Here is a 144179-nt window from a genome sequence, read left to right on the forward strand (position 1 = left end):
GGGTATGGGGGCTCACTACCATGCACTGGATGGGTATGGGGGCTCACTACCATGCACTGGATGGGTATGAGGGCTCACTACCATGCACTGGATGGGCATGGGCGCTCACTACCACGCACTGGACGGGTATGGGGGCTCACTACCACACACTGGATGGGTATGGGGGCTCACTACCACGCACTAGATGGGTAATGGGGGCTCACTAGTATGCACTGGATGGGTATGTGGGCTCACTACACACACTGGAAGGGTATGGGGCTCACTAGTTTGCACTGGAAGGGTATGGGCTCACTAGTTTGCACTGGATGGGTATGTGGGCTCACTACCACACACTGATGGGTATGGGGGGCTCACTACCAACGCACTGGATGGGTATGGGGGCTCACTAACACGCACTGGATGGGTATTAGGGCTCACTACCACGCACTGGATGGGTATGGGGCTCACTACCACGCACTGGATGGGTATGGGGGCTCTCTACCACACACTGGATGGGTATGGGGGCTCACTACCACACACTGGATGGGTATGGGGCTCATTACCACACACTGGATGGGTATGGGGGCTCACTACCATGCACTGGATAGGTATGGGGCTCACTACCACGCACTGGATGGGTATGGGGGCTCACTACCACGCACTGGATGGATATGGGGGCTCACTACCACGCACTGGATGGGTATCCAGGGGCTCACTACCATCTTCTGGATGAGTATAGGGCTCACTACCATGCACTGGATGGATATGGGGGCTCACAATCACACACTGGATGGGGTATGGGGCTCACGACCACACACTGGATGGGTATGGGGGCTCACTACCACACACTGGATGGGTATGGGGCTCACTACCACACACTGGATGGGTATGGGGCTCACTACCACGCACTGGATGGGTAAGGGGGCTCACTACCACGCACTGGATGGGTATGGGGGGCTTACTACCATGGACAGGATGGGTATGGGGCTCACTACCACGCACAGGATGGGTATGGGGCTCACTACCACGCACTGGATGGGTATGGGGGCTCACTACCATGCACTGGATGGGTATGGCTGCTCACTACCATGCACTGGATGGGTATGAGGGCTCACTACCATGCACTGGATGGGCATGGGGGCTCACTACCACGCACTGGACGGGTATGGGGGCTCACTACCACACACTGTATGGGTATGGGGGCTCACTACCACGCACTAGATGGGTATGGGGGCTCACTAGTATGCACTGGATGGGTATGTGGGCTCACTACACACACTGGAAGGGTATGGGGCTCACTAGTTTGCACTGGATGGGTATGTGGGCTCACTACCACACACTGGATGGGTATGGGGGGCTCACTACCACGCACTGGATGGGTATGGGGGCTCACTAACACGCACTGGATGGGTATTAGGGCTCACTACCACGCACTGGATGGGTATGGGGCTCACTACCACGCACTGGATGGGTATGGGGGCTCTCTACCACACACTGGATGGGTATGGGGCTCACTACCACACACTGGATGGGTATGGGGCTCATTACCACGCACTGGATGGGTATGGGGGCTCACTACCACGCACTGGATAGGTATGGGGCTCACTACCACGCACTGGATGGGTATGGGGGCTCACAACCATCTTCTGGATGAGTATAGGGATCACTACCATGCACTGGATGGATATGGGGGCTCACAATCACACACTGGATGGGTATGGGGGCTCACGACCACACACTGGATGGGTATGGGGGCTCACTACCACACACTGGATGGGTATGGGGCTCACTACCACACACTGGATGGGTATGGGGCTCACTACCACGCACTGGATGGGTATGGGGCTCACTACCACGCACTGGATGGGTATAGGGCTCACTACCACGCACTGGATGGGTATGGGGGCTCACCACCAACACACTGGATGGGTATCCAGGGGCTCACCACCATCTTCTGGATGAGTATAGGGATCACTACCATGCACTGGATGGATATGGGGGCTCACAATCACACACTGGATGGGTATGGGGGCTCACGACCACACACTGGATGGGTATGGGGGGCTCACTACCCACACACTGGATGGGTATGGGGCTCACTACCACACACTGGATGGGTATGGGGCTCACTACCACGCACTGGATGGGTATGGGGCTCACTACCACGCACTGGATGGGTATAGGGCTCACTACCACGCACTGGATGGGTATGGGGGCTCACCACCACACACTGGATGGGTATGAGGGCTCACTACCACACACTGGATGGGTATGGGGGCTCACAACCACACACTGGATGGGTATGGGGCTCACTACCACGCACTGGATGGGTATGGGGGCTCGCTACCACACACTGGATGGGTATGGCGGCTCACTACCACACACTGGATGGGTATGGGGGCTCACTACTATGCACTGGATGGGTATGGGGGCTCACTACCATCGACTGGATGGGTATGGGGTTCACTACCACACTGGATGGGTATGGGGGCTCACTACCATGCATTATATGGATATGGGGGCTCACTACCACACACTGGATGGGTATGGGGGCTCTACCACATACTGGATGGGTATGGGGGCTCACAACCATGCACTGGATGGGCATGGGGGCTCACTACCATGCACTAGATGCGTATGGGGGCTCACTACCACACATTGGATGGGTATGGGGGCTCAGTACCACGCACTGGATGGGTATGGGGGCTCACTACCACGCACTGGATGGGTATAGGGCTCTCTACCACGCACTGGATGGGTATGGGGGCTCACTACCACGCACTGGATGGGTATAGGGCTCTCTACCACGCACTGGATGGGTATGGGGGCTCACTACCACGCACTGGATGGGTATAGGGCTCTCTACCACGCACTGGATGGGTATGGGGGCTCACTATCACGCACTGGATGGGTATGGGGGCTCACTGCCATGCACTGGATGGGTATGGGGGCTCACTACCATGCACTGGATGGTTATGGGGGCTCACTACCATGCACTGGATGCGTATGGGGGCTCACTACCACACATTGGATGGGTATGGGGGCTCAGTACCACGCACTGGATGGGTATGGGGGCTCACTACCACACACTGGATGGGTATGGGGCTCACTACCACGCACTGGATGGGTATGTGGGCTCACTACCAAGCACTGGATGGGTATGGGGGGCTCACTACCACACACTGGATGGGTATTGGGGCTCACTACCACGCACTGGATGGGTATGGGGCTCACTACCACGCACTGGATGGGTATGGGGCTCACTACCACGCACTGGATGGGTATGGGGGCTCACTACCACGCACTGGATGGGTATGGGGGCTCACTACCACGCAATGGATGAGTATGGGCTCACTACCACACACTGGATGGGTATGGGGGCTCATTACCACGAACTGGATGGGTATGGGGGCTCACTACAACGCATTGGATGGGTATGGGGGCTCACTACCACACACTGGATGGGTATGGGGCTCACTATAACGCACTAGATGGGTATGGGGGCTCACTACCACGCACTGGATGGGTATGGGGCTCACAACCACACACTGGATGCGTATGCGGCTCACTACCACACACTGGATGGGTATGGGGGCTCACTACCACACACTGGGTGGGTATGGGGGCTCACTACAACACACTGGATGGGTATGGGGGCTCACTACCATGCATTGGATGGGCATGGGAGCTCACTACCTTGCACTGGATGGGTATGGGGGCTCACTACCACGCACTGGATGGGTATGGGGCTCAATACCACGCACTGGATGGGTATGGGGGCTCACTACCACGCAATGGATGAGTATGGGCTCACTACCACACACTGGATGGGTATGGGGGCTCATTACCACGAACTGGATGGGTATGGGGCTCACTACAACGCATTGGATGGGTATGGGGGCTCACTACCACACACCGGATGGGTATGGGGCTCACTATAACGCACTAGATGGGTATGGGGGCTCACTACCACGCACTGGATGGGTATGGGGCTCACAACCACACACTGGATGCGTATGCGGCTCACTACCACACACTGGATGGGTATGGGGGCTCACTACCACACACTGGGTGGGTATGGGGGCTCACTACAACACACTGGATGGGTATGGGGGCTCACTACCATGCATTGGATGGGCATGGGGGCTCACTACCTTGCACTGGATGGGTATGGGGGCTCACTACCACGCACTGGATGGGTATGGGGCTCACTACCACGCACTGGATGGGTATGGGGCTCACTACTACGCACTGGATGGGTATGGGGCTCACTGCCACGCACTGGATGGTTATGGGGGCTCACTACCATGCATTGGATGCTTATGGGGGCTCACTACCAGGCACTGGATGCGTATGGGGGCTCATTACCACGCACTGGATGCATATGGGGGCTCAGTGCCACATACTGGATGGGTATGGGGGCTCACTACCATGCACTGGATGGGCATGGGGGCTCACTATCACGCACTGGATGGGTATGGGGGCTCACTACCATGCACTGGATGGGCATGGGGGCTCACTATCACGCACTGGATGGGTATGGGGGCTCACTACCATGCACTGGATGGGTATATGGGCTCACTACCATGCACTGGATGGATATGGGAGCTCACTACCATACACTGGATGGGTATGGGGGCTCACTACCATGCACTGGATGGGTATGGGGCTCACTACCATGCACTGGATGGGTATGGGGGCTCATTGTCACGCACTGGATGGGTATGGGGGCTCACTACCATGCACTGGATGGCTATGGGGGCTCACTACCATGCACTGGATGCGTATGGGGGCTCACTAGTACGAACTGGATGGGTATTGGGGCTCACTACAACGCATTGGATGGGTATGGGGGCTCACTACCACACACTGGATGGGTATAGGGCTCACTACCACGCACTGGATGGGTACTGGGGCTCACTACCACGCGCTGGATGGGTATGGGGGCTCACTACCACGCACTGGATGGGTATGGGAGCTCACTACCACGCACTGGATGGGTATGGAGGCTCACTTCCACACACAGGATGGGTATGGGGGATCATTACCGCGCATTGGATGGATAAGGGGCTCACTACCAAACACTAGATGAGTATGGGGCTCATTACCACGCACTGGATGGATATGGGGGCTCACTACCATGCACTGGATGGGTATGGGGGCTCACTACCATGCACTGGATGGGTATGAGGGCTCACTACCATGCACTGGATGGGCATGGGGGCTCACTACCACACTGGATGGGTATGGGGGCTCACTACCACACATTGGATGGGCATGTGGGCTCACTACCACGCACTGGATGGGTATGGGGGCACACTACCACGCACTGGATGGGTATGGGGGCACACTACCACACTGGATGGGTATGGGGGCTCACTACCACACATTGGATGGGTATGGGGCTCACTACCACGCACTGGGTAGGTATGGGGCTCACTACCATGCACTGGATGGATATGGGGGCTCACTACCACGCACTGGATGGGTATCCAGGGGCTCACTACCATCTTCTGGATGAGTATAGGGCTCACTACCATGCACTGGATGGATATGAGGGCTGACAACCACACACTGGATGGGTATGGGGCTCACTACCACGCACTGGATGGGTATGGGGCTCACTACCACGCACTGGATGGGTATGGGGGCTCACTATCACGCACTGGATGGGTATGGGGGCTCACTACCATGCACTGGATGGGTATAGGGCTCTCTACCACGCACTGGATGGGAATGGGGGCTCACTATCACGCACTGGATGGGTATCAGGGGCTTACTGCCATGCACTGGATGGGTATGGGGGCTCACTACCATGCACTGGATGGTTATGGGGGCTCACTACCATGCACTGGATGCGTATGGGGGCTCACTACCACACATTGGATGGGTATGGGGGCTCAGTACCACGCACTGGATGGGTATGGGGCTCACTACAAAGCACTGGATGGGTATGGGGGCTCACTACCACACACTGGATGGGTATGGGGCTCACAACCACGCACTGGTCGGGTATGGGGGCTCACTAGCACGCACTGGATGGGTATGGGGCTCACTACCACACACTGGATGTGTATGGGGCTCACTACCACGCACTGGATGGGTATTGGGGCTCACTACCACGCACTGGATGGATATGGGGCTCACTACCACGCACTGGATGGGTATGGGGCTCACTACCACGCACTGGATTGGTATGGGGGCTCACTACCATGCACTGGATGGGTATGGGGGCTCACTACCACGCAATGGATGAGTATGGGCTCACTACCACACACTGGATGGGTATGGGGGCTCACTACCACGAACTGGATGGGTATAGGGGCTCACTACAACGCATTGGATGGGTATGGGGGCTCACTACCACACACTGGATGGGTATGGGGCTCACTATAACGCACTAGATGGGTATGGGGGCTCACCACCACGCACTGGATGGGTATGGGGCTCACAACCACACATTGGATGCGTATGGGGCTCACTACCACACACTGGATGGGTATGGGGGCTCACTACCACACACTGGATGGGTATGGGGGCTCACTACAACACACTGGATGGGTATGGGGGCTCACTACCATGCACTGGATGGGTATGAGGGCTCACTACCACGCACTGGATGGGCATGGGGGCTCACTACCACGCACTGGATAGGTATGGGGGCTCACTACCACACACTGGATGGGTATGGGGGCTCACTACCACGCACTAGATGGGTATGGGGGTCACTAGTATGCACTGGATGGGTATGTGGGCTCACTACACACACTGGAAGGGTATGGGGCTCACTAGTTTGCACTGGATGGGTATGTGGGCTCACTACCACACACTGGATGGGTATGGGGCTCACTACCACACACTGGATGGGTATGGGGGGCTCACTACCACGCACTGGATGGGTATGGGGGCTCACTAACACGCACTGGATGGGTATTAGGGCTCACTACCACGCACTGGATGGGTATGGGGCTCACTACCACGCACTGGATGGGTATGGGGGCTCTCTACCACCCACTGGATGGGTATGGGGGCTCACTACCACACACTGGATGGGTATGGGGCTCACTACCACGCACTGGATGGGTATGGGGGCTCACTACCACGCACTGGATAGGTATGGGGCTCACTACCACGCACTGGATGGGTATCCAGGGGCTCACTACCATCTTCTGGATGAGTATAGGGCTCACTACCATGCACTGGATGGATATGGGGGCTCACAATCACACACTGGATGGGTATGGGGGCTCACGACCACACACTGGATGGGTATGGGGGCTCACTACCACACACTGGATGGGTATGGGGCTCACTACCACACACTGGATGGGTATGGGGCTCACTACCACGCACTGGATGGGTATGGGGCTCACTACCACGCACTGGATGGGTATAGGGCTCACTACCACGCACTGGATGGGTATGGGGGCTCACCACCACACACTGGATGGGTATGGGGGCTCACTACCACACACTGGATGGGTATTAGGGCTCACAACCACACACTGGATGGGTATGGGGCTCACTACCACGCACTGGATGGGTATGGGGGCTCGCTACCACACACTGGATGGGTATGGCGGCTCACTACCACACACTGGATGGGTATGGGGGCTCACTACTACGCATTGGATGGGTATGGGGGCTCACTACCATCGACTGGATGGGTATGGGGTTCACTACCACACTGGATGGGTATGGGGGCTCACTACCATGCATTATATGGATATGGGGGCTCACTACCACACACTGGATGGGTATGGGGGCTCTACCACATACTGGATGGGTATGGGGGCTCACTACCATGCACTGGATGGGCATGGGGGTTCACTACCATGCACTGGATGCGTATGGGGGCTCACTACCACACATTGGATGGGTATGGGGGCTCAGTACCACGCACTGGATGGGTATGGGGGCTCACTACCACGCACTGGATGGGTATAGGGCTCTCTACCACGCACTGGATGGGTATGGGGGCTCACTACCACGCACTGGATGGGTATAGGGCTCTCTACCACACACTGGATGGGTATGGGGGCTCACTATCACGCACTGGATGGGTATGGGGGCTCACTGCCATGCACTGGATGGGTATGGGGGCTCACTACCATGCACTGGATGGTTATGGGGGCTCACTACCATGCACTGGATGCGTATGGGGGCTCACTACCACACATTGGATGGGTATGGGGGCTCAGTACCACGCACTGGATGGGTATGGGGGCTCACTACCACACACTGGATGGGTATGGGGCTCACTACCACGCACTGGATGGGTATGGGGGCTCACTACCAAGCACTGGATGGGTATGGGGGGCTCACTACCACACACTGGATGGATATGGGGCTCACAACCACGCACTGGTTGGGTATGGGGGCTCACTAGCACGCACTGGATGGGTATGGGGCTCACTACCACACACTGGATGGGTATGGGGCTCTCTACCACGCACTGGATGGGTATTGGGGCTCACTACCACGCACTGGATGGGTATGGGGCTCACTACCACGCACTGGATGGGTATGGGGCTCACTACCACGCACTGGATGGGTATGGGGGCTCACTACCACGCACTGGATGGGTATGGGGGCTCACTACCACGCAATGGATGAGTATGGGCTCACTACCACACACTGGATGGGTATGGGGGCTCATTACCACGAACTGGATGGGTATGGGGGCTCACTACAACGCATTGGATGGGTATGGGGGCTCACTACCACACACTGGATGGGTATGGGGCTCACTATAACGCACTAGATGGGTATGGGGGCTCACTACCACGCACTGGATGGGTATGGGGCTCACAACCACACACTGGATGCGTATGCGGCTCACTACCACACACTGGATGGGTATGGGGGCTCACTACCACACACTGGGTGGGTATGGGGGCTCACTACAACACACTGGATGGGTATGGGGGCTCACTACCATGCACTGGTTGGGCATGGGGGCTCACTACCTTGCACTGGATGGGTATGGGGGCTCACTACCACGCACTGGATGGGTATGGGGCTCACTACCACGCACTGGATGGGTATGGGGCTCACTACCACGCACTGGATGGGTATGGGGCTCACTGCCACGCACTGGATGGTTATGGGGGCTCACTACCATGCATTGGATGCTTATGGGGGCTCACTACCAGGCACTGGATGCGTATGGGGGCTCATTACCACGCACTGGATGCATATGGGGGCTCAGTGCCACATACTGGATGGGTATGGGGGCTCACTACCATGCACTGGATGGGCATGGGGGCTCACTATCACGCACTGGATGGGTATGGGGGCTCACTACCATGCACTGGATGGGTATAGGGCTCACTACCACGCACAGGATGGGTATGGGGACTCACTACCATGCACTGGATGGGTATATGGGCTCACTACCATGCACTGGATGGATATGGGGGCTCACTACCATACACTGGATGGGTATGGGGGCTCACTACCATGCACTGGATGGGTATGGGGCTCACTACCATGCACTGGATGGGTATGGGGGCTCATTGTCAAGCACTGGATGGGTATGGGGGCTCACTACCATGCACTGGATGGCTATGGGGGCTCACTACCATGCACTGGATGCGTATGGGGGCTCACTAGTACGAACTGGATGGGTATTGGGGCTCACTACAACGCATTGGATGGGTATGGGGCTCACTACCACACACTGGATGGGTAGAGGGCTCACTACCACGCACTGGATGGGTATGGGGGCTCACTACCACGCGCTGGATGGGTATGGGGGCTCACTACCACGCACTGGATGGGTATGGGAGCTCACTACCACGCACTGGATGGGTATGGATGCTCACTTTCACTTCCACACACAGGATGGGTATGGGGGATCATTACCGCGCATTGGATGGATAAGGGGCTCACTACCACACACTAGATGAGTATGGGGCTCATTACCACGCACTGGATGGGTATTGGGGCTCACTACCACGCACTGGATGGATATGGGGCTCACTACCACGCACTGGATGGGTATGGGGGCTCTCTACCATGCACTGGATGGGTATGAGGGCTCACTACCATGCACTGGATGGGCATGGGGGCTCACTACCACGCACTGGATGGGTATGGGGGCTCACTACCATGCACTGGATGGGTATGAGGGCTCACTACCATGCATTGGATGGGCATGGGGGCTCACTACCACGCACTGGATGGGTATGGGGGCACACTACCACACTGGATGGGTATGGGGGCTCACTACCTCACATTGGATGGGCATGTGGGCTCACTACCACGCACTGGATGGGTATGGGGGCACACTACCACACTGGATGGGTATGGGGGCTCACTACCAGACATTGGATGGGTATGGGGCTCACTACCACGCACTGGATAGGTATGGGGCTCACTACCATGCACTGGGTGGATATGGGGGCTCACTACCACGCACTGGATGGGTATCCAGGGGCTCACTACCATCTTCTAAGTGAGTATAGGGCTCACTACCATGCACTGGATGGATATGAGGGCTGACAACCATACACTGGATGGGTATGGGGCTCACTACCACGCACTGGATGGGTATGGGGCTCACTACCACGCACTGGATGGGTATGGGGCTCACTACCACGCACTGGATGGGTATAGGGGCTCACTACCACGCACTGGATGGGTATGGGGCTCACTACTACGCACTGGATGGGCATGGGGGTCACTATCACGCACTGGATGGGTATGGGGGCTCACTACCATGCACTGGATGGGTATAGGGCTCTCTACCACGCACTGGATGGGAATGGGGGCTCACTATCACGCACTGGATGAGTATCAGGGGCTCACTGCCATGCACTGGATGGGTATGGGGGCTCATTACCATGCACTGGATGGGTATGGGGGCTCAGTACCACGCACTGGATGGGTATGGGGCTCACTACAAAGCACTGGATGGGTATGGGGGGCTCACTACCACACACTGGATGGGTATGGGGCTCACAACCACGCACTGGTCGGGTATGGGGGCTCACTAGCACGCACTGGATGGGTATGGGGCTCACTACCACACACTGGATGTGTATGGGGCTCACTACCACGCACTGGATGGGTATTGGGGCTCACTACCACGCACTGGATGGATATGGGGCTCACTACCACGCACTGGATGGGTATGGGGCTCACTACCACGCACTGGATTGGCATGGGGGCTCACTACCATGCACTGGATGGGTATGGGGGCTCACTACCACGCAATGGATTAGTATGGGCTCACTACCACACACTGGATGGGTATAGGGGCTCACTACCACGCACTGGATGGGTATGGGGATCACTACTACGCACTGGATGGGCATGGGGGCTCACTATCACGCACTGGATGGGTATGGGGGCTCACTACCATGCACTGGATGGGTATAGGGCTCTCTACCACGCACTGGATGGGCATGGGGGCTCACTATCACGCACTGGATGGGTATGGGGGCTCACTGCCATGCACTGGATGGGTATGGGGGCTCACTACCATGCACTGGATGGTTATGGGGGCTCACTACCATGCTCTGGATGCGTATAAGGGCTCACTACCACACATTGGATGGGTATGGGGGCTCACTACCACACACTGGATGGGTATGGGGGCTCACTACCAAGCACTGGATGGGTATGGGGGGCTCACTACCACACACTGGATGGGTATGGGGCTGACAACCACGCACTGGTCGGGTATGGGGGCTCACTAGCACGCACTGGATGGGTATGGGGCTCACTACCACACACTGGATGGGTATGGGGCTCACTACCACGCACTGGATGGGTATTGGGGCTCACTACCACGCACTGGATGGGTATGGGGCTCACTACCACGCACTGGATGGGTATGGTGCTCACTACCACGCACTGGATGGGTATGGGGGCTCACTACCACGCACTGGATGGGTATGGGGGCTCACTACCACGCAATGGATGAGTATGGGCTCACTACCACACACTGGATGGGCATGGGGGCTCACTACCACGAACTGGATGGGTATGCGGGCTCACTAGAACGCATTGGATGGGTATGGGGGGCTCACTACCACACACTGGATGGGTATGGGGCTCACTATAACGCACTAGATGGGTATGGGGGCTCACTACCACGCACTGGATGGGTATGGGGGCTCACTACCACGCACTGGATGGGTATGGGGCTCACAACCACACACTGGATGTGTATGGGGCTCACTACCACACACTGGATGGGTATGGGGCTCACTACCACGCACTGGATGGGTATGGGGGCTCACTACCACGCACTGGATGGGTATGGGGCTCACAACCACACACTGGATGCGTATGGGGCTCACTACCACGCACTGGATGGGTATGGGGGCTCACTACCACGCACTGGATGGGTATGGGGCTCACAACCACACACTGGATGCGTATGGGGCTCACTACCACGCACTGGATGGGTATGGGGGCTCACTACCACGCAATGGATGAGTATGGGCTCACTACCACACACTGGATGGGCATGGGGGCTCACTACCACGAACTGGATGGGTATGGGGGCTCACTAGAACGCATTGGATGGGTATGGGGGGCTCACTACCACACACTGGATGGGTATGGGGCTCACTATAACGCACTAGATGGGTATGGGGGCTCACTACCACGCACTGGATGGGTATGGGGGCTCACTACCACGCACTGGATGGGTATGGGGCTCACAACCACACACTGGATGCGTATGGGGCTCACTACCACACACTGGATGGGTATGGGGCTCACTACCACACACTGGATGGGTATGGGGGCTCACTACAACACACTGGATGGGTATGGGGGCACACTACCACACTGGATGGGTATGGGGGCTCACTACCTCACATTGGATGGGCATGTGGGCTCACTACCACGCACTGGATGGGTATGGGGGCACACTACCACACTGGATGGGTATGGGGGCTCACTACCAGACATTGGATGGGTATGGGGCTCACTACCACGCACTGGATAGGTATGGGGCTCACTACCATGCACTGGGTGGATATGGGGGCTCACTACCACGCACTGGATGGATATCCAGGGGCTCACTACCATCTTCTGGATGAGTATAGGGCTCACTACCATGCACTGGATGGATATGAGGGCTGACAACCACACACTGGATGGGTATGGGGCTCACTACCACGCACTGGATGGGTATGGGGCTCACTACCACGCACTGGATGGGTATGGGGCTCACTACCACGCACTGGATGGGTATAGGGGCTCACTACCACGCACTGGATGGGTATGGGGCTCACTACTACGCACTGGATGGGCATGGGGGTCACTATCTCGCACTGGATGGGTATGGGGGCTCACTACCATGCACTGGATGGGTATAGGGCTCTCTACCACGCACTGGATGGGAATGGGGGCTCACTATCACGCACTGGATGAGTATCAGGGGCTCACTGCCATGCACTGGATGGGTATGGGGGCTCACTACCATGCACTGGATGGGTATGGGGGCTCAGTACCACGCACTGGATGGGTATGGGGCTCACTACAAAGCACTGGATGGGTATGGGGGGCTCACTACCACACACTGGATGGGTATGGGGCTCACAACCACGCACTGGTCGGGTATGGGGGCTCACTAGCACGCACTGGATGGGTATGGGGCTCACTACCACACACTGGATGTGTATGGGGCTCACTACCACGCACTGGATGGGTATTGGGGCTCACTACCACGCACTGGATGGATATGGGGCTCACTACCACGCACTGGATGGGTATGGGGCTCACTACCACGCACTGGATTGGCATGGGGGCTCACTACCATGCACTGGATGGGTATGGGGGCTCACTACCACGCAATGGATTAGTATGGGCTCACTAACACACACTGGATGGGTATAGGGGCTCACTACCACGCACTGGATGGGTATGGGGATCACTACTACGCACTGGATGGGCATGGGGGCTCACTATCACGCACTGGATGGGTATGGGGGCTCACTACCATGCACTGGATGGGTATAGGGCTCTTTACCACGCACTGGATGGGCATGGGGGCTCACTATCACGCACTGGATGGGTATGGGGGCTCACTGCCATGCACTGGATGGGTATGGGGGCTCACTACCATGCACTGGATGGTTATGGGGGCTCACTACCATGCTCTGGATGCATATAAGGGCTCACTACCACACATTGGATGGGTATGGGGGCTCTACCACACACTGGATGGGTATGGGGGCTCACTACCAAGCACTGGATGGGTATGGGGGGCTCACTACCACACACTGGATGGGTATGGGGCTGACAACCACGCACTGGTCGGGTATGGGGGGCTCACTAGCACGCACTGGATGGGTATGGGGCTCACTACCACACACTGGATGGGTATGGGGCTCACTACCACGCACTGGATGGGTATTGGGGCTCACTACCACGCACTGGATGGGTATGGGGCTCACTACCACGCACTGGATGGCTATGGTGCTCACTACCACGCACTGGATGGGTATGGGGGCTCACTACCACGCACTGGATGGGTATGGGGGCTCACTACCACGCAATGGATGAGTATGGGCTCACTACCACACACTGGATGGGCATGGGGGCTCACTACCACGAACTGGATGGGTATGCGGGCTCACTAGAACGCATTGGATGGGTATGGGGGGCTCACTACCACACACTGGATGGGTATGGGGCTCACTATAACGCACTAGATGGGTATGGGGGCTCACTACCACGCACTGGATGGGTATGGGGGCTCACTACCACGCACTGGATGGGTATGGGGCTCACAACCACACACTGGATGCGTATGGGGCTCACTACCACACACTGGATGGGTATGGGGCTCACTACCACGCACTGGATGGGTATGGGGGCTCACTACCACGCACTGGATGGGTATGGGGCTCACAACCACACACTGGATGCGTATGGGGCTCACTACCACGCACGGGATGGGTATGGTGCTCACTACCACGCACTGGATGGGTATGGGGGCTCACTACCACGCACTGGATGGGTATGGGGGCTCACTACCACGCAATGGATGAGTATGGGCTCACTACCACACACTGGATGGGCATGGGGGCTCACTACCACGAACTGGATGGGTATGGGGGCTCACTAGAACGCATTGGATGGGTATGGGGGGCTCACTACCACACACTGGATGGGTATGGGGCTCACTATAACGCACTAGATGGGTATGGGGGCTCACTACCACGCACTGGATGGGTATGGGGGCTCACTACCACGCACTGGATGGGTATGGGGCTCACAACCACACACTGGATGCGTATGGGGCTCACTACCACACACTGGATGGGTATGGGGGCTCACTACAACACACTGGATGGGTATGGGGGCTCACTACCATGCACTGGATGGGCAAGGGGGCTCACTACCATGCACTGGATGGGTATGGGGGCTCACTACCACGCACTGGATGGGTATGGGGCTCACTATTACGCACTGGATGGGTATGGGGCTCACTACCACGCACTGGATGGTTATGGGGGCTCACTACCATGCACTGGATGCTTATGGGGGCTCACTACCACGCACTGGATGCGTATGGGGGCTCACTACCACGCACTGGATGCATATGGGGGCTCAGTACCACATACTGGATGGGTATGGGGGCTCACTACCATGCACTGGATGGGCATGGGGGCTCACTATCACGCACTGGATGGGTATGGGGGCTCACTACCATGCACTGGATGGGTATAGGGCTCACTACCACGCACTGGATGGGTATGGGGGCTCACTACCATACACTGGATGGGTATGGGGGCTCACTACCATGCACTGGATTGGTATGGGAGCTCACTACTATGCACTAGATGGGTTTGGGGGCTCACTGTCACGCACTGGATAGGTATGGGGGCTCACTACCATGCACTGGATGGTTATGGGGGCTCACTATCATGCACTGGATGCGTATGGGGGCTCACAAGTACGAACTGGATGGGTATTGGGGCTCACTACAACGCATTGGATGGGTATGGGGGCTCACTACCACACACTGGATGGGTATGGGGCTCACTACCACGCACTGGATGGGTATGGGGGCTCACTACCACGCACTGGATGGGTATGGGGGCTCACTACCACGCACTGGATGGGTATGGGGGCTCACTACCACGCACTGGATGGGTATGGGGGCTCACTGTCACGCACTGGATGGGTATGGGGCTCACTGTCACGCACTGGATGGGTATGGGGGCTCACTACCATGCACTGGATGGATATGGGGGCTCACTGTCACGCACTGGATGGGTATGGGGCTCACTACAACGCATTGGATGGGTATGGGAGCTCACTAAAACACTGGATGGGTATAGGGCTCACTACCACGCACTGGATGGGTATGGGGGCTCACTACCATGCACTGGATGGTTATGGGGGCTCACTGCCATGCACTGGATGCGTATGGGGGCTCACTAACACGAACTGGATGGGTTAGGGGGGCTCACTACCACACACTGGATGGGTATAGGGCGCACTACCACGCACTGGATGGGTATGGGGGCTCACTACTATGCACTGGATGGGTATGGGGGCTCACTACCACGCACTGGATGGGTATGGGGGCTCACTACCACGAACTGGATGGGTATGGGGGCTCACTACAACGCATTGTATGGGTATGGGGGCTCACTACCATACACTGGATGGGTATAGGGCTCACTACCATACACTGGATGAGTATAGGGCTCACTACCACGCACTGGATGGGTATGGGGGCTCACTACCACACTGGATGGGTATGGGGGCTCACTACCACACACTGGATGGGTATGGGGGGCTCACTACCACACACTGGATGGGTATGGGGGCTCACAACTACTCACTGGATGGGTATGGGGGCTCACTACCACTCACTGGATGGGTATGGGGGGCTCACTACCACTCACTGGATGGGTATGGGGGCTCACTACCACTCACTGGATGGGTATGGGGGCTCACTACGACACACTAGATGTGTATGGGGGCTCACTACGACATACTGGATGGCGGGTAATTGAGGACCCCCACACCCATCCTGCGGGTGGTAGTGGACCCCCGCACCTATCCTTCAGGTGGTAAAGGACCCCACACCCATCCTGCGGGTGGTAGATGACCCCACACCCATGCTGCGGGTGGTAGATGACCCCACACCCATGCTGCGGGTGGTAGATGACCCCACACCCATCCTTTGGGTGGTAGTGGACCCGCACACCCATCCCGAGGATGGTAGTGGAGCCCACACCTATCCTTCGAATGGTATGGGGGCTCACTACCTTGTTCACTTGTTCATATCCATTCATGGAACCTTGTTCATATCCTGCGGGTGGTAGTGGACCCCCCACACCCATCCTGCGGGTGGTCGAGGACCCTCGTTCACATCCTGTGGGTGGTAGTGGACCCCTACACCCATCCTGCGGGTAGTAAAGGACCCCACACCTATCCTGCGGGTGGTAGAAGACCCCAAACCCATCCTGCGGGTGTTAGAGGACCCCACACTCATCCTGTTGGTGGTAGAGGACACCCACACCCATCCTATGGGTGGTAGTGGATCCCTACACCCATCCTATGGGTGGTAGAGAACCCCACACCTATCCTGCGGGTGGCAAAGGACCCCACACCCATCCTGTGGGTGGTAGAGAACCCCCACACCCAACCTGTGGGTGGTAGTGGACCCCATACCCATCCTGTTTATGGTAGAGAACCACACACCCATCCTGCGGGTGGTAGTGGACCCCATACCCATCCTGTTTATGGTAGAGAACCACACACCCATCCTGCGGGTGGTAGAGGACCCTGCACCCATCCTGCCGGTAGTAGTAGACTCCACACCCATCCTGCCGGTAGTAGTAGACTCCACACCCATCCTGCCGGTAGTAGTAGACTCCACACCCATCCTGCCGGTAGTAGTAGACTCCACACCCATCCTGCCGGTAGTAGTAGACTCCACACCCATCCTGCAGGTAGTAGTGGACCCCTACACCTATCCTGCGGGTGGTAAAGGCCCCCACACCCATCCCGTGGGTGCTAGAGGACCCTAGTTCACATCCTGTGGGTGATATTGGACCCCCACACCCATCCTGCGGGTGGTAAAGGACCCCACACCCATCCTGTTGGTGATAGGGGACCCCTACACCCATCCTGTGGGTAGTAGGGACCCCCACACCCATCGTGTGGGTGATAGTGGACCCCTACACCCATCCTGCGGGTGGTAAAGGACCCCACACCTATCCTGTGGATGTTAGTGGACCCCACACCCATCCTGTGGATGGTAGTGGACCCCACACCCATCCTGTGGGTGGTAGAGAACCCCACACCCATTCTGTGGGTGGTAGTGGACCCCCACATTCATCCTGCGGGTGGTAGAGGACTCCACACCCATACTGCGGATGGTAGTAGACCCCCACACCCATCCTGTGGGTGGTAGTGGACCCCACACCCATCCTGTAGATGGTAGTGGACCCCACACCCATCCTGTGGGTGGTAGAGAACCCCACACCCATTCTGTGGGTGGTAGTGGACCCCCACACCCATCCTGTGGGTGGTAGAGGACGCAACACCCATTGTGTGGGTGCTAGTGGTTCCACACACCCATCCTGCGGGTGTAGAGGACCCCACACCCATCCTGTCGGTGGTAGTAGACCTCCATACACAACCTGAGGATCGTAGAGGACCCCAGACCCATTCTGTGGGTGGTAGGGCATCCCCACACCCATCCTGTGGGGGGTAAGGGACCCCACACCCATTCTGTAAGCGGCAGGGGACCCCCACACCCATCCTGTGGGCGGCAGGAGACCCCCACACCCATCCTGTTGGCGGCAGGAGACCCCCACACCCATCCTGCAGGGTGTAGATGACCCCCCACACCCATCCTCTGGGTGGTAGAGGACCCCAGACACATCCTGCTGGTGGTAGAGGACCCCACACCCATCCTGCGGGTAGTAGTGGACCCCACACCCGTCCTGTGGGTGGTAGAGGACCCCACACCCATCCTGCGGGTGGTAGTTGACCTCCACACCCATCCTGCGGGTGGTAGTGGACCCCCACACCCATCTAGTGGGTGGTAGAAGACCCCCACACCCATCCTGTGGGTGGTAGAAGACCCCCACACCCATCCTGTGGGTGGTAGAGGACCCCACACCCATCCTGTGGGTGGTAGAGGATCCCACTCCCATCCTGCGGGTAGTATTGGACCCCCACACCCATTCTGTGGATGGTAGTGGACCATTACACCCAACCTGTAATGGGTGGTAGTGAACCCCATACCCATCCTGTCGGTGGTAGAGGGATCCCCACATCCATCCTGTGGGTGGTAGGGGAACCTACTTCACATCCTGCGGGTGGTAGTGGACCCCCACACCTATCCTTCGAGTGGTAGTGGACCCCACACCCATTCTGCGGGTGGTGGTGGACCCCCACATTCATCCTGCAGGTGGTAGAGGATCCCACACCCATCCTGTGGGTGGTAGTAGACCCCCACACCCATCCTGCGGATGGTAGAGGACCCCACACCCATCCTATGAATGGTAGTGAACCCCCACACCCATGCTGTGGGTGGTAGAGGACCCCACACCCATCCTGTGGGTGATAGTTAACCCCCCCCACACCCATCTTGCGGGTGTTAGTGGACCCCCCACACACATCCTGTGGGTGGTAGTGAACCCCCCCACACCCCATCCTGTGGGTGGTAGTGAACCCCCCACACCCATCCTGTGGGTGTGGGGGTGCACCCCACCCCTCCTGTGGGCGGCAGGAGACCCTCCCACACCCATCCTGCGGGTGGTAGGGGACCCCACACCCATCCTGTGTGTCGTAGAGGACCCCACCCCTCCTGTGGGTGGTAGAGGACCCAGGTTCACATCCTGCGGGTGGTGGTAGACCCCGCACCCATCCTGCGGGTGGTAAAGAAACCTACACCCATCCAGCGTGTGGTGGTGGACCCCCACACCCATCCTCTGGGTGGTAGAGGACCCCAGACCTCTCCTGCGGATGGTAGAGGACCCCACACCTCTCCTGCGGATGGTAGAGGACCCCACACTAATCCTGCGGGTAGTAGAAAACCCACACCCATCCTGTGGGCGGCAGGAGACCCCCCTACGTCCATCCTGCGGGGTGTAGATGACCCCCACACCCATAGTCTGGGTGGTAGAGGACCCCAGACCCATCCTGCAGATGGTAGAGGACCCCACACCCATCCTGCGTGTAGTAGTGGACCCCGCACCCATCCTGTGGGTGGTAGAGGACCCCACACCCATTCTACAGGTGGTAGTGGACCCCAACACCCATCCGGCGGGTGCAGAGGATGGGTGGAATATGACCCCACACCCATCCTGTGGGTGGTAGAAGACCCCCACACCCATCCTGTGGGTGGTAATGGACATCCACACCCATCCTGCGGGTGGTGGAGGATCCCCCACACCCATCCTGCGGGTGGTACTGGACCCCCACAACCATCCTGTGGATGGTAGAGAAACCTAGTTCACATCCTGCGAATGGTGAAGGACCCCACACCCATCCTGCGGGTGGTGGTGGAACCCAACAACCATCCTGCGGGTGGTAGTGAACCCCCCACACCCATCCTGTGGGTGGTAGAAAACCCATACCCATCCTGTGGGCGGCAGGAGACCCCTACACCCATCCTGCTGGTGGTAGTGGACCCCACTCCCATCCTGCGGGTTGTAGTGGACCCCACTCCCATCCTGCGGGTTGTAGTGGACCCCACTCCCATCCTGCGGGTTGTAGTGGACCCCACTCCCATCCTGTAGGTTGTAGTGGACCCCACACCCATCCTGCGGGTAGTATTGGACCCCCACACCCATCCTGTGAATGGTAGTGGACCCCCACACCCATCCTGTGGGTGGTAGAGGACTGCACTTCCATCCTGTGGGTGGTAGGGGAACCTACTTCACATCCTGCGGGTGGTAGTGGGCCCCCACACCTATCCTTCGAGTGGTAGTGGACCCCACACCCATTCTGCGGGTGGTGGAGGACCCCCACATTCATCCTGCGGGTGGTAGAGGATCCCACACCCATCCTGGGGGGTGGTAGTAGACCCCCACACCCATCCTGCGGGTGGTAGAGGACCCCACACCCAGTCTACGAATGGTAGTGGACCCCCACACCCATGCTGTGGGTGGTAGGGGACCCCACACCCATCCTGTGGGTGGTAGTGAACCCCCCACACCCATCCTGCGGGTGGTAGAGGACCCCACACCCCTCCTACGAATGGTAGAGGACCCCACACCCATCTTGCGGGTGGTAGTGAACCCCCTACACCCATCCTGTGGGTGGTAGTGAACCCCCACACCCATCCTGTGGGTGGTAGTGAACCCCCCACACCCATCCTGTGGGTGGTAGTGGACCCCCACACCCATCCTGCGGGTGGTAGGGGACCCCACACCCATCCTGTGGGCGGCAGGAGACCCCCCCCACACCCATCCTGCGTGTCGTAGAGGACCCCACCCAACCTGTGGGTGGTAGTGGAACCCCATACCCATCCTGTAGGTGTTAGAGGACCGCACATTCATCCTGTGGGTGGTAGAGGAACCTACTTCACATCCTGAGGGTGGTAGTGGACCCCCACTACCAGGTTCCTGAGGGTGGTAGTGGACCCCCACACCTATCCTTCGGGTGGGAGTGGACCCCACACCCATCCTACGAAAGGTAGTGGACCCCCACACCCATGCTGTGGGTGGTAGAGGACCCCACACCCATCCTGTGGGTCGTAGTGAACCCCCCACACCCATCCTGCAGGTGGTAGTGGACCCCCCCACTTGTTCCGAGTAGTTGAATCAACAACAACATTGAAACAACAGCTGAAACAACAATAACATTCCTCATCACAATCGACTTGAGAATGCTCCAGGATGGACCAAAACGTCGTCGTCCCTTCACCTTCTAGTGTGTGGTCTGGTCAACAACTTATAGCTAGTTTTTTATGTACACTGTGTAATCTTTCATGTAGAATAGGGTAGCAGCACATTGCTATGTATACCTAAGCTTATTAATAATAATAATAATACAAAAATGAGATGAAACATTAGTTGACACAGAATGGAGACGTATTATAACTTTTGTGTAACTATTTTCAGGAAAGAGTTAACTATTTTAGTAAATAGAGTATTTATTCGTCAACAGCTATCATCTTCGCTGACGAATTCACTACAATCTTAATTATTAAACCTTAAAATAATAAAAACTAATAAAATAACGAGCCATAGGTGGTAGCTATGTATACCATAAGTGATATTAATACTGTAATTTGAATAATAGTAATTATTATTAATTATTTAACTTATGACTCAAGTCAACTAAATTATTTTATTTTTTTATTTTTGGAATATTTCTGCCCTCAGGCTGCTCAGAAGCAACCAGAGATGGTAATCAATTGCATCCTTACGAACAAATGATTTAGCTAAATTTGGAGCACTCTGTGCCCAGTCCCACAAGTTCTCCATGCTGTCCTCAGTGCTCAGTCCCTCAAGGTCTCCGAGCCATCCTCTGTGCTCAGTCTCACAAGGTCTCTGCTCAGTCCCACAAGGTCTCTGTGCCGTCCTGTGCTCAGTCCCACAAGGTCTCCGTGCCGTCCCTTACTCAGTCCCACAAGGTCTCCATACTGTCCTGTGCTCAGTCCCACAAGATCTCCGTACCATCCTCTGTGCTCAGTCCCTTAAGGTCTCCGTGCCATCTTCTGTGTTCCAGAAGGTCTCTGTGCCGTCCTCTGTGCTCAGTCCCACAAGGTCTCCGTGCTGTCCTCTGTGCTCAGTCCCACAAGGTCTCCGTGCCATCCTCTGTGCTCAGTTCCACAAGATCTGTGCTCAGTCCCACAAGGTCTCCGTGCCGTCCTCTGTCCCACAAGGTCTCCGTGCCATCCTCTGTGCTCAGTTCCACAAGATCTGTGCTCAGTCCCACAAGGTCTCCGTGCCATCCTCTGTGCTCAGTTCCACAAGGTCTCCGTGCCGTCTTCTGTGTTCTAGAAGGTCTCTGTGCTGTCCTCTGTGCTCAGTCCCACAAGATCCCTGTGCTCAGTCCCACAAGGTCTCCGTGCCGTCCTCTGTGCTCAGTCCCACAAGGTCTCCGTGCCATCCTCTGTGCTCAGTTCCATATGGTCTCCGTGCCATCCTGTGCTCAACAAGATCGAATTACTGACCATTCCCAGGATGCACAAGCTGTATAATAAATTGACTGCTTTGGTAATTATTAATTAATTTTTCACATACATATTACCCAATACCCATCGGCTCTTTGAGGTTGTGGTGCAGAGTACCTGTGGTGGTGCAGAGTACATGTGCGGGTACAGAGTACATGTGGGGGGTTACAGAGTACATGTGGGGGGTTACGGAGTACATGTGGGGGGTTACAGAGTACATGTGGGGGGTTACGGAGTACATGTTTATTTTTTTATTTTATTTATTATAACTTTTATTATATATATATATACAAGAAAATACAATGGGTTTGTGAGGATACATAGCATGTTGTTTAGAAGTATCCCAGTCACTGATGGGTGCCCCTCCTAGTAGGGGTTATAAATCAATGGAACTGCCTGCCTTCCATAGCTGTAAATGCTAAGACCTTACTTAAGTTTGAAATCCAGACAGAAAAAAGACACAGGCTTCCTGTCCCTCAGTTGGGTCAGGTAAATATGATTATTTAATTTTAAAATGTTGTGTGTGGGAGTAAACAAAATAGCCACAGCTTAGGGATTAAATTTAATTGCAGGTACATAACAATTGAAGGCAGATTAGACTTCTTCAGTAATTGGTCATGGAAAAACAAATCACTGCCAAAATTACATCTTCCAATTACCGCATCTCCAATATTGCATCATAATATAGTATTGGACAGGAAAGCAGTGCATGGTTATTGTGCCAACGTACGTTTCTAGACACGTCATGCTAATCCATGTATACATTTCTTTAAAAGATCTTTTGAATTAAATAAGTTCTAGGGCCTAAACTATAAAAATCCAATATGAAAAGAAAGCATTTTTTATGGCCATGTTTGGAGAATAAAGACATTTTTGGTGTTAATGACTTGCCTCATAAACAAACTTTCAAGAATCTATGATTTAACCATGTTGAACAAAAAAAAAAAAATTTTACACTAACTTCTTTCATACAATCAGTGTACTTTATGCAGTATAATTTATGGTAAATATTTAATAAAGCATCAAGTTAATGAATTCCCCCTGTTCTTGGGTCCCCAGTGACTTTCCAGAACTTATGCACTGATGGTACCCCGAGGTCAATAGGCTCTTTTACAACAAGAGGGTTACAACAACTCAACTTTCCCATCACCAGATGGCACCAATAAATCACCAATGTTTGGCACTGCTCATCCCTCCACTCTCGAGCCCAATCAAATCTCTGGACCTGCAGGGAATAGGGGAGCCCCAGAAACGGGGCATTTAGTTGTCCCATTCTTGATTACTATATTTTTGGTGTAGCCTTCAGTAACTCCCCAGATCATTTTTTCCATGGCACCTCAAAAGCAGAGACAGACAAGATACATCCAACTGCTTGAGTGTAAAGCAGCACTAGAAACCTCAGGACAGAACACAACTGTACACACATTAAAAAGAAAAGCTGCCAGTGCAGTAAATTGAGAGGTTATGAAGCCGATTGGCCACTGCTGAAGACAAACCAAGGAAAGGAACACAGAAGGTGGGAGGGACTAAGGGTAAAAGAACAGGAGCTATTACACTGGAAGCTTGACTCACACACAGAATCTGCAAATGACAGCTACTGGATAAATAAGAATAACCAAGCCACAGATTTGAGCTCTTAGAAAAGAAGTAGTCATTCATGGCAAAGGAAGAGGCACCTGTAACTAACAAACTTGAAATACCACAACAAAAGAACAAGCCCTACAATAATGGAGGGCATCATATGACTGCCTGACAACACCCAAGCAGATGGTAACTAGAAACCCAATGGCTATAGTGAAAGGCATTACAGTACTCAAAAATGAAGATGAGCAACAACTCTGACTAAAAATTCTCACAGTTTGAGGACAGAAGGCCCAAACTTGGATGACAAAAAGGCAACAATAATGAAGAACTTGGCCAAAGACAACACTGAGACAACAAGAGAAGTTAGTAGATACAGACCCCTAAAGAGAGAGTTAAAAAGAAAAAAAAACCTTGTTGGAACAAATGTGTGAGAAGGGCTGGGAAACAGATGTGAACTGCTCACAAAGAAGGCAGGAGAATGATAAGACAAATCTTATCTGGAAGGTACAGAATGAACCACTGGAACAAGCCCCAGGTGAAGTGTCCCCCCCAAATTCCCCATGCAGTTCAAAATGGACCCATAACTACTAGAAACTGGCGACTCCATGTCAAGACAAAATGATGCATCTGTGGCCTACCAGATGTAACACAAACCATGGGAAAAATTCCTGTATAACCTACCTGCAGTAAAAGAGCTCAATCATAAGAAAGGTCATTACCCTGTGGATCTGGACTGCCAAGACAAAAACCTGACAAACCAGGAGCGCCGATGTCCTTTCAAGAGAAGGGGAATGAGTAAGGCCTGCTTTCTGCAAACAAACCCACAGGAAAGCAAGCCAGCAGAAAAAATAGATAAGTGCACAGAAGTGCAAACAAGGGGGAACAGCTTCTATGCCATTGCACCAAACTATGCATGTATTGCAACTAATTAGGGATGTGCAAATACATCCCTAACTGGGAAGGCAACAACTAGGGACAAAACTCCAGTCCCAAAAAAGAAGTGTCCTTAAATAACTTAAAAGACATCATTGGAGAGTACAAAAGAACTGTTCTCTTGGAATCCCAAATCAATGTCAACTCTGTCCAAAAGTAGGGATTAAACAAAAAAGGAATAGGAAATTCCAAAACTTGCATAGGAAGCCATGTTTGGTAGCATCTGACAACAGAACCTTGGCCAGAAGACACACTGAAATCAAAGACCCCAAACCGAACATACATCGAGAAAAGTCAAAATCAGCACATCTCCACAAAGATGAACCTTGAACATCAACCACAAAGTCTATAAAAATTTGTGTTGACAAAACATTAAACTGGAAACCTAGTCCAGACAACTGAATGGGCCAAGGTATTTGGAAATTGTTATAGAGAAACCAAGGAAGCATAAACTGACGAGTGCAGAAACAAAATTCCTACACTTTAAGACAGACTAACATAAGGGTATGTCGAAAATCTGACACATAACATACTAATATACTAACTTGTAACCATCATAAGATGTTACTTTACATTAGTTAGACATTAAAAGAAAAGAGAATGGGAGATTCTGTAACGTCCCGTCACAACAAACATTTAAGATCCACAAGTATCCTGTAAACAAAAGTCTAGTTATTAAAATTAATAAAAAAGTATTCACTATGACTGGATCTAATATAATTATAAATAAAAGTATAGTCTACCTCCCTAAGTCAATAAGACAAAGAATTTGGAAAAAAAACCTTGGGGGAGACTGCTCCGAGAAGGAGCAGCCGAGACACAAATTGTAAACAAAACAGAGAGGACTCCTCGTGGTTTTTTTGTGACATGCACTACCTCAAAGGCTCAAAATTAGAAGTCGACCAAAGGTGAAAGTGCCACAGAGACCTCACTAACAACAGGAGTACCTTTATACCCGGTTTGAATTAATATCTGTTTAGAAGGCCTGATAACATTAGATATTCATCTCGGTTATTATAAGGGCAAAGCCCAAACAAAGAGTAAGCCTAGTCTCATTATCAAAACAATACAAATTTCATGTCACACCTGTACTTTATATGTTATTGTCAGTTGTTATAGTGTCATTATTTGGCATTATTTAAAACATTGTGATCCATGAGACATCAGTTGAGCTGTTACACCTGCAGGATACTGAACAGACGCCTTACAAGCTCTGGCTGCCCCAACAGCTGCAATTAACAGAGCTAGCCGCCATTAACAGGACCAGACGGTCCACATGTGGCATATCAAAGTCTGATGTTTAAGGACCAGCTCTCACACTGCTAAATCAGGCCATAACAACAAAACCTGCTAAGACATAACAGTTATAATTAACCCAATCTTAGCTATTATGCTAATCCATTTACAATATAACATTATAATTTTACAATAGTACTAACAAACATACTGTAGTTTATTATAACCACCGATTGTGGTATAAACTATGTACAATAAAACCCCCTACTTGTGCTCAAGTAAAACATCCAGCAGGATAAATATTAAAATACAGTCCACCTTGAAGTAATAATAAATATCAATTAAAACAAATTCAATATAAATAATTAAAATAAATTAAAAAGCACATTACTGCCTGCTGGGAAATACCCTACAGGGTAAGTCAGAACCACCCACAAAGGCCATCATCACCCATATGACCTGAAAGTAGCCCATACCAAACTGAGGAGAGGCAGTACCACAGAAAAAAAGAAGTCTAACATTGGCTACAGCAGGTGAACCTCACCTCTGTGTATGGATACATAACCTAGCCAAAGCCATTTCACACCATCTATTATGGAGGCAGAAGCAAGGCCAAGGAGTCAGGTTACCCAACCCCTTGGCCTTGACCCCTAAGTGTGTGTAGTTAGTTACCTGTAACCCCAGACTAATGACCCTACCAGCGGTCATAGATTGAGAAATGAATGACTGAATAGAAATCTGAATAAGGAATGCCATTTTTGGAAATAAGACACTGCCTCCTTAACAGCAGTGTCTGTATATTCACTTAAGATAATAGCAACATGGCTAGGAACCCAGCAAAACTCAATTGTCTCAAATCTGCTAGACATAAGAAATGACAATATTGAATTTCGACCACCACAGGATGTATAGGGTTAAATGACTAGAGCCATGAGGGTACTGTGAAAGTCGACCACAATGGCAAAGGAGCATTGATGTCCAGAAAGCAGTTAATGAAGAGCATACAAATTTTGCAGAAAGTTCCACCATAAAGATGCTAGTCTGTGGAGCTAGGCAGCATATACAGGTTTTGTCAGGAAAGACTATGGAGTAGCTGACATTGTTGGCAAGCCATCTGTGAATAGGGCAACAGTCTGAGTGTGAAGAAAAGCATTAAAGGAAGAGGTATAAGCTCCTTTATCATGTAGGTCAAAATCTTGCTAAACTTTGCAAGTTGAACCCTCCAAGGGGGCAAGGATGGAATGATACAAGGAGAGAAAGATTGCAAACATAACTGAGGAAATCTTGCAAGCGAGACATCCATAATAAAAAGGAAGGAAGGAAGGTGGCAAGAGGAAACAGTCAAAATACAGCATAAGTAAGATGCAAGATGTTGCATGGACCATGCAAGGTAGCGAAGGCATTAATGATCACAACGGTCCTATAAAGACAGGATGGCAGTTTTAACATATATGCTCAGGGTAGTGAATGAACAACCTGTATGACAGCTTTACTTAAGAGCACAATAAAATGACACACTACTACTAAAAACAACTGAATCCAGTCACTTAGCATAATAGTCTGTAAATATGGCCGATAGCCAGGCGCCAGGTGAGAGCGAACGGCAGAGTGGTGCCAGAACTTCTGGTTGACTAATAATGCCATCTGGGAAAGCAGCATTTTTTTATATGGTTTGAGTTTTGCTTGGTGTTCACTCATACCAAATATTTCTGTATAGGAGTTTTTTTTTAGAGTTTTTGTGATTCCTCTTGGCTTTCATTTTGGCAGGGTTTTAACTTGGAGCATGGTGCCCTTATGACACCTTGAGCTTTCCTATCTCTAAGGATAGGGGAGTGCAAGATTCTGCTTCCTGCAAACAATGAGTCTTAGATGCCTGGTGATATCTATGATAATATTGACCATGGGGTCCAGTGCATAAGCTCTGGGAAGCCTTTGAGACCACCCCAGAAAAAAATTTAATATACAAATACCTACATGATTGCAGTGCTTTTAATAAACATTGAAATGCTAGGAAGGTGGAGCTGATGCAGTAGTATCTGATAGCAATACATGTTCTGGGCAGTCATGTGGTGATTGTGGCGGTGCAGATGGAACAGTACCCCAAAAGGGAACAGTCAGATGGTGCAGAACAGGATCAGGGAGTATATCTGCTACAAGTCTAGCCAATAGAATATGGACATCTGGTAAACAATGGGCTGGATCTTCTATGAACTGTGTGAAATAGAGAGTATTATTTTATGTTAGACAAATAGGTAAATTACAATACAGTATATTTGCAGTCAGTGATGTAGTGGAAGAGTGCACACACACTGACAAAAATATAGCCATTTAATTAACTCCAAAATTCAACATTCATTGAATAACAATGTAAATATGCATTTTAATATTTTTCACAATTGAAGCCATTCACTTTGGCCCTTGGGCTATGCTCCTGTTTGTAGGAGACAATGCCCTGGTGCACAGGGAATTTTTTTTTTTACGTTGTCCTGCTATTATTAAATTAAAATGCATTCCTAGATCACGGGAAGAAAACAATTCTGGCTGACTTTGTCTATGATGAAGTGAGGATGTCACAATTGATAAGCATTCATGGAGCAATTGCTCAGTGATGATCGCCACAGGCCAGGGGCCAGATTCACGAAAGCACTTACGCAAACACTTACGAACCTGTACATCTTTTCTCAATCTTTGGCGGCTCTGTTTCCAATTATTAAACAGTTAATGAGCTCCGAAGCACCAGGAGGCTGTTTATAACAATAACAACAGTTGAATGGGAAGTTTTCATGCTCATAAACAATTTAATAAATGTAACCAAAGCTGTTAAAGATTGAGAAAAGATGTACACGTTCATAAGTGCTTGCGTAAGTGCTTTCGTGAATCTGGCCCCAGGTGTGGGGAGGGAGTTGTCACGAAGATCTTTTTACTTATTTATTTCAATGCCACCGATTTGGTTTCCTCTGGTTTCTTGCAGTAAAATTGAATAGTGTCAGTTGAGAAATTTATCTAATAAAATATGTGGAACATCTGTACAATATGTTCAAATATGCATGTCACTTTTATGTCACTAACATGCGCACAATATTATGTTCTTTGAACATTAAAACACACAGTTTTTGCTATTAGTATACTGTATATACACGTTATATATAGCTACATTTTTATGCACCATTGCAAACCACTAAGAAGTTCTGGTGGATGTAATAACTTTTTAATGCTTTTACTATTGTTTTTCATGTACAATGATGTACTGGGTTGTCAATAATGTTATTTGTATCATAGCATGTGTAGAACATATGCATGCACATATACAGTATATTCATGTCACTAACATGTTCACAATATCATTGTTGAATAATAAAACATACTGTTTTTGCCGTTATTACACTGTATATAAATGTTATATATATAACTATCTACATTTTAATGCACATAAAAAAAACCCACTAAGCAGTTTGGGTGGGTGTGGTAATTTTATAAGCCATGTACAGCATAGCACCACATGCTAGTTATTTGCCGACGGCACCCGACACGGCAAAAGGCCTCCCAATATACTCCGCACATTACTAGCTTTAGCCACAACACTGCTATTTTAACAGAATCCTGGTCACTAAATCCTGAATATGAATCATTTCCCACAAGTTTCATGATGTATAGACCCACGAAACTATGGCTGTGTGCTGCAGAAGTCTGTCTTATGCTATGAACCTCGTAACCAGCATTGGGTTCACCGTTATCTGATCCTTGTACATAGCTTTTAATCACAATTAGGATGTTCTATGACACCATCATTGGTAACAAATTGCAGTTACTTATTTATTTCATCATTAAGTGATGCACATGAGCTGCATGTACTACTCATGGTTGCCCTCTCAGTACTGAGGCTCTTGCACATAGGAGGGGTTGCCTGTGACTTTTCTCCAAGATAATGTCTGTATACTGGAGGCCTGAAGAAGCAGATGTGAGCCCTGTGTACCTGCGGGAGTTTTAAATCTTGTACAGTACTTTAAAACTTCCCCAGCCATGTTACACAGTTTATGGATAATTAGCGAGATCATCCCCAGCTGTGTTGCACAGTGGAAGGGATAAAAAAAAAGAAAAGGCACATGTTGGAGAAAGACATGTGGGCATGGGGATAAGTCTATTCCCATGCCCACGACGTTCGTAAGTTTGCTGCGCTTGCTGCCGTCTTCAGTAACATGTCTAGGACTGACATTCAGGCACTGGGTTTTTGGCAGTCGAACAGGGTCCTGGCTGCTTGTTACCTGGTGAATGTTCCTGGGCCTAGTTAGACCTGTGTTGCTTTGGGTCGGCGGTTGCAGCCAGCTGTCTCTACTTCGTGTTGAGGAGCGAGCAGCGACTGCCTCCTGGGCAAGTCCTTCTTGTTTTCGTTTTTTGGTAAATAACTCTGGGAAGCCGTAGGGGGCAACACCCCCCCATAACTTGAAAACCAGCATTAAATGTAATGAAACACCATTTTCTGGGTGAAACCCGGAGGCTCCCAGGCAACCGTCTCTCCCTCCTGCTGGCGTTTTTTTGCGTGTTTTTTATATCCAGCCTCAGAACTAGGGTTTGGGTAGCAGGCATGAGGGGTCTGGAGTTCCCCCTTCCCCCTCCCAGGGAGGGGAGGAGCTGCACAGACAGCAGGGCAGCGACATGGTGACATCATACTCATTTGCTCATTTTTGTTTGGGGAGTTCTGTCCACTAGTTTGGCTTTCAGAAGCAATTTCTTAATCAAAATAGGGGTTTGTTTTGGGGCGCTTACCTTTCTGGGTGCCTGACCCGGTCGATGTCAGATATAGAATGCTTCCAACCATGTGGGGGTTTCTATAGGCCATTGCTCCTTGTGCCTCTCTGAGGGGGCAAGGTTCTGGATCGTGGTCCCCGGAAGGCCTAAGAACTCTATTCACATGACTTATGCCAAAGTCTATTATAGCAATATCAGGCTGGATAGTTCTGGGGAGCTGTAGGGGCTTCCCCAAGAAAAGAACCATAGTATCCCTATGAGGATATTGAAAAGATATAATGTTAACAGGCTGTTTCAAGATGTCTGTAAAGGAATACTTTAAATAATCTTCTACCTGAAAGTATTATGAATGCATGACAAATAACAAGGGTACCTGTATGGCTTGTGTTAGAGGGTGAGCAAGCCCAGCATATGATGCGTTCGTACGTAAACTTCTTAGCTGCTCTAGGGTGCAAGTCTCGCTTCCAACACTGCTTTGGCTACCATCAACATCACTGGTGAAGTATATCAAAATATATTATTCTTATTAAGGAATTTAGGTCTTGCATCTAGGGCTGTCTATAATATCTAAGATTACTTATACACATTATTCGACACAAAAATGCTCTTTATGACAAGAATCTTATTATTGTATATTAAATATACTGTATGCTGCATAATTATTTAATATTAGTATACTAACTGGACTAACTATTAACTAACTTATAACTAACTATTATACTAACTAAGACTAACTTATACTAACTATTAGTATAACTAACTGGGGGGAGCCGGTCGGCCGAGCGGACAGCACACTGGACTTGTGATCCTGTGGTCCTGGGTTCGATCCCAGGCGCCGGCGAGAAACAATGGGCAGAGTTTCTTTCACCCTATGCCCCTGTTACCTAGCAGTAAAATAGGTACCTGGGTGTTAGTCAGCTGTCACGGGCTGCTTCCTGGGGGTGGAGGCCTGGTCAAGGACCGGGCCGCAGGGACACTAAAAAGCCCCGAAATCATCTCAAGATAACCTCAAGATAACTGCTTAATACAGTACATACTTGTTTTTGTAATTAAACTTCCCTCAATTAATATTAGAAAGATGAGGCACAAGAGATGATACATACCTATGGGTGTGTAATGGGTGTGTTCGAAATACCCCTTCTCTAGGCATTTGCAATTTTAAGAAGGTGCCAAGAGTGCGGCAAAGAAGACGAACTCCAGCTGACAGTGGGGATTGGCGTCCCAGTCCTATAGCTGCCAAAATACCAGTAGTTGCACGATCCTCAGCCCAAAGTGCCAACTGAGAGGTAAGAGCTTGGCAATGCTGCCACACTGGCTCTGTGGTTCCTTTCTCTTGTAGTAAGTGAGTCATTATCTTCAATACTTCACTAAGTAGAAGAACGAGTCCATTTTCCATTTCAGCACTGTTGCATACAAGAAGGACTTAAACCGCTGAACAAGATAATGTGAGAGATGATGTAATACAGTCATGGATAAGACGAAAAACTGCGATGGCAGTTGGAAACTCAACTATAAATAAAACTTGGTAGTGTTTTGTTCCTAGATAACTTTAGAGTGCCAAATTGGAAAATCAAAACATTCCATACTTCCATTCATAATAAGTCATGACAGCTTGTTTCAGTTAGGAATCCATGTACCTTTTTTTTACATGGACAAATTAAATAAATTGTAGTACACAAAAAATGATTATAGTACTGTATATGCTAAATACAGTAGAATGATGTAGTTTGAAATTTCTTTTATCAAATGCTTACTCCTTTTTACTCATTTACACATGCTGTTCTATGATGGGGTTGTATACAATATCCATTATATATTGCAGCATCAAAAATCTTACTTATTAAAGGATAAACAGAAATTACTACAAATACAGTATATGATTAGGTGTGGGCAGCAACGCTTATACAGTATCTGGAGTTTACCAGAAGTCATGACAGGTAACTCCACAGCTTATAACAGGTAAACTCCAGCTTATACAGTACCTGGAGTTTACAAGGTATTGTATTAGTGAACATTACCTGCTTATCACATGATATGCTAAGCTCCACTCACTCAGAATGAGCATGATCTAAACAGTATGTCACATTATGATGCAAATATATGTTTAGTGAAAATTAGCAAGAGTCATATTGCATCGTGGAAATGTGGGACTCTGGTTAGTCAGATGACATATTTTCATCAGAACATGATTGAATTAATTATTAGATTGGGTTTAGGATGCACTGTAGATTCATGTAATAAATCACAAATGCTTACATGTCTCAGTTTGGTACCTTTATTATAAGTACTGTACAGCATTAGTGTCTCATAATAATACAAGCTTTGAAAAGCATTGGCAATATGAGGTGAAGCTAAGAATATATCTAGAGAAATATGATAACTAAAGATGATACAAGTTCATGGTAGTGCTTCCAAAAAACCAGCATTGAATGTAATGAAACACCATTTTCTGGGCAAAACCCGAAGGATTTTCCCCCCAGAAATATTATCAGACCAAATATATTAGACTACTGAAGGGTGAAATATACTCACTTGAGTGTTAGAGTTTCCAACATTTCACACAGAAAAGTCAAAAGCAAGAGGAGGTCTCCACATCCAAGCGTGTGCTGTCTCCGCCAGCAAGTGTGGGCATAGACCACAAGCAAATGACATTCCTGAAGGATATATCAAAATGGAATTAGTATTTTAGAGTATAACTAAAAATCTGCATTGTACCAAATTAGTAAATGCATATCTATACTGTTACAATTACATACAATTGCATTTGAAATACCACAGCTTACAGTACAGCACTGTATATATTTTTGACAAGTTGTTTTTACTTTAATGAAGTTCTTAAACTTTTTAATGACAGCCTTGGCTGCACGAGTCCCCTCTGTAGTGTGCATCTCTAACCACTCGACGGGACACTTTCCCTATTTATTTACAATGCACTTTCCCTATTTATTTACAATGGCACTTCTTCTACAGCGTTCTTTTATGTTGCAGGGAACTTTCATCCTCATCTTGTGTATTTACCTTCATACCACTATTTCTCATTTCTTTTTGGCAGTGATATTTTCTGCAATTTTCCAAGTTCAAAATTTGTATCATTGATAGTTATTTATGCACATTTAAAATTCTTTATAATTTTGAGCACACACCTACCATATTATAAGACAAATTACCAACTAAACTTTGTAGTTTATTCTGTGCACTATAAATACAGCACTATACAGAATCTAATTCTAGAAAAATACTAATTTCCATTCGTTCCTCTATTAATGAATTCATTAAAAATGTCCTCCTCTTTTACCAGTACAGCCGTATCTTTTCTAGTACAATAATTTCCTATAAGGTAAAACTGTCAGTATTTGCAGCTCACTAAATTATTTGTGTTCAAATGTATTTAAAATATAGTATATTTCATTAATGTGGGCACTAGTGAATGGAAAAAAAGGAGACCCCCACTCACACTCATGGGGTCGGCAGTTCGAGTCTTCTAGTACCAATGTGAATGAAATGTTTTTATTTCCCCGATAATGTGATTGACAATTTAAAATACAGTACTAATACCTTTATGGAAAAATTATGGCATGTATAACAAGAGGAGCTGTTTATAACTTGACCTAACAATCAAGTCTGTATCTGCAATATGTATTGAGATAGTTATCAAAAGGTTTCCACGAAAGAGCCTTAATAACTTCATGTTGTGTTAAGCTCATATCTAAGATACTTATTAAAATAAAATATGTGTAAAAAGGGTACTGATATGGCAAATATATATCTAATTCTCAAAGGACAAAGCTGTATCATAAATAGAAATATACAAATGTGTCATAACTAGAAATATAGAAAATATTTAAAGTGTGTATTAAATACTCTAAAATTAACATACATCTTGAATAAAGATTTAATGTCTAGCACATTTTCTAACTGATTAAGACATATGATAAAATTTTATTATACGAATAAAAGATTTGAAAACATTCTACCTGTGCAGCCAGGTTTAGCATAGCTGTTGGGTTGGTTAGAGGAAATGACAACACGGACACAACACGTTCCCATGTGACTTCTCTTTCCCAGCCAGACCAATCTGAAATTAACATATGATAAACAGTGTGTATTAACCATCTACAGATGTTTCATATATGCAGGTACATGTACAGTACTATACAGTAGTTTATATGGTCAGATATGAGACAAAGTACTTCATTATGTCAAAGGTGAGCCATAAAACTAAGCAATTCATAGCAAGTTACTTTTAATTCTTATGAATTCTCAATTGAATATATAGTAGTAATTGCCAGCTTACCTGCATGTCTGAAGAGAGCAGTCAGACCAGCTTGTAGGATGGGATTTCGATGCTTAAGGTGGAGGACAGTTCGGGAAGCTGATGCAAGAAGAGGCAAAAGCAATCCTGGAGAAGGATGGTGTTCATCTAGCAGCCAAGTTACTACAGCTGAACTTGCAAGTTCTTGAAGAGCTGCTGATGATGCTCCACCACTAACAAGAGCCAAAACTTCTGTACTCAACGCACCTCCCTCACTCCACTGCTGATCTTTGGGTACAGCTGAATCATACACAATATTTATATATAAACCTATTTTCAAAGATTATTTTATTTATATAGTAAAGAAACAATCATTGGAAAACTTACTTTATCGCCTGAAGAAGCTGATGTGAGCCTGGCGTACCCATGGGAGTGTCTTAATCTTACGCTATACCCTAATACTTCATATGATGGGATGCACAGTCTGAGCATAATTACTCACCCCATCATATGATGGAATGTGCAGTCTGAGCATAATTACTCACCCCATTATATGATGGGATGCACAGTCTGAGCATAATTACTCACCCCATCATATAATGGTATGCACAGTCTGAGCATAATTACTCACCCCATCATATGTGCAGCTTAAGGTTTAAATAAGTGTGAAGTAGTGTAGTTCCAGAGGAGTAGAACAGGCTAGCAAGCCCCCATCAGATCAATGATGATTATTTACAGGCATGGGCTGCCAGGTAAATGAGGAGACTAGGGAGCTCTATGTCTCAAGAACACAATATACAGTACAGTATGGTCACAGACATGGGTACACAACACATGTGATAGCTAAATGTGTTTGCTCTCAGAAATGCCATAAGGAATTCTCGTATCTTGTAGGATGATGATGATGGGGGAAATACAAGTCACCTGGTCACAGAATACAAGTAAATTATATCCGCACAGTCTCTTTAAAACTCGGCCTTATCTAATCACAGTCTATGGTTGAAGGAATTTGTCCTCGCATGCAATCTAACAAACAATGCAAACAAGAAGTCAAAACAGGTTTTAGACTGTTTAATGTTTCACAGGTTGTATGTACACACACACACACGCATGTAGATATGGTAGGCAGTGACATTATAGGGTAGGCAGCAAGAGCATGTAACAAAAGTGGTGCAAGCTGTCCAAGGTTAGTGGAATAGGCAGTGCTTGGTGAAGTGATGAGAGTTGTCCAACTGTAGTCTTGTCATAGATATTCTAAATAAAAGTGGCCTATAGTCCTGGGTTGACTGACAGAGGTGGCAGTGATGTGTAGGCAGGAGTGTAAATAGCCAGGTGTCAGTGGTCTGGTTGCTATAGATTTACAGGAAATGGTTGCTCCTATCTTCAACCAAGTGATGTTACAGCTAGGATAAAATAATTTTCTGAATAAATAAATAGACCTGCCAACCTCATAAAAGTGAGAAATATTGTAATGATGTATACTTTGGAATATCATTATTCTATTTCTCACTTTTATGAGGTTACCAGGCATTTGTTATCAGATAAACTTTCTCCTATATATTTATTCAGAAAATTATTTTATCCAAGCTGTAACATCACTTGGTTGTTTGCGCTACAATATATATTTTACCATTCAAATTTATCACTACATACTATATATTTATTTAAAACATATTCATCATAATACATGTACAAAATAAGATGGATTTTGTTCATGTTTATACAAACAAATGTGCTGGATGAAACCTAACAAGAACAACTGGGGTACTGACTGGTAATAAGAGTATTCTCCATATGGGTAAGAAGTCCATGGATGGTGGCAGCAAAAACATGCGGCTTAGCAGAGAGTAGGACCTTGTGTCGAGCAGCAGCTGAGGTCAGCAGTCGTACCAGAGCCCGAACTAGTAGACCACGTTTGGCGGCTGTGTCTTGGTGAAATGAAGACGTGTCTGGTGTATAGCCTGCTGCACGATGAAGAACACTGGTGGACACAATAATTATATAGGAGTATCACGTAGGCACTACTTAGCAAGTAACATACATTAATACAAATAAATTTAGGAACACGTGAAGTATTAACTAATTTATGAATGTCTTATGTCCACTACAAATGACTAAGTTACAAACTATTTTTTACAATACGAAAATCTAATCTCCACTACAAGTCTTATAAGTACAGTATTGTAAAACTTTCTCCACAACGGAAGTGTTACATTCAATAAAAATGCAATATTTCACCTCGTTCTCGCAATTGGATGAGCAAATTATAAGTGCTTGCCTAACTAGAAGTGTTGAAACCTTGGCAACCCACCTAACCTACCAAGGTCAATGCTCATTAGTCAGAGGAAGTATGTATAATATTAGGGTGTTTTTCTTTCACTAAAGTACTGGCATTTTAATGCTGTGGTTATGGCCTCAAAATTATGGTGCATTAAGTGTGAGCATAGGTTACGTATTTACACCAAACCATTCATATCTGCACTGTACTGTAATAAGAAGCAAATCTCAATAATGCAAGTTACACCTCAATTACAAAGGGTCTCTCTTTCACAATGTACAGTTTATTACTATTATGTAATAATACCGAAACGCTATGCGTACTAGTGGCTTTAGGTATTGTATATACTACCTCTATCTATAAATCAAACAATGTTTGTACTGTAACTCTGCATCTATGTATGTACTTTTCCTAAATAAATTATTATTATTATTATTATTATTATTATTATTATTATTATAATACTTGTGGGCAGTTTTACAAGTTATTTTCTACTCTAGACCTGTCATGATGTCAGGTTTACCTGGTGACAACCTGATAAGTGAAGCTATTATACTGGACACAGCATGCAGGCCCTCGTACAAATTACAATTTGGCTGATTTTCTGCAGAAGGCCGTCTAGTTTCTTCTTGACACATTCAACCTTTGTTATTACACTACTGTATTTCTTTTACTGTTCAGTATTTACTCTACATTGGATTTGTTTTGTACTTCCTGCAGTATCTCTCATTATAGTAAATTATTTCATTCTTCATATCACAACCCAAACTTTGAGGATTTTTCACAACTTTATGAGTTTTATAGAGCAGTGGTATGTGTTGACTGCTTGCAACCAGGAGTTCTGGGTTAAATTTCCAGGCAAGACAGAAGAGACATGATCACAACATTAAATATTCTGAGAGAAAGTGGCTAGGCACATTGCTCCAGATGAGAGGACACAAGTTGAAACTGAAAACACAAATTAGTCAGGGAGAAGTAACAAAGTACTCCTTCATTGTGTTATTAGCATGCTCACATGGTATGATCTACAGAGGCAGTTAGGGCTTATTCTATTTACAGTTTTATAGAAAAACAGTCATAGTCACAGGAAATTTAAAGAATCATTAAACCTGCTTGATGGGGTTCTGGGAGTTCTTCTACTCCCGAGGCCCGGCCTGAGGCATGGCTTGAGAACCATGGCTTGAGAACCATGTTCTCTAAAGTGATACACAGTAATCCCCCATGATATAATCCACTAACTCCAAACAAACATCGGTAGGAACACAAGCCCTGTCATTCTCTTAGAATGCAGAAATGAATTCCAATTAGCAATACTTACTCTATGATGGCAATATCAACGGGGTTACGGTCAGGCAGCGTAAGAACAATACGTGGGTCACAACTCATCACCCACCAATTAACAACACGCTGGAAGCTGTTACCATCAACAAGCCACCATGAGAACATTTCAGCCTCTAACAGCAGTGTTTGTAGTAGTGGTGACTGTAAATGGTAATATACAGAAATTTATTAAAATAAGATTTACATATAGCTACAGCATATGACAAGGGCTAATTTATATCCATGATCAAAATTACAAAGTTCCTATTCACCAGGTACACTTAAATTCTATACCTTTTCAAGGCCTTTCATAGTAAAATGAGAAGGTATACACAGTTCCAAAATCACTTGTTTAACACTTTCGCGCTATCTGGACGCGCCGGCGCGTTCGGTTTCGTCTAACGTAAACGCATAGTGGACATAAAGTTATGTCTACTTTTAAAATATTTGTATAAAATTCAATTTTTATCCGATTTACTTTGGGTTTGTTTCAAACTGCGCGCTATGAGGCTCTCTTTCTCACCACTAGGCTGCATGGTACAATAAGTTCATGAAAGGTGTGGATAACTTCGATCAAATGGTATTTTGTCCCAAACGGGTTGCAGGTGGGTGACTTTAGCCGTTTATACTGGTAATTCTTCCCCCATATCATGTATTATATGCAAAGTCTGTTTAGGGAATTTTATTCCGATCAATATAAAACCAAAAATAACTGTGTGCAACAAGTATAATCTTGACAAACATAACAAAAGTAAAAATATTTCGTGTGTGTTTGACGCTCACTGATATGTTCCAGCGTTGTTTTATATTTGTCGCTATTCTAACTTACGCTTTGTTGATATTTTTTACCTATGGGCACATAGAACATTCTATTGCGAACACATTGACATAAAAATGAATGACGTACATAGAAAATTAATGTCATGAGAGTGAAATAAGTATAAACTTTCAAAGCGCCGTGCGTCGTCCCGTCACCGATACCGGGAAACAATTTCACCACTTCCCACACTCTTGCGGGCGGGCTGCATCATTATTCTACGCTTATATTCATATCACCGTGTTGGGAATTTCATTGCGAGTCCATTGATACCAAAATTAACGCTGTAGAACAAGTGTGGAGGTGATTACAATCCCAAGAGTAAAAACATTTTGTTGCTGATGGGCGCTCACGGCGAGTCATCTACGTAGTTATTTATTTGATGCTGGTATCCCTATATGTTTCGTGACTTATTTTACTAATGTTCTTCTAGAGAATTTTATTGCGAACACGTTGGTACCAAAATGAAATACGTAGCATGAGAACTAAGGTCAGAAGAGTAAAAAGAGTATACACATTTTTGTTTTTACGCTTAAGCGATAAAAACGCAGCGCGCACATTCGGTTGGCTGAGTGACCTTTGCGGAGAGCGCGAAAGTGATTTTGGAACTGATTTTGGAAATTTTAATTAGTTTTATAGGTTTAATATAAAACCTATAAAAAAAGGCATAGCCTAAAATAATTACAAAAATAAAAACCTATAAAGTTGACCGCCAAGTGCCAAAACAGAACTGTAAACATAATGCACAGTAACTCAGCCAAACATCTCTCAATGTGAGCTACAATGAATTTGAATACAAGCTAAATAAAAAGATTAGAAATTATGGAACGAGGAAATATTTGAATGTATGAAATTCCTTAAAATGCCTTGCATACATCTTTAGCTCAAAAGGGAAAGTCATACAAAAACCAAGTGTTGAATGTAATGAAATTACCTCTTTCTGGTAGAGCCCGAGTGGTTCTCTGAAACTATCTTGCTGGGATTTCTAAACTACAGGGGGGTCACATCAGTCAGTGGAGTTCTGTTTGGCCTATCAGGGATCAGAGCCAGAACCTTGTCACTTCCTCACAGAGACCAAGGGAATGAGTGAATCTACCATCCCTCTGGGAAAGCATCCAGAAAGTCAGCAACACTTTACATATAATGGGAAAGTTCAAGGAAAATGAAGCCTCGAAGCTGACAAACAAGTCCCAAATCCCCTTGATCAGTTCTGGTGCTGATGAATAAGAAATTACAGTAATCGAAATAATTGGGGAGACAAAATCCTCAGGGAAGAGGAAAGGCAAAAAAACCAGCATTGAATGTAATGAAACGCCATTTTCTGGGTGAGACCCGGAGGCTTCCTGGAGCTTACTAGGCTGATATGCTAATGTCAGACTTTGGCATCAGTCATGTGAATGGAGTTCTATGGGCCTACCGGGGACCACGAGCCAGAACCTGGCACCTTCAGAAGAGGCAAGGGGAGCAATGGCATATAGAAACCCCCGTGTGGTTGGAAGCATTCTACGTCTGCCATTGACTGGGTCAGGCACCCAGAAAGGTAAGCGTCCCAAAACAAACCCCTATTCTGGTGAAAATTGCTACCACAGGCCGAACAAGTGGATAGAACTCCCCTAAAATAAACGAGCAAACAATCATGACGTCACACGTCGCCGCCCCGCTGTCTATCTAATAGACCACCGTGAAACAATCCAAGTGAAAGTGGAGAGCAGATGTACACACAGTACCGATACACCAAAGAGAGTGACTCTTCACGAAAGATAGTAACTACCAAGTACAATCGGTTACACCAATTATAGGTACACGCACTCAGCCACTTTCTTTATTTACACACCTATGAATGTTCAACAAGTCTTTTAAGTCTGGAACATTTATAAATACAAGAATGACTAGCAAAATATAACTTCAGTCAAATTAAAAAACAATATAAAACGTTAATACTTAATTCAAATAAAAACTTGCCTGTCTTATACTAGGTTCCATAGATATCCTCACAAGAAGGTTCAGGAGGCATGTGTGCATCTTAGCTGCAGGCTGCGAAGAATCGCAAATGTCTATGTGGGTAGGATTTGCCTCTTGACTGCTGTCTTTGCTGTTAAAAATAAAAAAATAATTATAAATCCATACACACCAATGAATAAATCAATTAAAACATTACTAGACTAGATATTTTGAGAACACTAAAGGTTGTAAAAGTCTAATGAAACTTCCTTACAAAATATTGTATCATCTATTACCGCGCTGCACAATAGATGGAAGAGTGTGCAAGTTGTTGCTGATGCACATGTCGTACCTTATGGTGAGAACTGCCTGTACCAAGAATCTATTCATTGAATCAAAATGTCAACCAAAGTATCACTGGGCTGTTTTTGTACTGTCTCAGAGAAGCAGAATTAGTAATCTGACCCTGTGGAATAAACTAGGAGTGTCTCAGGTCTTTGGTAAACAATGTGTCACACACTGCAACAATAATTACTTTCTTCCATGTATAATGCACCAATGTAGAGATAATGCAATACCCTTTGAGAGACTTTAGTTACCAGACATCAAGTCTCTGACAAGATACTGCACTTCACTTTAATAACTAGTAGCATTTTCAAAATGTACAATATACTATTTAGTCCAGAAACATAACGTTCACACCTCAAGTGATCAAAAGGGTCAGGACCAGCTGATGCCCAGATAACCAGAATTGTATTTTACACATAATCAAGCTGAACACTAAGGTAGTGTGCTTCCTGGCAAGTGATTACTGAAGTGCTTGAAAATAGATACACTAATAAAATAACAGAATAATAAAGGAACGCATATGTCACAATGAATGTGGAACAGGATACTGGAAATTAAAAGTTTTTTGTATTTATTTATACCTGTATACACAAGAATCTTACATTCTTGTTGAGCCACTTGCATGCATAGTGTTTCAGGCAAGTCCTTAATCCTAATTTTACCCTGGAATATGACCCACCAAATTGTTTAATAACCAGGTACCCATTCACTGCTGGGTGAACAGAGGCTACCGTCAAGGATTGGCACCCCAGTCAATCCTCCCCTGACCAGGATACGAATCAAGGCCAAAGCGCTCACGAAACGTCAGGCGAGTGTGTCACCACTTTACCATGGGGACTACAGACTTTAGAGTTTAGTTTAACTCTAAACAGTGTAGCTTTAGGATATATTTTGTTTAGTAGGGGTAACAAATATTAAAATGTACAAACAGTTTGCGAGAAAAAATTATATTCAATACTTGTACACAACATACCCCAATACATGAATACAGGAAATTAGGAATAAATACAGAAAAAAGAACATGGGTTTGGGCTCACTTTTTGTAAGCTCAGATATGTCAACACTCCTTATGAGGGGAGCAGCCCAAGGGACCTCAGTTGCTCAATCAAGAACCATTATGACAAGACCAACTTAGACATCTATTCCTCACTATTGGAAAGTTTCTTTTGTCCCTACCAATTCCCAGGTGGGACAAATCATTCATCTGATGCCTCTGTTCAACTAGCAGTAAATTAGTACACAGGAATTAAGCAACTGTTGTTGATTGCATCCTGAAAAAGGTCAGTATTCGACCTAGGGGGAGACCTCAATACAAGCCTTCGGGGACAAGCTTCCTATTCCCAACAACAGAAATCTCATAGTCACATGGTGGTCTGCCGAGGCAATGGGTCCAATTAAAAAATTATTCAGGCTGAGCCGGTCAGCCGAGCAGACAGCACGCTGGACTTGTGATCCTGTGGTCCCGGGTTCGAACCCGGGCGCCGGCGAGAAACAATGGGCAGAGTTTCTTTCATCCTATGCCCCTGTTACCTAGCAGTAAAATAGGTACCTGGGTGTTAGTCAGCTGTCACGGGCTGCTTCCTGGGGATGGAGGCCTGGTCGAGGACCGGGCCCGCGGGGACACTGAAAGCCCCCGAAATCATCTCAAGATAACCTCGAGAGAGGCCTTCATTCAAACTCTTAACAAGTGAAGGCATATGAAATATCTGGAGAAAATTAGGTCACAACATCAAGCAAGAGAGCTGTCACAGCAGACAAGGTGTCAAAGTAACAAACATTTGTTAAATATCAGACAAAATATTATGTACTCATGCTACATCTTACTGAGAGAGATCTGGAGGTTGAGTGTAATTAACAGCTGTACCAGCTGTAAGAATTGCTTGCAGCACCTTGCTCCAGTTGATCTGCACAAGCACACCACCAATGAAACTGTGACACTCTGGAAGGTACTGTTCCACCACCTGCAATTAGGTCTTTTGGGATTAGTATTTAAGAAATGCAATAATGCAACATTCTGTCAGACACGATACACTGACATACTTCTCATCAATTCATACAACACTAATTCCCCATTTTTCTTTGCTTCCATTTCCTCTTAAATTTCAAGGAGCTATCTATAAATAGCTTTGAGATTATCACAAAAATAATTGGGAAGAGAGGCATGGTGATGGTAAAGCATTGTTATTGCTTGATAATACCCACACTCGACCCCAAAATTTATGCTTTAATCTCAATACTGTAGATGATACTCTACTTCACTGAATTGAAGTGAACTATTACCACTGACTAGTTGTATATACTAATCTTTATAAAGTTAAATTACTGAACCTGAGGGCTACATATTTATTATTGCTCACATATAAGTGACTATGGGAGTCATGATTTTCAAATATCAGAGAATAAGTCTTTTGGAAAATATCAACAGCTGCATAATGTTCCTTATGGGTGAAAATAATGTAACTGGTTGGCAAACATCAGTGTGAGAGAAGACACCTTGGAGAAGATGAGTGTGTCCTGGAGAGAAGGGTGGAAATGGTGCCACGGTAGAGCTGACAGATGATTATGAACGGCCACCAGCACATGACTCTTCACCTCTCTCATGGCAAATGTCACACTGTAGTACTCCAATGTTAAGGATAAAACACTTGAACTCCCTGTAATGAGAAAAAGCAAGTCATATGCCTATATAAAGGAATTAAAACTATTGTACAGTACTTCATAATTTCAAATAACACTTGTTATAACAGAAATTTAATATAAAATGTATAATACACATTTCACTGACAACATTAGCACATTTCCCAATATCATATGATGAGACGGCACTCATTTAGAAGCAACAGAAAAGCATTGGAGTAATAGAGAGCTACACATATAGACAGACATTTACCCATATATAACTTTTAAAGAAAATTACAGCAGCAAAACTCACCTGGCAAATGCTCGTGCATAAATTCAAGTGAAGAGCAGAACATGGCAACCATTATGTCAGCTGATGAAGTGTCACTTGGAGCCCATGGAAGCAGCAACCTAATATCATGCGTGAGGTGCCGCAGCCAAGCTGGGAATGACTGCCGATCATGACCCCCAAGAGGTGCCACCCATCCGGCCCACAAGCTCTCAACTGCTGCCCAAACTTCTCGAACTACTAATATTAAGCAGATTAATATAATCAGTGATTTCAGACGTTAAATAAAAAAATGTAATTGTATAATTCAATTTTGTTAATTAATTTTGTGTTGAGTGCAGACAGTAAGTTACAATAACATGGCTAGGATTAGACACCTAATCTATACATCTGAAAATAAAGGAAGTGACTACATTCTGGTCCAGAACTTAATAATGGTCCAAGATGGACCAAAATGTAGTCACTTCCATTATTTTTAGATGTTGAGCGTCTTATGTTGAGTGTTGTCACATTGTGCTGGATGACAATAGCAAAAATGTTCAAAGATTGTGAAATATGGAAAAAAATGTAAAGTGCATTTGGTATCAATTAACACGAATACTTGAGTTTACACTGTACGCAACGTTCTGGTACAAGAGCTTACTTTCATCCTGAGGAGCTCCCCAACTGGTGTGGAAGGTTGTGACAATGTACGTGTGAGAGATCAGACTGAGAAAGACAGAGATGGGCTGGATGTGTAGCTGGTATTTGGGATATAGTCCATATAACCCAAACTCAAGACGCTGATTCACAAAGTAGCTTGAAAGCATCTTCAGAGTATCATCCACCTGAAACCAAAAATCAATAAATAAATTATATATATATATATATATATATATATATATATATATATATATATATATATATATATATATATATATATATATATTATATATTGTGAAGACAGTTCAATAATTTAGTTTTAACACAGTTCCTTAAACAAGATACAATACAATAATTTGAATACTAACCATAGACTGTGAAAGCCTACTTTGATGCTGAGCAAAATCTCTTATGGCTTGAATAAGAGCCATGCGATCCATGTCTGGGGAGAAGTGACAGATACCCACAGATAGTGTGTTTATCAGGTCATACCACAAGGCAGTACTAAAGCCTCCGCAATCCTCCTGAAAATGTTAACTTGTGTTGTATTGCAATTCTTCAAATAGCTTAATTTATATACTATATGTCAGTGAAAATGCATCTTTCAACATAGTAACATAGTAACTATGTAAAAAATACTTCAAGTAAATGAACAAGTCACCTGTGTGGTAGATGATATATGTAGCAGGATACCCAGCACCTCGGTGTAATGATCTGGGAACTTATAGTTCAGTAAAATCCGAAGATGCACACGGTAAAGCTGGGAAAATATAAATTTTAATATAATATTCGTTGACATTAACAAATTCTAAAAATGTCTTGCATATAACATTAAAATCAAAATTAAATGATAAACAGTATGCTCAAATTTTTAACTTCGGTTATAAGTTAAAAAGAAACAATTATTAAAATAAAGACAATTTTCTGAACAAGTGACTCAGCTGATCCCTATTGCAAAGATCTTCCTGGCTCTAGGACAGGTTTAGGCTTATTCTGAACAGGCTGATATCCTACATCAGTACAGTATAGATCTTTTTAAACAATCTCTGGCGAGTCATAATGGTGCTAGGCACACTCAAGGATTTTATATAAAAAAGAAATACAATGTCTTCTCCACCAAAGATGACAGATGATGGAAATCCACCCCCAAAGGTAACATCTACATGTGAGCATGGAGAAGCAGTGCAGTAGGCTGGCTAGACCCAATCAAACTCCTGGGGGTATTTGTCAATGAAGTTCAAGACAGACCACAAGACTATCTGCACTGCCAACAATTTTAGACTCCAAAACTTGATGAAAAGTTGGGAACCTTCTCCCAACACTTACTGGGCATACCACAAAAACCACAAAAAAATGGACAAAGAAGTACCGACCATAATACAGCCTCTACAATACAGGGTGGGATTTGCTTACCCAAACAGGACAGGTTTGTAGCAGTAGGCAGCAACTCAATCAAGAGAAAAAGAGTAATCAAACCTCTACCATTAACAGGAGTTTGGAAAAAAGGAGGCCTCGACCCCCAGTCCGTGAGCACTAGGAAAAAGCAGACCTTTATTGAAAGACCTTATATAATGGGTAGAATGTTGCTCAAGCCTTAACTACCATTTTCCTCTAAAAGAGAATGGTCAGGAACACAACAGGGAAACCTTTCAAATTGATCTAATACTGCATGTCTGCACATCAGACATGTGATGAAAAAATCAGCAATTCACTCTCCACTTCTGGCCAAAAATAAGTGGAAGCAACCTAGGTGCCAAGGTGTGAGTACTTGGCAACTCCAAACCTGCCACACACAACATAAGGCGAGAGATACCGATGACAGTAAAAGAAACACAAAAATAAAGGAGTGACCTACTAGGTATACTGGCAATATTTGTCTACACATACAAGGTGAAGTACCAGTTGAACGTACTTTGTGCATGGCAACAAATACTCATGTTACTGGACTATGTTTCAGAGGACTGTGAATGTACTTAACTGGGCTCACACCAAAGTCACTGTTGCTCAGAACTGTCGCTGAGCCCCTGAATGGAGCACAGTGCAGAAATAATCAGTGCAGAGACTTGAATCTTAGCCTGGAGCACAGACTTCAGAGATCTAAAACATAGAAATTAGGCCACACCTGAACTAAAATTCAAGACCCTGTCTGCTGACTGACATCAGACATAGTCTAGTAGTATGTGGCATTCTTTAGGAACACACAGATTTGTGTGGGACTACCATCTGGTGGTGGTAGGCATGCCAAGGAAAGGTTTAAAAGATTTTCAGCTTTTACAAAAGGTCTTCCATCAGTCATTCTAGGATGACCTGAGTGTTATCTAGTGGCTTCCTAGCACCTATAATAACCCTAAATATCCCTTGAAACATTCCCTGTGGTGCCAGTACCATTATGTCATTCCGTTTGATTGTGCATGTTCCTGTCCAATATGCACAACAGTTCTTACCTTAGAGAGTAGCTGCATATAATATAAAATTTATGATCTGACATATCACAAACATATTTCAATGTTTTACTGTTAAAAAGCTAGAAATTCATATTTCTTGCAGACAGAAGACTGGTTGAGTGCAATAGTCAGAGGCAGCACTACTGCCAGGAAATAAAATGGGGGTACTCATGTAACCGTTGGTGGCCCTTTTCCTAGGGTACACCCACACTACTGTGACGCAAAGGTCTCCTATTTTCTTTCCATCTCCATTCTGCTTTGTCAATGCTGTTCTCCCTATTTGTATTTTCCATTACCTTGTTTAAGTTTTACACGTATCTTTTTAACCCATTTGTGACGATGTGACGAGCATGTGGGAGTCTGAGAAATTTTTCATGACCTTCATTTTAATATATTAAGGTGGTTTGTATTATCAAACATATGCAAAGTAGTGTGTGCATGACCGGCCCTTCTTGAATGAGAGGTTTCCAGAGGAAGCATGGCATCAAAAATTTAAACAGGCTTCTTAATCCAAAGAGTAAAATTAGCTGCTAAACATTAACAAATAAACTTGATGTATACAGGTATTTGTTATTTATAATAAACAGGTAAATATTGGACAAGTACGCACACACACATTTTTTATATTATATATTATATTATATTATATATATATGAATGACAGTGTCAGACCATGGAGAAAGAATTGAAACAGGAATTTCCTTAAGTACTTTCGTATATTAATACATCTTCAGAAGGAAGATGTATTAATATACGAAAGTACTTAAAGAAATTCCTGTTTCAATTCTTCCTCCGTGGTCTGACACTGTCACATTTTTAATCACATGTTTATTTTTCGTGATTATATTTGAGTATCGACTGTTTTAACAATTAGAAAAGCTTCAACAGATATAAATGCTCTATGTAGGAGACAAAGTGAATGTTGTCAGAATTTGCTTACCTCAAGAACCACAAGAAGGCTTGTGTGTGACTGTTGCAGAAGTGATGAGAGAGCTGTCCCTACAGCATTAATAAGTTCAGTCTGCTCACTGCTATTCGGATGAGCATTTGAAATCCAATTCTCAATGTCAAACTGGCAATGAATTAACATTGAATTTAAACACTGAAAACAAATGATGTCTAACATTTCTATAAAATTTGTGATATTTAGTAGAAAGTAAATGGGGCTAGAGGAGGAGTGAATGCAGGAAAAGGTAAATGACAACAAAGGAGTGAATGCATGAAAAGGTGAACGAGAACAATGGGAGTATAAAAATGATAATAGTCAAGATCTGATCATAGTGTCCTAGAAGAAATTATGCTGTAGGAATCCCTGCAAAAGTTTTCAAATCAATGAAATGGAATTTTAGTTATATAAAGATTATCTGACCTCTTACATGACATACACAAAATGTATACATGTGCAAATACTGTGCAGTTAATATTTTGTTATGTAATATAACCTGTGCATCCAGACTGTCTCCTATGTAACTGTCACGCACCAACAGTACGGTCACGTGTAGTTTTTCCTATTGTTTCCTGTCATTTCAAGTACAATTTGAGCATTTTATGTACACAAACTATTAAAAAAATTATGTAATGTATATGGGTGAGCCTGGGTAGGGTGCAGCCGAAGGGTTAACAAATAATACTGAGCATAGAGAAAAAAAACAGTACTGTAAATATGTAAGAAATACAACTGCATACTGTAATCCAAAAGTTCAAGAACAGTTTTTAGTTGTCATAAAGCAGGAAAATAATCATATATTTTTTAAAGTTATATTTATTTCATGACATTATATATACAGTATACACATTAATTTTATCAGCAGCTGGAATACATACCGATTTACGATAGGACTATCACGGAGTTACCTTAGAGAGAAGCATGAAGGTGTGGTCTGGAGCAAGCGATGCGTGTGGACTGAGGGAAGAGTAGAGCGTGAGGAAGGTGCGGATGGGAACGACTGCTGGAGTAAAGTGAGGAGCAAGGAGTCCACCCAGCTGCCCACCCCACTCTAACACTTGGGCTACCAATGCTTCCTGGCAATCATTATGTCCTCTCACAAACTCCTACAAAACAAACACTAGTGGTCATCAATATTGTATTCTACAGAGCATAATTAATCAATCAATAAAAATGTATATACTGTGTATATGTGTGTACTCACCTATTTGTACTCACCTATTGGTGCTTGCGGGGGTTGAGCTTTGGCTCTTTGGTCTCGCCTCTCAACTGTCAATCAACTGTGTGTAATTACCTAAGTGTAATTACCTAAGGGTAGTTACAGGATGAGAGCTACGCTCGTGGTGTCCCGTCTTCCCAGCACTCTTTGTCATATAACGCTTTGAAACTACTGACGGTCTTGGCCTCCACCACCTTCTCACCTAACTTGTTCCAACCGTCTACCACTCTGTTTGCGAAAGTGAATTTTCTTATATTTCTTCGGCATCTGTGTTTAACTAGTTTATATCTATGACCTCTTGTTCTTAAAGTTCCAGGTCTCAGGAAATCTTCCCTATCGATTTTATCAATTCCTGTTACTATTTTGTACGTAGTGATCATATCACTTCTTTTTCTTCTGTCTTCTAGTTTTGGCATATTTAATGCCTCTAACCTCTCCTCGTAGCTCTTGCCCTTCAGTTCTGGGAGCCACTTAGTAGCATGTCTTTGCACCTTTTCCAGTTTGTTGATGTGCTTCTTAAGATATGGGCACCACACAACTGCTGCATATTCTAACTTTGGCCTAACAAAAGTTGTGAACAATTTCTTTAGTATATCGCCATCCATGTATTTAAAAGCAATCCTGAAGTTAGAAAGCGTGGCATAGGCTCCTCGCACAATATTCTTTATGTGGTCCTTAGGTGATAGTTTTCTATCTAGAACCACCCCTAGATCTCTTTCTTTATCAGAATTCTTTAAAGATTTCCCACATAATATATAGGTTGTGTGGGGTCTATGTTCTCCTATTCTACATTCCATAACATGGCATTTATGAACATTAAATTCCATTTGCCAAGTGGTGCTCCAGATACTTATTTTGTCCAGGTCATCTTGAAGGGCATGACAATCATCTAAGTTTCTTATCCTTCCTATTATCTTAGCATCATCAGCAAACATGTTCATATAATTCTGTATACCAACTGGTAGATCATTTATGTAGACAATAAACATCACTGGTGCAAGAACTGAACCCTGTGGTACTCCACTTGTGACATTTCTCCAGTCCGATACATTGCCTCTGATCACTGCCCTCATTTTTCTATCAGTCAGAAAATTTTTCATCCATGTTAGAAGCTTACCTGTCACCCCTCCAATATTTTCCAGTTTCCAGAACAACCTCTTATGTGGAACTCTGTCGAAAGCCTTTTTTAGGTCCAGATAAAAAAAAGGCTAAAGGTTAAGTAATAATTACAACTATTACTTAACCTATACCTATAATAGGTTAGGTAATAATTGTAATTACGAAGCAATAAGATGCTTATCCTAACATACTAAGAAGGTTAGGTAAGGTCGGTGTTTTCTATGAAGCTTTTCAAGGTAAACTAAAATATTCACAATAAATTAGTATGTCACATATGCACTTATTTAATAAGTCAATATTGACTATACGAAAGTGCGAGAACGGGTTGCATTGGTAAACAGCAACTCCGTATACAGAGAGGCCCTCATCACCATGGCCCGTGCTCCCCACAATAAGAACAAAAATTCCTTTGGAGACTTCAGGCTGAAAGCACAAGGCACATAAGGAGTCAGCAGGCAGTAGAGTAGCTTAGCTAGTCAGTATATGGATGTGGGTATCTGGCTGATTGGCCAAAGTGGGTTTCCGGGTTTGTGGGTCTTAACACTTTCACGCTTTCGATTAGAGATAACTCGTCACTGGTTTTTCTTACGATTCCGCATAACTGCCTACTTTTCTCGTCAATCGAAAAAATATTTCTATAAATTCCATTTTTTAACCGAAATGGATGGGGATACTTTTGTTTTGTAGAGAATTTATTTGCGAATTTTTTGGTACATGAATGAATATTATATCACATAAACTTCTATGAGTAAACAAAAAAAAATACACAAAGTATGTTTGGGGGTGTGGCGAGCGTGTGGCAGTGGGTTCCCTTTAGCCGTTGATATATCCAACACGTGGGAAATATTTGTATGTGTTATGTATATGTCTGTGTAGGGAATTTTACTGTGATCACTGTCATACAAATTATAAAATGTTTCAACAAGTATAAACATGCCAAACATCAAACGAACGAAAACAATGCGTTCGTTTCTGCCGCGAACGCAGACTGAGCGACGTGGTTCTATATTTGGCGCTTCTCTTACACATGCTTTGTACAAATGTTATACAGTTCATCTTATAGAAAATTTTATTGCGAACACATTGGTATAAACAAGAAATACGTACATAGAAAAGTAGGGTCAGGAAACGTATAAACTTTCCAAGCATGATTTCCCCCCTGTGTTTTCGCCAGTGCGCTCGCGGCTAACTACTCTCCACTTCACACACTCTTGCGGGTGGGCAATTACCTATATTAAACATTCATATGCATATGTCCGTGTAGAGAATTTTATTGCGATTCCAATGATACCAAAATTAGCGATGTAGGACAACTGTAGGCTTCGCAACCATTAAGAGAGTGGAAACATTTTGTTGCTGTTTGGCGCTCTCGGCGAGTGATCTGCATAGTTTTTTATTTGGTGTTGATACTCCTTATGCTTGGGCGGCATTTTATACGTATGCTCTTATAGACAATTTCATTGCGAACACAGTGATACCAAATTTAAATACGTGCGCCTTCAATTATTGTCAGGACAGTCAAAAGAGTGTACACTTTTTCGGTTTTACCGCATAGGCGCGCGAAGTGCCGAAAGCATCTGGGGTATTTTTTTTTTTGAGCGCCGAGAGCGCGAAAGTGTTAACATTCCCATATACATAACTTGGCTTATATCCTCCTGTAACCTTAGACAGGTGGAGTCTAGATTTCTTGGCGTTCAGTTTCAATAAATCTGTTTACCTTCATTTTTAATTTGGCTGTAGTATCCCTTGTGACCTTTCGGAATTTAGTTTGGTCGGAGAGAATAAGGTTCAGTTTTTGCCAGATATCTGTCTTTTTTTTTTAGAATAACATACACAGTACTGTACTGGCGACTTGTCACCTCTCCTGACGACTATCTCCTTATTCTCACAAAGGCCCTTAGCTGTTGCTTTGAACTTGGGGGACAGTATGGTGCTTCTGTAGTTACTTTGAATCTTTCCTCCCTCTGTAATAATTTCCGCTAGCAAGGTGTCTTCAGTGGTAACTTTCTTCCGAGTCTTGAGGTTGAATATGTCGTCTAATAGGATCTCCAACTCCATTTTCCGGGCCATCTCACTGGGTCTGGACATAACATGACAGCTTATTCCCAGATTTAATAGTGATTTGAGCCTCAGTGAGGTTGATTCCAGCAAGGTTTAAGAAGCCATCTCTAGGTTGAGGAACTGCTATAGGTCATCCGAATAATGCTGTCAGTTTTTTATGATCCTTGTTTTGGTGTTATCAAGATTTTGGTAAATTTGGGTACGGAGGTCGCCGACGATGACCTCCGCACCCAAATCGACCAAATTTACCAAAACCATCCACAAGGTTATAAACCCATGGAACTGCCTACCCACCGAAGCCATAAATCCCAAAACTCTTAACGTATAAAGTACAGCTGGAAAAGATCAAGGCAAATGGGGCACCTCTGACAAGCCGCCGGCTTCCTGTCCTCATTGAGGCCACTAGTGTTAGTTGCTCTCAGGTAAACTCAGGTAAACCTCCATTTCAGACTTGACCATGAAAATTGTTGAATAGGTTTAAATGTTGATATTTAAGAAATATCAATATCTAAACCTCAATGGTTTTGGCTAATGAAATTCATCTCTACCTCATGTTTTGTGAGTGAAAGTTGTGTGAGACTAATCTAAAGCCTCTGGCCTCCAACCTCAGATAGACAGGTAATCATTCTCTTTTATAGATACAGATAATGTAGATCAAGAACCTCGGAAAACATGATTAATATTACAAAATACCTGTAGATAATAGTAAAATAGTATTGTTTAATTAACATGCATATTGGGATACTGAAATACGCACTGTCCTACCTGTCCCAACACTTGGCCACAAGAAGTGATAAGTTGTTTGGCAGGTGGGTAGAAACTTGTGTCGTCTGATGTCAGTTGAACAATGTGATAAAAAAGTTGACGACCACTTGCAAGAAGGGATGCCGTTTTATTGTTATTATTTTCTGTTCTTGCTTTCCGGAATCCATTCACTAGTGTCCTGGGCATAAAAATAATGGAATAATAAGCTACGGTGTAAGTAATAAAGCTGAGTGTTGTACCATTTAGCTAGTGCTCCTTTTCTGTAACCACATTCACTCAGCAACCATTAATGAACTAGGGTCCTTAGGTGGTTCACCATGCCAGGGCCTTATGAATCACCCAGAACACAATACACACATCATTCCAACCATGGCAAGGATCTTTGCAAATGGTTTTGTCATGTAGTTGACACAAGAAGACAGTAAACAACCCTATCTCAATCCACCACTGAGTAATTGCTCATTATTAACAAAATAAAAAATAATAAAGCATTGAATATAATGAAATGCCCATTTCCAGTATGGGATTCAGTAGTTCTCAGGAGCCAGGCACTGGTGAAGTAATGCCCTAGGGAAAGGCACTAGGCCAGGGCCTGCACAGGGGCCTGACAGCTGAGTGGACAGTGCTTTGAATTTGTAGTCCTGAGGTTCCAGGTTTGATCCCTGGTGGGAGTGTAAACAAACGGGCAAAGTTTCTTTCACCCTGAAGCCCCCTGTTCACTTAGCAGTAAATAGATACTTGGGCATTAGACAGATGCTACAGGCTGCTTTGTGGGGATGTGTAAGAAAAAGAAGGCCTGGTCGAGGACCGGGCCGCGGGGACGCTAAGCCCCAAAATCATCTCAAGAAGGCCTCCGAGCTCCATCATTGCTTATTCTTAGACCAAAATCTGGATCTCTTTATGATGTAAATGGAGCTTGAGGATCAGATCTACTCTGAACCCAGAAAATCTCCTCCAGAAAGCATAACACAGCAATGTGTTTTGATCTGAGTTTGTAGTCAGTTTAGTCACTTATTATGCACCTTATACTCAGTGGTGGCTCGCCAATAGGAGCTGCTGAGCTGCAGTCCCGCTCAGTCATGCACCTGGAGACATTCACTGCCAGGTGCATGACTCCAACCTCACACTAGAATAATAAGCAACTAAGACTCTGCTCTGTCATCCAGAAATGTTTCATCCCTGATGAAACTCTGATGCTCCTCTTTCAATAGATAGAATAATCACACTAACGTGACGACATCAATGAGAAAATCCATAGGAGCTGTGATGAGGGTTCGAACCTATGTGGTGGGTGTTCCCACACACACGCTCTGACAGTGCTGCATCATGGGGAATAACAGAGCCAGAGTGCATGGATGGATTGTGTGAAAATCCTGGTCCAGCTTCAGTAGAAGCCCCGGGAAACCTTTGTGTGTTCAGTAAACCTCTAGGTTGCAATCCTTTTACCATGTCGTGGTTTAGTCGCTAGAGCGTGTGCATGGGAACACCCACCGCATAAGTTCGAACCCTCATCATGGCTCCTACGGATTTTCTCATTGATGCAGTTATGTTAGTGTGATTACTCTGAAGTTTTTATACGTTATTTTTAATGTATTTATAACTGAATTTGGGAAATTTTAATTAAAACTAAACAAAAATAGAAGTTTCATGCTGTATGATAGTGTATGATTTATTGGTACCACGATTCACCACTACCTACACCCATTCCTTGGGCAATGGTGGAAAGAGGTTATAGAGACACATAACAGGTTCAGGAATCTGAAAGTGTGGTGGAGCACAACACAAGGGGAAGAAACATATTCCGAGCATTACACAGAAGAGAAAAATTTAACAATTCTTCAGAAACAATTATGGTTGAGTGGCCAATTTGAGTTTCAAAGTTTAAATGGTTGCAAGTGCAGTCAAGTCATAATTATTAACTGCATATAAATGACAGTATTTTAAGCCTAGACATAAAACTCGTGAACCAATCTGAAATTAGTACTTACGTGATTATGGCCTCTAAGCTAATGGCTGCTTGGCACAGCTGTAATGGTGGTGGCATCTGACAACGCTGTAATACTCCTTCATACTGTTCTCGATTCTGCTCAACACGGGCATTCTCCCTTTCATTTAGCCGAGCTTCAGAAAACTATTTAAATATGGTATAGTATAAGCAAAAATATATCTTAAAAGTAATGAATAAGAAAATAAAATATAATTTACTAGGAGGTACTCGGCATTGCCTTGGTGTCTGTCTCCCATTTGTCCCTCTATCTATCCATATGTTTATTAATTTTTTTATCTATCCATCCATGCATCTATCTACTCACCTACCTATCTATAACTATCTATCCATCCATCTATTCACCTATCCATCTGCCCATCCATCTATCTATTCACCTATCCATCCAGCTAGGTACTGTCAGTGTATCTCTGTCACTTTGTCTGCCTCACTCTGTCTATCTGTTTCTGTTTCTCTGAACTCATTCACTCTCTGCTGTCTGTTTATCTGTCTCCCCTCACATAAAATATATAATTGTCTAATGTGTGGATGGTCACCAGCAAGAGGAGCTTAGTACCTTAGTATGTGTGAAATAGTACAAAAGAATGGTTACCCCTTATTCTGATAGACATCCGTGTTTGAGTAGCCTGTGATGCTGTGGAAGAATTGTCTGTTTTATGCAAGTATGGGCAAATTATTGGACCCCGACCAGCCCATGTTTGTCCCGTACCCCAGAGCATTCCCGCTGCCAATTTGGGTGAGGTTAGCCTGACCTGTGTGAGTTCAAACTTTGAACAGACAGACAGACATTCTCTATTATTGTATAGATATGAATGGCCAAGTATTCAAGAGTACAATGATCTATTTATGACAGAATAACAATGACAATGACAAAAACCTGTCAGTTTCTCATGTCAAGACTTAATTAGAACTCATCCATTGCTATAAGCAGAGAACCCATAAAATGTTTGTGTGGATTACAAAATATTGACCATATTTGAGAAGTGTATGTTTATATAAGTGCATTATAAATGATGGAAGTCCCTTCTGGGATCTTAAAACTGACATTATTATAAATATAAGCTTTCTGTTATTACCAATGTACTTTTTAGTTTTTAGAACATTCAATCCTTAAAAGGAAAATATCTTGTCTATGAATATTATATGCTTTCCTTAACCCCTGCACTACGCACCTGTTTTTGGCAAAAAATTTCATGGTGCAGTTGTTAAAGACATATTTTTGTTGTTTTTATAAATGTTCAGCTAATGTTAATCTCAAAATGCTTCCAAACTCAATCATTTTCATTTCAAATCATAAAGAGCGATGAAAACATTAAAAAAACTTAAAATATGGCCTAATTAAAAAAACAATCACACAACCCTCAGAGCGCCTTAAGGTGCTTTGCGCAGTGCAGTTAAGGAATCAGAAATTCACCTATAATACCTTATAATATTGACCACTGTACACAATTATGAAATGCCATAGAGTACATTAGTGTGAGAAGATGGATTACCAGCTAGCTTTTAAACTGTGTGTAGGAGTGCATGCCATCATTTTACACTCCCACATGAGTCCACAAGAGTGTGTAACGTATCGAAAATGCCAAAAAAGAAAGAAAGAATTAAGAATTGGGCATGGGGTGAGGGAGATAGTGAGGTAACTGTTGTTTTGGTTTCCATCCTGAGAGAGGGAGTTAACGTAATTGAGGGGGTTACCGGAGTCCGTCTCTGTGACCCATCTTGCTGTTCGCATTGTTATTAATTGTTTTACTGTAATGGTTTGATTTGCATATTGATTCCCATGTGAGCACCCGTATTGTTCAGTTAGTTCATTATATCAGCCAAGAGCGGTACGGATTGGAATTCGTACTAAAAAAAAGAGCGGCAAGGAGAGGAATCCTTGCTATACTGCTATCTGGATCTTTAAGTCTTAAAGTCTCACTTCGGGACATTACTGTAACGTCAAGATCGTTGTGCCTTGTAATAGTCTGTGAATAAATATTGTTGTTATCAAAAGAAAAGTGTCTTTATGTCAATACCTTCCAACATTATTGTCTCATCCATGCTGCAACATACTAGGGAAATTCTTGCACTTCATGAAAGCCTGCTTCTGGACACGAACCTGATTCATAGCCATTATCACTGAATATTAAATTTCGTGTGAGAATCCGCAAGCTACCCTTAAGATTGTCATAGGCCTTACAGGACCTTAACGACCTAGTGGATAAGGGTCCCATTGATTTGGAACCCTGGTGGCTGCTCTCACCATTTATTATAGTTTTAAAGTATAATCTACATATCTGGCACTTAATATGCTGGCTTGTGCAGTCCTTTCTGACTGAGGACACTTGTATTAATGTCAACTCCAATAAATCATCTCACAATTAGCATTCATAATAATATTGCTATGGCAATATTATTATGCTTTATAGCAATAAAATAGTATTAACTAGCTTTCCATATTTTGGGGGAGACAATGTCTAAAAAGAAGGTTTTTAATTTGTATGACAAACTTGCAAAACTGTCAAGAGTACTCACCTCTACAACAATACTGGCTGGCCCTAAACACTTGGGCTGTTGGCGCCCAACTTTAGGTGGCTGACACTCGGCAGTGAGTATGGTTTTGGTGGCTGTATTTGTATACAGTTGTGGTAGAACCTCTCTATACACACAGTCAAGTGCACACATCTCATTACACCACAAATTCACAGCCTGGGCATGTTCCACCACAAAATCTGGAAAAGAAAAATAAAGCATTGCACGTAATAAAACTTTCATTTATGTAGGCTCTCAGTAGCTCCATGTGATTATGCACTGCTACTGGTAAGCCTAAAGCCTAAAGCCTAAGGCCAGGCCTCTGAAACCCAGACCAACCTACCCCTGGTCTGGTCAAGACCTGGTCGAGGACCGGGCCGAGGGGACGCTAAGCCCCGAAATCATCTCAAGATAAACCCGAGCTAGGGCCAAAATCTGCCTCTCTCTACAGAGTGAAGAGAGATGGGAGATCAGAAATCTACCTAAAAGTAACGAAAACATAATAACCATCAGACTTGAACATAAGACCCCTTACCCCTACATGATGAGTAAGCAAACTTGTGTGTGTTCACCAACCCAATGACTTCCCCCACACTCGGCTTCCTATGTGCATTATAAGCCAGAAAAGATGTTGATATAGTTTTTATTTCATTTAATTTTTTTTTCAGTGATTTGCAGATGAGGCGTCACAGTAACGTGGCTGAAATATGTTGACCAAACCACACACTAGAAACTGAAGGGACGACGACTTTCGGTCCGCCCTGGACCATTCTCACGTCAATAATTGACCTAAGAATGGTCCAGGATGAACCGAAACATCGTCGTCCCTTCACTTTCTAGTGTGTGGTTTGGTCAACATACCAGTGATTTATTAACACTGCGTGTGGCCCAGCCCACCCCACCCCATGGCCTGGCGTTTCCCTTAAGTGCGCACCCACACTAAAATGTGTATAATCTTTCCAGTTTTCTCACAATTTTTGTGCTACGTTGCTCATTTTGGTATCAAATTGTCCGCAATAGAATTCTCTAAAGGCATATACAGTATGCATATAAGGTCAAAAAGCCCAGTGTGCCACCCACAACAAACCCGAAAATCAGCCGAGCATTACCCGTGAGCGTGCAACCGCACTAAAATGTGTATACTCTTTTCAGTTTTCTCACCTCAATTTTCATGGCATGTCGTTAATTTTGGTATCAAATTGTTCACAATATAGTTGTCTAAAGGAATATATGCATATAAGGTCAAATGGCCCAACACGCCATCCGCAGCACACCCCAAATTCTGCCGAGTTTTACCCGAGAGCATGCACCCATCATCCACACTCAAATATTTATACTTTTTCCATTTTCGTCAACTCAATTTTTGTGCTACGTCATTCACTTTGGTATAAAATTATTCGGAATAGAAATGCGCGCATTTTAAAAACTAATCCCACAATGATAAAAAAAAAAACCAGCATTGAATGTAATGAAACACCATTTTCTGGGTGAGCCCCAGAGGCTTCCAGGAGCAATCAGGCTAATATGCGATATATTAGACCTGGGCAATAGTCAATGGAGTTCAGCCTACAGGGGACCACAAACCGGAACCTTCCTCCCTCCATGTGACGTTTGCTTGTTTGATTGATTGTTTCCTTTAGAATTAGGGGAGTTCTGCCTCTGTTCAGTTTTCGGTTGTAGTTTTCATACCATGTTTTGTAATGCCTACCTTTCTGGGTGCCTAAACCCCGGTTGATGGCAGATTAGGAAAGCCCCCACAACCACAGGGAGGTTTTCCAGGGCCATTGCTCTCTGTGCCTCTCTGAGGGGTCCAGGTTCTGGCTTGTGGTCCCCGGTAGGCTGAACTCCATTGACTATTACCCTAATCTAATATATCTCATATTAGCCCGATAGCTCCAGGGAGCCGAAGGGGTTCCCCACAGAAAATAGAATTTTAACAAATATTTTAATTTTGGACACAACATGCGTCTCCGCCCGTCATTCGTAGAGTTTTTTTTATAGACAATATCTGTCCCCGCCCATAAAGAGCATAAATATAATTTATGATGAAAACTATAATATATAAAAATCTATAATAAATTAAATTAATGAGTAATATTTTGACAAAATAAATTATTTAGGGCAATTTCAGCAATACAGTGGCATGCCAAACTTAAATGTCCACAAATTAAACACACCTGTATAACGATGGACAAGGGAAAGCAGTGCTTCAGGATCTACTAATGTCTTATCTTGGAGACAAGGTGTGTGGAGTGGACTCTTAGGAGGTATAGGCGGTGGTGGCTGTGGAGGTTCATAAGTGTCAAGTCTCTTAATGATAGACTGTTTAGGGTCATACTGTTCTAAGTTCTTTTGTGAGTGGGGTTTGTGCCTGTGCTCAGGAGAAGCAGACGGAGAGCCAGAGATGCTGCTACAGCTTTTCCCACACCGATGTTGCTCCCACACTCTTGAAAATAAAGTTACACAATGAGATTTAGCTGTGATGAAATCATTAGAACTATTGCTTTGTGTGTAGATAAAAAGCTTTCTGAGTGGGTCATTTGGTTACTTTCTTAGGCCAAATTTCCTCTCTCCCAAGAACACTGCATATTATAGCCAAAGTCAGCACAAACTTCATATCTACAATATGTCAAGCGAGGATAATTTTAAAAGATCCTTCCTGTGTAGGGAATAATAGTCATATTTACTCTGACAGGACTCTACAGTATACCTCGGGGAAGTGGAATGTTGCTTAAGGAGATGACTAAATGATTTAAGAAAATTTGCTTTATTATCTGCATTTCTCGAGGTACCACTACAGAACTGAATTTTTATAAAAAATTACACTGCTCGCAACACTGGCATCAAAGAAAAATTACTAAATATAAATTAATATAGAAATGTAAAATATTTTTAGATATAAAATATTGCAAGCATCAAACACTTTTCACATCGATGTCATAGTTTAGTCAAACTATGATTAATGCTTTATGAGTTTGGATTAATGCTTTATGAGTTTGGATACACACCTGAGAAATTTCTGAGCACTTTCTTCCATTATTTTCTGGTTGATGGCTTCTGGCCAGGGTTCCCAGTTGCCCTACAACAAATTACAACTGGATTTAGCATTTATCTGTAAAAAATCTTAAATTTGTATCTATTTTGCATGCAATGTCCAAAAACCTGCTATAGGTACCTTGCCTACATTCATAACTGTCGTTCTCACTAATCTAACCATATCTCACTTACGGTACATTTCTCTGATGTCCTACAACTTTTAACTATCTCAAATCAATAATTGAGAGAGATAAATCAGCTATCAGAACCACAGATATGAGCTGATATGTATCTGATATGTATCTGATATGTATCTGATATGTATCAGATATGTATCAGATATGTATCAGATATATATGATATGTTCTGATATGTATCAGAACCATAATGAGCTCTATTCCCAGGTACCATACAGTACCAGTGTTCAAATCCTAAATAATAGTAAATATAAGTGCACTATAGTATGCACATTTTCCTGTGCATTCCAAACCTTTAAAATTTTATGATATAATACCGATCTTGATTTTTTATATTCCAAGAGTCCGGTTCAACCAGAGAAGAAATGGTATGCAAATAAATATAAATACAAATGCTGTCCAGTTTTAACTTGTTTAAAACAGAAGCAAAGAAATACCCAATTCATATTTTGAAATCACTCTGGATGATGTATCTACTATTCTACCAGAGTCTGGCTCATGGCCAGATAGATGTACCAATAGAGCTTTCATGCTGTATAACTAAACCTTGTTGCTGTTACTAATGCCACTCTCTTATAATTAGTCTTGAATACCAGCACAGTATGTACACTGTAGTAATCATTTCATCACCGTCGTCACTTCTCCATCTTCTAAGTTGTTGTTTGGCCATTAAGTTTTCCACATTTTGAATTTATTTCTCTATAGTAGACTGATGCCTTTCCTTTTTCTTTCGGTGGAGTTGTTTTGGAAGCAACCTAGGGGTCTAGCTCAGAAATAGGGAATCGAGAATACTGAAGCTCTACTTTCCAAGTTGTCTACCATTTGCTTTTACACACATTCCATGCACGTTTGTCCTAATTTTGCCAAACATGTTGGGGGTAGCTTGGTCTCAACTGAGGGTCGCTGCCACCCCCAACCCTGTTTACATGTAGTATGCTGCCACCTAGTGGTGATTGGGGATAATGGCTTGTGGTAAATTCCGTAGTTTGCAGAGCGATAAATTGCACTATCGAATTCAAGGATTCACTCGCAGGGTGGTATCACCACATAATTAATCAGAGGGAAACTGAAAACAATAACAGTGAACTGAATAATATGAGGATAGAAAACAAATACTTCATGTAATTCTCACCTGAAAGATCTCCATTAATTTTTGAGGGAGAAGATGTGGGGGTAGAGCTGGAAGGTATACACCTGGCTCATACAGTCGGGTTTCATCCAACCATGCCTGCATCCCACGTAATAACTTTACGGACTCTGCAATCTGAACAAAAATTTTACATTATAAACAAGAATTTTTTCTAGTGAATGCAAGTCATATGATCAGGACCATGAACAGCCAAACAGATTAACATTTAGGCACCAACATCACAAAAACTTTCCAATCATCTCCACATGGCCATAATACCACCACCAGGTAGTAGCACCATCGGTACTATTGGTACACTATTGGTACAACAGCATTGTAGCTTTGAAGAGATAAGAGATTCCAGAAGTAACCCACTAACAGGATTTCATGCTAGGTGCAATAACAGTAAGGACCATGAAGATAATGGCAGGTGTTATTTACAACCCTCCATTAACTACAGGAAGGTCAAAAGAGGAACATGATAAATGCAATGAAACATGCCTGAAGCTAAAAGAAAAGGCAGCCACAGTAGCAAGGAGAGCCAGAGCAAAGATCCTAATACTTGGGGATTTTAACCACAGGGAAATAGACTGATCAATAAAGAACCCTCACAGGGAAGATGAAACATGGAAAGCAAAATTTGTGGACAACATATCAAGGAGTAAACAAGAGCAAGAGGTGATGATCTATCAGTTACCCTATATGTGGTGTTTACCCAAAATTGAACAGCCATGGACTTCTCATGATCATACAGTGTTCTCTGATTGTACCTATGGCACCCATGGTCTTCACTGGCTCTATTCTGCCTTTTCTGCTATATTGTTCACTCCAATATGTTGTTATTTTACTATGCAAATTTAGGACTTGGCCTTCCAGTATTTTCCATGTAAGTACTTGAATATGTGATACCTCTCTCATTTCCTTTCCAGAGAGTACATTTTGAGAGCTTTGAGGTGGTCCCAATAGTTTAGGTGCTTTACCGTATCTATACAGGTTCTGAAGGGCAAAGTGAGTATTGAGCAGTACTCAAGGCAGGACAGCACAAGTGAGTGATTCAAATAGTATGAGCATTGTAGTGGGATCCCTGGACCTAAATGTTCTCATAATCCATCCTATCATTTTTCTAGCCAACACTGTATTTTCTTGATAATGCTCCCTAAATGTTAGGTCATCAGATATACCAAAGCCTTTACATGATGCTTTCTTAGTATGGGTAGATCTGATTGTGACTTGTACCCTGTATTTCATTTAAGATCTTAATTTTTCCATACCTAATTACCTGGAATTCATTACTGCTAAACATCATGTTGTTTTACTCTGCCCAATCAAAAACTTTATTGATATCAGCCCATAGTTATTCAGTGTCTTCTACACAAGTAACTTTTATGCTGATTTTGTGTCATCTGCAACAGATGACACAAAGCTGTGATTTGTATTTTTGTCTACATCTGATATGAGAATAAGAAAAAGCAGTGGTGCAAAGACTATACCCTGAGGTACAGAGCTTTTCACTGTGCTTGGACTTTATTTTGCTTAACTGACTGTTACTTTTGCATTCTGTTTAACAGGAAATTGAGTATCCATTGCCCTTCTTTACCTATTATTCCTACTGATCTCATTTTATGTGTTAACACTCTAAGGTCCCATTTATGAAATGCCTTTGCAAAGTCCGTGTATACCACATCTGCATTTTGTTGCTCTTCTAATGCTTCTGTGATTTGCCAAAGTGGTTAAGTAACTGCGAAAGACATGATCTTCCTGCTCTAAATCCATGTTGAACTGGGTAGTGAAGGTTATTGTTCTCAATAAAACTCGAGATCTGACTCATCGTCACTCTTTCAAAGTTGTTATTATGCATGAAGTTAGTGCCACTGGTCTATATTTTTAGTAATGCTTTGCTCCCTCCCTTGTGTAGAGGAGCTTTATTTGCTGATTTAAGTGCTTCTGGTATCTCCCCTACGTCAAAGTTTTTCTCCACACTACACTGAACACTCATGCTCCCTAAGGTAAACATTTTCAACTGAAGAAAACCAAATAAGGGGTAAAATTCACCTGAGATATGGAGTAGTGTCTGATGGAACAAAATGGTGCTGAAAATGCTTACCTAAAAGAGACAGATTAGGGGCATATAATCGCCAACACCACCACAAACACCTAGAAGCTCACAGTGATGGTCCACAGAGTGCCCAACATTAATGCAGAGTATTACATGACATAATCTACTCATTATCCCCTATAACATACAGTACCAATAAAGACTTACTATGATCCCCGAGTCTAGAGGAATGTGAGAGTACATCTAGACTGCCATGACACCTAGTGCGACTCCTCCCCAGCATCGCCCAACCACTTGGACAGGACAGTAGAGCAACGGTCTCACTTTTTGCAGGTTGGCATTCAATCCCTAACCATCCAAGTGGCTGGGCACCATTCCTTCTCACGGTTCTATTCCAACTTCTTATTCTCACGTCCCTTCCAATGCTATATAGTCATGATGGCTTAATGCTGTCTCCTGATAATTACATTACCTCCTCCCAACATCTTTCATATTAACTCTCAGCCTCTATGGTAGTAACAGATACCCACACTCCAGCAACACAATCTCTACCTGTGCCTATATTGTTGGATAAATGCTTCCGATTACTTGAATCTGTAGTGCCAACAAGCAAAACCCAGCCAGTGTGCATGTTTGTGATAAAGCCTTAAATAAATATACGCCACACATTCCTTACATGTGACAACCTTAGCCAATTCCTTACCTGAAGATCTGGAGTTCCCTCTTCATCTTCTGGTTCCTTGCTTAAGGAAGACTCATAATGTTCAACAGCACTTGCTACTTTCTTCTTAATTTTGTTAAGAAATGCTGAATTTACTATTCCTTGATAAAAACTAGAGACCACACTGCCACACTCATACTGCCTGTAAATAGGTCCATGACAGCATGAATTATAAATGTTTGGAACCTGACAAATTAAAACAGATATAGGATGAGTATAATTATACAAAATATTTAATTAACACAGTTTTAGCAAATGAAATATTTTCAGGGCTATTGCCACATGTAACTACAATACAAATAACCATCTAACTTTCTTTAAAAAGAAACAAGTTATACATCAGTCCAATACAATCTCAATGTTTTATGGAATGGAATATTTGGGGATGGATCCATTCTATTCCATCAAGATTTCTTTGGCAATTTTTGTGATTTATTGCCATTACATTTTTTTACTTTCTCTGTCATGTGAACAAAAACTTGGTTACATATCTTTGGTATAATGTCTTAAAAATAAGTGACCCATTTAATCATGGGTCTAGTTAATAGATGCCTTATCCTAGATGCCTGAGATTTATGTAATTATTTAAACAATTTCAATAATGCTTGTACTGTGGAATTACTAAAAGACTCTTAGGTAAAATGATACAAGAAATCAACATTAAATTGTTGTTAAATATCCAAGAGACAACTAACCCAGGTTGTGGAGGAACACGAGCCATATGTAGTGCAAGGTACATCTGCAGGGTGACTGGGAAGGCAGGATGGTCGGCAGGAAGGTCCACCACCTGCCGACCCCACCGATAGATACTCAGTAGACTGGACGATGCTGGACCAAGGCCTAGAGCACTTGTTACCTTCTGGAAATGTTATACATTTCGTTCATTTAAATGTTCATAAGTTCCTATTTCCACATTGAGAGCATTAGGGTTCATCTGCAAGTTTGTGTTCATGAGCATCATCATTATCACTAGCCAGTTCTTCACACTCTCCCATGTACAAGTACCAGTGCTCAGAGTGCAAATAGAAAAGAATAAAGGAAACAAAAATACAAAAACAAACTCAATATATTCCACACATATATACTACAGGACCATGCAAACCCAGCATAGTCACACTTCATCAATGCATCCTGAGACATTTCCCTTCTCTTCACACAACCATGTACAAGGTGCTCTCCCTTAGATGTAATTGACTCATATACTTACTCTCTAAACTAATTGATTCCATATAGCCTCAATCCCTACCACTTCTCATGAGCTGTTCACACTCAGTCCTGCTGTCTCACACTCACCATGTTTGACTATCTTCTTACTCCCTCCATTCCTCCTCCTGCCTACAAATTCACTTGAATACACTTTTAATTTATATAAAAAAAATCATATCATTATTGATTCATTCACTAAATATGAACCAAACCATCTCAATAAACTGTCATCAATCTTATGACTCACTAATTTTTGAACTCCACATTTTCCTGTAACTTTTTTTTATCCTTACTCTATCCTTCTAATCCCACAAAAGCATCTCATTTCAATAGCTCACAGCTCTTGATCTTTATGCTCAAGCCACACCAGCATCTCTTATCTAATCCATACATAAGGGTCAGTACTACCACTCCTTCATGCAGTCTTCGTCCTGCCTCTCTTCCTATCTTATACAGTGGAACCTCTGTTTATAAATGCCTCATTTAACAAATTTCTCAAGTGGTCAAAATGACCACTTCATGGACTTCTCTTTTTAACTTTGCCACACACTTGAATTTTCGTCTCTCTCCATCACCATTAATTTATTTTGGTCCACTTTCACATTTTGCGGTCTCCTCTCACATATACCTCTTGACTATCAACATAAAATTATGTTTTCTTTGCAAATAGAACAATAATCAGCAGCCAATCAACAGACATCAGCTATTAATTAACACTTTCGCGTTCCACAGACTTAATAAGTCGTCACTCTTTTTTCTACTGAATGTGTTCCAGTGACGCATTTTTGCGTCACTCGATATAAAAATTTGTAAAAAAAAAAGTTTCTATGCGATCTTCAATTTTTTTTTTTTGAAATGAGCGCCATTGTTTTCCCACAATCCTCCGTAGGCCGCATGGGATTCTGGGTCACGCCATGCGGTCGGCCTAGTCCTTTGTCAAACGTCTCTCGTGACCGGACTACCGCGCTCCCGCGTCCAGAACCTGTGCCACTCTCTGCCCTGTGTAGCAGTGTTTATTCGTTCCTGTCTCCTTACAACGCATTATTACTTGCAAACATGGATCGTGGTAAAGGACAGAGCACCTCTACCCCCAAGAAGGATAGTGAAATGACCAAGGGAGATAAATTGAGTGAGCTGTACAAAATGTTCAGCAATGTGAAGCTTACCCCTAGTAAAATTCCTGATTTGTTGGATCGTTTGTCAGATGTGGAGGCAGATGCTGAAGGGGAAGAGCGTCAGAGTGATTTCAGTAGTGATAATGAGGGGACAGCGTCGTCTGATGAGTTTGATTCATCATCGAGTGAGGAGAGTAGCGAGGGGATTGAGGATGAGTCAGCGGATGTGGGCCGCCCCAAGGCACCTGTAAGGAGGCGTGCAGGACGTCTTCAACAGCCTAATCCCGATGCTGCCTGGTCAACTGACAATACACCACCTATTGTAGGCAGTTTCAGTGCCACACCAGGCATAACTGTCCCAGTGCCAATTACCCCCCTGCAATTTGTTCAATTATTTCTGACCCGTGCCCTAATTGAGTTCATCACAGTGGAAACTAACAGGTATGCCAGGCAGTTTATTCAGAATGCTTCCAGGCGCACTATGAGGTTGTGGAAGGAGGTATCTGCGAAGGAAATGGCAAGGTATTTGGCTTTATCAATCTTGATGGGTATTGCACGACTCCCAACAATGCACATTTTGAGGTTATTACTTCTTCATACTTTGCTGTGGGTAGCTCTATATATATTCCAGTTCTTAGTGCTCAGATTGGTATGTCTACATAGTGCATCTTCTTGCGAGTATTTTGACACCAAAATGAACAATGTAGCACAAAAACTTCCATTGGAACAATATTTTTGTTTGTCGGGTGTATTGGGTGTACCGGGCGTGGAAACGGGTGTTTGGGCGGGTGAGGCATCGACGTGTTTGGGGGTGTTTGGGGGTGAGGCGCGCACGTGTAACCCACTTTTATGCATATGTCTGTGTAGGCAATTTTATTGCGATCACCGTGATACCAAACAAAACCATATGCAACAAGTTTTGACTTGATAAACACAATCAGAGTAGCAACATATAGGGAGAGTTTAGCGGAGTTTAGCGTGAGCGCGAAACAAAGCACGCAGTTCTTTGGTTGCTGGTCGCCTAATGTTAGCTTTGGTGAAATGTTATACATATGTTCTTATAGTACATTTCATTAGCTACACAGTGATACCAAAAAAAAACACGTACATCGAAAATGAGGGTCACAGACATGAGGAGAGTATAAACTTTTCAGTTGTGGTTGAGCGCATGTGCAGCTGGGCGCGCTCCGGCGGGTAACCCTAAGCCAACTTCCCACATTCCTGTGGGTGGGGCGACACCATTATTTATTGTGTATATTTATATGTCCGTGTAGGGAATTTTATTGCGGTCACAATGATACCAAAATAAACCACGAATAATAATTCTGGGGTTCGCAAACATAAAAACATCGTAAACATTGATGCCCGGTTTTACGCTCACAGCTAACGACCGCCACAGTTTGTTATTCGGTGTGGTTCTCATGTTGTCTTTGGTGACATTTTATATATATATTCCTCTAGAGCATTCTCTCGCGAACACAATGATACCAAATTTAAATACATGCCGCCAAAATTAAGCTCCCCACCCCGAAAAGATTATAAACATTTTAGTGCTGACGCGCAGTAGGCCGACACGAACGGCCCACTTAGGGCTTACCGTCAGCCTATTCCCAGGGAGCGCGAAAGTGTTAAATAATTGACTCACAGACTCAAATGGAAACTTACATGCATTGCATTCAACCTTTTATATGTTTTGCCAGGAATAATGTAATTTTAACAGTTAAAAATTAAAGAACATGCTGTTCATCAGTATTTTATCAAAATCACAAAGAAAATTGGCATTTTTAATATCAAAATTAAATGTTGAATTTGTTTATGTTTATTGGCAAAGTACTATATATAAAAATCAAAAGGAAAACGTCTTGATTATCTGGACACCTAATCTGTTGTATCAGGGACAAAATGGATCAGAATATTTATGTTAAATCTTATTTTTATGTAAAACTGTTCTGCTGGAGCAGGAATACATTACACAGTATTTTTGCCAACTCCACTATAGTACTATTAGTTAACTTAATACCTTAAGTGCTTGCTCCAGCGTGGTTTGTTTATTGGTATATAGTTCCAAGAGAAGGTTCTTCCAGAGCCCTGAGTTTACTTCTTGCTGTGTCTCCAGTGTGAGAACAGCCACTGTGAACCATGGAAACTGTGGGGCTGATGGACGCACAAGCAAGGAATTAGGGGCCGTAGTTCCTGCAGTTAACCAGGACAGCAAGCCAATCACACCTCCCCCAGCACTACATTGATATTCAGAGCTCTGAAACAAATGTTTCCAATTGGTTATCTTAGCACTGAAAATATCTTGAAAATATCACCTGAGGTGCTGCAAAAATGATAACGGAGAGAGAAATTGGTCTAGGCTAATAGTCAAATTTGCTCGTGCTCTTAAAAAAATAAAATATTTCCCCTGTGTTGCATCTGTGATGAAACCACAGACAAAATATATATATGCTGTATATTTTGTTGAGACACCAAGGGAATACCAGAATGAACTTACATGAAAGCCAAGGGATAACAGTTGGGTGAGAAAAGACTGAGGCAACTCAATACACTTGGTAACTTTATAATGTATACCATGGGCTGATATGTTGGTATTGGAAGGGTGGAATATATACAAAGGATGTTTCGAGATGACATGTAAAAAGATGCTACAGGTGAGATGGCTGGGATAACACAAGAATATTTCTTGTTTGATGGGTCAGATCAGTTGCAACACCCTTTCTGCCTTGCCAAAATACGAGTCACGTATTTTTCATTGTGGTTCTCTCCTCATTCTTGCATAGTTTATCGTGCCTCTTTTGCTCTATTCTGTAACTTTATAGTACCAGTATCTAATGGCATCGTGTGCATCCCACTCTATTGCTTTATTCCTCAATCCCAGTTCTTCGACTTTGTGTTACAAGGTTCACCTTTCTAAACTTTTTCTGAAGTGGTTAAACTGTCAACCACAGGCTTACCCACATGCGCATACTCTACGGAAATATACCACTCAAACTGCTTGTTTTCAACAATGTTCCCCCTGTTCAGACATTATAACCCGTGGGTTCTGGAGATTGAACTGGGCCTTCACTGTAAGATATCTCCCTAATGTGCCTTGATAAACGTCTGACTCTGGTTCGGTGGCTGGGTTTCAGTGGTCTCTGCTATTTCATCTTCCAAATAAATGGCACCTGTGCTAAGGATTTTGGCTTGGGTAAATACTCTATCTTTTTATAGTTTTGTCACCTTGCATGCTGTGGAAAACTGGCTATGGGAGTATCCAGAGGGTATTTACTCAGAAATAGTGTGCTGAACATAGTAAAAAGCTCCTTTCTGATCTAGGGCTTAAGATGCTCCCATTCATATCTTTGTTATCACATTACCTCTCTTAGTATGTTTGGTTGATCTGGACTTTAAGTGGGAGTTGCCAGTTCCCCAGACCATATTGTGGTGATACATGGTGATGGTCAGTGCAGCTTTCATTTATTAGCAGTAGAGTGAAAAGTACCAAGCTTGGTACTTTTTTGTATGCAGTGGGTGTTGAGGCCGCACTTACTTTTGAGTATCACAGCATGCTGGTATGCTCGGCAGTGGTTTAAATGAAATTTGCTATAGCATCTTTACCCCAAAATATGTAACAAGACCAACAGTAAACATCTGTCATAATTTGTTTAGAATTCATGGGAGCCTGGAATATACTGTGAGCCCTGGGTGGATTATAAAGATTTCAGCTCTGGAAGCATCTGAGGGGGCCATTTAAGAAAGGAAATTATCACAATGATTAACATTTTATTATGCATCTGTTAAATTATACAAAAATTAGCATTGGATTATGCAATATAAAAACTGGTGCAAAAAATCAACATTGAATGTAATGAAACTCCATTTTCTGGGCGAGTCCCGGAGGCTCCCCGGAGCTATCGAACTGATATCAGCTATATTATTCAGTCATATGCCTACTGGGAACTATGAGCCAGAACCTGGTTTCCTTAGAGAGAGGAAGGGAGCAATGGCATATGAAAACTCCACTCTTTGAGAGTATATTCATGTCTGCCATCGACCGGGGTTGGACACCCAGAAAGGTAGGTGCCCCAAAACAGACTCCTGGTAGAAAAATTGCAATCTGAGACCGAACAGAGCCTAGGAACTCCCTCCAAGGAAAACAAAATAACAAGCAAAATGCTATCACACTGTGCGGCCCCACTGAGCCGGCTGCCAGACCTCCAGTTTGGAGACTGACAAATGGAAACAAAAACCGTTGACCGGAGGGAGGGAGGGTGCCAGGGAGCCTCCGGTACTCAGCCAGAAAACCAGCGTTGAATGTAATACGCCATTTTCTGGGTGAGACCCAGAGGCTCCCTGGATAATACACCGGACTGATGTATATATATTAGTCCGTGGCAACAGCCAATCAATAGAATTCTAACCTACCGGGGACCATGAGCCAGAACCTTGCCCCTTTCAGAGAGGCACGAGGAGCAATGACCTATAGACACCCCCATGTAGTTGGAAGCAGTCTATGTCTGTCATCTACCAGGTCAAGCACCCAGAAAGGTAGGAACCCCAAAACAAATACGGCTGGTTAAAAATTGCAAACCAAAAATCGAACGAACAAGCAGAACTTCCCAATCAGAAAACAAACAATCAATCATGACATCACCACAGCCGCCACACTGCTGTCTGCACAGCTCTCGACTCTCCCTGGGAGGGGAAAGGGGGGGGGGGGGCCTAAACCTCCCGTGCCGGCTACCCAAACCCAGTTTAGAGGCTGAATATCAAAAACGCAAAAAACCACCGACCAGAGGGAGAGTGGGGAGCCTTTGGGTCTCACCCAGAAAATGGCATTTCATTACATTGAACGCTAGTTTTCTGTGAAGAGCCTCTTCGGCTCCCCGGAGCTACCTAACCACGAAAAAGGAAAAGGAAGGACTTAGCCTGGAGGTGGCCGCCACTCGCTCCTCAACTCGAAGTCCAACCTGCGACCATAGGCTACACAACCTGTGACCTGTGACCCAAGGCTACACATGCCCCAGAAGGGCCAGGAACATTAACAAGGTACCGTGCAGCCAGGACCCTGTTTGACCTCCAGAAACCCTGTGCCTGAATGTCAGCCCCAGGACATAATACCAAAAACAGCAGCCAAAGCCACAAACTTACGAACGTCGTGGGCATGGGAATGGACCACAGGCAGAATAATCATGCGGACGACTTGGTAGGCCCGTGCCCTGGAACAGAGAGGAAGGGAAACCGGGGTTAACCCAAAGCGCGTCCCCTGCCACGGAGGCCGTGACGTGCAAGAAACGGCAAAGAGCCGCAACCGGACACAAAATATGATGCACCCCCGGCCAAACCAACCAAGCATCAACAACCCAAGAACCTCTTCGGACAGCAGCAGTCTCATTCCTCGTCAGAAAAGGAGGAGCCAGCTGCAATCCGAACAAAACGACCACCAGGACCAAAAGAGCAGAAACCCCTGCACTGGAGAGCATGAAGCTCCCTGACCCCCAGAGGCTAATGCCAACAAGAAAAGAGCCTTAGAAAAACAGTCCTGAACTGAAGGGGCCACTACAAACCGAGGAGAAGAGAGAGAAAAGAGACCATCAGGTCAAATGACCAGGATGGCTCATGCGGCACACGAGCAGGCCGGAGGTGAAACAATGCCTAAGAAAGCTTGCGGAACGTAGCAGAAGTGACAGCCACCCAGAATGCAAGCTGAAGCAGCTCCGCCAGCGCCGCACAATATGAGGCAACAGTATTTGACATAAGATGACGGTCCTCAAACAACCAAGAGAGAAAGGACAAAACAACCCGATCAGAAATTGAAGACAACCCACGAAGAGACAAAAAGTACCGAAAGGACCACCAGGAAACTTCATACTGCCGCCGAGATGAAACCTGCAGGTGGGACACCATCAACGAAGCCACCTGATCACAATACAACTGGTGATAAACCCAAGGTCAAAAAGATCTGGTGCGAAGATTGGAGGAGAAAATCGAACCACCCATGTACCGGACTGGACCTATTTGTTGAAAGAGACAGAGCCGCAGGAAGACCCTTGTGTTCCGACACCGAGCAAGCAACACCTGAAACCAAGGCTGGGGCTGCCACCAAGAGGCCAACAGGATTACTCTCCCCTGGTAAGTCTCGAAGCGAGCCAGGACCTAGAGCAACAACCAAACTAGGGGCAAGAGGTACAGGTAACCCCACTTTGACCAGCCAAGCCAAAAGGCATTGACCCTGACGGCCTCGCAGTCAGAGAAGGGCCTGCACCGTGCTGTGAGCTGGATGGAAGGATGGACCCCACTGACCCTGGCTGGCCTGGTGAGCACTGGTCACAAAGTACCAGCTGAGAGATGATGCAACCGTGAACACATTGAGTGAGGGCTCGGGTAGGCGCCACGGCACTGAACCCTGAAAAACCCTGAAGAGGAAGCCAGCGATGCGGCAGCCGACGCAAGGCCCCGAGGTCCGAACCCAGCGATTGCGAAAGCGACGGAAGGGATGCCCCCAAAGGAACCAGAACAGCTGCCGAAGCCAGATCCGACCCAGTAGGTAGACCAGCACAGCAAAGTTCAGACTTTTGCACAGCTGCTCGAACAACTGACGAGTGACCCGGGTGCAACCCAAAAACAGACGAAGACAGGACCACAGCCGCAGCAACTCTGCAAGAGGGAGAGACAAGGAAGCGGTCCAAGAGTCCGACACAAGATCCAGCCAAGTCCAAACCTGAGAGGGAACCAAATGGGACTTCTCTCAGTTCACCAAGATCCCGAACCCGGCGAGCTGGGTAAGAACCAAATCCCTAACAAACAGACGTGTGGATCAGCTGGAAGCCCAGACCAGCCAGTCATCGAGGAAACGAAAGTCATCGTCAAAGCGACACAAGCAGTAAGCTTGCCTCTCCACGACAAAACAGAGTCAGTCCCTGAACCCCGGATGAATCGGGACGTGCCAATATGTGTCCCGGAGATCCAGGGACACCATCAAAGTGCCCGGCTCCAAAAGCAGCTGAACCTGGGACAGAGTCGTCATCCAAAAGAAGGGGCAAAAGACCCATCGGTTCAGACAGGACAAGTCCAGAATGAACCTCAGATCCACACAGTCCTGTTTTAGAACTGGATACAGACAGAAAATCCAAGTGAGGGACGCTATCGTTTCAACCACGCCCAAGCGTACCCACTCCAGGATGACCCGACAGAGCGTAGGGAAAGAGGCCTGCCCTGCCCGTCTCGAACTTCCCCGGAGGAGTAGGAGGCACCCAATGCCACTGCAAGTAAGAGCAAACAGCACGAGCCTTCCCCCCTTCACCCCATCGTTCCATCAACGAGGCAAACCGCAAAAAAGGCTAACGACCCTTATGAGAGCCCGACCTACACTAAGAGCAAGCACTGCACCGACCAGACGCAATCGGCGTGTAGTGTAGGAGCCGTCGGCGTGAGCCAGTAGTGCAGGCCCTGAATCTGGCACTACTGGCTTGCAACGACCGAAGGAATCCAGAGCTCTGGCATGACCCTTCCAGGCAGGACCCCCACAGCCATTCCCCTGGAGAACCAATAAGCCCGACATAGGTCAGCAACTAGATGAAGTTGCCTGCAGAAAATGCATAACTACAGACTGCAAACAGCAACGGGCAAAAAGGGGACAAAAATCTAAAAGCCCTGGACCAAGCAGATTCCAAAGAGTAGACGAGCACTGCCCGTTGGCACGCGAGGCGAGAAGCAAAGAACAGAGAAAACACTTCCTTCAGAATCAGCCCAAACAACTTCAACCAGGCAGCCGACGAACAAGCCACCAAGGCAAGCGCACCAGACACTGGTTTAGAACCCAGCTCCTACATATTCTCCTCGAGCCAGTCTGAAGACAGCTCCAGCAGGGAATAGAAGTGCAAGACCGAAGCCAAATGCCCATGGGCACGCAAATCATCAGCGACCAGAGACGCCAAAAGGGAAGAAACCTGCACGTGAGGATGCACCTGGCCAACATCGTGAGGAAGCACAGGGGCGAACACGCATGCATTGAGGTGGTTCAACTCACCCCCCAGGTAAACCTGAATGACCAAAGTCAACTCCCACCATTCAAGCGTGCAGGTGCGACAGAACATATGCCAAAGAAGGGGGCCCGCTGGAAAGACCCAGAAGCCTCGGTGGGAGGATCAGGCTCGAATGCCTCCGTCCCTGCATTGAATGGGACAGCCCCCCTGGAGCCGCCCGAGTCTCCTCCCCAGCTAAATCCTGCCCTGACTCCGAAACCCTTAGACATTTGGAAGCCAGCAGCAGGGAGTGAGGAGGAGGGTGAACACCAACAGGGAGTGAGGAGGAGGGTGAACACCAACAGGGCAAGGACTAAGGGGCGCAGACTGAACCAAGGTTAAAGTGACCAACGCCCCAAGTCTGGGTCCCTAAAACCAAAGCAGGGCAGCTTCGGGGCATTCGAGCAGGTGACCAACCTAGTGCGCTGCAGCAACCTAAACCTAGCATGCAATGCAAAAGCTGTTTGACCCCTAACCTCACCTGAAGAAAAGAGGGTAAACCCGAGAACGAGCGGAGAACCAGTTTCGCATGACTCCGGGTTGAAAGTGACGTCGACCAAACAAGCAGCATGACGGAGGAAAAACAGATGATTGTCATACTGAGACAAAGGCAAGGAACAACCTTCAAACTCATACGAGGGGAGATGGGACTCGCAAGACATAATGAGGGTCACCCCGAGCCTCGACAGGGGGGGTTTCCAGAGCCTGCAGGGTGATGTGACCCTACAAGAAGCCCAAGCACTGATGCTGCCAAAGCTGGTTGAAACAGGTTTATTGACCAGGCAAACTGACCCCTGAGAACCGAGCAACCTCGGGGCCGAGGGGAGGATTGTCCCACAAAACCTAGGTGAACCTAATGGGAAGCCAGGCAGCAAAGGAACTAAAAAGAATGAAAAAGAGCCCCAAAGGAGCTCCACAACAACAGGAGGCCAGAGAGAGGCATGGCCGCTGCTGTTATGCAAGCTGTGCAGCCCAGTGCACCCCAAACCAGCAATAAACACTGCCTACCCAGGGCCAAACAAAAGCACCAAAACCCTAAGCTGACTCTAACGGCGAGGCAGAAGCCAAGCGACCGCTACCCCTATGGCAATTGGAACCCAAAAGTCCTAGGGAAGGTAACCCTGAAACCCTAGGGATGTACTCACAGGGTGCTTAGGGAAGAGAACCCTAAGCACATACAGCCCTAGGTGCTGGAACTCCTGGCCACTGCACCAACACACAGCAGGTACCACCGCATGGGTGAAAAAAGCAATCAAGACCTGAGTAGACATCTGCCCCAGCCAGCTTCGTTCGACGAACTGAAGGTCTGGTGGCTGGCACGGTGGGGCGGGATCTCCCCCTCCCAAAGCAGCCAGTGGTGTGATGACATTTTGCTTGTTATCTTGTTTTCCTTAGAGGGGAGTTCCTAGGTTCTGTTTGGTTTCAGGTTGCAATTTTTTTACCAGGAGGGGTCTGTTTTGGGGTGCCTACCTTTCTGGGTGGCTATCCCCGGTCGATGGCAGACATGAATATACTCTCATAGATTGGAGTTTTCATAGGCCACTGCTCCCTTCGCCTCTCTGAGGGGAACCAGGTTCTGGCTTGTGGTTCCCGGTAGGCATACGGACTTTATTTGACTGAAGCCCTAGACTAATGTAGCTAATATCAGTCCAATAGCTCCAGGGAGCCGACGGGGCTTCCCACAGAAAATATATCAAATTGATACAACTTCATTCCCACTGAAACAGACATGTTCTGTCACAGAATGATCTGTTTGAACACAGTAACAAAGTTCTACTGTATGATCCTTATCTTATGACGGAGGAAATCAAAGTTATGTAAATGTAATGTAATGGGTTATGTAAATATATACCAGAGTATTATACATACAGTACATGACCTAGAAGTTAATAAATAATAACTATAAGAAATACATAAAAAGCACCAATTACTTTCATGACTTCTGAAAATCCTCGTAAGACTTCTTGCCAGGAAGTGGAGTGGATGAAGGCGTGCTGACAAATGGTGTCCAGTAAGAAGAGCACGGAACTGTCGTGCACCCACTCTGGCACACATATAAGAAGCTGAAGCCAAAACTGTACTGCCAATGCCCCAGATGGAAGATTGTACCTTGGAATACATATTCAATATACTAATAATGCAATAGCTGAGTAACCAAAGCAAAAGTTATAGCCACCTATATAAGCAATTTCAGTTATAATGCACAACCTAAAAAAAAGTGTAACAGATCTTTTTAGATGCAAATTAAAATGTATATAAAACATTATTACGTTATTCAAGTACAAAGAAACTATATTTCCAAATTATAAGATAACATGTTAAGAATATATTATATATATATATATATATATATATATATATATATATATATATATATATATATATATATATATATATATATATATATATATATATATATATATATATATATATATATATACATATATATATACATATATATATACATATATATATATATATATGTCGTACCTAGTAGCCAGAACTCACTTCTCAGCCTACTATTCAAGGCCCAATTTGCCTAATAAGCCAAGTTTTCCTGAATTAATATATTTACTATAATTTTTTTCTTATGAAATGATAAAGCAACCCTTTTCTCTATGTATGAGGTCAATTTTTTGTTATTGGAGTTAAAATTAACGTAGATATATGACCGAACCTAACCAACCCTACCTAACCTAACCTAACCTATATTTATCTGTAAGGTTAGGTTAGGTAGCCAAAAAAAGCTACGTTAGGTTAGGTTAGGTAGGTTAGGTAGACGAAAAAACATTAATTCATGAAAACTTGGCTTATTAGGCAAATCGGGCCTTGAATAGTAGGCTGAGAAGTGCGTTCTGGCTATTAGGTACGACATATATATATATATATATATATATATATATATATATATATATATATATATAATATATATATATATATATATATATATATATATTATGTATTTAAAACTGCTGAAGATTTACCTTGTGTAATTTTGTATGTGATATACTATCATAGCAGCAAATGCATTGAGAATCTTCCCAGGGAAGGTGGTAGCCACAAGACTCTTTGCCATAGTAATATAGGTGTGGTCTGCAGTCAAACATTTTTGTATGGCAAGCATTAACCTGCTTGATCAGAAATTAACACAGGTCAGTTTTTGATAACATGAAAATGCTTTAAATACTGTCCAATATAGTACAGTATTACAGAAACAAGTCTATAAAACTGTATAAACAAACAATATATATACATACACATATACATAAATTTACATGCACACACACACACACCTGCTTATACTTACAGACAACATACACACAAAGTGAGGGAATGAAATTGCAAAACCACAGGTCTTAGCTCAGTAACTTCAGACGAGAATGGGGAACCGTTTATCAGCAGGCACACAACCCCAGAGAGAAGTGGAACAGAAGACTAGATCACCCATCATCCCAACAATCCTCCTTCCTCAAACACCACTCATGCCTCCTAACTCATAGACCCCCTCCCTGCTCCTCCATCCCAGGTCCTCACTGCCTCTCCCATCCTGGACCCTCTCAATCCCCTATCCCAGACCTTCCCTGCCCTCCCCCATCCCAGACCTTTCCTACCCTCCCCCCATCCCAGATGTTCCCTACTCCCCCCCCCACCCCCATCTCAGACCTTCCCTACCCTTCCCCTCCATCCCAGATGTTCCCTGCTCCACTTATCCCAGATGTTCCCTGCTCCCCCCATCCCAGACACTCCCTGCCCCGCATCCCAGACTTTTACTGCCCTACCAACCCAAGCCCTCCCTCCCCCCCCCCCCTTTGTCCCATGATCGCAGGGCAGCCATGTCCTCCCTACCCCGTATCATACAACTTCCAACCCAATGGAATTGATGCTAAGGGAAAGCGAGACTGGATAGAAGAACGTTTTCTTCAAAGTAACATACTCAAACATAGATAGGATCACAAATAAAGCAAGTGAAATTGGGGAAAGATCACGAGAAGATAACTCAGTTGTAATAGAATTCATTGGAAATGAAACTGGCGTGTTAATGTATGCAGTGTTTTCCTAGGACTACAATGTAATAAGTAAAGAAAGAGATGGGATGGGAGCAGCAGCAGCCCTGCTGATAAGAAAGGGCTGGAGTTTCAAGGAGATAGATATCCTGGGCTGTGAAGGGCTCAGAGACTACATAACAGGCACCATCTTGAGGTTATCTTGAGATGATTTCGGGGCTTTAGTGTCCCCGTGGCCCAGTCCTCGACCAGGCCTCCACCCCCAGGAAGCAGCCCGTGACAGCTGACTAACACCCAGGTACCTATTTTACTGCTAGGTAACAGGGGCATAGGGTGAAAGAAACTCTGCCCATTGTTTCTCACCGGCTCCCGGGATTGAACCCGGGACCACAGGATCACAAGTCCAGTGTGCTGTCCGCTCGGCCGACCGGTTCCCTACCATGACAATAGGAGGGCAAAATATAGCAGTAGCAGTGATATATAACCCTCCAGTAAATGACAAGACCCCGACAAGCATATGAGAGAAACATGACAATTATTGCTATAACAGAAGGGGCAGCCACTGTCACCTGTAAGAACAGATCCCGACTTCTAATCACGGGAGACTTCAACAATGAAAAGATAGACTGGAAAAAGAAAGAACCTGATGGGGGCACAGAATCACAAAGAGCTCAACCACTGGACGTGGCAACAAGGAACTTTTTAAACCATTATGTCAGGGGTTTTTAAACCAACAAAACTGCCAAAAAGTTGGAAGACAGCTAATGTAGTCCCAATGTTCAAGAAAGGAGACAGACAGGAGGACAGTGTCCCAAGCTTGCAAACCATGCAAGGTGATGGAGAAAACTGAACATCTTGAGAGAAGGAACTTTTGTAACAAACCACGAGCACAGGTTTAGGATAGTAAATCATGCCTCACAGATTTAATAAAAATCTATGAAGAGGCAACAAAAATTAAACAAGAAAGAAATTTTTAGATTGACAGAAAGCTTTTGACACAGTACCCCATACAAGTCTAGTGCTTAAGTTGGAGAAGAAGGGAGTTGTGAAGGCAAGGTGTTCCAGTGGGTATGAGATTACCTAAGCAATATAGAAAACCGAGTTACTCTGGGGGGCAAGATTTCAGAATGATGTGATGTCTCAAGCGGCATCCCACATGGTTCAGTTCTTGGATCTATTCTGTTTCTCACATATGTAAATGATCTTACAGAGCAAATAAGAGTAATTCTTCTCAATTTTACTGAAAATGCAAAAATTATGAGGAGAATTAAGACAGAGAATGACAGCAAGTCTACAAGATGATCTGGACAAACTGAAAGAATGGTTCAACAAATGGCTCTTGACGTACATGTAAAGTAATGAAATTAGGTGCTGGAAGAGGCAGAGGCCAGATATTACCAAATAGGAGATGTAATCATTCAGGAAATGAACAGAGAGAAGGATCTAGGAGTTGACGTCACCCTGAACCTGTCTTCTGAAGTCCACATCAAAAGGATATCATCAGCGGCATATGCACGAATGGCTAACATAAGAACAGCCTTAAGAAATTTGCATAAGGAATCATTCAGAACGTTGTATGTCATATACGTTAGGCCAATCCTGGAATATGAGGCTCCAGTGTGAAGTCTATTTCTAGTCCATGTCTACTCTAGTCTAGTCTATGTTGCAGGATGTTCAAAGATATGCCACTTGATTAGTCCCAGACATATGAGATATGAGTTACGAGAAAAGTCTACATGAATTGAACCTCATATTACTGGAGGACAGAAGAGTTAGGGGAGACATAATTACCACTCACAAAATCCTCAGGGGAATTGATAAGTTAGATAAAGACAGACTATTCAGCACTGGTGGCATTTGCACAATGAGAAAACAGTGGTTCATTTGGGTACTGAGAAAACTCAGTATCCAAATAAACCACACAGACATTGGAAAGAATATGTCCCCACACCTCAGTGTGCCTGAGGATATTTTGAACTGGAACAATGCCTTGGCATTTACAGCTTAGGTGGGTACATGAATCCGTAAGTCTGTAAACCCTATGGGTGAAAAGCATCTCTTGCTTTCTATCCTACATTGTGGCATGTTGAGCTTGCAACTGTTGCCCCATGAAAAGATCACTCTTTCCACATTGCAGTGTGTCATCCTGCCATGATTGTCGTGATCCTATCCAATTGGACCTTCAGTGATCTTGCCTTAAGTGAGCATCATAGTTGAATAATTCAGAAAGTTAATAAATAATGATACTGTACAAACAAGTTTTTATATATACAGCAGGATGCAAGAAAAGTGTGTTCATATGGTAAGGTTTTGCAAAATGCACAACAAATTACAGGATGATTATGACATAAAACAATGTAAAAGTCAGAGAAAAGGTAGAGTACATGCACAGCCCTTGTATGCAACAACAATACCACTACTGTACAACTATTTCTGCAAAGTTAGACTATACTCACACATCCTTATATGTAACAATTAACACATTTGCTACTAATGCAACAATGAATTAAATTTGCAATAATATGGCTGGAATAAATTACCAATAAACCCATACACAAGAAACAAGTGATGGCATTTGGGTCCACCCTGGAACAATATCAGTCAAGACTACTATTGCAGCACACCATATTTAAACTGTCATCACTTCCTATATGCTCTGACTCCCTTGTAACTGTGACCACTGCTGCAAAGGATCTGACCTGGTACTGGAGGTGATGTCTTCAAGCTGCGAGAAGAAAAGTGGCATAATGTGTCCCAGAGCAGATATAGCAGCTTCATACCTGCCCTGAGCCACCAGCTCGTGTATGCACTCTATACCTTGCTCACAAAACTAAAATAAAACAAAAGAAAATTAAAATGCAACTTGAAAATTAAAATACAACATACAGCATGTTAATTTTGACAAAAAATTACCAGGAAGGTGATAAACACAAGTTCATATGAAATTCAATACACAATTATTTTGTCCTTCCGTAGACCATTTGAAACATTTAACCGACCTTAAATCACAGTAGATATACATATACAAAGAAAGCTATACTGTATTAATGTTATATAGCAAGTGTGGCAATATTTCTGACTAACCTCAGGCAAGGAGTGTCCCCAGGTAGTTAAGAGCAAAGCAGAGAAGAGAGCCAGTGGGTTTTTATCCATAATGCCACGTTTTACAACATTCATCAATGACCTGTAAAAAGATTACAATGATATTTTATGGCTTTTATTTAATGATACAGATGAAATTATTGATGTGCAGTGTATCTATTTAATATCTATTATTTCTAATTCCACTGTGAACGTCCCTTCGAACTGCTGGCTACGGCAAGACAAACTTTCAGGCTCTGCTAGCTTGTTCTCTTTGCCTTATGCCCTCATCAAAACTCTCTTCAAGTGTACTCATTCTCCGGAGCACTGACCCTGGCTCGAGTCTGCCGAGTCGTGAAGGAATGGGTGGCTTTCCTACAAAACCAGCAAAGTGGTTTATACTTAGTAAAGGTATAAAAACTGTTGTATAAAAATATTCAAACAATGTATAACAATACTGACCCTTGTGTTATAGCTACTGATGTAGGATCTGGCATGCCCTCAAGGAGTAATGAAGGAGAGGCCAGAGTAGCACGAACTTGTGCCTCAGGTTGGTCCAGACGGTGTAGTCGAAGACAGGAAAGCATCTCCCACGACCAATCAAAGAAAACCTGCAAAAGCACTTGAAGTTTATCACTTGGTGGAATACATTACTCTTATATTATGAATTAAACATGACTGTCAATCTGAATTACTAATTTTAAAATATATAATACTTCAGTATGTACCAATTTACAATAGACACCAGAAACATAGCCAATAAGTTAACATCATTTAAAGTTGAAACATTGAGGTAAGTAACACATTAACTTAACAGTTCTAACCTGCTCTGGAGATGGTGAGTACATAACTGATGTGACTTGCTTCACTCCTTCCGTCAGCAGACTTCCAGAATACATATCACAACAAATCTTAATGTGTGCCTCCAATACCGTTATTGCAACCTGTATGCAAGAGTTTGTTTTGAAAATTCATTATGAAAACATTCTACTGAGAATTTTTAAGATATTTGATTAACCCTTCGGCTGTGGATCCAATTAGGTGACTGAGTGGCTAATTATGCTCAAGTGTGCATCCTGTCAAGGAAAATATTAGGGTGCAGCATAAGATTTTAAAACTCCCTCAGATACACGGGGCTCACATTGGTTTTCTCAGGCCTCCAGTAAACAGACACCATTTTGAAAAAAAAATCATAAACACTGTTCCTGGGTGTGAAGGTATCAGTTCTGAGTGAGCAACCAAGGCTGGTGCATACAGCTTAAGCTAACAGCACCGCTGCTCTGCTTGTATCCACAGCATCACTTAACAATTATGAAGTATACAAGTAACTGCCATTATTTTGTGATGATAATACAAAAGATCCTGACTAATAAAAGCTGCATACAATGTTCGAATATCAATGAACACAATGTTGTTTATGATGTTCAGTGTGATACAGACAGCCATAGCACCTGCCACTGATGTATCTATGCATCATGAAACGACCTCATGCTCCTTTAGAAAATAAACTAGTGCAAACTGATTTATATTCAGGATTTACGGACCAGGATGCTGATAGCAACATTATGCCTAGAGTTAGTGATAGGCATGTTATAAAGGAGGCATTAAGTCAAACAGCTGACAAGTGTGTTGATGCTATGTTGTGTGCATGTGGGTTCATCAGACCAGCTTAGTGGGTCGTTAAGGTGCACAAAAATGTAGATAGTTACATACATAGTGTATATGCAGTGTAATGACACCAAAAGCACTGTTTTCTTGACCTAAGAATATAATAATCTTGTCACTAATATGCACACCTATTTGAGTATAGCAATGCTCCACACATTTTATTACACAAATTTGTAAAATTACAGTACACACTATTGTTATCAGGATCCTGATAATAGTAGCAAACACTGCGCCTAGAATTATTGATGTCCGTAGTATATTGTAATACATTCTGCTTCATCACATTGTGTCATCTGCTGCCAGTGTCTAGTGATAATGTGTGTGTGGAGCTATGCTGTCTTTGGTCATTACTATACCCCACCAAACTGGCTTAGTGGTTCATAATTGTGCATGAAAATGTATATAGTTACAGACAAAGTTTGTATATAGTGTAATAACAGCAAAAAAACAGTAATGAATGTACTGAAATGCCATTTTCTGAGCGAGTCCCAGAGGCTCCCGGGAGCTATCCAGGCTGATATGGATAGCTCCGGGAAGCCGTAGGGGCTCCCCCCAGAAAACAGAATCTTTTATTGTTCTAAGCAAATAATATAGTATGCATCTTAGTAACATGAATATATCTGTGTGTATCTACATGTTCTGTGATACACATTATTACTGGCAGCCCATTATATCACAGCACTTGAGAAAACCACAGTAAAACATTAGAAACACTGAGAAAATATTATATTGTATATTTAATGCATCCAGTTAAAAATTCACACAGAACATACGGAGCTAGGCTGAGCCCTGACTGCATTATGAGATCACCACAACAGACATGTAATCATGCATGAAAATGTTCACAGTTATACAATGCACATACAGTACAATAGTACTAAAAACAGAATGTTTTATTGTTCTAAACAAATAATATAGTATGCATCTAAGCAACATGAATATATTTGAACATACCAATGTTACACACATTTTATTACTAGTTATAAATTTCTAACAACATATTATTGAATATATTACTGGAAAACAAAAAACAGAAAAAACTAATCAGACATATTGAAATATGTAAAAACTATCTTCGCAGCAACTCCCACCTGACAGCTGGCCTGGGGCAACTGTCCCGCGGTGACTACCGATGAAAGCTTATGAACTGTGACATCATTGCGAGACTTCCAGGCTTCACCATGGCCAAAGTCACACACAACTTTTTTCATTATTTTTCCCGAGATCAGAGAATGTATTTTATCAACATTAGAAGGAAACAACATCTGTTAGAATTTTGTTTATGTAAACCTGGAGGTTGCACCATATAAACAGGTGTGCACCTCAAGGGTTAACACAGAACAACCAATGTTTGTGAAGAAGCATACTTACCTTACGATGCAATTCTTGTGGAAGACTAAGTTGAGTCTTAAGCTCATTCTCTCCCCAATTAAGTTTGCTGAGAATAATTCGTGCTAACTGATTCTCAACGCTGGCTGCTGGCATGAAGAGCAGCCAATGGGACACACATGTAACATCATCACTGTCAGGCTCCCACATCTCCAGAGGTAAAGCACGAAACAAATAAAGTGCCATACCCCCCACGCTAGTGATCTTTTCCTGTAATAAAGTTTGAAGGCAATAAATGCATCATCAACCACCACATTTCCCACTTTCATGGGATGCAGAGGCATCAGCCTGGAGAAATAGGGGAATAAAAAACAAAAGGAGGTTATAGATATTAAATACCTGTAATATAACTGTCACTGAACCATTCATTGAATCCTCTATAATATATAGCATGAAGGGTATACAAGCACTACCACACTTCAGCAGCCATCCACTGCTGCCCCTAACAACTTTCATAAGATCAGTTTACAGTGATCTTTTTGAATTACTGCACATAGCAAGGCTGTCTTAACAGCATTGCAGGCCAAAGCAATGCACCGGGGCCCCAAACCTGATGATGGGTACTGAAGACAGGTTACCTAGATGATGGACACTGGGGGCCCCCTACCTAGATGATGGGCACTGGACTCCCTACCCAGATGATGGGCACTGGACTCCCTACCCAGTTGAGGCACTAGAGCCCCCTACCCAGATGATGGGCACTGGAGCCACCTTACACATAAAAGCCCATAAAGTGATAGCCCATAAAATGAGATCAAAAGGAATAACGGGTAAAGTGGGGCATTGGATTTTGAACTTTCTGCCAAACAGAATGCAGAGGGTGATGGTCAATCAAATATGATCAAGCCCAAGTGCAGTGAAAAGCTCTGTACCCCAGAGCACAGTTCTTTCACTGCTACTATTTCTTATTCTGATCTCGGATATAACAAAAATACTAGTAACAGATTCGTGTCATTCTTTGCAGATGATACAAAAATCAGCATGAAAATTTCTTCTGTAGAAGACACTGAAAAAATGCAGGCAGATATTAATAAAGTCTTTAACTGGGCAACTGAAAATAACATGATGTTTAACGGTGACAAGTTCCAGGTACTGGTACTTAGGCATGGTGGAAACGAGGAATTAAACGAAATACAGGGTACAGAACACAATCAAACCTATTCACAGAAAAAATGCAACAAGTAAAAGATCTGGGAATTATGATGTCTGACGTCCTGACATTTAGTGAACATAACCAAACAAATATAGCGGCGGCCAGGAAAATGATAGGATGGATTATGATAACTTTCAAATCCAGAGACCCCACAGCAATGCTAATACGATTTAAATCACTGGTGCTGTCCTGTCTTGAGTATTGCTCAGTACTCACTTTCCCTTTCAGAGCAGGAGAGATCTCTGAATTAGAGGGAATACAGAGAACATATACAGCACGCATAGAAATGATAAAACATTAAATTATTGGGACGTCTCAAAGCTCTCAAAATGTACTCTTTGGAAAGGAGACAAGAAAGGTAACAAATATATACACAGAAGATACTTGAAGGCCAGGTCCCAAATTTGCAAAGTAGAATAACAACATACAGTACTGGAACAAAAGATATGGAGGGAAATGCAGAATAGAACCAGTGAAGAGTAGAGGTGCCCTAGGCACAATCAGAGAACACTGAACATCAGAGGTCCACAGCTGTTCAAAACCCTCCCAGCAAGCATTAGAAATATTGCTGGAACAAAGTTGGATTTATTCAAGAGGCACTTAGATAAGTTCTTACAAGAAATGCCAGACCAACCAGGCTGTAGTGGATATGTGGGCCTGATGGACCAAGTTATCACAAGTCGATCCTGGCCTCAGGCCAGGCTCAATGCGCAGAAGAACTCCCAGAACCCTCTCCAGGTATGCTCCAGGTACCAAGATGATGGGCGGGCATGTTGAATTTAATCTTGGGGTACCCATGCATAAGCTCTTGGAAGCAACCCCAGACAAGTAACTAAATGTAGTGTTAAAGATGGCATGAAAAGGTATGAATGGAGAAAATACATAAAATATCCTCTTGTGTGTTATTAAGAATACTGTGTATTAAATTCAATTAAAGTTTTGCAATTCTTCAAATTAAATAAAGAAAGCCATTTACAGATTCCTTGCTTCTAATATTTATTAAAACGATATCAAAAACATATTTTAAAGAAAGACCTAAAATATGACATGCAAACTGGCAGTTCTCACAGAAATACCTGAGTTGCTGTCAGCAAAAATGAAATGGATGATGGATGTTTAGCTGCAATTGTTGATAACAGATCTCGACCATTCCGGCTAAGTTCTTCTCTTGTTCCCTCATTCACAAATGTTGCTTCAAATATGTTCTTTATTACCACCTGTAAGATATGACTCCATGAAACAACTTAAGTGAGGAAGTTTTATTATTTAAAACAATTAACTATTATAAAATTGTAATAATTAATAAGAAAAAACAACAAAAGGATACCTTAATAAATTCTTTTTCTGATGCTTCACGTGCAGCAGTCATGTTTGCCAAAGCAGAAAGGAGATAAAATGATTCATTTTCCTCCATTTTCAGGAGACAATCATAAAACTGACCACGAGTGTCACTGTGAGTTACTAAATCTGCCCAGTCACTATTCGTCAGGTTCCCGGCACTCTCCTTACATGCAGTACCGAGTGATTCCTCTCTCATACCTGTGTGAAGCTTGTAGACAATCTTCCACAACCTGAAAAGCAACCCAAAGAGTGATGCTTCAATCAATAACTTTCATCAAGTTTGTTACCAACATGACATGATTTTTTGAGAACTTATCAATAGTTTATCAAAACAAAATCCCCTCATGGCAATGTGCTTTTGAAGCATTTAAATACCAAGTGAAATGGTGACCAGGAAAATAAACTGATGTATATCATCAACTCGGATTATTACTTCTCCCTACTTCCAGCAGATCATTCATAAGAGCATGAACTTTCCAGTCAAAATTCAGTGAACAATTAACCCTTGGATTACAGGACCCATAATATTGTATTACTTTTTGTATTGAATTGCATGGATTGGCCATTATAATAATACATTTTATCATATGGCAGGCACCAAAGAGCAGCCAGGTTATGAAGGGTTACCTCTACCATCAATACATGACTCTGATGCTCAAATGACCCCAATGACCTCAAAAGCCACCCCACGTCCAGCCCTCAGTGGCACGAACAGCCTTACACGCCCTGTGCCCAAGGTGGTGACATTAAGATGGCACATATTGCAAACTTCTCCCAGTATAGGCCAAGTGCTATAAGAGAGAGATGGAGTAATAGTGATGCCATTTAATGCAGTACTACATTATTAAACAATTATAAAGAGGAAAATGCTCATCTTGTTGAGGTTACTGTACCTTGAGATGACTTCAGGGCTTAGCATCCCCACGGCCCGGTCCTTGACCAGGCCTCCTTTTTGTTACACATCCCCAGAAAGCAGCCCGTAGCAGCTGTCTAACTCCCAGGTACCTATTTACTGCAAGGTAACAGGGACATCTGGATGAAAAACTGCCCATCTGTTTCTGCCTCCGTCGAGGATCGAACCCGGAACCTTATTACTACGAATCCCGAGCACTGTCCACTCAGCTGTCAGGCCCCCCTAACCTCCTTCCTCCTCCTAACCTGGTAATCTCATCACCATAAAACAAGCAACTTTCACTAACCGTGAGAGAGATACACTGCCATAGGGGATGACAGCCAGGAACTGCCATGCACCTGAACGTGGGCTGCTGAATATGCTGTCTACAGCTTTCTCGAACAACTGGTCATATTCCACCTGTATTACACATTATATATATATTACTCTACAAAAAATAAAATAAAAGTAATAATTAAAATAAATATATATATATATATATATATATATATATATATATATATATATATATATATATATATATAATATGTCGTACCTAGTAGCCAGAACGCACTTCTCAGCCTACTATTCAAGGCCCGATTTGCCTAATAAGCCAAGTTTTCATGAATTAATTGTTTTTCGACTACCTAACCTACCTAACCTAACCTAACCTAACTTTTTCTGCCACCTAACCTAACCTAACCTATAAAGATAGGTTAGGTTAGGTTAGGTAGGGTTGGTTAGGTTCGGTCATATGTCTACGTTAATTTTAACTCCAATAAAAAAAAATTGACCTCATACATAATGAAATGGGCAGCTTTATCATTTCATTAGAAAAAAATAGAGAAAATATATTAATTCAGGAAAACTTGGCTTATTAGGCAAATCGGGCCTTGCATAGTAGGCTGAGAAGTGCGTTCTGGCTACTAGGTACGACATATATATATATATATATATATATATATATATATATATGTCGTACCTAGTAGCCAGAACGCACTTCTCAGCCTACTATGCAAGGCCCGATTTGCCTAATAAGCCAAGTTTTCATGTATTAATTGTTTTTCGACTACCTAACCTACCTAACCTAACCTAACCTATCTTTTTCGGCTACCTAACTTAACTTAACCTATAAAGATAGGTTAGGTTAGGTTAGGTAGGGTTGGTTAGGTTCGCTCATATATCTACGTTAATTTTAACTCCAATAAAAAAAAATTGACCTCATACATAATGAAATGGGTAGCTTTATCATTTCATAAGAAAAAAATTAGAGAAAATATATTAATTCAGGAAAACTTGGCTTATTAGGCAAATCGGGCCTTGCATAGTAGCCTGAGAAGTGCGTTCTGGCTACTAGGTACGACATTATATATATATATATATATATATATATATATATATATATATATATATATATATATATTTATATTTATATTTTATCGACACAACGTGGATTAGTTAAAAACAGATCTTGCCTTACAAATTTGCTCACATTTTTGGAAAAGGTAACCCACTACTCAGGCCTTCTGGTGGATGTAATATACAGGTACATGGATTTTACTAAAGCTATTGATAAGGTACCACATGAAAGACTGGCAAGGAAATTACAGGTCCATGGAATAAATGGTAAAATATTAGAATGGATAAAACAATGGTTGAAGGATAGAAAACAAAGGGTCATGCTAAATGGAAACAAATGTGAATGGAGAAATGTGATAAGTGGGGTGCCTCAGGGGGTTCCATTTTGGGGCCCTTCCATTTTATCATATACATCAATGACAGATGAGAATATTACAAACCACTTCATCAAATTTGCTGATGACACTAAGATTTATGGTAAAGTGGGAAATGATAACGATATTGAAGCCTTACAAAGAGATCTACATGAACTCCACAAATAGTCAGAAGACTGGCAAATGCTATTTAATATTAACAAATGCAAGACCGTGCATGTGGGGCATAACAACCCATGCCACGAGTACCAAATTAATACCATTACATTATATTACAGCAGATTGATGAAGAAAAGTACTTTGGAGTCAAGTCCACCACACATTAATAGTTGCACAACAGGCGGGGTGTAGCAATCAGAAAAGCTAACCAAACTCTAGGGATACTCGAGCATAATTTTGACTATAAGGAAAAGAAGGTAATAGTTCAACTGTATAAATCTCTGGTGTGCCCCATTTGAATTACTGTATCCAAGTATGAAGACCTCATTTTCAGGACATAGCTGCTCTGGAGAAGGTGCAACACCAGGCAACAAAAGTAATTCCACGACTAAGTCATCTCTTGTATCAGGAATGCTTGAAGGCCACAGAGCAACACTGCAAACCAGGCATTACAGGTCGGATCTCACTGAAACTTTTAACAAGCTAGAGGATGTTGATCCGGATATTTTCTTCAGAAGGTCAGATGTAACACAAATAAGGAGCAATGGTTTCAAGCTCAACAAGCCATAATGTAGGACTGAGAACACAAGATGCTTTTCACCTACAGGGTTATTAACCCATAGAACCGCCTACCCACCAAAGCCGTAACTGCCTAAACTATGTTGAGTTTTAAAATATACCTAGAAAAAAATCAAGGGCACCTTCGACAAGCTGCAGGCTTCCTGTCCTCGTCGAGGCCACTAAAGTTAGTGGCCCTCAAGTAAATCAGGAATGAAACATAAGGTCACAGTCAGAGGATACCCCAGTCTGAAGAGGAGTGAATAGTCAGGTCTAATGGGGTAAATTCCTAGCACTGTTGCAGTTTATAATTAATGTAAATGACCTACCAGAAGAAGTGAGTTCGCACATGTAAATGTTTGCAGATGATTAAAACATTTCATAATCTGTATAGAAGTGATAAATAGCTTAATTATGTCAAAAGAAGAAATATCTTTTATAACCTTGCATTGTGTGATGCAGTGAGTGGGTGTGGGTCAAGGCTAGTCAAATCTGCCTCACCTTCCCCACATGTGGCAGTCACTGAGCACATCTGTATTCAATTGTCAATATTTAACACAATGCCTTCCAAGAACACATCTTACCTGAGGCAAAACACTGTAGTACTATACTCACAAACTTCATAAGTATTTATTTCTGTTCTTTTATATCACTAAACGTACTTTTCACCTGTTATATTCTGCAATTTTTGCAAAAGATTAACCCTTATCAAACTTACAATGAAATTCAAATTTTAAAGCAACAGTTATGCAGTTTCTTCTTGCCCACTTGTTACTGATGTTCTTAGGCATTATATTTAACATGAATTTGGTAGAATTTATAGGAAAAGATATAACTGCTAGGAATAAAATCCCTGAAGCTTCAAGCTAGTGATGAACACAAGGAAAATAATGAGCTCTGGTAAGAAAATTAATTTTCCCAACTTAGTAATATATATATACAGTATATAATTTTGGGGGTTATTTTACTCAGTTGTAGGTAGTGCATACCTCATGGCTGCAACCTTTGCATGTATTAATGAAGGTTCTACCATCAGGCGAATTCAGATTTCACTAATCAGTACCTAGCCCTTTCTCAAGGAATGTCTGAGCATTCCCAAACTTGTATCTTTGGATAACAATTCTGTAACGATAATACAATACTGTACATACTGTACAAGGCTTTCTGTAGACACTTTTTCTAATAAATCTAACATAAGGAATTTAGGCCTAAAATCAATTACTATAGGTGACATGACTATTTTACAAGTGTTAGATGAATAGGAAGCCAACACACTGGCTTCTTATCCAAAACAAATACTGTATAATGCAATAACCTGTAATGAAGCCAAATGGACTGTTGTTTGTGATGCGGCTGAGCTCTGGCTTGGTGCGTCCTGGTGTGCAGAAAGGAAGCTCTGCCAGTGATCGGTAACATATTGCATGGTGTGACGTAGTAGTCGACAAATGCGCTTTGTTACACCACGATACCTCAGCTGATATACATTACATAAAATTAGAGATAAAAATATGTTAGGCAAGTAATATGGTGAAAGAAAAAGTTGGCATGAGAGTTAAGAAAGACTGTAGAAGCCATACAGACGTATGAGAGTGCAAATTTAAAATATATTCGTATAAAAAATTTTGAATACAAAAATGACACAGAAAATACTAAGCATTTAAGTTATAAAGATATCAAATTTTTATTAAATAATTTTTTCGCGATACAGGAAATCTATTTCAATTTAAATAAAACTAATTTCACGACTTTCCTTTATATAAAAATTATTTTGAAATTACACGCTACTAATTTATTTCACAAAACACAGTAATGTGCACATGCACTTACAATATATCTTTAGTATGTAAAAGAGCAAAATTATCATCCCTGAAGCAGTAATACCTTGGTTCTAATCTAGTTAGTTTGAATAAATGTGTCCCAAAAATATATGCAAAGCACTATCCAGGAAGGAAGGAGTTATCAGGGGAAAATACCAAGCCATCACGACTATATAGCACTTGGAAGGGATCAGGATGAGGATTTGGGATGGGATGGGGGGAGAGGAATGGTACCCAACTACTTGGACGGTCGGGGATTGAACGCCGACCTGCATGACGCGAGACCGTCGCTCTACCGTCCAGCTCAAGTGGTTGGCACTAATCACTAACTCAGCACTAACCAAGGAATATGGTGATAATGCTGACCTGGGAATATGTAGCCAATCCTCTTCGAAAAAGCTGAATCAATCGAGTAGCAAACGCAAAGAGCTTCATGCAGCCGTGGTGACTTGTGTGAGACACACTGTAGCGCAGCTTCCCATTTTCTTCCTCCACCAACAGTATGTGTTGAAAAATATTTTTGAAAGGTACTTGGTTTAGGATCTGAAAAAAACAAGGATTACAAAAGTTACTTTAATATATAAAAACTGAGTTTATATTTGTTTAATAAAGGAAATATTAGGTACAGTACTGTAATAGGTAACAGTGGAGCATACAGTACATATAAAAAATACCTATATAAAATGCTGTACTTATCTAGGAACAAATTTATGAAAATTTATACTGATTAGTGTATTATTGGAAATGTTAGTGTTTTATGATAAATTTAATATATTTGTCTATACAGTAATACAATATGCATATACAGTCAAGCACAAACAAATTTGAAAACTACATCCAAATACACCCATGATCTGAAATTCTTTAAAAATATGGGGTTGATCAGTGAAACACTCCATTCTGAATCATTCTCTTAAATTCTCCTTAGTGCCACAGCCATTATGAAAATCATGACAATATTTTAAAGCCTTTAAATATTATGTAATAGTTGAGACAATCAGAAGGAAAATGGTCAATAAAAAAGTAGAAAAGGAGAAATGAAGTTAGGATGCAAATAAGAACCAAATGAGTTTACAAAACAAAGGGTAAAAAGAAGAGACTTGAGGGTGTGTGAAAGGAGAGCATTGCACTGAAACAGAGTTAAAGGTATACCAACATATAATATCTTTCTCCAGTGGTGCACTATAGGCATGAGAGTGCAGCTGTTGCTCAAGATGTATCACAGTTCACACTCGGGGCCTGAGGCACTAGAAACACCTGCACTCTACCCATGAATGCATGTACAGAAACTATCATGTTGTCTGCAGAATATACAAAGTGCAGATGGTGAACATGTATACTGTAACATGCTCCTATGAATGGAAATTATTCCTACCTTATGCTTAGAATGAAAAAAATATTGAGGTAATATACAAGTATTTAAGTGAATCTCTCAACATTTCACACTAGAAACAGTTGAAAGTGGAGATAAACATAAATGAATAAACAAAACAAATATAAAAATAAAATCTTCATTTCTAAGTGACCAACCTGAACAACATCATTCTCACTTAAGAGTGACCACAGCTGTGCTGGGTTCTCCTCCTCTTCACCACAGCTGTCAACAACCACCCACACATTATCACCAGTCTTGTCTTCACTGGAACCTGTATCTCCGTCACTTGCACCTGGCAGTGCAGTTTGTTGAAGGTGATGTAGAAAGTCTTCTCTGGCATTAACTGGACTAAGTATGGTAGAAAGAACAGTAAGGGAGTGGTCCAATGGCCAGCACCCCAACATTCCTCTACCATCAATGGCCTCTTGTGTCCATGAACCTCCAACCTAACAAAATTTATTTATTTATAAACAAGAAGGTACATTGAGTTTGTGAGAATAAATAGAATGGTAATTTATAATCTTGTAAAACCACTAGTACGTGCAGCGTTTCGGGCAGGTCCTTAATCTAACAGATAATTTTAAGTAGGTAAATTCTAGCGGAATTAATAAAATAACATACATTGCAAGAAAGAAAAAAAAATGAGATGAGAGAGATTAGTAGGTATATTAGAGCACATTGGTATATTAAAGCTCTGATTGATTGCATTGACAGCTTGATTGGAAATTAAAAACAGAATTAAAAGACTGAACAGTATAGTAAGTGTAAAATCAGACACCACAGGAACTACATCACTCCAAATACTATGCAGTGCATCATAAATAATCCTTCAGCACATGTCATGTTTGAAATAAGTCTGGTATTCTTGATATATTTAGTTAGGGATGAACTGTTCTCAGAAAAAGCACTTAAATGAAACCTTACAAATATGGATGAACTACAATACACTTAAACAAAGTCAATGCAACTTACCACAGGTGTAAGAATGTACACCAATTTTGGCTTAGGACATCCAAAAGATTTGTTTACAATAACATGGAAAATATCTTTAAACATACAATACTTACTAAGAGCTTGTGGAAAGTTCCTTTCCAGGCAAAGTTATTCTGCCACCTCCATAGGTATAGCAATACATGAACTTTAACAGTATCATGGCAATCCAGGAGCAAAACATGTGGCATTAATTCTAAAAAGATTAAAGAACCCTTGTAGAACCCTTCATGGACCCATTCACCCCACGTGCATACCACTTTTATATAAGCACACTAAGTACAGGGAGGAAAGAGAGCATGGGAGTAGTAGAATAATTTTGCACAGAAGCCTTTCACATGCTTAAAGTATATTATAGGAGCTTCATTATTTGACTACTTCCATGTGAATAGCCACTAAATGAGGTTAATTGGAAGAGAGTCTATCCAGGATCATACAGTGGTTGCTTTCACAATCGACTTGAGAATGGTCCAGGATGGACCGAAATGTTGTCGTCCCTTCACTTTCTAGTGTGTGGTCTGGTCAACATACTTTAGCCACGTTATTGTGACTCATCGCCTGCATATGGTTGCTCAACCATAGTAGCCTTGGCAGCTACTATGATAACATACAGTACCTTAAATTAGTATTCCTACTAATGATTTCAACAGTTTTCCATTGTCAGGGATGGGAAGCTCATTAGCGTTTTTAAGATACTCCTAGGCCAACTACTAACCTTTCCTAGGATGCAACCCAAAATAACAGTTTCCTAACTCAAGGGAAACTATTTACTGCAAGGTGAACAGAGCATCAGGTGAATGGAAATGTGCTCAACCATCTGTTCTTCCATGGAAATTTTCACTCGAGTGTGAATTAAACATTGAGGTACTGTATATTAACACCAGTATTTTGACCACTACCGATGCTGCCTTATTACCCAATACTGTACTGATACTTAATATTTTATTTAGACGTTAGAAGTTGAATTTAAGATTTCTTGTGATGTCAAAGTTGTGATTTCTTTAAGACATGCTTCTAGTGATTTCATGGTTTGTAAGCTAAGACATAGTACATTAATAATAACTAATTATAATGCAACTATTCCTGTAGATTCCTCTAAGTTAAAGTGTGTTAAATGGACTTCCCAGCAATGATTACCGATTAATAATACTGTACTAAAATTAATAAATCAAGAGCTTTTGTATAGCTACTCGGTCTCGGAATGGTACAGGACATGATGCCTTACAGTCCCACCCTGCTGAGTTTGACACCTTGAAAAGAACGATAAGTGGTTCCCTTTAGAAGCACTGGATATTTGCCCTGGCAGAAACCAGTATAGCATACTATAGTTTCATGGTATTAACCACCACAATGTTCAGTGTTTCGCTCCTTGGGAACCACCGAACATTAAGATATGATACTGCTTAACATGGCTGCATGCATGTCAGCATTCTTTGATGATTTCACTTTATTTAAAGACTTTTTTTTTTATGATCACTTATCCCATGGCCAGATAGCATCAATTGAAAAGCAAATGTTTAATTTGATTTTGTTTCACATTAAATACCTTTCCAGTTTCAATATGTCATTGGCATATATACAGTATATGAAGTGTTTTAGGGAAGGAGGGAGGGAATTGTCAGGGAAAAGCGCCAACCCATTACGACTATATAGCACTTGGAAGGGGTCAGGATAAGGACCTGTAATGGGGATGGGGGGGGATAGGAATAAAGTGTTTTAAGTATTTTCATGGTATTTATTGACAAAAGGGTGGGTGCTACGTGATTTTTAGGCACCACTGACTAGTCATGAGCAACTGGCCGGATATGGAAGACTTTAACCGAGTTTCCCAGTGAAGGGGTTAATCACCATTACTCTAAAATATTTCACCCCGCATAAAAGCATGAATTTTATTCTTTCTTGCACTAAAGTATTTATCTCTGGTTACTGGAAATAGTTATCGAAACCACCAATGTCCGAAGAATAACGACCTTATCCTAACGTTGAGAAGGGGGATGAGAAATATATATACAGTATTGTAATACTGTATTGATGTTACAACTGTAACCGAGTTTTTTATTTTATTTAATTTATGTATTTATTTATTTATATATATATATATATATATATATATATATATATATATATATATATATATATATATATATATATATATATATATATATATATATATATTATATCTATATATCTATATATCTATATATATATCTATATATATATATATATATATATATATATATATATATATATATATATATATATATATATATATATATATATATATATATATATATATATATGTCGTACCTAGTAGCCAGAACGCACTTCTCAGCCTACTATGCAAGGCCCAATTTGCCTAATAAGCCAAGTTTTCATGAATTAATGTTTTTTCGACGACCTAACCTACCTAACCTAACCTAACCTACCTTTTTCGGTTACCTAACCCAACCCAACCTATTAAGATAGGTTAGGTTAGGTTAGGTAGGGTTGGTTAGGTTCGGTCATATATCTACGTTAATTTTAACTACAATAAAATAAAATTGACCTCATACATAATGAAATGGGTAGCTTTATCATTTCATAAGAAAAAAATTAGAGAAAATATATTAATTCAGGAAAACTTGGCTTATTAGGCAAATCGGGCCTTGCATAGTAGGCTCAGAAGTGCGTTCTGGCTACTAGGTACGACATATATATATATATATATATATATATATATATATATATATATATATATATATATATATATATACATACAGTGGTACCTCGGAATGCGATTGTCCCTGTATGCGAGATTTTCGGAAGGCGAGGTGTATTTACTCCAAAAATTTGTCTCGGAAGGCGATGGTTACTTCGGGAGTCGAGTTTGAACGCGAGTTTGTTGATACGCGTACAGCCGACCTAGCGCGTGGTCGTTCGGCGATCGTCGCCCCTCTGCCCCGCTGCCCCTCAGTTCACCATTGTCTCGCGCGCAGTGACTACCCCCACATCAATTCTTGTCGTGAATTTTCAGTGTTTTGTTGGATTTTTGGTGATTTGTCTATACAATTTGTTATTATATATCTCACCATGAGTCCCAAGAAAGCCAGTGGTAAGGATAAAGGCCAGAAAGCTCATGTGAGGATGACAATAGAGCAGAAACAAGAGATCATTCGAAAGCATGAGAACGGTACACGTGTTGTTGATCTTTGTAGGCAGTACAACAAAGCGACATCAACAATATGCACTATACTTAAGAAGAAAAATAAGATTATGAGTGCTAATGTGGCAAAAGGAGTAAGAACATTAACGACACAAAGACCACAAATACTTGAAGAAGTGGAAAAGTTGTTATTAATTTGGATACACGACAAGGAGTTGAGGGGTGATAGTGTTTCGGAGGCCATTATTTCTGAGAAAGCCAGGGTGTTGCACGAAGACCTTCTAAAGAAGACCCCTGCAACGAGTGATGCAGAAAAGAAAGAGTTTAAGGCAAGCAGGGGCTGGTTTGAAAAATTTAGAAAGAGAAGTGGTATCCATAGTGTTACAAGGCATGGGGAGGCAGCCAGCTCAGACAAACCAGCCGCTGGACGATTTATTGACGAATTTAAAGAGTTTGCAGAGGCTGAGGGATACCTACCGCAACAAGTGTTTAATTGTGACGAAACAGGACTGTTTTGGAAAAGAATGCCTAAGAGGACATACATTACCAAGGAGGAAAAATCCTTGCCTGGACACAAGCCTATGAAAGATAGGTTTACGCTTGTGCTGTGTTCAAATGCGAGTGGCGATTTAAAAATTAAACCCTTGCTAGTGTATCATTCTGAAAATCCAAGGGTTTTCAAACAGTATAATGTGCAGAAAACCCGTTTGTCTGTGATGTGGAAGTCTAATAAAAAAGCATGGGTGACTAGGCTTATTTTTTCGGAGTGGGTGAATGAAGTGCTGTGCCCTGCCATAGAAAAATATCTGCAGGAGAAACAATTGCCACTCAGAGCCGTGCTTCTCCTTGACAATGCTCCTGCTCATCCTCCAGGCTTGGAAGATGATTTGATGCCTCAATGCAATAAATTCCTCACAGTTAAATTCCTTCCTCCTAACACCACTCCTCTAATTCAGCCTATGGACCAGAAAATCATAGCGAATTTTAAGAAACTGTATGAAAGGGCACTTTTCCGGAAATGTTTTGAAGTGACTGAAGCCACAAACCTCACCCTCAAAGAGTTCTGGAGAGAGCATTTTAACATTTTTAGTGCTTTAAAACTCGTTGACAAAGCCTGGCAAGAAGTGACTCAAAGAACCCTGATCTCTGGCTGGAGAAAATTGTGGCCTGAAGGTGTGAGAGAACTAGACTTTGAGGGGTTTGAGCCTATAAATGATGCGCCTATTGTTGAGGAAATTGTTAGTCTAGGCCAGAAAATGGGCTTGGAATTGGATGGTGATGATGTGGAGGAGTTGGTGGAAGAACACAACGAAGAACTGACCACCGAAGAACTCCTAGCCCTTCAACAGGAACAGGAAGCCAACACAGCAGCGAATGATTCTGCAGTGGAGGAGGAGGTGGTGGCAACAGCACCAGCGAATGTCCCTTCTGCAGTAATGAAGGTGTGTCAGATGTGGGAAGAGATTCAAACAACTATTGAACACACTCACCCAGACAAAACTGTAGTAGGCCGTTGTCTTAATCTTTTCAATGACACTGTGATGCCTTACTACAGAGAGAGCTTGCGAAGAAGGGAAAAGCAAGCTTTCATGGACAAATATTTGGTGAAGAAATCGAGCAGTGAACCTCAACCAGGACCTAGTGGCACTCAGGTTAAACGTCCCAGGGAGAGCACACCAGAAAGGTCCTCACTGCCTGATGTGATTATGGAAGGGGACTCCCCTTCCAAACACTAACTCCTCTCCTCCTCCCCCCTCCTCACCATCTTCCATACGCCTACAGCACTCGACAGTAAGGTAAGTAATAACTGGAACATACTTTTGTAGGTTTATTTAGATGAATTAGGTATAAAAATTTAGTTTGATGTGGGGTTTTTGGGGTAGTCAGGAACGGATTAATTCATTTCCCTTTATTTCTTATGGGGAAATTAACTTCGGAATGCGAGTTTTCGGAAGGCGAGGCGTCTCCAGGAACGGATTAAAATCGTATTCTGAGGTATGCCTGTATATATATATATACAGTATATATATATATTAGTATATTTTGGTAGCAGTCTTTCCTGTAGACATATATTATTAAATATGACCGAAAAAGTAAGATTAATAATTCTAACACGAATTTTCTCAATCTTTCGTACATTTCTTTTCACTGTTGGAGGTAAGTCAAAAATCAATTCTCCAAAATTCATTTTTATTTCTAGTCTGACGTGACGAAACGCGCTCGTGTCGCGTCAGACTAGAAATAAAAATGAATTTTGGAGAATTGATTTTTGATTTACCTCCAACAGTGAAAAGAAATGTACGAAAGATTGAGAAAATTTGTGTTAGAATTATTAATCTTACTTTTTCGGTCATATTTAATAATATATATATATATATATATATATATACAGTGGAACCTCTATTAACGAGTGGCTCTATTAACGAGTTTTTCCAGTAACGAGCAAGCCACTCGCAGCAAATTTGTCTCTATTGACGAGCTCGTCTCTATTAACGAGTGAAACCACATGGCGCTTCCTAGCGTCTCGCGGGTTCTCGCAAATTCTCGGACGCCTCCGACGCCAGTGTTGTTGTTGTATCTCACACGACAAGCATCCCTCTGGATTTATTTGCGCTTTTCTCTGTGTTTTTGTGGTTTGGTGACTGCAATTTGTAACGCACGATGTCGCCAAAGAAGCTGGTTGCTAAAGACAGTGTTGGCAAGGGGAAGAAAGCAACAATTACTGTTGAAGTGAAGAAGGAAATAATAGCAAAGCACGAGCGTGGTGTGCGTGTGGTTGATCTCGTCAGGGAGTATGGCAGGACCTCATCAACGATTTGTACCATTCTGAAGAGGAAGGAACAATTTAAGACGCTTGAGGTGGCTAAAGGAGTTACCAAGGTTAACAAGAAACGTCCACAAATCCTAGAAGAGGTTGAAAAGCTACTGCTAGTCTGGATGAATGAAAGGCAATTGCATGGCGATAGTGTCTCTGAAGCTCTTGTCTGTGCAAAGGCCAAGAAGTTGTATGTGGACCTTGTCAGGAAGACACCAGGTGCGTCGTCTGAAGAGGAGGAGATATTTAAGGCAAGCCGTGGATGGTTTGAGAAATTTAGGAAGAGAAGCGGTATCCACAGTGTTGTTCGACATGGGGAGGCTGCCAGCTCTGATAAAGCTGCTGCTGAGAAATTTGTACCAGAGTTCCAGGAATTTGTTGCTGAAAAGGAGTTCTTGCCCCAACAAGTTTTTAATTGTGACGAGACTGGCCTGTTTTGGAAGAAAATGACGAAGAGGACCTACATCACACAGGAGGAACAATCTTTGCCTGGCCACAAACCGATGAAGGATCGGCTTACTCTCATCCTCTGCGCCAATGCAAGTGGCGATTGCAAGGTCAAGCCGCTGCTGGTCTACCACTCAGAAAATCCACGCGTGTTCAAGGCATGTAAAGTGTATAAGGCGCGACTGAATGTGATGTGGAGGTCCAATAAGAAATCCTGGGTCACGCGGATATTCTTCACTGAATGGATCAATGATGTTTTTGGCCCCTCAGTGAGGAAATATCTTGAAGAGAAACAGTTGCCACTCAAGGCCTTGCTTGTGCTTGATAATGCTCCTGCACATCCTCCACAGATGCGAGATGAATTGTATCCTGAAAATCAGTTCATCACCATCAAGTTCCTTCCTCCCAATACCACTCCACTCCTCCAACCTATGGACCAGAAAGTCATTGCAAACTTTAAGAAACTCTACATGAAGGCCTTGTTGGAGAGGTGTGTTGATGTGACCGACAATACAGGGCTGACCCTCAAAGAATTCTGGAAGAACCACTTTAATATCCTGGGTGCCTTACGTTTGATCGATAAGGCCTGGGAAGGAGTGACAAGGAGGACCCTTAACTCTGCTTGGCGTAACCTGTGGCCTGAGGGTGTCCCTGAGCGAGACTTTGAAGGTTTCGGTCCTGCACCTGCATCTGCATCTGCACCTGTGGAAGACCCGGAAGTGCATCTAGTGGATGATATTGTTGCTCTGGGGCAAACTTTGGGTCTGGAGTTGGATGCTGCTGATGTGCAGGAGTTAGTGGAGGAGCACAGTGAGGAACTGACCACTGAGGAACTCCTGGAACTTCAGAAGGAGATTAATCAAGAGGAGGCACAAGAGTTCTCATCAGGGGAGGAGGAGGTACGGGAGGATGCTGCTGCCTCTTCAAGTGAGATCAGGGAAGTGCTAGGAATGTTTGAAAAGGTGACCGCATTCTTAGAAAAACATCACCCTGATCAAGCAGTGACAACCCGATGTGTGAACATGTTTAATGACAATTTACTGTCTCGTTTTAGGGACATCCTAAAACAAAGACAAAAGCAATTGTCAATAGAAAAGTTCTTTCCGAAAGTAGAGAAAAGAAGAGCCAGTGATAGTGAACCACAACCCGGTCCCAGTGGGGTGAAAATCCCAAGAAGAGAGAGCCCACCTGACTCAGAGGTGGATTCTCCTTCCACACCATAACCCCTCTCCTCCTTCCCACCTCCCCATCGTCTCCCTCAAGCCAGCAACGACTCTTCATAAGGTAAAGTAAATGTTAAAACAGTACAACAAAACATTTATAATTACATGTGCAGTATTATATTGACATTAAAAAATGTCATACAAGTATGGATGTTTTTGGGAGTGGAACGGATTAAATTTATTTCCTTTATTTTAAATGGGGAAATTTGTTTCCAAAGACGAGTTTTCCAGGTAACGAGCTCGGTGCCAGAACGGATTAAACTCGTTAATAGAGGTTCCACTGTATATATATACACACACACACACACACACACACACACACACACACACACACACATACAAAAATTCTTACATTCCTGTTCAGCCACTAGCATGCATAGCATTTCAGGCAAGTCCTTAATTCTAATTATCCCCGGAATATAACACGCCAAATCATTTAACAAGTTAAATTAATTCAGTGCTGGGTGAACAGTGGCTACAGTTAAGGATTGGCACCCCAGTAAATCCTCCCCGGCCAGGATACAAACCCAGGCCAAAGCACTTGCGAAGTGCCGAGTGAGTGTTTTACCACTACACCACGGGGATTTCTTTAAATATGGATAATGTAACAACTTAGTACCTGATTAAGAACTGGCACTGAGGTGGCAAATATCTGTGTGGCATAATTTAGGTCACTTGACAATCTAGTCATTATTGCTTATCATTATCATTCTAGTCTACTTAATGCTTCAAAAAATTAGATTGCTGCGTCTAATAAAGTCTTTATAAAAGCTCTTTTCCTCTTTCATGTCAAACCATAGCCTAAGTGCTTACCCTAATATAAAGTGAGGTTGTATCAAGCGTTGCCTATAAAATATTCATAGCCGATCTTTAGGAATTAATTTAATTTTATTAAAGGAGATTATTTGCTTAAAGCTTGCCATGCATATTAAATGTCTTATAGAACTAAACATTCTCTTAATACTGTACTTTTTATACAAGTACTGTACCTGAATATATGGTGGAGCCCAAGTACCAACTCCAGCTGGGCATCTTAAGATATGGTTGAGAACAAATAAATGGTCATGACGAGTTGCAACACGAAGTAGTATAGCAACCAGATCAGTTAGCCACTGTCTTGTATCTCGTATGAACTGCTGGTCCTTCACTCCCCGTCGCTGAAAGCTAAAGAGTACACTAATGCATATATACAATTTATCAACATGGGGACGTAAATGAGGCTTATGCTCCCTGCTACTGCTGGTACCAATTTTTGCATTTTTTGGAATTTGCATAAAATCTGGACAATCGCTTAAAATTTTTTGCATGTAGTTTTCCACCTGCAACTTGGACATCTCTGCTTCATATGCATGGAGAGCATAAGAATCTGAGAGAAGTTCTCTGGTCTGCTTCAGCTGCTTAGATACATGTGTACATATTTCCTCTTTGAAGCAAGCCACGTCATATTCATGCTTGACTGTCAAAAGACGACCATCTTCACACTCTCCTTCCTCGGTTGTTGTTCGTTTTTCAAATATCCACACATTTCCTTTTTGTTTCTTATATTCTTCTTGGATAGTTACCACCTCCTTCTGGCTGCCTATCAGACTTGTTCTAGCACGCAAATACCCGAGTACAAGTTCATAAAACTCCAACTGAGGTGTATTCCTCTCCTGTTCAATGAAGTGAGCAATATAACTATCATTTTCCTCAAGTTCATTATTTTGATAAAGAGCATTTATCTGAACATCAGTCATAGGTTGAACAGCAGAGTCATCAGTTAATGTTACTTTCAGTTTGACACCGGGCTTTATAACACTACCACTAATTTGAGCCTCTGTGCTTATCTCAGATTCTGTAGGAATATCCAAAGAACTTTTTGGATCGTGAAATATGGGGGCACTGGCTAAGGCGTCACTGTTTATGGAACACTGTCCTGTCACTACAACGCCACTATTGTCAACACTCGTCTCATTCACAACATCCTGCACATATTCACAGCCAATTTGATTATACGGAAGGACATTAATATTACACAATTCCCTATGCTGCTGGATTATAGTGTCATCAATGGCAAGATCTTTCAGCTGTTGTTGTAATTTAAAATATGGTTCCATCTCAAGTAGTTTCTGCTGTAGATTATAAAAGTCTGAAGATGAGGAACCTGTGATTTCTTTCACCTTTGCTTCTGTTTTCTCCTTAACTGAGCAATGGTCCTCACCAATATTAACGTCTGAATTTTCATTCTTGAATGTTTGTGAGGATTCACTGTCTTTTGCACTTTCAATTTTATAGTCACTGATCTCCTGTGAGGACAGATCTTTGTGCTCTGCCTCCTCCTCTGGTTGTGAATGTCCATTGTCATGTGAATGCCCATCGTCTAATGTCTCTAATGGTGGTAGAGGTATCTCCCCATACTCTGCCAGCAATTCCAACATAGAATGATTTTCAGTGCCATCCTCCTCTTGTACTCTTGTTTCAGGACACTTTTCAAACACCTCTTTCTGGAAAAATATAGATAAAATATTAAAAGAAATTATTTCCATAATTAGTTAAATTATTAAAACTATGAGAACAGTACATATTCATTCATGCATTAATGCTAGTATTGTTGACAAACATTGTAGTCAAAACATCAGAAAAAGTAATTAAAACCGAATGGGTAGAACACCCAGAGAGAAATGATATTATAACAGACAGACAGACAGACAGTATAGTTTTCAATCAGGAAGGTCTTGTGTAACAAATCTACTTAGTTTCAAAATATGATAAGACCAACAGAGATTTTACAGGAAAGAGATGGTTGGGTTGACTGCATTTATCTGGACTTAGAAAAAGACTTTTGACAGAGAGCCACTTAATTAAGAGGTTCTGGAAGCTGGAACATACACTGCAGTGACAGGGAGACTTCTAACATAGATGAAAAATGTTCTGACTGAAAAATGAGGGTAGTAATCATAAGCAATGTATCAGACTGGAGAAATGTCATGAGTGGAGTACCACAGGGTTCAGTTCTTGTACCTGTAAAGTTCAATATCTACATAAATGACCTACCAGAAGGAATACAGAATTATATGAACATGTTTCCTGATGATGCTAAGATACTAAGGAAGATAAGAAACTTGATGAATGTCATACCCTTCAAGAAGACCTGGATAAAATATGTGCATGGAGCACCACATACGAACACCACATAAAAGAAAAGATAAATGGAATTTAATGTGAATAAATGCCATGTTATGGAACGTGGATTAGGAGAAAACAGATCACATGTAACCTACAAATTATGTGTAAAAGCTTTAACAAATTCTGATAAAAGAGGTGGTTCTAGATAGAAAACTATCACCTGAGGACCACATAAAGAATATTGTGCAAGGAGCCTATGCTATGCTTTCCAATTTCAGAATTGCTTTTAACTACACGGATGGTGAAATACTCGAGAAATTTTTCATGACTTTTGTGAACAATGGTGCCTATATCTTAAGAAGAACATCAACTGGAAAAGGTGCCAAGACATGCAACTAAATGGCTCCCAGAACTAAAAGACAAGACCTATGAGGAAAGGTTAGAGGCATTAAATATGCCAAACTAAAAGATAAAAGAAAAAGAGGTGATATGATCACTACGAACAAAATAGTAATAGGAATCGACAAAATTTATAGAGTAGAATTTAATAATAGGGTAAGAAAATTCATTTTTGCAAACAGTGTAGTGGTAGAGAGATAGACGGTTGAAACAAGTTAGGTGAGATGGTGGTGAAAGCCACAAACATCAGTAGTTTCAAAATGTTACTTGACAGAGTGCTGGGATGATGGGACACTCTGAGCATAGCTCTCATCCTGTAACTACACTTAGGTAATTACACTTACACATACAAAAAGAAACTACGAAAGAAAACATGCCAAAAACATAAAGAAAGATCCAAATTCATTCTGTGCCAGTATAAGACGTAAAACTAAAACAAAGGAATTGGTAGGACCCTAAACAATGATGAGACTAACCAAGTTATAATGGATGATAAAAGGGGAACAAATACTCTGAATGAATACTTTACATCTTGAGGTTATCTTGAGATGATTTCGGGGCTTTAGTGTCCCCGCGGCCCGGTCCTTGACCAGGCCTCCACCCCCAGGAAGCAGCCCGTGACAGCTGACTAACACCCAGGTACCTATTTTACTGCTAGGTAACAGGGGCATAGGGTGAAAGAAACTCTGCCCATTGTTTCGCCGGCTCCTGGGATCGAACCCGGGACCACAGGATCACAAGTCCAGTGTGCTATCTGCTCGGCCGATCTTCGATAACCTCCCATCCCCCATACAAATGTCTGAAGGATGTGAAGAGAACAAATTAAGGAATATACCCATAACATGCGACACAATCAGGAAGAGCATTGCCAAACAAAAAGACTCAAAATCCCCAGGTGCGGACGGAATTCAATCCAAAGTGATAAGGGAACTGGCAGATGCACTATACCTACAATTGAAACTCTTTCAGAAAATCTCTGGACAAAGGGATAGTTCCCCTAGATTAGAAATATACAAATGTCACCCCTATAGTAAAAAATAAAAACAGAAATAGTTAGGCAGAAAACTTCAGTTCAGTTTGACATCACACATCTGCAAGCTCATGGAGAGAATCCTGAGGGAGGGAATCATTTACCATCTCACAATAAACAATCTTGCAAAATCAATGCAAAAGAGGTTTGTTAAAAATAGATCCTACCTTACAAACTTGCTCACATTTTTGGAAATGGTAACCAGCTATTCAGACAAAGAACGTCTGCAAGATAGACTTTGCTAAAGCTTTTGATAAGATACCACATGATGAAAGACTAGCAAAGAAATTACAGGCACATGGAATAAATGGTAGAATACTAGAATAGATAAAACAATGAAAACAAAGGGTTGGCTAAACGGGAAGGAATCTGACTGGAGAAATGTGGCGAGTGGGGTACTGCAAGGATCCAATTTGGGGTCAACTATTTTTGTCATATACATCAATAACATAGATGAGAATATTACAAATCACATTATCAAATTTGCAGACACAAATAATTATGGTAAAGTAGGAAGTGGAAACGATATTGAGGCTTTACAAGCAATCAACATGAACTCCACAATTGGTCAGAAGACTGGCAAATACTTTTTAATATAAAAAAATACAAGACCTTGCATGTGATACATAACAATCCATGTCACAATTACCAATTTAACAACATTAACTTGCAGCAGATTGATGAAGAAAATGGCCTTGGAGTGAGAATCCATCATACACTGAAAGGTAAGGTAAGGTAATTATCAGGGGAAAGCACCAAGCCATTACGACTATATAGAACTTGGAAGGGGGTCAGATAACGATTTGCGATGGGATGGGGGAAAAGGAATAGTGTCCAACCACTGCGACGGTCGGGGATTGAACGCCAACCTGCATGAAGCGAGACCGTCGCTCTACCGTCCAGCCCAAGTGGTTGGTGCAGCATTAAAAAGAGCCAACCAAACCCTAGGAATAATCAAACATATCTTTGACTTTAAGGAAAAAAAGGTAGTTATTCACCCTTACCTGGATTATTGTATCCAAGCATGCAGACCTCATCTTCAGAAAGACATAGCTGCTTTGGAGAAAGTGCAACACCGGGCAACAAACATTATTAATAACCAAGTTGACTCTTGTGCCAGGGGCAGTTGAGGGCCACAGGGCTAATAACACTGCAAGCCAAGCATGACAGGTCGGATCTCATCGAAACCTTTGAATTACTAAAAAATCTGGAGGATGTTGATCTAGACAACTTCAAAAAGTCAGATGTAACACAAACAAGGAGCAACAGTTTTAAGCTCAACTAACCGCAATGTAGAACTGAGAACAGATGTTTTTTCACCGATTGGGGTTATAAACCCACGGAACCACCTACCCGCCGAAGCCGTAAATACCAAAAAACAGTTGAACTTTAAAACCCCGCTTGAAAAAATTATTAGGACAAATAGGGAACCTTTGACTACCCGCCGGCTTTCTGTCTTCGTCGAGAATACTAGTATGTTAGTGGCCCCACAGATAATTCTCCCCAGCGCCCTGTTATTAAGTTCAAATTATATAAATATAAATTGCCATAACCTTTCTAATGGCCTACTGAAGAAATGATGTACCAATGACGAACACACCGTAAAGTGAACCCAAAGGTATAATCTGGCAGAGTACAAAGGCGAATATCCACAGCTTTACACAGGTGCGTAATTGGTGCGATTCGTGTCCGAGATCAGCTGATGATTACCTTGTAGTTCTCAACTATCATCACTCGTTATATCTGAGTTAGCACGCTGTTATGATAACTGTAACATTATATGTCACTTCTTATTTACTCAAAGGTGACAAAAGAACTCCAGGTAACATTAACTCTTAAGAGTGAGTGTAGTATTACCCTAGATCGAGGTTTCCTCTTCCTAACAGCCTCTGCCATCCAGCTCGACTGACTCGAGTTCACTCGACTCCTATAAACAAATTCAGATATCGTATAATACCAAGCTGTCGTACAACCACAAAACTAAGTTGTCGTACACTGTACAATACAAACGGTTGTCCTACACCACAACAACGCAAAATTCTTCTACACCACAACAACGCAAAATTCTTCTACACCACAACAACGCAAAATTCTTCTACACCACAACAACGCAAATTTGTCCTACATCCCAACAAAACAAAATTGTCCTACACCACCACAACACAAATCTATTCTACACCACAAACACGCAAATTTATCTTACACCATAACAACACAAATTTGTCCTATATAACAACATAAAGTTGTCCTACACCACAACAACACAACGTTGTCCCACACCACCACAACACAAAGTTGTCCTACACCACAACAACACAACGTTGTCCTACACCACCACAACACAACGTTGTCCTACACCACAACACAACGTTGTCCTACACCACAACAACACAACGTTGTCCTACACCACAACAACACAACGTTGTCCTACACCACAACAACACAACGTTGTCCTACACCACCACAACACAACGTTGTCCTACACCACAACACAACGTTGTCCTACACCACAACAACACAACGTTGTCCTACACCACAACAACACAACGTTGTCCTACACCACCACAACAATACAAAGTTGTCCTACACCACAGCAACACAACGTTGTCCTACACCACAACAACACAACGTTGTCCTACACCACAACAACACAACGTTGTCCTACACCACAACAACACAAAGTTGTCCTACACCACAACAACACAACGTTGTCCTACACCACAACAACACAACGTTGTCCTACACCACAACAACACAAAGTTGTCCTACACCACAACAACACAACGTTGTCCTACACCACAACAACACAACGTTGTCCTACACCACAACAACACAAAGTTGTCCTACACCACAACAACACAACGTTGTCCTACACCACCACAACACAACGTTGTCCTACACCATAACGTTATCATACAACTCCTCAAAACATAACAATATAATTGTAGGGGCAGGAGTTACACATACTAATGAAACCACTATTACGCAAAGCGTTTCGGGAAAAATTATAAAATATGGGAAAATATTAACTAAGGGTGTGAGGGGCAAAACAATACATATAGAGAACTAAGCTAAAATAATGAGAACGTCCAAGGAAAATAACAAATTAATAAAAAAAATGGATGATGCCTAAAGATGACAAGCATAGACTATTACATTATGAAGTCTGTAGTTCTAGCAACAGTACGGTAGTTTAATTCCAACAACAAACCACAATGTAGGACAGAAAATAGGAGATGCTTTTTCACCCATAGGGTTGTAAACCCGTGGAACCGCCTACCCGCCGAAGCCGTGAACGCCAAAACTCTGCTGGGTTTTAAAATTCATCTGGAAAAGATCATCAGGGCAAATGGGGGTCCTTTGACAAGCTGCCACCTTCCTGTCCTCATCGAGGACAGGAAACATTGCGTAATAGTGGCTTTAGGCATTGTATGTACTAGCTCTATCTATATATCGATCCATTAGTATTAAGTTCTAGATATTAATGTTTTTCTTGCCCGAAACGCATTGCGTAATAGTGGCTTTAGGCATTGTATGTACTAGCTCTATCTATATATCAATCCATTAATGTAACATCACTTGTATGTATATACCTTACCTGAATAAACATCTGAATCTGAATCTGAATCATTAATGTAACATCACTTGTATGTATGTACCTTACCTGAATAAACATAAACATAACTCGGGTAAAATTCAGGTAAATTCCACTAAACATAATTGAAGTATTAAAGTGTAATATAAAAACGCAAGTGGACTCTTTCTCATAAACTTTTTTTGAAACATAACAGAACATAGAGTAGTAAGTATAATCTAACTTTAATGGGGCCAATAATAAAAATAATCAGGGAACATAAGGTTCAGTGCACGAATAAATCCTTCATCAAATAAATACAAGAAATTAGATGACATTAAATGTAGAAAGTTCATAATTCTATTAAATACAAATTTAGGAAAAGAGTAACACAAAAGTAACTTATTACGGGGAAAGAAGTGAGTGAAATTGGTTAATTAGTATTGATTATAAGATATTAATTACATGATAGTAACCATTTCTAAGTCTCTTTTAAACTGATTAGAAGACGTACAGCTTTTAATTTTTAATTCCATTTGGGAGGTCATTCCACAAATTGGGACCCTTGAATTGCATAGCATTTCTGCTTTGGCTGAGTCTTACTCTAAGAACAAGACTTGTCTTGTGATGCGTTTGGCCAGCTCATCCACCACCTCGTTGAACACTATTCCAACATGAGATAGAATTTACACAAATTTTACTTTGTGACCTTCTTAGTTTTATCTCAATTATCTTTTTCTTACAATCCTCGACTATGGACATGAAGACTGGATTTCGACTGTTTAAAGAATCAAGTGCTCCTCGACGGCTATCGACAAATACGAAGACATATTTTTCGTCTTGAGGTACTTCCTCCAAGTCAGCACAGCATAAGCCTGTAGTTCAGTTTATGTAGATGAAATATAATTACTAAGTCGAAGTTCAGTTTTCCTGTCCACAGTTCCAAACTCGATGTATTCCCTTATCTGGATACCATTCCCTGCCCTGCGCCGGCCTGCGGACTCCTAGTTCAACCTTGACGACGAGCAGACGTCTGACACCTGCTCCGCCTGGAGGTGCCGGATCACGTTCTGTTTCGCGATTTTGGATTTGATACTGCCGTTTGGCATTCGTATTCAACGGTCCGGATTATTACGACATCTGGCGCACATATCACCTTGGGTCGCAGGATAATTGATAGATTCTGGACGTTTTCTGGATGGTTCTCCCGGCGGGGTGACGGTGTCCGGCGCCGGCTTGGCCGAGAGATGTCCAGAGTTGGTGGCTCCTGGTATGCCCTCACCCATGGTGGGCGGCTGACTTCTGCTCTACCGTGGGACACTGGATGACTTTTGCGTTTTAGTTAGGGGCCGAGTTTTGGTTTTGCTACCCAGTGTTCTCCCTGTGGGGTGGGGCCGGTGCTTGTCACCCTGAGGAACTCTTGGGGCTCCCCAATCATCTGCCCATCTGTGCGTTTATTGGCCGCGAGGCACATTAGTTTCCGCTGATAAGCGACATTCATTTTTGCTTCTCACAGCCCCGCTCCTGTGCCAGGTAAGTCCACTACTGGATCACCATAGCCCGTGCTACTTGCCCCGCTCCTGTGCCAGGTAAGTCCACAACTGGATCACCATAGCCCGTGCTACTTGCCCCGCTCCTGTGCCAGGTAAGCTACGGGTTCACTATAGCCTGTGCTACTTGGAACTTGTTCCGAGTAGCTGAATCTATAGCAACAACATCTGCTTCGCGATTAGCCACTCACGGGTACGCCGGAGCGCATCCGATCCCAGGATCGTCGTCGTCCCTAAATCAACACTAACACCCTGCCCTGCTATCTTCCACCACCCACCCGTCACAATATACATGTACACTATTGTCTCTTGGTAATTACCTAGGTGTAGTTACAGGAGGAGAGCTACGCTCGTGGTGTCCCGTGTTCCCAACACTGTCATATCCAAGCAAGGAGATCTCATCTTCAGAAAGATATAGCTGCTCAGGAGAAAGTGTAACATCGGGCAACAAATATAATTCCAGAATTAAGTCAACTTTCGTATCAGGGACGGTTGAGGGCCACAGGGCTAACAACACTGCAAACTAAGCATTACAGGGCGGATCTGATTCAATCTATTAAAATACTAAACAATTTGGAGACTGTTGATCCGGACAATTTATACAAAAGGTCAGATGTAACACAAACTAGGAACTCAACAGAGAGAGACGGAGATTTTCAAGCTCAACAAGCCACGGCGTAGGACTGAGAACAGATATCTTTTCACCCACTGGGCTATAAACCCATGGAACTGCCTACTATCCGAAGCCATAAATGCCCAAACTGTTAAATGTTAAAATCTAGCTGTAAAAGATCATCAGGGAAAATGAGGAGACCTTTGATAAGCATAAGGTCAATCATAATATCATGTCATAAGGTCAATCATATCATAAGGTTCTGATATGATTGACCTTTCTTCCATCGTCTGTGGACAGGATAATTGAACTCCAGCTTAGTAATTATATATCATCCACACAAGCTGAACTGCAGGCCATTCTGGCGTGTTTGGAGGAAGTACGCCATGACGACAAAAATGTTTTTGTATTTGTCGATAGCCGAGGAGCACTAGAGTCCTTAAACAGTCGAAACCCAGTCTTCATGTCTATAGTTGAGGATTGTAAGAGAAGAATAACTGAGATACAGCTGAAAGGTTATAGTGTGAAATTCATGTGGATTCCATATCATGTTGGAATAGTGCTCAACGAGGTGGCGGATGACTTGGCCAAACGTGCCACATCAAAACCACAAGTTGACATTGAATGTGAATTCACAATGAGACAAATAAGAAGCAAAATCAGAAATATTCAGGCACAGGCGGGAGTGGAGAGGAGAGAGATAATGTATGAGAGTAGTCAAACCATGCAACACTACATGTATGTGAGTCAAAACACCCATTTCACTTATGGTAAAAGGAGAAATGCTTGGAGTGACTCTGTGTACATGCGGCTCAAGCTTGGGTACAAATATTACTGGGAATATGGGATAGATGTTCATGATAATGACACGAAGTGTAAACTATGTGGTATGTTAAGGTCTCACACCCTGGCCCATTATGTTCTTGATTGTCCGTTGATTAATGTATATAGAAACACTGAGATAAGGACTGTTCCTGAACAAATAGCCTGGATGTGTCACAACGGAAAGGTTGATGATATTCTTGAGAGATATAAGAATTTTGCACCAAGATTGTAATATTTTGTTGAATTATCTGCAGGTGTCTTGCAAATTGTCTATACAGTATACCTAGGTCATAAAAGTATTTGTGTGTACGTCTGATAACATACTACTTGTGAAGGAGGAAATGTATATGTTTACCTCTCAGAATGTTTGGCAATATATTTATTTGTGATGTGTGTCTATGTATATATTAACACGTTGTACTGAATGGGGTGAGAATAGCTTGAGCTACCTCATCCCTTTGTGTGTATTTTACCTCAATAAACTTATTTCAATTTCAATTTCAATTTCAATTTCTTCCATCGACGAGGACGGCTGCGTGTCCTCGTCGAGGCCACTAGTGTTAGTGGCCCTCGGGTTGTTATTGTTTTAGATTCAGCTTCTGGGAACAAAAGTTCCAAGTAGCACGGGCTACGGTGAGCCCGTAGTGGACTTACCTGGCACAGGAGCGGGGCTGTAACTGGTGGGCCCTTAAGAAATTTCAGGTAAAAATAACGCTTTGAAACTACTGAGGGTTTTGGCCTCCACCACCACTTCTCTTAACGTGTTCTAACCGTCTACCACTGTTGCGAAAGTGAATTTTGTTTTTATTTCTTCGGCAGCTTAGTTTAGTTACTTTAAATATATAAGAGGAAAAAAAACTTCTTGTTTTTGAAATTAAAGGTCACAGGAATTTTTCCCTATCTATTTTGTCGATTCTCGTTACTATTTTGTACGTAGTGATCATATTACCGAGATATCATGCCTCCATACAAACACCGTAGTTGTCCCGGATCATGCAAAGGCTTTATTTCTTTATTTTTGGACGGTTCCCACTTGTACCTTCAGTACTTTCCAGGGAGGAGTTTTATTACCCTGTCGAGAGGGTGTACAGCAGTCTACTCCCTCGTGTAGCGTGTGTGTCTCCCTTTCCTGGAAGTCTGCACGTCACTCAAGCAAGTCTGAACACTTTGAATAGTGATACTCCAAGGTTAATGTTAAGGACTCTATCATACACACTCTTCAAATTTAATTGCACTCTCATTATAATTTAATCATTCACTGTGTCAGGGGAAAAGGCAGTCAGTTTATACATACAGTATATCACATTAACGTGAGTGCATGGGAGGGGGGGGGGGGTTGAAACCCTAGTTTTTATTTTAGTTTATTTTATTTATTTATACAAGAAGGTACATTGGGGGTTAACAAAGAACATAGAAATTAAATTGATCTTACATTTTTGTAAAGTCACTAGCACGCATAGCGTTTCGAGCAAGTCCTTAAACTAACAGATAATTTTTAGATAATTCACTGTAAAATTGACAAAAAAATGTTTACAGTAATGTTTAGAAATGTTTGTTTAGTTAGGCTTCAGTGGAAGCCTCAGAATCCCTTGTGGATTCAGTAGAATCCCAGGTTGCAATTCTTCTCCATTTCGTGGCCTAGTCGTCTAAGGCGTGTGCTTGGGAGTACCCAGAGCATAGGTTCGAATCCTCATCATGACTTCTTCTGATCGAGGGTGTCTCCCCCCCCCCTACCTAGGATTGAATTACTGACCCTTCCCAGGATGCAACCCCACAACAAGATAATTCTTGGGTACCTATTTACTGCTAGGTGGACAGGAAATATTGGTGATAGGAAACGCGGCCAACTATTTCTGTCTCATCCGGGATTCGAACCCGGAATTCTCGATTGTGAGTCGAGAACGCACCTGACTGTACTACTAGGATCCCTCATTTCAGCCACTGTATTTCTTTGATACGTGAATAATCCTCATAGCTTCGTTCTGTATCAGCTCTAGTTTTTATTTTTAAATTCTGGCTTGCTCTGTGTAACTGTGGTTCCTGTTCCTCTTCACCACCTCCCTCTTTCTGTCTGGTTATCTCGCTTACAGGAGTCTCTTTCCGTTCGTATTTTTAATATTTCTCCTCGTGTTGTTCCTTCCTTGCCCCCATGGAGGGTCCCCCTTCCGAAGTTTTGTACATCCTTGACCTGCATCACTAAAGCTTTTACCCCTCCTACCGTTCTGAGACGCCTTTTCCCTGAGCACTTTTCTTTTCACTCCCTCTCCGTTTCCATCATCACCGATGGGTGTAAGTCTGCGGACGGTGTAGGCTACTCTGTTTTTTTTTCCTGACAGCACTTATATGTGTCGCTTACCTCCGGAGACTAGCACCTTCACAGCAGAACTTTATGCTATTCTCTATGCTCTTCGTCTCCTGCTTTCTCGTTGTCAATCTTCCTTTGTGGTTGTAGTTGACTGTCGTAGTGCCCTCATGGCTCTCGGGTCCGTCAATCCGGTCCATCCAGTGGTTGTCGAGATTCAACATTGGCTGTTTCTTATTCACAGTAAATTTAAGTCGGTTGAGTTTTTCTGAGTTCCCAGCCATATTGGTGTGTCTTTAAATGAGCGTGTGGATGCTGCCGCTAAGGAAGCTGTCCGCTCTTGTCCCATCTCCCGTAAAGGTATCCCTTATTCCGACTTTTACCCAGTTATCCATTCCTCCATCCTTACCCGTTGGTAGGATTGTTGGTCTTCTGTTACTGGTAACAAACTGCGTACTCTTAAGAGTAGTGTGTCCTCGTGGCCGTCCTCCTGCCACTGTAACCGGCAGTGGGAAACGGCTCTGGCGAGGTTGCGTATTGGCCATACTCGCTTAACTCCCGGTCACTTAATGGAGCGCCGCCCAGCGCCTTATTGTCCAAATTGCGTTGTTCCTCTTACGGTCGTGCATATCCTTGTTGAATGTCTTGACTTCCAGGACGAGCGTGTGTCTTGTTTTCAGACTGTCCCTCGCGGTCGCTTGTCCCTCGATAGAATTCTTGGTGAATCGGATACTTTTGATATCGTTCGCCTTATGCATTTCTGTTCTCGTATTGGCATCCTTGGTGATATTTAGCGCCCTCTGATTATTCCACACATTTGATGGTGCTACATAGCCTTCCCGGTTTGGTGCCTTCTTTTGATAATTACTTACTTATTTGTCCTGTGTAAGACAAAATGGGCGCTACAAGTCTATCAGGCACAGAACAGCGATTGTATTCCATCTGCGTTGGCAGACTGACGTGCGTCGGGAGCCCTCGTGCAAGTCAACCTGTCCTCAGATCATGTCCATTACATCCAGCGGTCGACCCCACAGACGCATTCATAAATTTTAACATGCTGTTCATTCAAAACGAGAATTTTCTCAAATATAAATTAATATTATACTATATTAGCATATTGTACATATATAGGCATAGGTTAGGTTGGGTGTTTAGGTTCTGTTGGCGATTATTTGTATTTGTAGTACGTGGGTGAAGCATTTACAGCGTTGTGGTTCGAACAAAATTCGCCAGTGAAGCACTTGTTCCGGAAGTGTTCGAACGTCAGCAGTTGTGAGTCGTGTGGAAACCGTTTTTCATTTATAAACAGTGGGTTTGGCACAGCCCGTCCTCCAAACAAAGATCCAAAAGTGATTCCATGTACCCGCCAAACTCCCTGTTTATGGATGAAAAACTGTTTACACACGATTCACAACTGCTGACGTTCGAACATATCCGGAACAAGTGCTTCACTGACGAATTTTGTTCGAATCACAACGCTGTAAATGCTTCACCCACGTACTACAAATACAAATAATCGCCAACAGAACCTAAACACCTAACCTGACCTATGCCTATAAACGCACAATATGCCATTATAATATTAATTTATATTAGAGAAAATTTCCGTTTTGAATGAACAGTATGTTAAAATTTATGAATGCGCCTGTGGGGTCGACCGCTGGATGTAATGGACTTGAGTCGAGGACGGGCTGTTCCTCGACACCAGTCTTATGGGCTGGTGTTCCCACGTCTCGAGAACTCATCTGGGCTTACATTCTGTTTACCTGTAGTGCTGCTATGATCCATTAGTAACAACCCAGGTGTATTTAATGAGAGTAACGACGTTCCGGTCCGTCCTGGGGCCTTATCCAGTAAAAGTGGCCGTATCAGTAATTCAATATAAGGCAAGAGGGGAGGAGACGAGAGGGAAAGTGAGGGGGGAAAAGGTGGTGAAGAGTAATTAGAGAAGCGTGAAAACCCGAGTCAACACGAGATCAAAGGAAACTGCATAAGGCGAAATGACAGAAAAATAAAGCAGAAAAAAACACGAAAAGGAAAAAAAAGTGGATTAAGACAAGATAACCAAAAAAGAGAGAGAGAGAGAGAGAGAGAGAGAGAGAGAGAGAGAGAAAGAGAGAGAGAGAAGAGAGAGAGAAGAGAGAGAGAAGAAGAGAGAGAGAAGAGAGAAACAGAAGAGATAAAAAGTTAGCATAGAGTGGCAAACAGCCAAGTCAGACCACGCTTGCCAAGAGGATTACAACGTTTAAGTACGTACTGAGCAAGGAAACAGTCGACAGCAATACAGAAAAAAGCCAGAACTAAGGTTCATGTTGTGTATATAAACCTCTTCAAGAAGACGGTGTCTGTGGAGAGCAGAGGCAGGGAACATTATTTTGGAAGATGATCCAGCTATAGGATGCAACCCGTTCTCGCAAATTCGTAAAGTCAATATTGACTTATTAACTACGTGCATAGGTGACATACTAAACATAATAGATACCCTTAAAAAGATTCATAGAAAACACCGACCTTACCTAATCTTGTTAGTATCTTAAGATAAGCATCTTATTGCTTCGTAATTACAATTATTACTTAACCTACACCTATTATAGGTTAGGTAATAATTGTAATTACGAAGCAATTAGATGCTTATCTTAACATACTAAGTAGGTTAGGTAAGGTCGGTGTTTTCTATGAATCTTTTTAAGGGTATCTATTATGTTAAGTATGTCACCTATGCACATATTTAATAAGTCAATATTGACTTATTTAATTTGCGAGAACGGGTTGATAGGATGACACATCTCCTCCTACCATGCAGGCGATGAGTTACAATAACGTGGCTAAATTATGTTGACCAGACCACACACTAGAAGGTGAAGGGACGACGACGTTTCGGTCCATCCTGGACCATTCTCAAGTCGATAGAACTTGAGAATGGACCATTCTCATCGACTTGAGAATGGTGCAGGACGGACCGAAACGTCGTCGTCCCTTCACCTTCTAGTGTGTGGTCTGGTCAACATCTCCTAACAAGTTGTACTCGCCTAACATGACACGAGAGACCACTCTCATTGAAGGTGTGGGTTTTGGGTTCATTGTTTTAAGTCATATTATTGTGACACTCTGCATAAGATCCCGTACTTACTGTCATCTCATTATTATTATTTACACCTACACTCTCTTTGTTTACAGTAATATGGTATAGCGATGCAGAAGGTGTCTTCACCTTTTGTCAATATTCAAATGTTTATATTATATTTATTTATTTCATGGCTTCAGTAAGAACTTGAGGCGAGGGACCGTGTGTATAAAGTGAAGGCCAATAAAACAACAACCTGAGTTACATAAAATATATGAAAATATAATTTACATAAATGTCAAATATATATATAGAGAGTACACCCAGGCCGCCACCTACACATACCCACGTACTCAACAGTGGTCTAGCATGTCGGCGTTAAAACTATCTCAAAAAGGTCCAGTTTATATATATATATATATATATATATATATATATATATATATATATATATATATATATATATATATATATATATATATATATATATATATCAACATTTGTGGCAACTAAAACAATGTTAACTATAATGATATATTTCGCTCCAGCATATACAAATATTACTATTCAGCTTGAAGCGCTGCTCGAGATTAGTAACTTTATAAAAAATATATATAAATACCTATTATAAACACTGTAATCACATCCCTATGTAATATTAATAAAGAATTAATATGTTATACTTGTATTACTGTTTGATACTCTAGGCACCTCCATGTACTAAGGGGGCAGGACCCTCCTTGTACTAGGGGGGGGGGGGGGGGGCAGGACCCTCCTTGTACTAGGGGGGCAGGACCCTTCCTTGTACTAGGGGGGGGGGCAGGACCCTTCCTTGTACTAGGGGGGGGGCAGGACCCTTCCTTGTACTAGGGGGGGGCAGGACCCTCCTTGTACTAGGGGGGCAGGACCCTTCCTTGTACTAGGGGGGGGGGCAGGACCCTTCCTTGTACTAAGGGGGGGGGCAGGACCCTTCCTTGTACTAGGGGGGGGGGCAGGACCCTTCCTTGTACTAGGGGGGCAGGACTCTCCTTGTACTAGGGGGGGCAGGACCCTCCTTGTACTAGGGGGGGCAGGACCCTCCTTGTACTAGGGGGGGCAGGACCCTCCTTGTACTAGGGGGGGGGGCAGGACCCTTCCTTGTACTAGGGGGGGCAGGACCCTCCTTGTACTAGGGGGGGGGCAGGACCCTCCTTGTACTAGGGGGGGGCAGGACCCTCCTTGTACTAGGGGGGGCAGGACCCTCCTTGTACTAGAGGGGGGGGGGCAGGACCCTTCCTTGTACTAGGGGGGCAGGACCCTCCTTGTACTAGGGGGGCAGGACCCTCCTTGTACTAGGGGGGCAGGACCCTTCCTTGTACTAGGGGGGGCAGGACCCGTCCTTGTACTAGGGGGGCAGGACCCCTCCTTGTACTAGGGGGGCAGAACCCCTCCTTGTACTAGAGGGGCAGGACCCTTCCTTGTACTAGGGGGGGCAGGACCCTTCCTTGTACTAGGGGGGCAGGACCCTCCTTGTACTAGGGGGGGCAGGACCCTCCTTGTACTAGGGGGGGCAGGACCCCTCCTTGTACTAGGGTGCAGGACCCTCCTTGTACTAGGGGGGGCAGGACCCCTCCTTGTACTAGGGGGCAGGACCCTCCTTGTACTAGGGGGAGGCCAGAACCTCTTCGTGTGAGAGTAGAAGGACTCTCCTTGTGCGCTGGAGGGCGGCCAGGACTTCCACTCCACAGAAGAAGCGGCCTGCAACCCCCTTTGACAGGCGGGGCGGCCAAGACTCCCCATGCTGGATGTGGTGGGCCGCACGCAGAACCTCTCTCAGCCTCTTCAAGTACCAACAAAGTGCCAAAGGAGCACCTGATGCTCCTGCAACAGAAGCGTGCGGGCAGGTCCGGCTGTGGCACACGCCATGCCGCCATCCCTGACCTGCTCTGAGGCACACACACGTGTGGAAAGACCGAGGGCTGCCTCACCATGTTAATGGAGAAGTAGAGGATATCAAACCGGAATACACAGGGGAAGATAGGCAAAGAATGATTAAAAGTTGTTTTCTTATGAGGTGAAAGTGGGAGAAAATGTAGCAGGCCACATGGGACTGTAGTGTGAGTGTAGCAGGCCACATGGGACTACAGTGTGAGTGTAGCAGGCCACATGGGACTGTAGTGTGAGTGTAGCAGAACACATGGGACTACAGTGTGAGTGTAGCAGGCCACATGGGACTGTAGTGTGAGTGTAGCACACCACATGGGACTGTAGTGTGAGTGTAGCAGGCCACATGGGACTACAGTGTGAGTGTAGCAGGCCACATGGGACTGTAGTGTGAGTGTAGCACACCACATGGGACTGTAGTGTGAGTGTAGCAGACCACATGGGACTACAGTGTGAGTGTAGCAGACCACATGGGACTACAGTGTGAGTGTAGCAGGCCATATGGGACTACAGTGTGAGTGTAGCAGGCCACATGGGACTACAGTGTGAGTGTAGCAGGCCACATGGGACTACAGTGTGAGTGTAGTAGATCAATTGTCTTGGTATCAATGATGTACTTCAGTTCGGTGAGAGTTGTGACCAACCACTAAAGTGATGAACAACAGCCAATGTCACGCGAGGACTGATAGTCTTGGAGATGCTTCATGTGAGGTGGCTGTCTGCCTTGCTCCATTGCTCTCCAGACCTCTGGATCCATCTTCAACAACTCCGCAAAGCTGGAGTTCGGTAATGGCGGTCCTTCCACTGATTGGTTGCTCACTGCACTGATCTCTTTTTGCCTCATTTTCGATATTGGTTTCCGTATTCTTTGACAATCTTTAATTACACTTTGGGTGACTTCTGGCCTTCCTCAAGTTTGTTTATGGTTTCCTTCACGCTGGCCGCGTCCTCTCTCACTTCTCTTATGACGCTCGCTGGCTTGGGTCAAAATTATATTTTGTTCTTGTGTGTTAATTCTGAGTTATATTTGGTGTACCTTCCTGTGTGCTCTTGTAGGCCGGTGTCTGTCCGTCCCGTCCCCGCGCCCACACCGTCTTCACTACATTACTCCAGAGTCCCTCGCTAGTGGATCTGTGTGTGTGTGTGTGTGTGTGTGTGTGTGTGTACTCACCTAGTTGTACTCACCTAGTTGTGTTTGCGGGGGTTGAGCTCTGGCTCTTTGGTCCTGCCTCTCAACCGTCAATCAACAGGTGTACAGATTCCTGAGCCTATCGGGCTCTGTCATATCTACACTTGAAACTGTGTATGGAGTGAGCCTCCACCACATCACCCCCTAATGCATTCCATTTGTCAACCACTCTGACACTAAAAAAGTTCTTTCTCATATCTCTGTGGCTCATTTGGGCACTCAGTTTCCACCTGTGTCCCCTTGTGCGTGTTCCCCTTGTGTTAAATAGACTGTCTTTATCTACCCTATCAATCCCCTTCAGAATCTTGAATGTGGTGATCATGTCCCCCCTAACTCTTCTGTCTTCCAGCGAAGTGAGGTTTAATTCCCGTAGTCTCTCCTCGTAGCTCATACCTCTCAGCTAGGGTACTAGTCTGGTGGCAAACCTTTGAACCTTTTCCAGTTTAGTCTTATCCTTGACTAGATATGGACTCCATGCTGGGGCTCCATACTCCAGGATTGGCCTGACATATGTGGTATACAAAGTTCTGAATGATTCTTTACACAAGTTTCTGAATGCCGTTCGTATGTTGGCCAGCCTGGCATATGCCGCTGATGTTATCCGCTTGATATGTGCTGCAGGAGACAGGTCTGGCGTGATATCAACCCCCAAGTCTTTTTCCTTCTCTGACTCCTGAAGAATTTCCTCTCCCAGATGATACCTTGTATCTGGCCTCCTGCTCCCTACACCTATCTTCATTACATTACATTTGGTTGGGTTAAACTCTAACAACCATTTGTTCGACCATTCCTTCAGCTTGTCTAGGTCTTCTTGAAGCCTCAAACAGTCCTCTTCTGTTTTAATCCTTCTCATAATTTTAGCATCGTCCGCAAACATTGAGAGAAATGAATCGATACCCTCCGGGAGATCATTTACATATATCAGAAACAAGATGTGTGTGTGTGTGTGTGTGTGTGTGTGTGTGTGTACTCACCTATTTGTACTCACCTATTGTGCTTGCGGGGGTTGAGCTTTGGCTCTTTGGTCCCGCCTCTCAACCGTCAATCAACTGGTGTACAGGTTCCTGAGCCTACTGCTGCTCTATCATATCTACATTTGAAACTGTGTATGGAGTCACCCTCCACCACATCTCTGCCTAATGCATTCCACCACCACCTAATGTGTATGTGTATGGGCATGCATGTGTATGTGTGTGTATAGATACAAAGAATGAGTACTACTACACTCATACTCAGTGTACGAACATACACACCTGTGGTGATCTTGAATATGACAATATTGACCACCAGGTACACCAGAGCAGTCATACTGACCACAGTGTAGCACCCTATATATATATATATATATATATATATATATATATATATATATATATATATATATATATATATATATATATATATATGTCGTACCTAGTAGCCAGAACGCACTTTTCAGCCTACTATGCAAGGCCCGATTTGCCTAATAAGCCAAGTTTTCTTGAATTAATATATTTTCTCTATTTTTTTTCTTATGAAATGATAGAGCTACCCATTTCATTATGTATGAGGTCAATTTTTTTTATTGGAGTTAAAATTAACGTAGATATATGACCGAACCTAACCAACCCTACCTAACCTAACCTAACCTAACCTATCTTTATAGGTTAGGTTAGGTTATATAGCGGAAAAAGTTAGGTTAGGTTAGGTAGGTTAGGTAGTCGAAAAACAATTAATTCATGAAAACTTGGCTTATTAGGCAAATTGGGCCTTGCATAGTAGGCTGAGAAGTGCGTTCTGGCTACTAGGTACGACATATATATATATATATATATATATATATATATATATATATATATATATATATATATATATATATTTATATATATATATATATATATATATATATATATATATATATATATTATAAAAACACACACATACATTATTGTATATACAGTTTATGCATCAAAGATATACATACAAAAATCTATGTTATTTGTTAAAAAAAAACATCATGATGTAACAACACTAACTGAAGGCCTGGTCAAAGACCGGGCCGAGGGGACATTGATCCCCGAAAACTTCAACAGGCAGGTAGCCAACGTCTCTAAGACATTTGTGTCTTAATGAGGCAGCTTAGTGGATCATGAAGACATTCTTAGGAAGTGGTGGGGGGTGGGGGGGGGGTGGACTCATTCACATGTAATCTGTTTGTCGAAGGATTTAAAGGATTCTTAAAACCTTTCCAATTTACTTTTTTGTAATAAAGATATTTGTAGGTTTATATAGCAGTTTAAGGTACTTTTATGGAATGTTAACGTGTTTGAAATATTAATTTCCTCGGATTGTTTTGTGGTGATACTTGTAATTTTGTGAATAGTTGAACATTGTGATATCTTATCAACATGTTATTAAAATCATCGGAAGCTTAATTAAAGGTCATAAGATTTGTCTTCATTTGTAACTCTGATTTGTTTATAAGAGTGATAAATATGAATGGGAAAAGCAAGATGATTAATGATCACTTGTGAACACCTGACTGATGGCAACACTCACTTCTTGTCTGCCAGATATATAACACACACACACACACACACACACACACACACACACACACACACACACACACACACACACTATAATTTTAATTGTGTGTGTGTCTAAGTTTTCAAGCGTTCCCTTTTACCATAATTTGATTCCTTGGTACAACATGGATGGAGGCAAATACAAAATCTATAATTTCTGAAGTACAGAATAATAAATACAGAAAGGAAAGTCTTCAGGGGAAGAGTTATTTGAAGTTACGAGAGATGAAGATGTTTGAGTCCATCGTGTAAAGTCTTGAGGTACCATATGGTCCACGTCCTGTGTCAGGTCCACACACACTCAAACACCACCACGACCTGTGAGTGTCAGGTCCACACACACGCACGCCACCACGACCTGTGAGTGTCAGGTCCTCACACTCACACGCCACCACGACCTGTGAGTGTCAGGTCCTCACTCACACACCACCACGACCTGTGAGTGTCAGGTCCACACACACACGCCACCACGACCTGTGAGTGTCAGGTCCACACACACACGCCACCACGACCTGTGAGTGTCAGGTCCACACACACACGCCACCACGACCTGTGAGTGTCAGGTCCACACACACACACGCCACCACGACCTGTGAGTGTCAGGTCCACACACACACGCCACCACGACCTGTGAGTGTCAGGTCCACACTCACACGCCACCACGACCTGTGAGCGTCAGGTCCTCACACACCACCACGACCTGTGAGCGTCAGGTCCTCACACACACACACGCCACCACGACCTGTGAGTGTCAGGTCCACACACACACGCCACCACGACCTGTGAGTGTCAGGTCCACACACACACGCCACCACGACCTGTGAGTGTCAGGTCCACACACACACGCCACCACGACCTGTGAGTGTCAGGTCCACACTCACACGCCACCACGACCTGTGAGTGTCAGGTCCACACTCACACGCCACCACGACCTGTGAGCGTCAGGTCCTCACACACTCACACACCACCACGACCTGTGAGCGTCAGGTCCTCACACACTCATACACACACCACCACGACCTGTGAGTGTCAGGTCCACACACACTCATACACACACCACCACGACCTGTGAGCGTCAGGTCCTCACACACTCATACACACACCACCACGACCTGTGAGTGTCAGGTCCACACACACTCACACACCACCACGACCTGTGAGCGTCAGGTCCTCACACATTCACACACACCACCACGACTTGTGGGTGTCAGGTCCACACACGCACTCACACACACATGGTACACACATGGTCTATACACATGGAATAGATGGCAAGCACGACACCGAACTAGCCTGTCAGGTAGTCTCACCTCCCAGGCCACCCCCCAGGTCACCTCCCAGGTCGCATCCTCCCCAACTCAGCCCTCCTATACCTCCCTCCAGCCTCAGCCCCCCAAACCCCCCTGCTTCATCCCCCCCAAAACCCCCTGTCCCTTCCACATTTGCACCTCCCCAACGATTCCCCTGCTCCTGCTACATCACACCTGTCAACGACCCCAGTGGGTCAAGCCATGCCCTCCCCAAACCCACCTTCCCATCCCCCCTCCCCTACTACCCCCTCCTACTCCCCTGCCCCTTCTACCCCATTGCCTTCAATTCCATCTACTCCATCCCAGCTTCCGCTGCACCCCTCTTACACTCACCCCCAAACCCCACCCAACCCTCACCCCTCCTATGCACCTCCAGCCCACATTTAACCCCCTCACCTTGTGACCCCCTAACACCTTCCCCCATCTCCCTCTTCCCCTCTTCTACCCCAAAACCCCCACCTACCCCCGATTCCCCCCTAACTAATATACCCTCACTTCCACTCCCAGCACCCATGCTCCATTCTCCTCTCAGCCCTCTGCCCTCAATATCCCTCTCCCCTCCAACCTCTATCTGACTCTCAGTCTCACTATTTCTCAACCCCCCTATGCTATTCAGACCCCTAACTTTCAGACCCATTATGCCCTTCCTACCCCCCTAGATGCCCAGACCCCATTCGCCTACAAGGCACTCCCAGGCACCCCCTAGCACCCCCCCATTCACCCCCACAGCCCCCACTCGCCCCCCAGACACCCCCCAGACCCCCGGTGAAAGGGGGAACTCTGACACCCGAGTTTCTAAGAAGAGTCTCAAGGTTTGGTACACCAGTGCTGATGGGGTAGCCAATAAAGCAGAAGAGATAAAAGAAAGAGTTAGTGAGGCAGATCCAGACATAGTGGCAATAGTGGAAACTAAAATAAATGGCATGATCTCGGATGCAATCTTTCCAGAGGGGTACCAGGTGATAAGAAAAGAAAGGACACAGAGACAGGGAGGAGGAGTGGCACTCCTAATAAAGCGGAAATGGAAGTTTGATGAGCTGGAAAAGCCGGGTACCAATGAAAGCACGAGCTTCATACATGGAACTCTGACAGTGGATGGGAAGAAGATTGTAATCTTGATACTCTACAATCTCCCACCAAACAGTAGAAGGCCCAGGCAGGAGTACGAGGACAGCAACAAGACATGTATAGATGAACTGCAGAGGGCAGCAACTATAGCGCATAGAATGAGAGCGAAGCTGCTGGTCATGGGGGACCTAAATCACGGAGAGATAGATTGGGAAACGAGGAATCCCCATGGCGGGGAGGAGACCTGGGGAGTGAAGCTGGTAGACGTTATTGACAGGAATTTCCTAACACAGCATGTGAAGGAAGATACTAGGGAAAGAGGAGGGGATACGCCCAGCCTATTAGATCTCATTTTCATCCAGAATGTAGAAGACATCGAGCAGTTGGAACATGAAATACCACTAGGAGCCAGTGACCACTGTGTCCTAGTCTTTGACTACATGATGGAACTTAAAATTGTGACCAAAGGACAAGAGGTCCGGGAAAGGAGACTTGATTACAGAAAAGGGGACTACAGAAGGATAAGGGACTACCTGGGAGAAGTGCAGTGGGAGGAAGAACTTAGAGGAAAAACAGTGTAAGGTATGATGAACCAAATCATATTGAAATGCAAGGAGGCTGAAGAGAGATTTATTCCAACAATAAAGGAAAAAAGCAGGAGGGAATATAATAACCCATGCTACATATGCTATATAGACAGTGTCAGGAAGCAAAGGTGAGAAGCAGGAGGGAGTGGAGGAAGTACAGAAGACGAAGGACAGAGGACAACAGGATAAGATGTAACAGAGCTAGGAATGATTACATTAACATAAGACGAGTGTCGGAAAGAAATTATGAGAATGATATTGCAGTCAAAGCGAAAAAGCAACCTAAATTACTACATAGCCATATAAGAAGGAAGATGTCGGTAAATGACCAAGTGACAAGACTGAGGAAAACAGAAGGGGCATATACAGAAAGCGACAAGGAAATCTGCGAGGTACTGAATGCAAATTTCCATGGAGTGTTCACAACCGAGCCTGAGCAGCTCCGATTGTTAGAAGCGATTACCCTAGATGAAAGACTATCAGATATAGAGGTGACAGCAGAGGAGGTAATGAAACAGTTGACAACACTGGATGCAAATAAAGCTGTTGGACCAGACAAAGTATCACCGTGGATACTTAAAGAGGCAGCGCAGGCTCTCAGCATGCCTCTGGCAATGATCTTTAATGAGTCACTTATGTCGGGAGAATTGCCCAGTTGCTGGAAGGAGGCAAATGTCGTACCGATTTTCAAGAAAGGTGATAGGGAGGAGGCACTTAACTACAGACCCGTATCACTGACAAGCATCCCCTGTAAAATACTTGAAAGAATAATTAGGCTAAGACTTGTTGAGCACCTGGAGAGCATTGGGTTTGTAAACAAGCACCAACATGGGTTCTGGACAGGGAAATTATGCCTAACAAACCTTTTAGAATTCTATGATAAAGTAACAAGGATAAGGCAGGACAGAGAAGGCTGGGCAGACTGCATATTTCTTGACTGCCAAAAGGCCTTTGATACAGTACCGCACATGAGACTGATATACAAACTTGAGAGGCAGGCAAGAGTAAACGGAAAGGCCCTAGTATGGGTGAAGAACTACCTAACAGGAAGGAGCCAGAGGGGTAATGGTAAGGGGCGAGAAGTCGGACTGGCGAACAGTAACGAGTGGAGTACCTCAAGGATCAGTGCTGGGACCAATCCTCTTTCTAATTTACGTAAATGATATGTTTACAGGAGTGGAACCATACATGTCAATGTTTGCGGATGACGCAAAATTAATGAGAAGAGTTGTGACAGACGAGGATTGTAGGATCCTCCAAGAGGACTTAAACAGGTTGCAGAGATGGTCAGGGAAATGGCTACTGGAGTTTAACACCAGTAAATGTATAGTTATGGAAATGGGATCAGGTGATAGGAGACCAAAGGGACAGTACACAATGAAGGGGAACAGCCTACCTGTAACGATTCGAGAAAGAGACCTAGGAGTGGATGTGACACCTAATCTAACTCCTGAGGCACATATAAATAGGATAACGACAGCAGCGTACTCTACACTGGCGAAAATTAGAACTTCATTCAGAAACCTAAATGAGGAGGCTTTTAGGGCGCTTTACACTGCCTACGTGAGACCCGTCTTAGAGTATGCCGCGCCATCATGGAGCCCCCACCTGAAGAAACACAAAGAAACTGAAGAAGGTTCAGAGGTTTGCGACGAGGCTTGTCCCAGAGCTACGAGGGATGGGATATGAAGAGCGTCTGCAGGAACTGAACCTTACGACACTAGAGAAAAGAAGGGAGAGAGGAGATATGATAGGGACATATAAAATACTCAGGGAAATTGACAAAGTGGAAATAGATGAAATGTTCACACGTAATAATAACAGAACGAGGGGACATGGGTGGAAACTCAGATGAGTCACAGAGATGTTAGGAAGTTTTCTTTTAGCGTGAGAGTAGTGGAAAAATGGAATGCACTTGGGGAACAGGTTGTGGAAGCAAATACTATTCATACTTTTAAAACTAGGTATGATAGGGAAATGGGACAGGAGTCATTGCTGTAAACAACCGATAGCTGGAAAGGCGGGATCCAAGAGTCAGTGCTCGATCCTGCAAGCACAAATAGGTGAGTATACACCACCACGACCTGTGAGTGTCAGGTCCACACACACACTCATACGCCACCACGACCTGTGAGTGTCAGGTCCACACACACACACACACACACACCACCACGACCTGTGAGTGTCAGGTCCACACACACACACACACACACACACCACCACGACCTGTGAGTGTCAGGTCCACACACACACTCACACACCACCACGACCTGTGAGTGTCAGGTCCACACACACACTCACACGCCACCACGACCTGTGAGTGTCAGGTCCACACACACACTCACACACCACCACGACCTGTGAGTGTCAGGTCCACACACACACTCACACGCCACCACGACCTGTGAGTGTCAGGTCCACACACACACTCACACACCACCACGACCTGTGAGTGTCAGGTCCACACACACACTCACACACCACCACGACCTGTGAGTGTCAGGTCCACACACACACACACACACACACCACCACGACCTGTGAGTGTCAGGTCCACACACACACTCACACACCACCACGACCTGTGAGTGTCAGATCCACACACACACTCACACACCACCACGACCTATGAGTGTCAGGTCCACACTCACAGTCACACGCCACCACGACCTGTGAGTGTCAGGTCCACACACACACACACACCACCACGACCTGTGAGTGTCAGGTCCACACACACACACACACACACCACCACGACCTGTGAGTGTCAGGTCCACACACACACTCACACACCACCACGTCCCTGTAAAAGCCTGTCATTACCTTCATGAGGCGGACTTAACACCTGGCTTGGCCACAGTAACATATATATATATACCTGTAATCAAAAGGAACCTGTAGTATTGTACACACACATCTCAGAGTTCCTTTCTATGGGGTTTCAGCAGCCACGAAAAGGGAATGATACAGCTTCCCTGAATGTCTCAGTGGTCTTTCGTAAAGCCAATCAACAGGAGTTACTTTAGAACTGGCGAGGAAAGTACTACAAAAGCACAGCTACGACAGGCATCACTAAATTCAGACAGGTTGTAGGTGACTAAGTTTATGAACTTGGGTATGGCGAGGCCCGAGGGAGACTGTCACGACTGCCCCTAGTTAGTTCCTGGCTACACTTTAGCCACACTAGTCGTGACCCGTCAATAAATACATTCTTGTTACATTCTTGTACAGCCACTAGTACGCGTAGCGTTTCCGGCAGGTCCCTGGAATACGATCCCCGCCGCGAAGAATCGTTTTTTCATCCAAGTACACATTTTACTGTTGCGTTAAACAGAGGCTACAGATAAGGAATTGCGCCCAGTAAATCCTCCCCGGCCAGGATACGAACCCATGACATAGCGCTCGCGGAACGCCAGGCGAGTGTCTTACCACTACACCACGGAGACTGTAAATGTCCGGTATTATATCAAATCTTCCTATACCTGCTGTTCCTTCCTGCAGTTTGAGTTGCTTATGGAGCAGCCTCAACTTTACTCATGTAGAGGTGAATGAGAGAGGTGAGGCAGAGGTGTAGAGTGATGACAAGCCATGGTGCGTCCCCTCGGGTCCTGGCCTCACTCTGCATGGCTGCTCGGTGCTCACCTGAAGCAACAATCACGCACAATTACACACAGCACATGCTACATATACATCACATGAGCATCACTATTATAACTATACGGAGCAAAGGTATAAAGTAAAGCAAAGGTAAAATATCTACTCAAGCGCTCATTTTCACACCACTTTAACAAGAAACATGATAATCAAAGAGTCCCCCGTTGCCTGGGCCCGGCTCCAGCCAACACCGGACAAATATCATAGTTCGTGTTACTCAGAGTTGTGAAACAAAACATAATTTATATTCTTACAATCTACGTACTCAAACCAGGTGTTGGTACCAGAATGTACCAACTTCACGGGTTCTAAAGGTACCTTGACCCGCATACTCTCACATGTTTATGGCAACGAATTATTAAATTCTGTTCACTGCAGGTACCAGAATGGCAACTACGCACGAAGAAATTGTTTGTATAATGTGAGACGTGTTGCTCCTGCTGCCTCCCTCAACCCACACTTCCTGGGTATGGGAAACAAAGTTATTACAGGAAACAAAGTTAGTTTAAGAAAAGAGCAAAGTAAACAAAATGTAAAGGAAACAGTGCTAGTAAAGTGAATAAAAGAATAAAGGGAGCAAAATGTAAGGGAACATATAATAAAGGAAACACAGAGTAAAGAACACAGTTAAGGTACCAAAGAGTAAAGGAAACAGTAAAGAAACAAAGATTAAAGGAACCAAAGAGTAAAGGTAACAAAGAGTAAAGGGAAAAAAATAGTAAAGAAACCCCAGTAAATAGGAGCTACCTCGTTATGCGCCAAGCGGCCTTCTTCAGTTTCCTTAATTGTTATAATGTCCTTATCTCCACCCAACATTTTCTTGGAAGGGTTCCAAATGCGCTGGATTCAGGTGTAAACCTAAATACAACCATTAAATACAACCATTAAATACAACCATTAAATACAACCATGGCCAATCTCAACCCAAGCGGACAGGCGTCCAGTCAGAGCCCCGAGGACCTCAACTCGGACGGGAATAAGCGGAGGTAGTTACTATATACCCGCTCCAAGTCGCCAATGTTACGCCAATCCACGAGATTATAATTATAGTATATATATCTATCTATATCTATATCTGCTGCATTTGTCTAAGACTGTTGTATAGGATGGTAGTGAGGTGAAGGGGGCGGAGCACAGACCGTCGAGGACGTGGAGGGTAGCGTAGGCGTCCTCCCCGTTGGACGGCCGGCAGGAGTACACGCCGGAGTCCTCGGGCCTCGCGTCCCGCATCAGCAGGTGGCTGACGGTGTTGGTGCTCGCCTCCGTGAACACTACCACACCTCCTCGACCCTCGTAGTCCAGCACCTGCAATATCACCACACCTTATTACACCTGTCATACCTTACTACACCTGTCATACTTTACTACACCTGTCATACCTTACACTACACCTGTCATACTTTACTACACCTGTCATACCCTGCTACACCTGTCATACTTTACTACACCTGTCATACCTTACTACACCTGTCATACCCTGCTACACCTTTAGTTATTATAAAAAAAGCACCAAGGTTGGAAGACTATGCAGCGCCGTCTAAGTTGGAAGGTATTCAACATGTGCTAAATATTACTCAAGCTGCCTTAAGGAGAACATAAGACGAACGATATCAAAGGTATCGGGACTCACCATTTGTGCTAACGAGTGACAACCGAGCCCCAGGGACAACCGACCCCCCCAGGGACATCAGGGAACGCCGCCTTGCACGAAGGGAGACCGTCGCTCTACCGTCCGGCCCAAGTGGTTGGGCTAGACGAAAGGGAGCAGAACGTTGTTCCATTACGTGACCAAGACTCAGGCCTCAGGTGTGACCGATACACAACCTAGCCAGAGCCATTTCCCACCTACCACCAATTACGGTGTTATGTGCAAGGCCATGGGGAAAGGTCATACTCATGAGCGTGCCGTGTATTACCTGATCGCCAGGCCAACGACCCTGCCACCGATCTCGGGTCAAAATCTGAATAGAGAACAACATCTTGGCAATGTTGCAAGCATGCAGGGCCTCCTTAGCGGGGGCGTCAGTTCACTCGAGGGACTCCCAGTATAGCTGGCGAACTCAGTAGAATTCGACTGACTTTAAACTTACCAAAATTAAGAAACACCCAGTACTGGAGTTCGGCCACCACAGGATGCAAAGGATTAAATGACTTCATAGTCATGAGGACGCTCCGGGAGTCGACCATAGTGACAAAGGAACTATGACGTAGAGAAAGCTGCTGACGAAGAGCATATGAAAAGGCATAGTGTGTGTGGGGGGGGGGGAGGTATATGGCAGAAATAGGTCTTAGTCAGGGAAAACAACGGTGTAACTTAGGCCCATCTGTCAACAGAACAACGGAGTCTGAGTCACAAGAGAAATGCTTAATACAACACCTGCCATACCCTGGTACATCTGCCATACTCTGGTACACCTGCCATTGCTTTCTGCCATACCGCTGCCATACCGTTCTACACCTGCCTTACCTTACTATGCCTCTCATACCTCACACCTGCCATACATACTATACCTGCTATATATTATTACACTTGTTATACCTTACAAACGTGCTAAACCTCACCACACATGTCACATCTCACTACACCTGGCATTCATCACCAAACTATTCATCACTATACCTAACTATTCATCACTACACTTGACTATTTATCACTGCACCTGACCACTACACCTGTCAGCCAAACCTGACCTCTACACCTGACAGCCACACCTGACCTCTACACCTGTCAGCCACACCTGACCTCTACACCTGTCAGCCACACCCGTGTCGAGTGGAATACATTAAATGCTTCACATGATACAATTTCCATCACAGTGGTACCTTAAACTAGTGGGGGCGGCGTGTGTATGCCTGCCCCCACAACTTGTGCATGGCTGAGCAGGACATACACCAATATACACAAACATTCCTCAACATACACCACTTCCTTGCTGGCGTATGATCACACTAAACATCAATTCATAACATATCACGATGTTCTTCAAGAAACGTCAGCAAAACACGTTCACATCCTGTGTATAGCAAGAAATTACATCAAGTGAGAGTTAATTGAAAGATAATTTAAATAGTTCAATGCAGTCAGGTAAGAAATTGGTCAATATTACCCAATTAATACAATATTTGAAATGAATGTATATAAAAATATATATACAGCTGTATCCGGGTATTCCTTCCTGCCTGTAGCCACAAGTGCTCTGAGTCCTACCCTCTCGAAATCTGTACACACACCTGTGTACACCTGTACACACCTGCAGGCTCCTGATGCTCACCAACACCAGAATAATGCCACGAAAAGGTACATTTCTCGCAAAATTTTAATTACAATCGGAAACTAGAATTATATTTTTACTTTTAAAATAATGAGTAATCTCCACAGCTGCTCCACACACACACACACACACACACACTCACACACACACACACACACACACACACACACACACACACACACACACACACACACACTCACACTCCAGCTACCAGACACCTGTCCACCTAGTACTCCTGTTAAACATCTGCCAACCAAACAATGTGGAATAAGATTTACATGTTCATAAACTGTTACATCGGTGGACTGTATAAATATGTAATTATATTCCCGACAGTTTAAACCTGGAGTGTGGAGTAGTGTGGTGCTCTGGATGTCCAGATGATATACTCCATAGCCTGTGTCGCACCCCGCCCCCGTCTCCTCTCATTATTTATGTTATACAAAGCCCCTCTCATTTTCCTGCTGTATTAGTAATCAGTTCCCCATTGTTCCGTCAGTGGGCAGTGTTGCACGGAGCCCCGTGTCCTCTTTCACGCCAATCCTCGTCCTCTGCTCCTCTTTTTCCCCGCCATCCTTCTTCCTCCGTTCCTGTTTCAACATGTCAACCTTCTTCCTCCGTTCCTGTTTCCCCATGTCAACCTTCTTCCTCCGTTCCTGTTTCTGTATCATCAATTGCCACCATTTTACCAACATTTTGGGTTGCCGATATTCCAGGCACCCAAATCTCCAGTGTCTGTCGTTCCAGGCACCCAAACCCCCAGTGTCTGTCGTTCCAGGTACCCAAACCCCCAGTGTCTGTCGTTCCAGGTACCCAAACCCCCAGTGTCTGTCGTTCCAGGCACCCAAACCCCCAGTGTCTGTCGTTCCAGGCACCCAAACTCCCAGTGTCTGTCGTTCCAGGTACCCCAACCCCCAGTGTCTGTCGTTACAAGCACCCAAACCCCCAGTGTCTGTCGTTCCAGGCACCCAAACCCCCAGTGTCTGTCGTTCCAGGCACCCAAACTTCCAGTGTCTGTCGTTCCAGGCACCCAAACCCCCAGTGTCTGTCGTTCCAGGCACCCAAACTCCCAGTGTCTGTCGTTCCAGGCACCCAAACCCCCAGTGTCTGTCGTTCCAGGCACCCAAACTCCCAGTGTCTGTCGTTCCAGGCACCCAAACTCCCAGTGTCTGTCGTTCCAGGCACCCAAACCCCCAGTGTCTGTCGTTCCAGGCACCCAAACTCCCAGTGTCTGTCGTTCCAGGCACCCAAACTCCCAGTGTCTGTCGTTAGAGGCACCCAAACCCCCAGTGTCTGTCGTTCCAGGCACCCAAACTCCCAGTGTCTGTCGTTCCAGGCACCCAAACCCCCAGTGTCTGTCGTTCCAGGCACCCAAACTCCCAGTGTCTGTCGTTCCAGGCACCCAAACTCCCAGTGTCTGTCGTTAGAGGCACCCAAACCCCCAGTGTCTGTCGTTCCAGGCACCCAAACTCCCAGTGTCTGTCGTTAGAGGCACCCAAACCCCCAGTGTCTGTCGTTCCAGGCACCCAAACCCCCAGTGTCTGTCGTTCCAGGCACCCAAACCCCCAGTGTCTGTCGTTCCAGGTACCCAAACTCCCAGTGTCTGTCGTTCCAGAGACCCAAGCCCCCAGTGTCTGTCGTTCCAGGCACCCAAACCCCCAGTGTCTGTCGTTCCAGGCACCCAAACTCCCAGTGTCTGTCGTTCCAGAGACCCAAACCCCCAGTGTCTGTCGTTCCAGGCACCCAAACCCTCAGTGTCTGTCGTTCCAGGCACCCAAACCCCCAGTGTCTGTCGTTCCAGGCACCCAAACTCCCAGTGTCTGTCGTTCCAGGCACCCAAACTCCCAGTGTCTGTCGTTAGAGGCACCCAAACCCCCAGTGTCTGTCGTTCCAGGCACCCAAACCCCCAGTGTCTGTCGTTCCAGGCACCCAAACCCCCAGTGTCTGTCGTTCCAGGCACCCAAACCCCCAGTGTCTGTCGTTCCAGGCACCCAAACTCCCAGTGTCTGTCGTTCCAGAGACCCAAACCCCCAGTGTCTGTCGTTCCAGGCACCCAAACCCTCAGTGTCTGTCGTTCCAGGCACCCAAACCCCCAGTGTCTGTCGTTCCAGGCACCCAAACTCCCAGTGTCTGTCGTTCCAGGCACCCAAACCCCCAGTGTCTGTCGTTCCAAGCACCCAAACTCCCAGTGTCTGTCGTTCCAGAGACCCTAACCCTCAGTGTCTGTCGTTCCAGGCACCCAAACCCCCAGTGTCTGTCGTTCCAGAGACCCTAACCCTCAGTGTCTGTCGTTCCAGGCACCCAAACCCCCAGTGTCTGTCGTTCCAGGCACCCAAACTCCCAGTGTCTGTCGTTAGAGGCACCCAAACCCCCAGTGTCTGTCGTTCCAGGCACCCAAACCCCCAGTGTCTGTCGTTCCAGAGACCCAAACCCCCAGTGTCTGTCGTTCCAGACACCCAAACCCCCAGTGTCTGTCGTTCCAGGTACCCAAACCCCCAGTGTCTGTCGTTCCAGGCACCCAAACCCCCAGTGTCTGTCGTTCCAAGCACCCAAACCCCCAGTGTCTGTCGTTCCAGGCACCCAAACTCCCAGTGTCTGTCGTTCCAGAGACCCTAACCCTCAGTGTCTGTCGTTCCAGGCACCCAAACCCCCAGTGTCTGTCGTTCCAGAGACCCTAACCCTCAGTGTCTGTCGTTCCAGGCACCCAAACCCCCAGTGTCTGTCGTTCCAGGCACCCAAACTCCCAGTGTCTGTCGTTAGAGGCACCCAAACCCCCAGTGTCTGTTGTTCCAGGCACCCAAACCCCCAGTGTCTGTCGTTCCAGAGACCCAAACCCCCAGTGTCTGTCGTTCCAGACACCCAAACCCCCAGTGTCTGTCGTTCCAGGTACCCAAACCCCCAGTGTCTGTCGTTCCAGGCACCCAAACCCCCAGTGTCTGTCGTTCCAGGTACCCAAACTCCCAGTGTCTGTCGTTCCAGGTACCCAAACCCCCAGTGTCTGTCGTTCCAGGCAGCCACGACACGTGTTTGGTGTGGGGGTTCGAGTCCCTCGCCACAGTCCTGGCAGCTGTCTATTACCTCCTCCCTCTCACTCACAGCCTCACTTAAACCTCTCGTCATATTTGCATCCTGAGTGAAAACCAGTTAATGATATGCATATTTAAGCGGGAGTTGCTTGGCCACATGTCTCTCTCTCTCTCTCTCTCTCTCTCTCTCTCTCTCGCTCTCTCTCGCTCTCTCTCGCTCTCTCTCGCTCTCTCTCGCTCTCTCTCGCGCTCTCTCTCTCTCTCTCTCTCTCTCTCTCTCCCTCTCCTTTCTTCTGCCCTCTGTCTCCCTCGTATGCTGGTGGTATGTACCACAAAGGTACCAGTAGACGTACCTTGTCGTAGTGGTACCAGTAGACGTAGACGGGTCGCTGGGTACCGTGAGTTACCACACAGGTGAGGTTGATGGTTGAGCCCCGGTGGACGAAGATGCCCGGCCCGTGAACCACCTCCGCTCTGGGCACTGTACCCACGGCGTCCATGGCAACCACGGCGTCCATGGCAACCACGGCGTCCATGGCAACAACGTCGTGAGCGGCGTCCATAGCAACGACGGCGTCCATGGCAACAACGTCGTGAGCGGCGTCCATAGCAACGACGGCGTCCATGGCAACCACAGCGTCCATGGCAACGACGGCGTCCATGGCAACGACGGCGTCCATGGCAACCACGGAAAAGAGTTTACCAAAATTACAAAGAGGAGGAGAATATAAATTCAGTGATGGAGTTCATAATTACACACATTGTAATGGGCGTCTTAGTGCTAACAAGGAACTGCTCTAAATATGGTACCGGATTAGTTTTAATGATTAATAATAATAATAATAATAATGATAATTAATAATAATGCACTAAGAAATCAAATTAGCATTATGTATCATTGAGAAAAATCAATAGGTGGCATGAAGTGGATTCGAACCTGCACTGATACTCCCAAGTATACTCCCTAAACCACTTGGCCACGATTCCAAAGCAATGAAACCTGAAGGAAGGAATTATCAGGGGAAAGCACTAAGCTATGATGACTATATAGCACTTGGAAGTGGGTCAGGATAAGGATTTGGGATGGGACGGGGGGAAAGGAATGGTGCCCAACCACTTGTGGACGGTCGGGGAGTGAACGCCGACCTGCATGACGCGAGACCGTCGCTCTACCGTCCAGCCCAAGTGGGAATTCAACTGAATCCTCCCTTGGTCCTAAGGCTTCCACTGAAGGCCAGTCAGAGTAGCCAGCACAGCCAGTGTAATACCTGACTGATACTCCGCTTTTTCACTTAAAACACCAGCTTAACACATACACAGCCCCGCTCCTGTGCCAGGTAAGTCCACCACGGGCTCACCATAGCCCGTGCTACTTGGAACTTGTTCCGAGTAGCTGAATCTATAACACAACCACCAACCAGCTTAACACTGCTGCCAAGCACACTGTGACCCTCACTCAACTGCCAGCTGTTAAACTGAAACACTAAATGGGGGGGAAAGCTACAAATAAAGGGTTATGATTTAATACATGAATAATACTTAGGGCTGCCACCACCCTTTCTGGTGACTGAATGTGCCTGGTTTTATTGATCTCCCAGGGCGGACAAAGACCAATAATTATGAACTTGAAGGGCGTAGGAATCTTGGCAATTGATGCTTGGGAATGATTTATAGAAATTCTTTACATACCGAGGGATCAGGGAACATCTTTTTATTATCCTTAAGTGAAGGAAAACATAGAGACCTGCTAAATACAGTATGAAAATGAGAAATCTAATGGCTCAGACTAAAGATAGGGGAATTGAGCTAAATTCTAAATGATCAATAATAAAACTTTATTCAAACAATGACACGAAATGACATCCTAACTGTTAATACATCCTATGAGACAAATAAAAGGGTGCAATTACAGATGTACCACAACTCAGCCACACACATTACCTTATCCTTCAATTACCAGCCACAGATGTTGACAGCTTCATCCAAGTCCCCTAGACCTGTCCAGGTCACCTGGACCTGTCCAAGTCACCTCTCAAGACACTAACTCACAAGCTTACCAGTGGACGATAGCTCCACCCACAACTAGTTTCCTACGCCCAATAAACCTCGCCTCTCCAAGTCTAGAGTCAATGATTTCAAAAGTTCGGTTCTAGGGCCTTGGTCCAGCCAATCAGTGCCAGGTCCTAAACCCGCCCACTAGGCCTCCCTGGTTTCCACCGATCGAGCTCCAGGATAGGCTATAGGCCTGCCCTGAAGGGGTATGTTTCCCTCCAGTAGATTTCCAGCTCATTCCAGCTCATATGGGCTGAGTTCATTGCCCATAATTTGTCAATGGCTATAGAGGAGAGAGGGAGAGAGGGAATAAGGTGAAGAATGGTTGGGGAAACAAGGCTGAAGGCGGAGGCTTGGGGAAGGAAGACTGGGGAAGAAAGGGACGTTTGGCTTGAGAGTGCGACAAAAAGGAGGGGAATGGGGAAGGAAATAAGGGGAGGGGAGGGATGAGCAGAGGGGAAAAAGTGGGAAGGGGGAAGGAAAGATGCTAGGTCTTGTACAACAGACCATTACACCAGCAGGCACATCCAGCAGGCACAGCCAACAGGCACAGCCAGCAGGCACAGCCAACAGGCACAGCCAACAGGCACAGCCAGCAGGCACAGCCAACAGGCACAGCCAACAGGCACAGCCAACAGGCACAGCCAACAGGCACAGCCAACAGGCACAGCCAACAGGCACAGCCAACAGGCACAGCCAACAGACACAGCCAGCAGGCACAGCCAGCAGGCACAGCCAGCAGGCACAGCCAGCAGGCACAGCCAACAGGCACAGCCAGCAGGCACAGCCAGCAGGCACAGCCAACAGGCACAGCCAGCAGACACAGCCAGCAGGCACAGCCAACAGGCACAGCCAGCAGGCACAGCCAGCAGGCACAGCCAGCAGGCACAGCCAGCAGGCACAGCCAGCAGGCACAGCCAACAGGCACAGCCAGCAGGCACAGCCAGCAGGCACAGCCAGCAGGCACAGCCAGCAGGCACAGCCAGCAGGCACAGCCAGCAGGCACTCTACCTCTGGTAGTACAGGTCTGCCCCCAACGCCTCTCTTTACACGCATAAGTCACATTAACGTGATGTATCAACAAGAAAATCCACAGGAGCCGTGACGAGGACTCGAACCTGCACACACACAGCCACGACATGAATGGTTTAGGACGTATGCTTGGGAGTACCCAGTGTGCAGGTTCGAATCCTTCTCATGGCTACTATCGAGTTTCTCAATAAAAATAATAATAATAATAATAATAATAATAATAATAATGGTAATCTCTTCTCACAGACAAAATAACATGGGACAAAAACTCACTTGTGTATCTGTGAGATTTATGTAAGGAATTGACACCAGTCCTCTTGTTCTTCGTGACCTGACCAAGTCACCTCTATTTCCCCGTACTATAGATTACGTATATACCTAGATACGTACATATATATGTAAATATACATATGTATAGTCACCTCTATAATTATCAAGAAGGCCAAGAGGACAGGACCCAGGATAACAGCCTCATTAGACGTTGAAATGTAAGTCTGGTCCTAGTCATACACTCAGACCTTGACAAAGCACTCAGGAGAGTGCGAAAGACTTCGTGTTAATTCCTTACATCAATCTCTCAAATACATAAGTATGAGGGTTTTTATCCTAAAATAATAATAATAATAAAATCCAAAATGTACAAGGTGCAGCAAATGGAGGAAGTTGTCGTGGGAGCCATGTTCACGTTTAGTGACTCAACACCTTCACGATAGCACACTTTGTAAGGAAAATGTTACAGGTAATACTGGAGGGCCAGGTACCAAATCTACACAGTAAAATAACAACGTACTGGAGTGAACGCTATGGAAGACAATGCAGAATAGAACCAGTGAAGAGCAGAGGTGCCATGGGCACAATCAGAGAACACTGTATAAACATCAGAGGTCCGCGGTTGTTCAACGTCCTCCCAGCGAGCATAAGAAATATTGCCGGAACAACCGTGGACATCTTCAAGAGGAAACTAGATTGTTTCCTCCAAGGAGTGCCGGACCAACCGGGCTGTGGGGGGTATGTGGGCCTGCGGGCCGCTCCAGGCAACAGTCTAGTGGACCAAACTCTCACAAGTTAACTTCGGGCCGGGCTTGGGGAGTAGAAGAACTCCCAGAACTCCATCAACCAGGTATCAAGCAGCTGTGCTCAGTGTTACTCTCCTATTGACACAACAGTATGTTATAGTGGGTTGATTAATTTCAGAGGCATTTTTGGAAACTCATGCAATACATGGTCCAACTTTGCAGATATGCATATGTACACATCCACACACACTTGAACTAAGAGGAAAAAAGTACAAGATATGATGGAGCAAGTCAAGTGGAAATACAAGGAGGCCGAAGAGAGTTTTATAGCAACAGTAAGGGGGGAAAAAGTAGGTGGTAATATAATAACCTATTGTTTAAGAGAAAAGGTCAGGAAGCAAAAATTTGAAGCAGGAGGGAGTAGAGGAAGTAAAGAGAACAACAGGAATAGATGCAACAGAACTAGAAACGATTACATTAACATAAGACTAGTATGAGAACGATATGCTATCAAAGCGAAAAAGCCACCTAAATTACTACATAGTCATATAGGAAGGAAAATGTTGGCTAACGACCAAGTGAC

At 44.0% G+C, this 144179-nt stretch overlaps 2 protein-coding genes across 4 annotated transcripts in view; both read right to left on the bottom strand.

The window, feature by feature from the left end:
• Positions 1-22370: 22370 nt before the first annotated feature.
• On the bottom strand, positions 22371-110889 carry Epg5 (ectopic P-granules autophagy protein 5). Of its 3 annotated transcripts, XM_045747393.2 has the most exons (42): positions 110830-110889; positions 105428-106921; positions 95977-96267; positions 94813-94989; positions 93945-94103; positions 90487-90599; positions 89274-89517; positions 89023-89163; positions 86776-87003; positions 84561-84680; positions 84199-84347; positions 83740-83839; positions 83355-83485; positions 79636-79779; positions 78583-78760; positions 70663-70899; positions 67017-67180; positions 66304-66463; positions 63548-63679; positions 62191-62261; positions 61360-61628; positions 59186-59382; positions 56652-56794; positions 54664-54841; positions 50408-50605; positions 49494-49625; positions 46771-46869; positions 46478-46633; positions 46111-46294; positions 45492-45707; positions 45053-45213; positions 44384-44520; positions 42233-42362; positions 39452-39615; positions 37628-37836; positions 35898-36155; positions 35578-35678; positions 34136-34257; positions 32707-33006; positions 31977-32097; positions 28832-29068; positions 22371-23076 (listed from the first exon to the last, which is right to left on the bottom strand). In XM_045747393.2, the coding sequence occupies exons 1-41, from the start codon at positions 110866-110868 to the stop codon at positions 28865-28867; spliced, it is 8151 nt and encodes a 2716-aa protein (XP_045603349.2). In that variant the 5' UTR covers positions 110869-110889; the 3' UTR covers positions 22371-23076; positions 28832-28864. The 3 variants fall into 3 exon arrangements, with proteins under 3 accessions (XP_045603349.2, XP_045603350.2, XP_069169745.1); XM_045747394.2 differs by lacking the exon at positions 22371-23076 and having other exon boundaries at positions 28726-29068; positions 45492-45704; XM_069313644.1 differs by lacking the exons at positions 22371-23076; positions 110830-110889 and adding an exon at positions 109977-110024 and having other exon boundaries at positions 28726-29068.
• A 22070-nt stretch (positions 110890-132959) lies between these two features.
• The window catches only part of LOC123761386 (uncharacterized), a 348122-nt gene continuing 336902 nt past the window's right edge, over positions 132960-144179 (bottom strand). The window contains exons 4-6 of the mRNA XM_045747399.2: positions 139850-139977; positions 134338-134503; positions 132960-133186 (exon numbers count right to left, since the gene is read on the bottom strand). Coding sequence (XP_045603355.1) covers positions 133056-133186; positions 134338-134503; positions 139850-139977 — 425 coding nt within the window. The 3' untranslated portion in view covers positions 132960-133055. The remainder of the gene's footprint in view (positions 133187-134337; positions 134504-139849; positions 139978-144179) is intronic.

This window comes from Procambarus clarkii, chromosome 7, assembly GCF_040958095.1.
Source record: "Procambarus clarkii isolate CNS0578487 chromosome 7, FALCON_Pclarkii_2.0, whole genome shotgun sequence".
Taxonomy (NCBI): domain Eukaryota; kingdom Metazoa; phylum Arthropoda; class Malacostraca; order Decapoda; family Cambaridae; genus Procambarus; species Procambarus clarkii.

Excerpts from the sequence above, each read along its gene's own strand:
- Epg5 (XM_045747393.2), bottom strand. The coding sequence starts at position 110,868 with ATGGCAGAGGCTGTTAGGAAGAGGAAACCTCGATCTAGG. Across the intron at positions 46,295-46,477 it reads GTAGGCTTTCACAGTCTATG|GTGGATGATACTCTGAAGAT; the intron begins GTTAGTATTCAA and ends TTTTGGTTTCAG. Across the intron at positions 33,007-34,135 it reads TTGGAAACTCTAACACTCAA|TGCTGAAATGGAAAATGGAC; the intron begins GTGAGTATATTT and ends TGTATGCAACAG.